This window comes from Lytechinus pictus, chromosome 15, assembly GCF_037042905.1.
Source record: "Lytechinus pictus isolate F3 Inbred chromosome 15, Lp3.0, whole genome shotgun sequence".
NCBI classification, from domain to species: domain Eukaryota; kingdom Metazoa; phylum Echinodermata; class Echinoidea; order Temnopleuroida; family Toxopneustidae; genus Lytechinus; species Lytechinus pictus.
This window is the reverse complement of record NC_087259.1, coordinates 19,806,267-19,950,445: the sequence shown is the minus strand read 5'-3', so window position 1 is coordinate 19,950,445 and position 144,179 is coordinate 19,806,267. Positions and strand designations below refer to the sequence as shown.

Sequence of the window (144,179 nt, the reverse complement as noted above, 5' to 3'; positions counted from 1 at the left end):
AATGACTCCTATATGGCTACTATATTTTTTTGGACTCATTAAATGGTTACTAGTAAATTCAAAGTAAAATTCGAGACACCTTTAAAATAAATTTTACAGCTTCCAATGATAGCACTCGCCTCATCATCTTCTTGTCAGTCTTCTTTATAGATAGCGGGGTTTAATTTCCATGGTATTGAAGCCGGAACGAATTCGTATCGTATGGCTAGAGTTTCAGTAGCTATAGGCCTAGTGCCGAGACAGGACCCCAAATGAGAGATGAGAGATTTGATTTTAGTTCATTTTAAAGAAGGTCGGATCATGTAGGTTAAAGTCATCCTATATATTTCAGTTGAATTAGATAGCTTGGGATCGCGAGCCTTTGGTAATTGGTAATTGAGGGCCATGGACAGAATTGCGCCATACAATACATGATAAGCAACAGTGGTGGAGGCAAAGGTAAAGCAACGGGAACAATTATCACCATCAGCAGGATCAACACAAGGTAGTTTTCGCATTTACTACGGAGACGCTCTCTACAACGCATCGATTCCTTTGAAAATGCAATTAAAATCACAATGGAGAGCTGACAGGCTTTTGTCGAAAGATGGTAGCCAGGGACAGCAGATGAGATCATCCGAAGATTTGCACCAAACGAACAATTAATTGCAGAGTCCAGAGTCAAGAGATTCCGATGCTATCCCGGTCCACCAATTTTCGACAAAAGCCTCTCAGCTTTCCATTGTGATTTCAATTGCATTTTCAAAGGAATTGGTGCGTTGTAGAGAGTGTCTCCGTAGTAAATGCGAAAAGTCGGGCTTAGCAACAATGAACGGCAACCAGGGATCAATTTTTAAAAGTCCAGGGTTCGATCCCCGGCCACGGCACCTACATGTATGCCCGTGAGCAAGGCATTTAATCGACAGTGCTCTGTTATCCTACATTAAAATAACTGGAAATACCGTATGCTTTCTTGGTAACTAGGTGTGTACTTGTTTTAAAAAAATACCCCGAGAGTCCTAGAGTTCGTGCAAAGTACCCCTTTTGCATTTTCTTCATCAGTTACAGGTTATCAATCAAAATATCTACCCACGTGATCACCTATCAGGTGACATCCATCACATTCACCATGTTCACAAATATTAAATCAATCATTTATCATCCGGATGTCATGGGCACTGCCTCGGAAGTATGACATTTATTTGCACGCTATTTTCCAACTTCTGGTCATAAAATTCATGCTTTTCAAATGCAGACCTAGATATTTTCAGATTTCTTACCAAATATCAATTTTTAGAGACGGGATTGAACAGGTAATAAAACAGTTTATAGATATGAGAATGACTTACTAATAACAGGAGTATGGAACGCTAAATGTGATGTCAAATATAATCATGTGTAGACATTTTGGCAATAATGGACTCATATTCAATATCATTGATAAAATAGCGATGAAATTGTATATGCATTAAAGAAGTGTTTAATTTACTAATCCAAATAACCGATTCAGCTGATGAAATTAAGAAATTCATTTAGAAATCTATTTGGCTTGCCATAGGCCATTTATCAAGTTTATCGGGAAGTTCTCTCATTGTTTTTAAGTTAAACGAACGAGGGTCTTTCTTTCGATCATCTCTCTGTGTCCCTGATAAAAACTTTTGAGAGGATGTATATCAGAAGGATGCTTCTTCCCGCATAGAGATTCGTAGCCCCCTCCATATCAATTTCCGACCAATAATTTCTAAATCTATCGGGGGTTTTCTTGCAATTGAGCGTGAAAGACAATTTTTTTCATACCTCGATTCCAAATATAGCCATTATTGCAAACGTGGGGTTTTGGAATGAGAAAGTGGAAGAGGTCTAGAAATTTGATGTTTATGTATTCTGTTCTATCGCTAGCATTCCTGAAAAAAATGTGATCCTTTGACATTTCTTCTTGGTAGCAAGACTTGGAAAATGCATGGATAGTTATATCTTATCATTTGATTATATTTTCATGTTTTGTTAACACCATTGTCATATATACATGCAGTTGGTGTTGTATTTGGAAGAAAAGAAAGGGGAAAAAAGTGGTGCCATTTTCTTTTAACCTATTTATTAAGGATGCGGTGTACGAAGGTTTCTTATTCTAAAGAATTAATTACATTGTTCTTATTTAGTCAGTGCTTAAATCTATAAAAAGGGTTTTTTTTATTGGGAAATTTCGTGGAACCGTATATGTGTGTGTGTGGAGAAAGAAAGGTTGAGGGTAAAGAGAGAGATAGAGAAAAAAAAAGAGAGAGGGGGAAGAACGAGGGGGGATGTAGGTGATGGCAAACAGTGAGATTGTAAAAGACTCCATTACTAGTATGCCATAAATGTCTACATGGTCTAAGATATGTTTACGTAATAATTCATCTGTGAAATTATTAACTTTTACAGAGAAATGGGTTTCTTTAATATTCTCGTCTCTCCTCACACCCACCATGGACCTACTACTACTACTACTACTACTACTACTACTACTACTACTACTACTACTACTACTACTACTACTACTATGGACCTACTACTGTATTATGTCCATGCACCCACAGACATTTCTTGCTGGCATCACAGGCCTAATTCATTTCCCATAGACTCGTGTGTTAAAGTGGCGCTTCAAAAGAATTCATAAAAAATAAGGAGGAAATTCGAGGATTGAATATTTACTACCAGTGGATAGGATATATGTCTGACGTTCCATATCTGACCAGAAAAGGGTACCTCGACCGGCTCATTTTAAAAATAAATCAGCATTTATGAAGACTACACTACCACTTGACTATACACTACACTATCACAACTGGGCGTTGTAGCGTGCGCCTGTAATCCAAGCTATGTGGGGAAGTTACAAATTGATGCAGAGGTTCGAGGTTCGAGCCCTGGTCACGTCTTTCGGATGGTGACGTTAAAGGTCGGTCCCAGACGTAAATAATCATATCTGTTTAATACACGTCTGACAAAACTCAAATACACACACACACACACAGAGTAAAATGGCCCTAATTCTTCCGCCACGGTAAAAATATAGTTCCATAGTGGTGATATATCTTTCTAATTTGGATAAAGGAAGTTCAGTAGGTACCCTCCCTAGAGTCAGTGTTAGATTGTCAGTCATATTCATTCATTTTTGTCAATCAGCAATATCAAATTTAAAAAATTGAGCTATGGGTTGGCCCGAATGAATATCTTTTGCCTGTCAGTTGTGATTAGGCCCGTGCAACCTGCAGCCTTCGTGTATTGAGTCCAGCGCCCTCATCGCTACATAGCCTACCTACCATTCAAACAAAATATCAGACAATAGTCATGACCAAGTTTTTCCATTCAAGATGGCTTTTCTCTATCCACGGCTTTCCACGCATTGATAGCAATCTCTTTTTTTTAATATAAAAGCGTTATCATAAGGATATTCTGTCACTTGGCATTTTCTCTTTCTTTGTTTTTTTTTTAATTATCACCATTCGTATCAGTGTGGAGGTAACAACTAACGAGAATGAATTTTATGGTGACACCTTAAAATGTGTGACTGGGAAAATAATGGCGATCATATTCAGACATAAATGGGATTAGGACCAGTTGCAAAATGATAATTTGTTTTGGTGACGATCCCGGAGGAACCTATCCCCCTCGAATTTAGAATTTTGTATAGAAACCTATAGCTGACTGTCGATTCGTCCCCCATGCCCCCCCCCCCCCAATCTTTTAAAGAAATCTAAAATCTCACGAATTCGCCAAGCTTGATGTTTGGAGCATTATCCGTGTGTGGCTAACTACTTTCAAGAAATACATAAGTTATCCCTCATTTTCTACCTTAAATCACGAGTTCGTTCATCGTATATATTATTTATAATATTCATTTATATTTTTTATTATTCATATATATTATTCATTTATATCATTCATATATATGATAATGCTTTAAACTAATTCTTTTTTATTCATTTATTTCCACATTTCCTAAAAAAGAACAATACAAACAGTGCATAGATATGGTCTCACACATTATTGTAAAATATATACATATAAACATTCCAATGCAAAAAAAAAATACATGACATGAAACAATAAACTGAAATCTAAACAATATTTATTTACAAACAGACAAGAAGAGAAACGGTATATGTAAATGCGGGGGATCATTAATTTTTTTTAAAGTTAAAAAAACTTAAAACAATTTTGTCAATAAAAAGTTCGAGTTTTGCAGAGAAAGACTGGGAATAAATGTAATTGAGGTAACTTAGTCTAGGGAATTAAAGTTTTTGTAGAAGAAACGTTTTAAGTTTATATCTAAATGTATTAAGGAATTGTAAATTTATACATCTTCAGGAAGACTGTTCCAGAATACAGGACCATTAAGAATGATTGACTTTCGGGATAATGATAATTTCCCACATGAAATACGGTAATCAGATTTTCCTCTAATAATAATAATAATAATTAGACTTATATCGCGCCAAATCCACTCTGTAGAGTGCTCAAGGCGCTTTTTAGGAAATTATAAAAGAAATTAAGAAGAATTGAACAGAAATGTTTTGAGGTAATGTTTAAAAGTTTCAGAAGTCAAGCATTGTTTGATGTTTTGAGGGAGGCTATTCCATAGCTTAGAGGATGAGTAAACAAATGATCTTTCACCCCAGGTTTTGGAAATTTTGGGGGTAACAAGAGAATTGGAAAAGGAGGAACGTAAGGATCTTGAAGGGGTATAACTTTTGATAAGTGAAATAAGGTACTGGGGAGATGAGCCATGAACACAATGAAAAGTTAACAACAAAATCTTGAACATAATACGCTGTTTTACAGGGAGCCAATGTAAGGATCTTAAAATAGGAGTAATGTGAGTGCGCCTGGTGGAAAGAGAAACGATGCGAGCGGCAGCATTTTGAAGTTTCTGAACTTTGACTAACAGATTCTGTGGTAGATTAAACAAAAGGGAATTTCCAAAATCGAGACGGGACGAAATTAAAGCGTGAACCAATTTTTCTGTGGCCGGTCGAGACAAGTATTTTCTAATAAAACCAATATTTCGCAATTGGTAGCGAACGGATCTACAAATAGAAGAAATGTGATTCGACATTGTCATGTGAGAATCAAAAACTATACCGAGATAGCGACAAGAACTTGACAAATTTACAGTGAGGCCAGAAAATGAGATTGAGTCGATGTGGATTTTACTTAGCTGTACCTTGGAGCCAAAAAGAAGAAATTCACATTTGGCTGGATTCATCTTAAGAGAGTGAGAAGTCAGCCAATTGTGAACATCAACCATGCAACATTCAAGACGATGGATGGAACTTTCTGCAGCTAGTTGATCCGAATTAAAGGAAATAATGAGTTGGATGTCGTCTGCATAAATATGGTATTTTATGTCGTGTTTCAACAGAACTTGTCGCAATCCAGATAAATAAATCGAAAAGAGAGTTGGCCCGCCCACAGAACCCTGAGGTACTCCACAAGAGAGAGGCAAATCATCAGATTTATAACCGTTAATACAAACGATCTGAGAGTGGAATGAGAGATAAGACTCAAACCACTTGTAAGCCTCACCCTTAACACCGAGTGAACTAAGTATGTTCAAAAGGATAGTGTGATTTACCGTGTCGAAGGCGGAGGACAAGTCTAACAGCAAAAGAGCTGTGGTGTTCCCTTTATCCATGCCTTGTAGGATATAATTAGATGCGTCAAGAAGTAGTGTTTCTACACTATGATTAGACCTATAACCAGACTGGAAAGGATCGAGCAAATCATTATCCGAAAGGTATTCAGACAATTGAGAGAACACAATCCTTTCAAGAATCTTGAATAAAAATGGTAAGTTTGAAACTGGGCGGTAGTTTTGGAGGGAGTTTTGGTCCAGAGAGGGTTTTTTTAACAGTGGGGTAATGAGAGCAACTTTCAGAGAGGGAGGAACGTATGCCTGTTCTATACTCATATTAATTAGATGTGAGAGAATTGGAGCAACAGAAGGGGAACAATCCTTAAGTAATTTAGTGGGAATGGGATCTGACTGACATGACTTGGGAGGGAGTTTACGTAAAAGTGACATGATCTCGTCAGGAGTGGTAGGTTGGATAGTTTCAAAGGAAGAGGAAGTGAGCTGGCTGTGTGGAGACTCATCTGGTGCTAAACTATCGCAGATCATCTTGACTTTGGTCTGGAAGAAGTGAAGGAAAGTAGACGCCATTTGCGAGCTGTCTGAGTGGGAAGGAAGAGGAGACGACTGTCGACGGTTCAGTAGCCGATTAGCTACAGAGAAGAGTTTTTTGGAGTCGTCGTGACAGTCTTCAATGATAGCCACATAATAGGAACGCTTTGCCCTCTTCACTAGGGAATTGACAAGGTCACGCTGGGCAGAGAAGTGTTCCCGGTGGATATGAAGTGAAGACTGCCGCCATTGCCTCTCCAGCCTTCTTCGTTTTTTCTTCTGAGAGCGGATGTTGTCATTATACCATGGAGAGTCAACATGAATCCGGACTTTCCTTTCTTTCGGGGGTGCATGAATATCGAGAATCCTTCCCAGTTCAGAGTTATAACGATGTACGGCGATGTCGACACAAAAGTCGGCACTCTCTGTCCTAGGAGCAATGATGTCACATTCAGTGATGCCGTTCGCGAAAGCCACCCTGTCGATGTTGTTGATGTTGCGACTGATTATAGTGGACTGGGACCGACTCGGCTTGGGAAAGTTGACCTTCCATAAGATGGCAGAGTGGTCTGAGATGCCAGATATGACTCGAGGCTTCGATAAGAGAGCTCGATCATCAGAGTCCCTAACCATGACAACATCAAGGATATGACCTCTGTCGTGTGTTGGAGTATCAACTAGCTGAGAGATGGCGTGACCGCTAATTAGATCATTAAACTTCTGTGTGTTAGGTGAAGAGTAATTGTCTAGGTGAATGTTCAGGTCGCCAGTGATGATAAAAGGTGGAGTTCGATATATGCTTCTATCCAGGAAATCAGAGAATTCATCTAGGAATCTGGAAAAGCTATGTCCACCAGGAGGCCTGTAGATTACAGAGATGTCCATGCAATTAATATCGTTGGAGATGGTTGCGGATAGACATTCAAAACTGTTGAATTTTTCATGCGGCTTGATGACAACGTGAAGACTGTCCTTATGAAGAAAAGCCACTCCACCGCCACGCCCAGAGACCCTTGGACAATGCTTGAAAGTGTAGGAGTCAGGACACAGGTCACCTACGACTGCATCGTCATCTGATGTCAGCCATGTCTCACTTACACAGATAAAATCTAATTTGTGATCTATAACAAAATCTTGAAAAATAGTTGCTTTATTACGTAGCGACCGGGAATTAATGCTGGCAAATTTAAGATGCCCCTTAAAGAGACCTCGCCCTCCTCTCTTACCCCGATGTGTCCTCCGCCTTCGACAAAGTCTACTGATCCCGAGAGACACCAGCCGGTCCCATACAATGGGATTATCTTCCCGCCATCTTCTCGTGGAACAACTATCCCTTATATTAAGGGCATGAAGTGTCTGACTGTCATATGTAAAATGTGATGTAATAGAGTCAGCTGAAAGATTGGATCCACTAGAAGAAGGCCCAGGGTTAGGGTTGATGTCTCCCGAGATCAGTAGCAAAATGCGAAATCTAGAAAGAGAATTAGCATACCGCTGAATGGGTGTACCAACATACTTGTACTTTCCATTTGGATCAGGTTTAACAGCATTACATGGACATGTAACAGCAGTATCAAGAACAAGTTCAGTAGTGAAAGACACAATACAAATGGATACAATAGATGCTAAGGCTGTCAGGCTAGCCAATTTCATTGTGAAAGTGCGCACAGCCGTACACTGTGAATGTGCCCTATGATGTACAACAAAAGTTAAACATGCATGTGAAGATGGCTACTTACTTACAACACAGTAATGCAGTGGTGAAATAAAAAATCATAGGATAGCAAATATACGAAAAATATAGCAAAAAATTAGACAAAAATTATCTAGTAGGTTCCTGGAGTCATGCACAAAGACATCATATAGCAATAAAGAGAAAACATATGCTTGAACTAAACAAATTAAGATAGAAACTAATAAACAATTAACATTTTAGTGTTTGCAAATACTGTTTTGTTGACGGTCTGTTTTTTTTTATTATTGACAATAATGTATTTTTTGTAGATTTTTACTGGATCGGGCGATTTCTTTTCTCTCCCTTACTTTATCAAAAAATTTGCTCATTTTTTCGTCTCATACCAAATGTCAAAGATTGAGAGTTTAACATAAAATTCGCATTCTGTCCAGCTATGTGAAGATTTACATGTAGGTTAATCGGTTTTGGCGGAAAGGTCATGAATTAACAGAATACTATCAATTTCTCATCCTAATTGCATCCTTGATGTTCGGGATATTTCAGTCTGGATATCATTTACTGATCAAACATAATTGAAGAACACCTTGAACATGACCCAACCCCGGGTCAGCATTTCACCACTCTTCAATCTCTCACCCCCCCCTCCTCCCCTCTCTCCGTCTGTCTCTCTCCCCCTCTCTCTCTCTCTGCATTCTCTCCTCTCTTTCTCTTTTCCCCCCTCTCTCTTCGTTGCACGAAACTTGCGATCGACTGCAAGTCCATTTTTGGTCCCTAAATCAATCATATATCTTTCAATTAATTCAACATTTGTGATTGGTTGTTCATCTGCTCTTTGAAAAAGGAGTGAAATCTGATTTGCTGCAGTTAAAAGTGAGCGATCAATTGTAAAATTGCAAACAGAATGTTTGCAATTGATTGCAAATGTTTCCTTGCAACACCACCTATCTCTCTGATTTCTGTCTGTGTGTACCTCTCTCACTAGTTCTCTGTTTGTTTTTTCATTATTTTATCAAGCTTATTTTCTTTTTTTTTTCTTTGCATCTACCTCTCGGCTTTTCTATTCACTCTCTCTCTTTATCTAACCCCAGGGATGACGGGACAATTCTCATTCGACATTTGCTCCGGTCTTAATAACTCAGTGGGAATATGGTTAGAGTTAGGATTGTAATAGATTTTTTGGTTCAGGATAATGCAAAGATAAGGAATATGGTTTATTTAGTTTTGGACGTTAGGTTTTATGTTTGGCTTAACGCGCAGTTTTTCCATCGGAGCTATTGTCACCGGAGCAAATGTCATGTAACCGTAAATGCCTGGAATGGTCATCTACATGTATTATCTAACGTAGATCGAAACACCCCTTTTCTCGATCCTCCCCCCCCCCTCTCTGTTTATGTATGTCTCTGTCTGTCTCTCTGTCTCTCTGTCTGTCTGTCTCTCTCTCTCTCTCCATTTGTCTGTCTCTGTCTCTCTATCTTAATCCCTCTCATTCTCACCATTTACCCATCCTTTAACAAGTCTCTGAATATCCTCTCAGTGTCGAGATTATGAAAAGGGCCGGAAATTGCTACCAAGTTCAGTGGGTGAATTCGAAGATAAACTATGTAACTGGAAACATGACGGTAACATTGAACGCAAACCGGGGTCTGTTGGCCCTTGATACGGTTATCCCACGAGGATCACGGGCATGACCGTGATGGGTGACATGAGAATCATATACCGTGCCGTGAATAGATCGACGCCCTCGGCCGTTATGTTGCAGGTGGATGAAGACAGACATGATGATGGCACAGTCACATCAGCGATAGTGAACACATTCTAACACAAGTTATTACGTTATTTCCAATGGTATACCATCGGTCGGTTTGGAGTCGGTTTCGTCGGTGTGACTGCAGCTTATTAGCGAGAGATGGTGTAGGGGAAGGACAATGAAAATAGGCATGATAGAGGGAGAGGGAGTAGGGTGGGAGGGGCGGAAGAGAGATGATGACGACAAGGAGGAAGAGGACGACGACGACGGGGATGATGTCGATGGTGGTGGTGGTTCGATGATGGGAATACAAGGCAAAGGGGCGAAGGGGATGTGAATGAGGTTTAGGAAAGGGATGTTGATGATGATGTTGATGATGTTGACGACGACGACGATGTGGTGGTGATGATAGTAATGATGATGATGATAATGATGGTGATAATGATGGTGGTGGTGATGATGATGATGATGAGAGGGATGTTGAAGTAATGGTGATAGAAATACTGGTGAGGTTCTTCATGAAGATATGGGTGATGACCACAATAATGATGACGACGACGATGAAGATGTTACTAATAATGGTGGTGATATGATTATGATGATGATTATGATGATGATGATGATACTTTGTCTTTCTAATGACATGGATTACATCGAAAATGGCGGTGGTGGTGGTTGTTAACATTGCGAGTACAAGGGAGAGTTTAGCAGAGGGAAGTTGAACAAGGTGGTGATTAAATAGTGTAGATATTCTTCATGATTGGGATAAGGAGGAGGGGAAATAGGAAGAGAAAATAGGAAATGATGATGATGACAATGATGATGATGAGAATAGCGACGATGACGATGAGTTTTTGAAGAAGATCAACGTGACAATTTTCGTGGTATGTTAATTGTGTTAAAGATGATGATGATGACGATGGTGATGATGATGACGACAATGATGATGATGAGAATAACGACGATGACGATGAGTTTTTGAAAAAGATCAACGTGGCAATTTTCGTGGAAATAGGAAGAGAAAGAGAAAATAGGAAATGATGATGATGATGATGATGACGATGGTGATGATGATGACGACAATGATGACGATGAGAATAACGACGATGACGATGAGTTTTTGAAGAAGATCAACGTGACAATTTTCGTGGTATGTTAATTGTGTTAAAGATGAACGCCACCGTACACTCTAAAAAATGTTGGGCAACATACGTTCCACACAACAATTGGTTAAAACTTTATCCAATTCTGGGTAGTTTTACACCAATACTGTGTAGTTTTCACCCAAAGCACATATTATTGGTGTAAAACTACCCAGAATTGGATAAAGTTTTAACCAATTGTTGTGTGGACCGTATGTTGCCCAACATTTTTTAGAGTGTAGAAAAGGTGGTATGTCGGTCATTCCTCAAACAAGCTCTTACATTATCACAAGCAGGTTTAGTTTAAAGTTATAAACAGTATGCATAAATATAAACGTGGTGGTAATCAGGCCAGTTGCCATGCCATCATTACCGCCATAACTCCATCAACGAGTAAGAACATGATGATTAAATTGATCATAGTCATAACGGTTATAGAAGATGGTTCGAATTCTCGAAAATTATTAGACTTCCTCTTTTAGATAAATAAACATCCGTGAGAACGGGAAAATGCAACAACATAAAAGGATTAGGATTGTACAAACGACTTACGTCAATCCAGCAGTTATGTTTTGTGTGCGGAATATATGAAATATTGCACCCATATAAACATAGTAAATAATGTATATTCCCTTTACGTAGGCTAATGTTTAGAGGGGATTTCCTTTTTTCTCTACAAAAAAGCCAAAGAAAGAGATGTACATATATATATACGGAAAAGAATATTAACCGGCCTTCACCCGATTTTATCCGGTCCGACAAATGTCTGCCTTTTCAGACAAAGTTCGACTTTCCAGAACTGTGGTATTTTAAGCCCTGCCACTGAACTTAGAATAGTGCATCTCGTTTTTAAAAAATAAGAATGATTCCTAAATATAAAAATATATATTAATGGGGTGATAATGAACGATAGCATTAAATTGGAATGTTTTAAACTATTTCAACTTACCGATTTTCGATTACGGTACGAATCCTAATAAGCGTGTGTGTGTATTTGAGTTTTGTCAGACGTGTATCAATCAGATATGATTATTTACGTCTGGGACCGACCTTTAACGTCACCATCCGAAAGACGTGACCAGGGTTCGAACCTCGAACCTCTGCATCAATTTGTAACTTCCCCACAGCTTGGATTACAGGCGCACGCCACAACGCCCACAAGCGCTGGTTTTCAATTAATTCAAATTTTCTATTCGATTATTAGTGCTTCGTTGACACAACATTTTATTTATACAGAATTAAAAGGGGTATCTAACATGCTGATTTCGCGAGCTCTTTATTATTGATATTGTTTATTAATTTCATTTTTATATATTTTTAGGCACTTATTTATTCATCTATTTATTTCATTCTATTTCATTTATTTATTTTTATTTTGTATTTGTTTATTTAATTTATTCCATTCTATCCTATTTTATTTCATTACATTTAATTGATTAAATATTTTTTTTCTTTCTATTTATTCATTATCTTTTTTTTTGTGGGGGATAAATTTAATTTCACGTCTGTTATTCCCCTGGTATAGCATGCATTTACACTTTAACTACCTCAAGTGATGTTCCTGCAGGCTCCACTCCACTTCACTACCGCCACACTACGCTCCACCTACCCGAACATCAAAGTCCAAAACTTGCTCTGATACTCCGAGTGGCAACGGTGGGAAAATGCATATTTATTGTAAAAATCCTACACCGAAACTAGCTTAAAAAGAATATGAAGCTTAATTTCTTACTTTTCATCCTAATTTCACTCCATATCCATCCTCCGGTTGGTGATTTAAAGCCATGCAACATCGAGTTCCTCACACGTATAAATAATTCGCTGCCGATTTCAAAACATCGCATGCCCATGTGCGAGGGTCTGAGCTTCATATTCTTTTTAAGCTAGTTTCGGTGTAGGATTTTTACAATGATTATGCATTTTTCCCCACCTTTGCCACTCGGAGTATCAGAGCATGGACCTATTACGAATAGGTAATAGGTCCATGATCAGAGCGAGTTTTGGACCTTGATGTTCGGGTAGGTGTAGCGGTATTGAAGTGGAGTGGAGCCTGCACGAACATTACTTGAGGTACGCTTTAACCAAAACTTGCATTACAAGCATTATTTTTCGAACATAACGCGACGGGTGGCATTCCCATGTATAATGAATAAAGGAAGCTTTTAGGAAGCATATGATTATGTTACTTCATGTAGACATTCGATGCCACAGTCACAACAACGAGACCGACTCGATCAAAGCTTTTACGTTATTACCAATGGCAAAATATCGATCGGTTTGGTATCGGAAACGTTCGTGTGACCGTCGCTCCACCCAAGCATCTATTCATCACGTGACTCTAATACTCCATATCTACATTATGACATGGACAAATTGTCACTTAGTCTTATCTCACTATGTGTTCGCTATATATATTTGGGACAATCACAACCGATTCGCCAATTTTGATTTGGTCTAGAGGCCTATTGATCTGAAAGTTTGAAGTGAAATCAATCGATCAATCAATGTCTCTAGAATATTGGATATTTCATCTTCTTTCTAGAGAAGGTGTGATGTACATGATAAACCCGGTAGAGTCCATGATCAACCATTTCAATTGGACGCAGAAGTGAACGCCCAGTCGGGGGCACTGGGTGATGGCATCATTAACCTACATGTGCTTATGTAACAAATCTATTTAGTTTATTCAAGTCACCCGCTTCACACCTTTAACTTACTCATCTCCCTGTTGACAATGATGGTCATAATTGAGAATGTTGATACTTATCATTATCCCCCCCCCAAAAAAAAAAAAAAAAAAAAACATCCACACGCACCCTCACACACCATCATCTCCAGCATAATTTATCATACGAATACAAGTACACGTGAGCTGCTCGTATAAAAATGATGATAATTGTGATGTTACAAACTTACCTAAGATTCTCGAACATTGTAATTCCAACAAAATGACAAAGTTTCATATGGCCTCAGCTCTCGATCCTGCCTTGAACAGGCTCACCTTCCCCTTTTACATTACAAAGTTTACCAGTCCTGTTTATGTTACATACAAAAATTAAACGTCATCCATGTCTCTTTTCGATGATAAGATGCTAAATGAACAACACTGCTTTTCTTGACTTCCCTTGACGTTGAGTATGGATGGAACTTCGGACGACATGGAGCTTTAAGAGTCAACCTTTACAGAGGTGGTGGAACTAGAACAAGCGAGGAAATTACCGATCCCGCCCGCCAATAATCCTAAATATAGGCCAAGCGCCTCCCCGGTAACCAGTTAGCCCAAATGAGAGCCCGAAGATTGTGTTAGCAGACCCAACCATTCCTCCGAGGACAAAACCGCTTTAAATCCGCGCACGGTCCAAAACAAAAGAAATACAAAACGAATTGGTTTTTATCCGTGATCAATCGTGCGGAGTTAATACCACCGTGAAACTTTTTTACGTGTACGGAATTGACCAAAAACTTTTGCACGAAAGTTTTGATGCTTCTGTTGTTCAAAAGATTATCACTGATTTATAATCCCCGAGCTCGGATGGCGTCTTTGGTTGAGATGACTTTAAATGATTGTCTTGTCCTAGAATATTGTCAATTGTAAAATACCGGTTTAATGGCAAGGTAATATGAATAAAAAAAAATTATTTTCAAACTAATATCAATGTTTTTTTTTTCATTTCCTCCTCTATGCACGAAAGTTATAAATGAAGGTTGATTTATATTCTCAAAACACAGGATGGCGACGAGAATCGTGTTGACTTCAAACTGATACTTGACATGTAATCCCTTGTAGAATTTTGACTAAAATGTATAAGAGTTTGTGATATAGGACTGACCGATGAATTTATTGAACATGATTTCCTTTTTGCACGGGAAATAAATCCAAATGTACTTCAAATTAATAATAATAATAACGGTTATTTATGTGCGCTATACACAAAAAGTATCACAGCGCTTACAACAGTCAGAAATAAAATATAAATATAAATCTTAAGTAACCAAAAAGTAGAGAATTGTATACATTAAATTGCATCAACTATTGGTGTTCTCAACTGCGCCAGATGAGGCCTGGTGGCCTCTTGCTTGCTGCTTCGTTCACCAACACTTTAAGGGACAAGCCCGGTCAGCACATCATTCACAGAAGCTCTAGTATAGCACTTGAGACCACCAGGCCCCAGATGGGTTAGCCAAGTCAAACCAAACAGTGAATACAAAAATCATCAAAACAAATACATATTAAATAAATGAAAATTGAAAACTAGATATTTGGAAAAAGATATGACTTCAGTTGTCGTTTGAAAGATGATATGGTCGGTGTTGTTCGGATGGTAGAGGGGAGTGTATTCCAAAGTCTAGATCCAGCTATACTAAAACGTTTTGTTTTTTTATTTATAATTATATTAAGGATCTATTTTCTCAATTCTTCAAGTTAATTTTTCATCTTTTTCAATGCAAAAATCTGATTTTTGTGATCAATTTTACACAAAAAAATATTCAGGAAAGATATCATATTTCACCTTTTTTAAATGTTATCTCTTTTTTTCGTGGTCTTTAAAATACTAAGGACAAGGCCCAAGCCCCCCCCCCCTCCCATCTATACGCCAGTGGACCCCACCAGGGGCAGATTCAAGATTGACCAGAGGGGGCCACAACAAAGAAAAATATGACAAAATTATCACGTTTCATGAAGAGCATGGATTCGCACCTGAACCCCCCCCCCCCCAACAAATAAAGGTAAACTTAGACAAGTACTTAATCAAAATTTGGTTACCTTTCTGACTGAATATTCAAATTTATGTTATTTGTGAGTAGACATTATACGGTGTCAAAACAAATATTATTTTTATTATTTTTCCTAGCTTTGCTCCCTCGCAGATTTTAAAGACATTGCATATATAAGTACCCCTCGGTAGACCAGCAGCACCATGATTGATGCTGCTGAGTAGAGCCATCCTCCCGTTTTTGTTTTCTTTTATCAATTCACATGTATCATTTTATATGTATTGTTATTTGTTTTTCACGGAAATAAATAAAGAAGATATCGACACCCCACCAAAGTGACCAAAATAAAGATTATCTTTACTACCGTTTTTCTTTTTCCATATTTTCAGCCATGATCATGGAGCTACTCCGTGCTCATCATTCACATTAGGGCATGGATTGTGGGTACAACATTTCTCTTTTGTTCTTTATGGCCTCGGTATACATATCGCCTTTGTCAAATTCAATATATCGCGAATAATGTCGATTAAGATCAAACAGCACCGCCAAATATTGTTTCCGAATGATGCATTAATACATGACTTGGGAGTGGGGGTGATCCGTTTTAAATATCTTAACCCAACCATCTTTGAAATATTCACAAACACACATTTTTTATATATTTTTTGTTTAAATATAATTTTCTTATCATTATTAGAGGACATTTAGTTTAGAAGATCAAAACAGGCACTGTTGAATGTCAAATATCTGTTTCCCCGATTTCATTCGTGATATGTGCTTGAGGGGAAATACATTAAAAAACCATATAACATGATTAAGCAAGTGGGCGTGACTGTTGTTTAGGCAAACACAACAATAAATTGCTTCTTGTTATGACTTGAAATACCCGACCCAAGCTATGTGACTACCTGGTTTTCTTGTTGTTGTTGTTTTAATTATTAGACCTATTTCTACAGCGATAAAATTATCTAATAGACTTGATTACGAGCCTATGATAACAAACCTATTGTAATTCATGAATATTCATAATCATGTAATTTCAAACTGCCATTGATAAATAAATTTTATATAGTAGTCTCCTAATTTAATGTATTAGTTGGATGTTACAGATTTTACCGATACTTACTTTCATTGTTTGCGTTTTTATTGTTTCTCATTCTTCTTCTTCTTTGTCTTCATCATCTTCTTCTTCTTCTTTTTTCTTTTTCTTCTTCTTCTTCTTCTTGTTCTTGTTCTTCTTCAATCTTTTTCTTCTTTTTTTCCTTTTCTTTTTCGTCTTCTTCTTCTTCTTCTTCCTCTTCTTCTTCTTCTTCTCCTCCTTCAATCTTCCACTCCAATAAAAACTACAATGTTACAGTATGATAAGAGCCTCAAAACACAGGACGAAAGAAAGAACCGCACAATTCAAACCGTCTTTGCATTTTTTTTACAGTAAGTTAAAGAAGAGCAATTATCCTCTCTTCATCTTTACAGACTCGGAACGCCAACAAGCTGATAATAACTTGCCGGTTGCTTGAGGGAATTTCTCGAAAATGAAATAGAGTGTCTGGTAATAGATGTCAACGTTCATTTCCGCATGGTGGTCGGACGAGCAAATCACTCTAGAAGTTTAACACGACATTTAGCTTCTGAAAGCTTAGAGTTCTACTGGAAGTCAAATGCAAGTTCATTCCTATGCATGAACGATCAGAAATGGAGTATAATTATGTGGGGTGCTCCCGGTGCCGCTTTGAGGGGTGCAAACGATGAAAGTTTAGTCTCATGAATGAGCGAAGAGACACAATCGTCACACATACTTTAGAAGAGGGACATGATTTAAGTTCTTTCCCGGGAGTCTCGGAAGGAGACCGATTTCAGCCATAGACATTGCATTGGAGGATCATCCAGGGAGGGGACCCCTAGCCCCCCCCCCCCCCCCCCTCCCGCCTCATTATGATAAACTCACTGTCTGGGCATTAATATTGAAAAAAATAAACACCAGGCAAGATACTTTGTGTGTGTAGGGGGGAGGTGACACAAAAGCAAGTGCTTTTCTTTTTATCTATTAAATCATATAAAGACTTGTTGCATAGTTACGTAATCCTGCACTCTCTCCTTCCAATGCTTCTCTTGCTTCTTTAATATTCTTCCTTGATTTTTTTTGGTTATTTCATTTCATTTCATTGAATAGTAATTGGCGTAGCATACCTAGCAAACAATGCAAGCTGCCGTGTCATTGCATGCAGCATTTGTTTTAAATCACTGTTCGTATAGAAAATAGTCAACTAGGAATAGGTTGATATTAACACTGCCGGCAAACACGCAGATTCACAAATTAGAGTGAGTTTAATAATTGAAAAAAATAACACAACGTCTGATTTCTTTAATCAGACGTTTTAATGAAGCGAAATTGATTCATCAAGTTAACACGAATTAAACATAAATGATCTAACATGGCTAAATCTCAAACACAGGTTAAGAAATAATTTGGCAACATTTCCAACAACAAAAATCGAAGTTATTGTAAATAACTAATTGATGCTTAATTCAAAGAGTCAATACTCTTTAGCTTTCAACAAAATTTGCATTTAGGTTTGCAACTTTACACTCTCTTTAATAATAGATCGTTAGCATGGTTATTCCTCAGCGTATTTCGAAATTTCAAGTTCAGAAATCCCCTGCCAATCCCTGCCACAATGTCCTTCCCTTTTGTAATTCATGTTTACCGACTCATCTGCTGGAAAGTAGGGAAGGGTTATCAAATCAATTTTTCTACCACAGAAAATTCAGCGCTATGATATCATTGTAAAGGAAACAACAGTCTCCCCAGATGGTGACAGAGTTACGATGCTCTTCGGAATAATCAGCTAGATTTTGAATACAAAAGCTCATATAGAAATGATTTATACCACGTTCCCGATCGCTGAAATAATCATAATGAAGAACAAGTCTCCTAACAGATTTACGACTGCTTAAAATTTATTTGTAGAAATTTGATACGTCAAATTGTGCTCAAATAAAGCATTTTTGGAAGAGGATTCACTTGACATTGTTATCGATTTGTTCTTTCCTCTTTTCTATTTTTTCGATAGAGAGTGAGCATGGTGAGAGAAGGGGGAAAACATATATGGTTTCTTATAAACAAAAAGGATCAATAAAACAGGAAATAATGCAAAGGGAAGTTATGTGCAGCCCAGTGGAGTAATCAACGAATTATGTACACTCTTACATGTTGGGCAACATACTTTCCACACAACAATTGGTTAAAACTTTAGGTACACTGCAAAAACTCCGGTGTTGATTTAACACCAGCCCGGAATATATATATGTCCACACCAGAGAAGTGTTAAACAATGACACCGGTTTTGGTATTAGTCTAACACCAGATAGGTGTTTATACAACACCAATTAGTATCAAAACAGCATCGGTTTGATTCCAAACTGGTGTTGTTTCAATACTTCTCTGGTGTGGACATATAGATTCCGAGCTGGTGTTAAATCAACACCGGATGCTTTGCAGTGTAGTTTTCAACCAATACTGCGTAGTCTTCACCCAAAGTACACATTATTGGTTTAAAACTACCCAGAATTTGATGTCGTGTGGACAGTATGTTGCCTAATATTTTTATGAGTGTATGATTTCGACATAGTCTACTTATTCTTTTCCTTTTTTGTGGGGGGTGGGCATGGAAAATATTCAGAGAAGTTGCTTGTTAAAAATAAATATATATGTCCCTGCATATAAAGTCACGCACAATACATGACGGTATGAAAGAAACGAAACTTATTTTTTAAAAACTCATGATGAGGATATGGTCATATTTTGTTAGTCTTCCGTCACCTATTGCTACCAAACACATCTACTTGAATTGTTTAAAATACATTTACTGTCCGAAACTACCTTTTCAAAGATTTAAAGAGCGAGAGAGCGGAGCGATTAAAACTATCATCATTAAAACTATCATCACAATGCCTAGACTATACTGGCTTATCTCTCTACCATGTCTACTTGCTAAATTGGTTTGCTTTCTAAACCATGCTGCATTCGTAACAAACAAATATCTACTTGTTTGCTGTTAAGTGCTTGCCTTTTAAAATCGTACATTATTTTGACTTAGCGTTGAGGCATGCGCCTGTAATCCAAGCTTTATGTGAAAGTTACAAATTGATGCAGAGGTTCGAGGTTTGAGCCCTGGTCACGTCTTTCGGATGGTGATGTTAAAGGTCGGTCCCAGACGTGAATAAATAATCATACCTGACTAATACACGTCTGACAAAACTCAATTACACACACGCATACCCACACACACACCCTCACGTTACAAGAGCGAGAGCAGCGAGTGAGAAAAAAATACACGTATATTTGTCTGTATGGAAATGAACCCTAATATCGTAACAGGAAAATGGCTCAATGAGTTATCTTTTCATTATTTGTTAACCCCTTTGCGTATCTGTTATCACTTAAAAATTTCCTAGGGGTGATCTCCTCTGCCCCATCCCCCCTGTAAAACTATTGTGGAACTCTTTAAAAATATTTATCCAGAATTAATGGATTCTTTTCGTAATAGAGTCCTAGATCATTCCATCAATGTATTATTGCACATAAGTAGCATGACTTATAAACATCCCTTTGATCCGTTTCTAGATTTCCAAATGAAATAAAAGTCGGATACAGGTTCTAAACGCTGCTTGGTCAAACTTATCAAACGTAAACGAAAGGAACAATTTCGCCTCCCGCATCTTTTAAATCAAGACCACTTGTTCTTTATCCTTGGCCATGGTATATTACCATGAAAATTGATCGGTATGACTTTGTAGAACGATACCAAGGATTAGGGAACCATGGTGGTTGGATGCATTTCATGAGACCCCTGAACGGTTAATCTTGATTTTGTTCATAGCGAAAGGTGACGTTGTCAAAATATTATCATGATTAGATTTGTCCTGGGTGAACGTTTGGTAGGACAACATGAACTGCTAAACTACTGAAATCGCTAGTTTGTGGATATGATTTTATACCATCGTATCCACGGATCCAGGGGCGGCAAGGGGGGCAGTCATGTATGCCCCCATTCCTGATTTAAAAAAAAGTGAGATATTGTCAATATATTTTCTGTTGTATGATTTATTTTTGCATGGAAATAAAGAATCAATCAATCAACTGCTAAACTTCTGAAATCGCTAGTTTGTGGATATGATTTTATACCATCGTATCCACGGATCCAGGGGCGGCAAGGGGGGCAGTCATGTATGCCCCCATTCCTGATTAAAAAAAAAGTGAGATATTGTCAATATATTTTCTGTTGTATGATTTATTTTTGCATGGAAATAAAGAATCAATCAATCAACTGCTAAACTTCTGAAATCGCTAGTTTGTGGATATGATTTTATACCATCGTATCCACGGACCCAGGGGCGGCAAGGGGGCAGTCATGTATGCCCCCATTCCTGATTTAAAAAAAAGTGAGATATTGTCAATATATTTTCTGTTGTATGATTTATTTTTGCATGGAAATAAAGAATCAATCAATCAACTGCTAAACTTCTGAAATCGCTAGTTTGTGGATATGATTTTATACCATCGTATCCACGGATCCAGGGGCGGCAAGGGGGGCAGTCATGTATGCCCCCATTCCTGATTTTAAAAAAAGTGAATCGTGTGCCTCTATTTGCTAGATGTGCCCCATTTTTAAGTGATAATATTTTGTGTGCTTGTCACATTTTCTGGATGACAATTATGATTCTTATTCGGTATTGTAAGATGCCCCCCCCCCACACATCAACTCTGAACAAAAATTATCACCCCCCCCCCCACCTTTATTAGGATCCTGGATCCACTTTTCATCGTGACAAAATGAAGGATGTAGAAGAAATGGGGACCATGAAAATTAGCAATGGGGTTGTCAAAACCTCCTATTTATTGAAAAAATAATGCCAAATGCAGTTGTGAAGCTCTATGAATAATTGAGTTAGCAAACAAATCTAGAAAATAATGCTCATTTTTTTACCCGATACAAAATAACTTTGAATTAACCCTTTTAGAGTTTTATTTATCTAACCCAGTATTGTGTAAATTATTTCAGAAAGAAAATTTCCATAGCATTTGGTTAACACGGGAACAAAATAAAACACCAAACATCAGCACTATAAAAAAAGCCTTTTCATTACACTATTGTCTGTATTGATTACTATCAGTGTTGTTATTTTTACCAAATGGTTATACATAAAAGTAAACATGTTAAAATTTATTCAAATAAGAAGGAAAAGGTAAACAAAATCTCATATAGAAACCAAGCTACAATTCCCCAAAGTGTTTTAGCTGATAAAGAACACATTTATTCTTGGAAGTATCGCGCCCTTGAATAGAAACCAGAACGCCTAAAATAACATTCATACTCCCTTGCCATTGCAACATCATTATCCCGCCAACATTGGACTCCAAATAAAAACATAAATAAGACTGTAATACGTGAAACTTTCCAGATTTGTCGATGTTAAAAGTTTTCAATTATTGTCCTTGTTAATGGGAAAGAGAGAGAGATAGAGATAGAGAGATGGAGATGGGGGCGAGATAGAAAGAAATAGAGAGGGGGGAGAGGGAGGGGGAGAGGGAGGGGGAGAGGGGGGGGGGAAAACCTATAGGCCTACGGTATACATCATCGCCATATTATAGTCATTAAAGGTCAGGTCCACCTCAGAAAAATGTTGATTTGGATCCATAGAGAAAAATCAGACAAGCATAATGCTGAAAGTTTCATCAAAATCAGATGTCAAATAAGAAAGTTATGACATTTTAAAGTTTCGCTTATTTTTAACGAAATAGTTATATGCAAAATTTAGGTCACATGCAAATGAGAGAATCGATGATGTCTCTCACTCACTATTTCTTTTGTTTTTTATTGTTTGAATTATACAATATTTCTATTTTTACAGATTTGACAATAGGGACCAACTTGACTTAATCATAAATTGTTACACAATGGTAATTCCACAAGTTCAGGGAGAAATAAAACTTTGTTTCACAGGACAACGAGGAGAAATTAGAATATTTTCTATTTCATATTCAATTCAATTCAATTCAATTCAATTTATTTTTATTCTTCAACATAATACAAATAATTACATGATAAATCAATTCAAATAAAAGCATGAACAAAATTCAACATTGAATAAATAATATACATATTCAATAAGTGATTCAAATATAAATTAACATGCATGTCAAATTTAAATCAATATAATCAATATAATTAAATATAATTAAATCAATATAATCATATATCATGAGAAGAATGGAGGGGTCCACTGAAAAGCAAAGCTTGTAAAATGTGAACCCCTCAAAAAGTTAGGATAGAAAAAATATTGAAATATACGTAAAGGAATACATGCACATAACGAAAGGGCAAAAAAATCTTATATACAGGATTGTGAAATTCAGAGACAAAAGACAATAACACGACACAACACAACACAGGTACATGAGGGTGGACAATAGTACGATTACAACTGCCTAGAATATAGAAAGAAAAATAGAGATAGGGAGAGGGATGCAAAGCTAATCTGCTGCATATATATTATGTCTACACATACATACACATCATGTACATATATATATATATATATATACATATACACACATTCACACGCACCCTTACACACATACATACATACGGACATACACACATACACATATACAATATAAAAAGTAAAATATAATGTATAGACAAGCTATAACTTTTGTATGTCTAATTGGAAAAAATATGTCATGTTCTGTATAAACATAGATAATAGACTAGCAACAATGCAAAATTTTAGTTTAGAATAATAAACATAATTCATTAAGACTTTAGGAGCATAAGTTTTAGTTTGTTTTTAAAGGACAGTAAAGAACGGGCGTCTTTAATCTCATCGTCAAGGGAATTCCAAAATCTTGGACCTGTATATAAGTATTTTGTGCTAGAAGCGTTCTAAGAAGGGGCAAGTGATATTCATTTGACTGCCTGGTGGGATAGTTATGTAGGGATTGGTTTCGGGGAAACATGGAATCAAATATGCGTGGCAACGAATTATTTTTATATTTAAACATAAATTGACCTAATTGAAACAAATATAATTTTTTTATTTTCATGATTTTATGTTTCAGAAACAACGGATCTGTATGAGAACGAAATGGTGCATTACATATAATTCGGAGTGTTTTCTTTTGTAAGATTAATATTTTGTCCAATAAAGAATTGTGGGTATTACCCCAAGCTAATATTCCATAATCAAGGTAAGGTCAAATCAAAGAGGAGTATAACATGAGTAATGTGACGGAAGGAAAAGTGTGTTTTAACTTATTAATTACACCAATATTACGAGATAATATTTTGCTCACATTAAGAACGTGTGGTTTCCAAGAAAGTTTATTATCAACTATAATTCCTAAAAAATTAATTTGGGAAACACATTGTAAAGGTTTATCATCAAAGATGATGTCAGAAGGTAAAGATTCAATAGAATGACTAAATATCATATATTTGGTTTTGTTTAAGTTAAGAGATAGTTTATTGGCACGTATCCATTGAGTCAAATTTAGCAATTCCAAATTCATAATCTGAACTAGGGTGTGAGGGTTTTTGTAAGCAAAAAATACATTGGAATCATTTACAAAAACAATAAACGAAAGAATGTCAGATGATCTGTGAAAATCGTTAATGTAAATAATGAATAGAAGAGGCCCTAATATACTACCTTGTGGGACACCACAATTAATGTAATGTTGATCAGAGATGTGATTATTTAAATAAACATATTGTTTTCTTTCTTTAAGGTAATTCCTGAACCACTCCAAGGCAATTCCACGTATTCCATAATGATAAAGTTTGTAAAGTAAAATGTCATGGTTAATAGTGTCGAATGCCTTGGAGAAGTCCAGGAATATACCAATTAGATGCGAATGATCATCCAAAGAATGGGCTACTTTATGCACAAAATTTAAAAGAGCGTGGATAGTGCTATGTTTTTGTCTAAAACCAAATTGAAAGTTAGTAAATATATCATTGACTTTAAGAAATTTAGTTGTTCTAATAAAAATTTATCTTTCTAAAATCTTAGAAAGAGAAGAGAGTAAAGATATAGGACGGTAATTACCAGCATCAAACTCGTCTCCCTTTTTAAATAAGGGAATAACTTTCGCAATTTTCATTTGCTTAGGAAAAATACCACTTAAAATAAATTAATTTAATATATGTGTCAAGGGCTCAACAATAGACGAAATGGTACCTTTTAATATAAAATTACTTAATATGTCATCTTGACCAGCACTGTGTTTATTATTTAAGGAGGAAACAATATCGGTCACTTCATAAATAGTAGTCGGTTAGAAGAAAATGGAATTGGCATTAGGTTGTCCCAAGAATTTAGAAAAATGCTTATTAGATTGTGGAATTTTTAGTGCCAGATTTTCCCCTATGGTAGAAAAGTATGAATTTAAAACATTTGCGATTTCTGTGGGATCTTCAATATTCCGATTATTAAATCTTATTTTAGTAATATTTGATTTCTTTTTTGAAATATTCAGGGCTTGCTTAATAACTTTCCATGTATTTTTCATGTCATGTTTATATTGTTCTAATTGAATTGAGTAATATTTCTTTTTTTCTGCACGCAAGATTTTTATTAATGTATTTTTATAAGAAGTATACTTAGTTTTTGAATTTTTTTTTATTTTGAATTTATAGTACAGTCGGTTTTTTTTTTATTAATTGAGCGCAAGAGGGAGTTAGAAATACATGGAAGTCTGGGTGATGTTTTATAATTAACTCGATTATCATTCTTTTTAGGAATATGATCATCTAGATGTTTTTTAAATATACTTAAAAAATTGCCTAAGGATAGATCGACATCGTCAGTGTTATAAACACTAGACCAATCAACTCTATCTAAACTGATACCAAGACTAGCTAAGTTTTCTGGGGTGGCCCTACGTCTTGCTGGTAAGGGATATACTTTATTTAAGGAACAATTAAGATTAAAAAATGACATAATTGGATAATGATCAGTAATATCAGAAAGGACTATTAAGGATTCTGGGGGTGGTAATGAGTTACACAGAATATTGTCAAGGAGAGTGGCTGAGTGATTGCTAACACGCGTAGGTTTAGAAATTAATGGCAAGAACGAGGTTGAGTAAAGTGTTTCAAGAAAGTCATGTGAGAAATTGTTACTAGCATGTTTTAATAGATCGATATTAAAATTGCCCATTACAAATACATCTTTGTTAATAAAATTAACATTACTCAGAATAGGTGTTATAAATTGAAAGAAATCATTATTATTTCAGTTTGGGGGTCTATAAATAATTCCAACTATTATATTTTTGCTATGAGGAATAGAAATTTCAACAAATAATGACTCAATAAATTCATTCATAAAATTAAGTTCGTTTAGGGCAGTGAATTCAAAATTACTGGAAAGATAAAGTGCTACGCCCCCACCCGACTTTTTTGATCTGTTATTAACAATAAAATCATATTTATTTAATGCATAAGGTAAATTTGTGTCAGTTGTAAGCCAAGTTTCGGTCAAGCCAATAACTGAAAAAGAATGTTTATTATGGTTGTCTAAAAGAATCTGAAGGTCTTGAAAATGTTTACTTTTGCTTCTGATATTCATATGCAGTAAGGAATTTAATGAAATACAAACGAAATAGTGAGTGAGTGATGTCATCAGTTCCCTCAATTGCATATACCGATCGGGGCGTGCATAGCAGGCGCGTAGCCAGGGGGGGGGGCGGTGGGGGCGGTCGCCCCCCCCCCCCAAACGTCCCCAAAAAGAAAAAAAAAGAAGGGAAAAAAGAGAGGAGAAAAGGAAAAGGGAAGGGAGGAAAGGGAAGAAAGGTAGCTTTCTGTTTTTTTTTCTTTTTATTCTTTATTTTTTTTCTCAAAAGAGAAACTCCTTCACTCTTGCTCTAAATTTATATATGAATTTTGCTTCCGCGCTGCGCGCGGTTAAATGATAATATTGAAGTTCTCCATTGTTTCCCCCACCCTTTCTCTAACCCTGTTTTTTCACCTCAGCTATATGTGTTTCTTGCCAGTTAAAGTTCGAATGTATACATTAGGGCATGGAATTAGAGTAAGGTGAGGCCGAAGTATATGAAGTTATCTTTTTTTTAATTGATTGCGCAACTTCTGGACGGGTCGGCCCTGGGCGGGTAAAATCTTTATATCAATTTCTGCCGTAACCGCCATAAAGTCAACTTCTCCTGCTTTTCAGCTCATTACTAAACAACCATAATTTTGGGGCAAACAGGTTCCTAATCTAAAAAGAAGAAGGTATAAAATTCGTGTAGTATTATATAAAAAGTACAATATTTATTATCAAATTCTATTAAACTTTATGTCATTTCCTTGCACATTCATCTCCTGTCCTGTTTTGCGCACTCAGTTTGAAATTTTGAATGACACTTAGGGTTCTTTATAATTCAAAATGAATCACCTCAGGATAAGTCAAAGAAATTAGGCATCCTTTTTTATATATTTCAATGAATCACAGAAGTTTCAACTTTTTGCGCACTATTTTCATTGTAATGAAGTTCAATAATCTTAGAAAATCAATTGAATTAGACCCGATGGGGTATTAGAGATATCTGCATTTGATGAAACGTCCGCCCTTTGAAACTCCAGAGTTTCATTGCTCTGCGCGGGGAGGAATATCATCCTCCCGGCATATACACTTCTTCTCCTCTGTTTTGCGAGTTATGCGCTGTCGCTAAATTGTTTGTAATAAAATCTGATCTTTCCAAGGGAATTTTTCAATATATCTTTGAGAATATCCTTTTATCGGGAGCCTTTTCATGGCAGAAAAAATTTAAAAAACGCTTTAGCTTCCGCGCTTCGCGCGGGGTTATCATTATTTTAATTTCCTCCATTGTATTCCTTTTTATGCGTTCGCTCACAATCACTTTTGAAAACAAGGTTCATGAAAAAAAGATTCAAAATCACAATATTGTCAACTGAATTGGAGCTGATATAGGTACTAGAGACAAGAGAGACGGTCCCTTTTCATTTTAATTTATGAAACACCAAAAGCTTCGAGCTTCGCGCGGGAGGGGGAAACTCCCCCTCCCTGCACCCACCCCCTAGGGAGCGCGCTTCGCGCGCTCTGTAAGTGTTGGCACGCTTCGCGTGCGATTACCGCCCCCTCCAAAATGAAATCCTGGCTACGCGGTTGGTGCATAGTACTGTTTTGTGAAATCAATCGAAACTTAAAAATGTCATAACTGTTATTTTACATCCCATTTTGATGAAATTTTCAGTGTCATGTTTGTTGGATTTTTCTCTTTTTATTCAAATCAACTCTTTGGTGGGGTGGACTTGTCCTTTAATAAAATGACAGGCAAACTTTTTATCGATGTAATCAGACAGTTATGAGGTAATGGTAAATTGAAACAAACAAAATAATAATAAAAAACACAGAATAAAATTAAAAACGAGGTAGAACAATGTTTACAGGATACTTGCGAAAACTAAGACGGGAGGCAAAGAGGACGGTAGCATGAAATCAATTTGCGCATGATCAGTCCCGGTTGCTTTAGGATTGAGCATGCGCAGTATGTCTACTGTCCTCCACATCCTGCACGCACACACTAATATCATATACTTATGATAATACTTCATTTGTTATGATTCATATTGTCTTATATATATGATATGAAAGAAGGGAGTGAAACATCTCTCTGAACAGCTAATCAACTTCGAAAGAATGGATTTTTTCCATTAAAAAATATTTTTATCCTATGGGGAATATGCCCTACACTGGGAGTTTTAACTTGAAAGGCCCTCCATCACACTCAAGGCTAGTCATTGGTTATTATTTTCAAAACTTCGTGGGTTTTTTTTTTTGTCTTGGCAGTAATGAATACCTTTTCTTAACAGTGACACGAATCATACGTGCCTATCGAATGATGTTTGTCGATGGAATGAACTAAAACATGTAAAATATGCAATGAAATAAAATATATCATGACCCATGTTCTGATTCCTTTTCAATTTGGAATATCAGTAGTAAAATCAGGGCCCCGTTTTACAAAGGATTGCAATTGATCAGGGGCCCGTTGCAGAAAGAGTTGCAATCAATCGCAACTCTAAAATTCACGCGTAACTTGATTTTCAACCAATCAACAGCGCGCATTTGGGACTTGCGATTGATTTTTTTGACTTGCCTTCAAACGCAACTCTTTCTGCAACGGACCCCTGATCAACCTCAACAATGGAAATCCAGAAACATCAACATCTAAAATGCATGTTAATTCAACATATTATCTCCTAGATATGATGTATATTACATAAAATAATTGTTTTCTTGACAAATGTGTGTGTTCGCCTTTGTTTACAAAGGACATTTTGCAAATTTCATGGAGAAAAAATTATGACACTGATGGATTTCCATGGAGTTACGATTGATTAGATCAAACGTAACTCTTTGTATGACGAGGCCCAGTACTTTGTTTTAAATATCGAGTTCATATGCTTACTGCTTTTTCTTTGTTGTTGTTTGCTGCAACTCTAAACCCATTCTTCATTCAGTAAACATATGGAAAAAATTCTGAAGTCCAATTTATTTTGTGATATCAGTGATATAGGCCTAAATATGGAATCAGTATTTTGTTTTTAAGATCGAGTTCACCATACTGCTCTTTTTGTTGTTACTGCTACTGTGTCAAACCCATTCTTTATTCAGTGATCGTATGGCAATTACAAGACCCCCCCCCCCCCGCTCCCCCACACACCCTGCACCTCCCTTTTCTCGGTGACTACTTGCGAATGGAATCGTTTTTAAACTCGTTTGGTTCTCTCTTGAGATTGCAAATGAAACCTTCGCAGAAAACTGGTTTCTTTACCAAATCCATTGACCTACACTTGTGACAGGTCCAGATATCTAGAAGTAAAGAAAAAAAAACAGCTGAGAAATATAAATGATTGGAAGTGCAATATATCATCCAGACGAAAATTCATAATAATTTACCCAGGCACGGATCCAGACACCCCTCCCCCTCCTCTACACATAAAATAGGATACCCCTCCTCTTGCGCTTACGAAGTGAGGAAGGAAATATGTATATTTTTCCACTTATATCTATTGATTTACTTTTTTTATTTTGCTTAATAATAATAATAATATTTATAACGCGCTTTTCACAAATGGCCCAAAAAGCTCGCAATTTCAGTTTACCGAATTCATACAAAAACAAATACAGAATGACATAAAATGAAGGCAGTCGCCTAGAACAAAAAAGTTTTTAGGGACTTCTTCTGTTACTTCTAAATCATCTTAATTTTGTTGTTGTCATTTATTCATTATTATTTCTTCGATCTATTTGCATAAACTACATAATACGCACCAGGGCCCCGTTGCATAAAAGTTACTATTATGGTAACTTTGCCATCCAGTAGTAACTACCATGGTAACGCTGATCACCAACTAATCAAATCAAGGATTCTAAACAAGTCATCATTGGATCTGGATGGCAAAGTGATAATGGTGACTTTTATGCAACGGCGCCCTGTTTCTCACTTGGAATGTTAGCTCTCCTCTGATAAATCTTATAACTTCACATTTGCCATGTTCATAAATTTGCACAGTATGAGAAATGATCTTCCACTGTTTGCCCGATATTTTTTTATATTCGAAACTGATTTCGATATCAAGAAATCCTAATGAAAGTGAATGTTGATATACCCTTATTTTATTATTGTTGGTTGTTGGTACAGCCTTATTTTGCCATTTATTCAATTTGGCCAAGAGGTTACCGCTATATATCGAAATATCTGCATTATATATAATTTCTCGTTTCTTTCTCCGTTTCTCTTCCCGTTTTCTTCGTTCTTTGTATCTGTCAATCTCGTTACCCCCCCCCCTCATCTTCTCCATGATTTCCCTCTTTCCTGTTCTACCAACCGACCTACCAACTAACCACTGGCGTACAGTTGGGAAAGCTTGGGGCGCCATGTTCCCAGCCCCCCCCCCCCAAAAAAAAAAAAATACAACTTTGAGAAAATAGAAAATGAGAAAAAGTGAAAGAAAATACCCCTATCTATCTATTTATCTACCTATCTAACCCCCCCCCCCCTAAAAAAATATACAACTTTGAGAAAATAGAAAATGATAGAAAGTGAAAGAAAATACATCTATCTATATATCTATCTATCTATTTATCTATCTATCCATCCATCCATCCATCTGTCTGTCTGTCTGTCTGTCGGTCTGCCCGGCTGTCTGCATGCCTGTCTGTCTGTATGTCTGTCTGACTGTATGTATGTCTGTCTGCCTGTGTGTATATTCATCTCTCTCTCTAAATTGCATAATTATCACAAAGTATATAGTTCTCTCGATATACTTTTATCTGCTTCACCTCCCAAACGTCATATTCATTCATTTTCACAATCTTCCTCCCCCCCCCCCCCCCCTCTCCATCATCTTTCACTCAATCTATCAATACGAACATTGTTCCGCCCCAGGCCATCCTGATAATTCTAAACACTTCGTTTCCTCTTTTAAATTTGCTCATGTCAGTGTCGATATCATCGCACTGATGACGGATAGGAGGAGAGGTGACGTTCACATTTAAAAATTAATCTGATGATAAATTCGTGATAGGTCGCTTTTTTTTTACTCTTTGGATAACGGAGTTACCCAACTATTTTCTTCGTAAAGAACGCTGATTTTCATATAAATTATTGGATTCCTAATTTTCATTTTAGACATTTGAAAGGGCGGGCGGCGGAGGGGGGTGCTTGAAAATCAGGTAGTTTTGATTGGAACATATTCACTGATTCCGAAAATGCGAGTGAGTGAAGCGAGTGTTCCAACTTCCAATTAACCCGATTTTGTTAATATACATTTTTTTATTTATCTCGCTTGATGAAAAAAATATAATTAATTATCTATTCAAGGAAAATCAAGAAAAATATGATAAAGAAATATATAGTACATTCAACACTTTGCGGTGTCTCATTTTCTTATGGGGGTCAAAACGATGAATAAAACTGATAAAGAGGAAGCAATAATAACAATGCATTGTTTCCTTTTTCTAATAAACCCCCTTTTGTATAAAGCCAGTCGCACTAAATGATCGACTGTTCTATATCCTTCATTTATCTGAAAATATAAAGAGCAAGAAGGAGGATTTTATTTTGGATGTGAATTGGTATCGGTAGTTGGACGTGGAAACATGTGCAAAAGTGGGATCAATCACATCAATTTTCTACCTTTCCGCCTCTCCGAAATCAACATGAAATCATATTTTATGTAAACATCCAGATTGGGGTCACTCGCGTTCGAATATGGTACGTGATGTGCTGCGTCAGAGTTACAAGGACCCATCCCCCCCCCCCCCGAGGAAAAAAGAAGAAAACAATCATCATCATCTGATCACATTCGTCCATTTCCTTCTTCCTCTTTTCCTTATTTTCCTGCTTCCTTTTTTTCTTCCTCCTCTTCTTCCTCCTCCTCCTCCTCTTTCTTCTTCTTCTTCTTCTTCTTCCTCTTCTTTTTGTTCTCCTTCTTCTTCTTCGTCTTCTTCTTCTCCTTCTTCTTCTTCCTCCTCCCTTCCCCTTCTTCTTCCTCCCTTCCCTTCTTCTTCTTCTTCTTCGTCTTCACTTCCCCTTCTTCTTCTTCCTCCTCCCTTCTCTTCTTCATCTTCATCATCATCATCATCATCTTCCTCTTCTTCTTTTTCTTTCTACATATCTTCTGCGGGTAATTCATCTGCTCCCAGACAAATTTTAAAAAGGGTGATCCAGGAAAAGAAAAGAGGCGTTAAGCAATTTCAAGTCATTATACAAGAATATTCGACCTTTGGCAAAATAGAAGTCAACAAAATCTTTTCCACATGGCATTTCACACCTTTATAATCACTTCCATTTTCACAGAATTATTTAACCAAATATCCATGAAAAGGAACTAATTAAACCTTTCAAAGAACAGGAAATCTTGATCAACTCTTTCATGTATTTCTACCTGTAATTGTAACAGTTAATGAAAATGTTTACGTTGTGTCACTGATAATAAAAAATCTGAAAGGAAAGAAAGAAAAGCAGTATATGCCTGACCTCGTCTATCATATTAAATAATGAAAATGTGTCATGGAAAGGGTTGCGTTAATAACATTTTGTAATTTCAGGTATTATCCAATACCAATTATCATACTAGTACTGTACGACGAGATGACCATTTTTTAAATCATTCATATTTTTTCCCACGGAATGTTTGAGGTATCCATCTTGTAAATTCAACTGTGCGTATACATGAACATTTGTACAAAATTGTCGCATTCAATAGTTTTGTTTTAATTGTAAAAATAAAAAAAAATCACAATTTTATTAGTGTTGGATAGTGTTAAGTAAAACAATTCGCTCATTTAAAAAAAGCGGGAGAGATTTTCTTCACACTTTTTGTCCCCATGGTAGTTCATAATTGCTATCAATAAGTTAGAGTCCCTTTCATAATTTGTGCCATTTAGACCCAATTCCTTATTAAGAATAACTTTGAAGAGTTAATAATAATTAAGAGTTACTTTCAAGAAAAAAAATAATGGATGGGCTCAATAATATTATTTCTTGTAGAGTTCTATTTCGACTTAAGAACCCAATGTGTACACGAGTATTATATGTTTGATGGAGGGGGGTGTGGTGAAAGTGGAGTGCCTCGGTGTTTATATGTCCCTACCTATAGATGGTGTTATTGTTATTTGCAACAGTGCTGATTGATTGTGTTTTCGCTAAACACTCGTGATAAATTTGATTAGTTTTATTTCCCTTAATTGTTCCAAATACCTTTCCGATCTACGACCTTACGTCCTTTCAAATGAACTCATTGAAATTACTATTCTATCATCAGTTTGGATTTCAGACCTATACCATGGATTCCCAGGCGGTATTAAGAACATCAATTAATAAAACTAAATCTTTCAAGGTGTCGCCTCAAATTCATTTAAGGCAGCAGATGATTCCCCACTTAATTGCGATTTTCCCCATCTTATTCATTTGGCAGAAAATACATTAAGCATATCCTCTAGTTTTAAGAATCATTCAATATGCTGACTAATTCTCCATCGTTACTGAAAAGGGAGCGACCTAGATATTCACAGCAGGTGTAATTTATCAACAGTATTTCTGATTAATTTACATTTAATTTATATTTAAATTATTTAAAATAGCCCCCACCAACATGACCAATGACACTCATTTCTCCTGTGATCGCATTAATCAGATCGTCCATTGTTGATAACAGGTCTCTTCACGGCCTCGTCAATGAAAAAAGCCTTTTTATAATGTATTGTATCGTTATGCTGTCGACTAAAGCAATCATTGGTATTTGTTGCTTACAAGAAGAAACACATTGGGATTATTTTAAAAGCTGAGCTTTCAAAGTGTATCCTCTTTTCAAATAACTACACGCATTAAAATACTCTCTCTCCATGCATAACTAAATAACGAAATTATACATTCGAATCCGAAAGTTTTGTCTTCGTAAGAATCTTCACTCTCTTTTAAAAAAAATACAAAATAATCCTAAGATAATCTTGTACCGCTTCTTCATGTTCTTATAACCTTGCACTCGTAAACTCCAGTTAATCTTGCGTCGTTTTAAAACTGACGTTTGCTAATCCCCCCCCCCCTCTCTCTCTCTCTCTCTTCAGTCTTACCTATACTAACATTCTGTGCTCTCACCTTTTAATCCTCATAATCCAACGACGAGCATCATTTTTTTTGTTGACTAGTCTTTTGAGAATAAAATGGCGAAGCAGATTTTAAAGTGTGTTAAGTGCTATTAATGTAAGAATAAAGGTACATTTATATTGAAAAAAAAAACAATAGGGATCTGAATAGAAATAAGAATACCTTGAAGGCTGTTAGATCCTTGATCTTTTGAAATGTTAAAACGATCTTGCTCCTCTTCTTAAATATTGATTTTACAGGTTGGCCAAGATTTTCTGACAGAAGGCGGTCTGACTGGTCTCGCACTCTTCGAAGATACAAAAGTGTCTTTGGATGTATTATTATGAAATAATGCAGCTTTTAGCTTCGAGGGTGAACATATTACTAATGGCCGATTCCATACGTGTCGTACGGGACATTTCGACAACAATATCTAGTTTCTTAGCTGATTGCTTGAGCAATAACAATTTATTTGTTGTCAATAATAAAGTTATAGTGGGTAGTCATGTGAAAAACTGATTACCAACAAAAATGTTTCATTATGGGTGAATTGTTTCGCACGGGACTCAGAAACATTTTCACCTTTAATTCACCCATGGACAACATATTTTTGTTGGTTGTAATTTTTTTTTACTTGCCTACCCAGTAGTACTTTATTATTACCACAAAATACATTGAAGTTCTTAGTTTGTTTGGACAGTACACTGTTAACAAAAACCCTGATTTTACAGAAAAAAACAACAACAAGATTTTGCAGAAAGCTATAACAGAACCATTCTGTAAATTCATAAAACAGGAGTTTTTCTGCAATTTAACAGAACAGGTCTGTTTAAAAAGGGGAAAAGGGTGTTTTATTCAAGGAAATTTGTAAGGTTCCATACAACAAAATAATACCAATTTCCTGTAATTTTACATGATGTAATGTAAGATTACGTAATCTGGTAAGATTACAGGTGTTCTCGAGACTCTCCTGCAGGAACTTCTTTTATTTTAAGGATAAATTTTCTAATAGTGTAGGTTGACAAATGTTGTGAAAATTTCTGATTTTGGTGGCATGGAATCGCCCTAAATAAGGAAAATGATGTTGATGTGCTTCTAGCTGATATTGAACGTTTTTAACTCCGCGGCGACTGTTACGCTTCGCCACAGTCACCATGTTCACCTATACATCATGTAATGTAGTTCTTTCTGGAGTTATAGACTTAAGGGCGTTTAAAAGAAAAATAGTCATAACTGAATAAAGTTTGTTTGGGGTGGGGGCTGCTTAAATCAAACGGGATGAAAATATTTCCACGAAAATATGTGGATCGAAAATTATTTAGTTTAGCATTTAAACAAATAGCCCAACACCCCGGCCCCCTCACATTAGCACCTTGTAATTAATTAATCAAGTATTCATGCTTGTAGTATATTGTATATATGGTATAGATCGACATAAAGGCAATGGCCCCGGACGGTTGATGAACCCACGATTCACTGCTTAGTCTGAACGACCCCTGCTGTGAACATACAAAAGTATATATCCTATAATGCTCAGGGAGAGTTAGATCCTTCACACACACAAAAAAAACGGTTTGGTGGTTAGGATTATATTAAAGCAGGATTTTACATAAATACGCGAGGTCAACGATGGTGACAATTCCTTGCTTACATTTTTCAAGTATTTAAACTCTTTTCGTACTGTTTGGAGGAAAATGTGAGGATAAACATGATAAGGACAAATGTTGTTTTTTTTCCAAAGCATAAGCTGGTATAAGTATAGCTCCATGGTATAAGCGTCAAACGCTCGACCAGCGTTTGGATGTTTCAATAAAAACTTTAGAACGATACGGGAATTATGTTGAGGTTTTTTCATCATTATTTTAATAGTAAGCCCACTGCGGGACATGGGAGAAAAGTTATTAAGCTAAAAAAGCTGATTTTTCTGGGCGAAACAAAAGTGAGCCATTTGTGAGGAATTGTTTATTTTCCAGCGTTACGGAGTATGGCTGGTAAATCTTAATTGTTTATACGGCAACGTAGCTTCGTAATGACGTTGGATAATTTGAATATGACGTCTCTAGGGTAATTTGTGAAAAGATTAGATTCTTGAGTTGGGCGTAGAGAACGCCGAGAACCATTCTAGCCTTCCACAGCACGATCACCAGCACGTCTTTTCAAAGACAAATTAGTTACCCGAGTTAATAAATAATTGCCAAGAATCAATTATTTAACTTAAGCCAGTTGTAATAGCCTAGGGATTTTCAGAGTTTTGCGCTTATTAGCTTTTATCTCTGTTTTTTTTCATCCCGGGCTAATAGGATAGGGAAATATTACAGTTAAATTTCCAAGTTAGGATTAAGTAAGGTAAAAAACCTCTGAAGATGATGTATCTTAAAATACTGAGGAAAGCAAAGTTTTTCTCGATTGTGAATCATTTCATTCGTATGACAACTGTGCTGTCGAACATATTGATTATTTGATATTATTGAATAAAGACCTCACCGGCTCAATCGCGCTAGTAGCTTGGCAGGCTTATCCCAAAATAATGTTTTTTTTTCTTTCGTTGTGTATTTGACTGTTGCTATATGGTTGTAATGAGAGATATATAATACGTATGCTGTGAGCGTTGGAGGATGAACGTATACGGGTCTCAGTTGAGTCCAATCATGGACCTATTACGAATCGAGGGTCAGTTATAAATACGAAGGATCGGTATTTTAATTGGCAAAAGAAGAAGGAGAAGGAAAAATATAAGAAAAGGGAGAAAGAAGAAGAAGAAGAAAAAAAAAGAAGACGAAGAAGAAGACGAAGAAGAAGAAGGAGAAGAAGAAGAAGAAGAAAGAGAAGGAGAAGAAGAAGCAGAATAAGAAGGAGAAGAAGAAAAGGAAGAGGAAGAAGAAGAAGAAGAGAATGATAGGGGTATGCCACTCTAAATTACAGGGATTTAAAATTAGTCCACATGGACTGTAGTTAGGGACCAATCGAATTCCGGATTTAATTGAATCCTTCAGATTCCTTTTTTAAATCTCGAAAGATTTAAATTTAATTTAAATTTAAATCATTTGAGATTTAAATTTAAGTCTTTAGGATTAAAACAAAATCCAGAAATCGATTGGTCCCTAACTACAATCCATCTAGACTTATTTTAAATCCGTGTAATTTAGAGTATATGGAGAAGATGCATGGTTTAGAATATTAAAGTGAAGGAAAAATAAGAATGAATTAAAAAAAAGAGAGGGGCCAGAGAGATTTTTAAATTAGACATAATTTTCATAGGAATGGATTGACAGAAATAGGTATATAATGACGAGAGTATATTGGCATGTAGGTGGAAAGATTAAATGGATATGGCATTGACCATGTTGACTTGGTAGAAATATACTTGTCATGTTCATGCATCAGCGGTACATTTTCAAATGTGGAGAGAGTAAAAATTTGTGACGAAAGCTGAGAATATAACTGTAAGGTATGATTAACATATATACATTTATAAAGCGTAAAAGAAAACTCAAACCTGTATTAATGGGAAGATACCGTTTAAATCACAAAACATCTTGAGTACAATAACATGGTATTTATTTCTGGAAAGTCTAACTGGTGTAATTAGCAGACCTGACACCGTGCGCTAACCGCCATTACATTCGTAATTACCCCTGCGATTTACTTCCATGGCTTCGTTTCTGATCATTTACCTCCAAAACATTCTATCTCAAAAGAAGCAAATGATTTTGGCAGCAAGATAAAGTGGGATAAATGGCTATTGGATGTTTCTGTTTGTCAGTTATATGGATTCGTAAATGGAGGTAAATTAAGCGCATTGAAAATGTTAATATGACGCTCGATAGAAATATAACTTTTAATTTGATTAGGTATTCGTAAATGCAAGGTATTTTGTCAATTGAGGTATCTATATGTGTCTATTAGAGCTTTGATGGGGTTCAGAATGATCTGGTTTGATTGTATGACATGCGAACTATCTATTATTAGGCCCTGGCATGCATGCCTGAGAGTGTTGGTATTCCCTTACAAAGGGATGTTGCCAAAAAATATCTGCAATCAATTCCATTTTTTTAAACTATGATAAAGCAAATCAATTCATACTTGTTGATGCAAAAAGCAGACCCTCTATCGTTGGACCTAAAATTGACTTACGACCAATTCCAAGTTTCTTGCATTACCCCCATACAGTCTATACTAACAGGGTATATCATCTCTCACATCATGGCTAAACCAATTTGGTCTACTATCAATTTGGCCCAATTGCAATTGTCCTAACCAACACAATGGTCTAATATTCACTAAGTCTACTGTCAACATGGTCAAGTTCATTTGGTATTACCACTCCATCTACACAGTCTATTTACTTCTTCGTACTTTGTCATTTTGTGGTTCATGAAAAGATCATATATAATCAAGTGGTGTTACACCAAAAGAATATCAAATTAGTATAGTGAAGAGTATACCACTGTACAGAATATAGGAGAGATAAAATTGTACATTTATTTAGTATAGTGGTAGAGTATAGTCAGTCAAACAGCCAGAAAGGCTAGATTTGTGAAGATGTAGTCTGCTAGCACATGCAGGCTCATATTTGACTCTTTAACCAATAACTAGGTCTAGAATGAAGACTAGACTCCAAGGACTATGCCTGTGAGAGCCAGCCACGGTACATAGTGAATCTAGTCTCACTAATTCAGACTCTGCATTAATGTACTATGCGAATTGCGGAGACCAATGGTCTGTACCGGCAGTCTATCGTGAAGATGTACGATATTATGTTCTATATGCATGTATTCATATATAGACACCCCATTCTACATGTAAAATAATTCGAATTGCTATTTTGTTATACTCTCATACTCCGCAAGGGGTAAATCGAGGGCCAAGGAAGAGTTGCGATCAAACGCTTCTCAAAAAATCTTGCGCAACTTGATTTCCAAGCCAATGAAGCACCCGTATTCGGGACTTACGCTTGATATTTTGACCCCTTATGTTATCAATATTAGACAAACGTGTTCAATCGGCTTATGGCAACGAACTACTGTCCAGGGAAGTCGACAAAATACATGTAGACCAAGAGGCGACGCAACCATGTATAAAGTGACTCGATTTCTAAGAAAGAAAATGATAGGCTTCTGGTGAAATATGGACAAGAATCGTAGTTGTTTTAACGACATCGGAGTATATTAAGTCAAGTGACTCTGTTGACAGTTGAAGTGTTTAGCAAGTGGTTGTTTATTGGTTTCTTTTGTTTGCAGTTTACCTGTCTAGCATTCTACCATAATTGTAGGGATGCTTTATTATCTATTGATCATCTACTGTATATAATGCTAAATGGGCAATCGGTTGCCCATGAATGCACATACCAATCAAATGAAATTATTTACATCCATGATATAATCCTGCAATTATCCCAGAACGATTATTTTATAACGGAAAATCCGGCCTGTATTAGACAGTTTGTCGCTTCTTAATTACGCACGCAACCCATCATTGACATAACGAGGCCAGAGACGCAAATGTAACAAATATAAGAAAATTCTTACCTCTCCCCCAGAAAGTTTGAAAACTTCAATTTCTTTAAATGAAAATTTACCCCCCCAAAATCACAGAAAGTGTGCAAGAAATCCTTCGATTTCACTTTGGATAATGCAAACACACCCCCCTCAATTACAAGCCAAGTCACATTGCCCCCTCACTTTCGAATTTTTTCTAAAAATCTTACGAGTCCTGTCCCTACCCCCGGAAAAAATTCTGCATACGGCCATGGTTTGTGGTGAAATATACCATAAAAAATTCAATGCAAATAATTGCAAATAATGTTCAGTCATTGGTGATTTTTATTTCATTACGACGTTCTATATTTCACAAATTTGAAATAAATCCAGATCAAATGTGAAATGTGACCAGCAGAATATTAAATTCATTTTTAATCTTAAGGATTTAACTTTTCAATTTCTAAAGATTTAAATTCAAATCTTTAATAGCTTTGCATTTAAATCCACAAGGTTTGATTCGAAATCTTGAATTCGACTGGTCACTATCCACAGCCGAACTGAGTTTATTTTAAATCCTTGGAATTGACCTATCATCTATAAATAATAGACCCCCATCCCTTTCTCTCCGTCTCCCCCACCCCCCTCTCTCTCTCTCCCTTTCCACCCATCCCTCTCCTACTCTCTGACTCCAACTCTCTACCATTTGCTAACTCGCATGATCTTGATATACATGTACAATTTTACAACGTCTCTGATCTCCAAAATCTAATTTCTCAGATTAAAGTGTGTAACTGAGGCTGAACAGACGTGTATCAATAAAATGTGATTATTTACGCTTGGGAACGACCTTTAACGTCACCATCCGAGAGACGTGACCAGGGCTCGTAACACAAAGCTTACCAATGATCGTAAACATGGTAAAACACTTTTCTACGATTGATTCCATTTACTTTGTGTTACGGGACCCAGGGCTCGAAACTTGAATCTTGTCAATGATTGGATTATAGGCGCACGCCAGAACGCCGTGGAAATTGTTTCGCCTGTTTGTCGTGAGAGGGCGCCAGTACAAATTAATTTTGATAATGATTGAAGGCTGGTACTTCCGGCTCATAAAATTGTTGCGATGAATCAAAATCAAGTCTAGATGCGGTCCATGATTTAAAATGATGTAACAATAGAGATGAAAAAACGGCGACGGATGAGGTAAACAAAAAAAAATGGCTTCAGATGATTATTTTGTTTGTTGTATATTAGTTGGTGGTTTGATTTGAAATGTAATAATTATTCCAAACGAAAGCAGGCATTGTCAAATCGATCAGTTATGAAATATGATACAAGTACAACTATATAAGGTTGCAACCTTCCCCTTAAATGAGAATTTCCCCTTGATGAAAAGTTGGATTTAACGAAAGAGGAAAAGCGGAAAGAAAGTTTCGAGGTGGCCAGAAAAAAATTCTAAAAAGTTGCGAGCGAGAGAAGCGACCAAGCAAAAATGTATATTATAGTAATACAAAAATATATTTTTGTCATAGATTTTTACATAATATCCAGCAAGTATAAAACCCTTTCCTTTCTTTGTTCTTTCTTTTCTTCCCCCCCCCCTTAGTCGTGAAAATTGGGTGGTTCCATGGCCACAAGCCCCCCCCCCCCCCCCCCCCATCTTTACCCAGTACCAGCCAGTCGCAGTGCGCCTTGAAATAGGATGAGTTTGGTTATACACAACTGTATATATAATTCATATTGGGATGATATATGGCATTGCTTATTTCCAACCTATAATCTTGACAAGTTTGAAGTCGTGGGTGCGAATAGCATTATGGACAGGATTGGTATTTAGACAGTGAATACATAATATATAGCAAGTAAAGCTTGGGAGGTTTAATCGAGCATTTCCCATTGCTCTCAAAAGATCACCGTAATAATGCTATATTGGGTGTTCATTTTTTATAAACAATTTAAACATTGAGACTGTATCCGACCGAATGATTAATGATTCTATATACGCAGGATACATATACCCCGATTGGTTTTGATAAAAACAAGAAAATAACAAGAAATAAAAAGCTGGATACAATAGAAGAGAAAACAAAGCTACGCCTCCGTAAGCCGATAGTTAGTTTTATGGGTAGTCATCATGACGTCATTATGAAAATAAATGGTTTTGCGAGTGATCTTTCTTTTTATTATTAAGAAAGGAACTGATTACTTGTTGCACGGAGGAAGAGGAGGAGGGGGTGTGCCTGATATTTCCTTTAACATGTTTAACATCGACCGTGCCACGGTCGAGTGGTCTAATCTGCCAGACTGGACGCATGAAAGTCCGGGGTTCGATTCCCGAACACGGACCATCGGCGAAGGATCTATACCCAAAACTTTTTAACCATAGAATGATTAAATGGAAATACTAAAGGCATCACCACTTCCAACGTTAAAATGAAAAAAATAGATATTAAATGTAAACTTGCTAAATGTGATGTGTTCTTCAGTGAAGGCATAATGTGATATGATACAAATTTATTCAACTGAATTTTCAATCCATTAATCACTTGTTGAAATATTACAAATTCAAAACTCGGTGACATAACAAAAGTATTAAGGATGCGACATACAAAGAATTGATAAATCGGGGAGGGAAATCATTTCGATTTGTCTTTTGTTCTGAAAGAGTTATTTTCTAAAGGAGAAAGTTATGTTTATAAAACAAAAATTTCTTCAATTTGTCTGAAAAATGGCACCCATGGTTTTCATACTGGAATCATCAGTGTGATATTTAATTGTGATTTTATTCTGTCACTACAAACTTATCTATCATAAATAACTGAACAAGGAAAGTGAATTCAGGTTAGTGTCGCAGCGAGATTCAGTGGGTCAAAAAAGGGGGCGGGGGTTACGAGTATTGAATGAATTGATGGAGAGGTCTTGATCTGAACACCTTGAATGAATATGTACAAACGCTGTTTATAATTTTAAGCACGTCGTTTACCGGAAACTCTTGTCATTGTAACATTTATTGTTTATGTTTTTAAACAATTTGTTTATATATTTAATAAAGTTGTTAAACGTTTTAAACAAATAGTTAAAAAGGCTTAGTAATTTCTTTTAAAAATAAACAACTTGTTCTTAGAGTGACGGACTCAAACAACTAGCTTGACATTTTAAACAGCGTTTTTACAATGTATATTAGGTGTACAGTTACAACATAGTAGATTAAGGGTTTCCATGACACCGAGGTGGGATGTGGGGTGGCTAAATGCGCTTTATTTTGAATTAGTAATTTTTTTGCTCAGTGTGGGATCGGAACAAAATTAATTTGTGAAATATGGCAACAATATCCCATCTTTGCGGAAATTATCATGATTGGCACTCGTCCATATGACATTTACACTGCTAAAACGCCGGTGTTGATTTAAAACCAGCCTGGTATCGGTCCACATCGGAGAGGTGTTGAAACAACACCGGTTTGGCGTTAGGCTAACACCAATTAGTGTTAAACCAATGTCGGTTTGATTCTTAACTGGTGTTGTATCAACCCCTCTCTGCTGTGGAGTCTGTGGACCGAAATAGCTACCAGGCTGGTGTTAAATCAACACCGGCGTTTTCTGCAGTGTATGAATTATGAATGGTTAGCAAAAAAATTGACAGCAATGTCATAAGCATTTGCTATAATGCTATAGCCTATCCATGACAATTGCTCCGCCGACAATTGCTACACAAAATGCGACAACTGCTCCACCGATAATTGCTCCGACGACATTTGCTCCGCCGCAAAATAAGAGTTGTCCTACGAAACCCACCTTTTTTATCATCATAGTCAACTTCAAAATCGCCATACAACAGAGATTTTGCAAACTGTTATATATATCTTAGCCGATTGAACTTTATATACAAAACTTGATTCCAAATCCCCCGTATTAAATTTGATATTTTCGCAGGTTTCCATTTAATTCCAAGCATTATCCTCAATTCATCTAGAGAAAAATCTCGACATGCAATCATTTAAGGCCTGGTGCAACAATAATAAATGTGATTTTGTTTTCAGTTTATTCTAACTTTTAGAATAATATATGAGGAGCTTCATTCCAAAAGGGGCTAAATCCACTTTTGACCAAATTTTTTTTTAAGATAAGCTAAATATATGTATCTTAGACCTGGGAATCAAATGCACCATATCGCATTTTTTAATCCGGGAAGGTTGGTAAAAATTGATTGCAAAATTGACTTCTATTCCTAAAGAAGCTAAATCCGCTACCGGGTCATTCAAAATTGGTTAATTTTACTACTTTTAGGTACGTGTTGTGGATACAAGTTCACAACATCTGTGCAAATTTTGATGAAAATAAAAGAATCTTAATATTTTTATGAATATTTCTTTTATTTAGCTAATTTGGGAATAAAACATACACTGTTAGAAAATTTCTACTTAAAAAAAAAATCCTGCAGCATAGTCTCGAAAACACTTGTAATCTTACTGCACTTTCATGACCATGACTGTGTAATCTTACATGCATTTGCGTAAAATTACAGAAAATTAGAATTTGGTGTATGTAACCTTACAAATTTATTGTAATAAAACTGTTTTCCTTTTTTTTTAAATACAGACCTGGGGCCCGTAACACAAAACTTAGCAATGATCGTAGAACATTTTTCTACGATTGATTCCATTGACTACAATGTACAATCAATCTTAAAATTCAAGCGTACGATCAATCGCTAACATTTGTGTTATACGGGACCCAGGGCTCCGTAGCACAAAGATTAGCGATCAATTGCTAAATGAGCTGACCAATCAAAATCAAGTTTACACGCAAAGTTGGCGCAAAATACTGACCACTAGGAACCAATCAGAAGTGTTTTTTTTTCATATTTGCAATTCATCGCAAACCTTTGTGTTATGGAGCCCTGGTCTGTAAAATTGTAGACAAATTGTAGAAAAATTTTCCTCTTATAACAATTTACAGGATGATTTGGTTATTCTTTCTGCAAAATCTGTTGTTGTTCATTTGGTTTTTTTTTTGTCTCGCCCACCAGAGGTGAAGGCGAGACTAAGGGATCGAAATATCGTGCGTCCGTCACAAACATTATGACACATAACTTTGCAACAATAAGTTTTTTTTCAACCAAACTTGGATGGTAGATGTACTTAGGATACCTGCCTGTTATGCTGCAGTCGGAGGTCACATGGTAAGGTCAAAGGTCATTTTCAGGATAACGTTAAAGTTTACGTGCAAGACTCTCTAAATGACACATAACTCCACAACCATAAGTCACTTTAAAGCCAAACTTGTATTGTAGATGACCTTAGGAGACCTGCATGTTATGCTGCAGTCGGATGTCACATGGTCAGGTCAAAGGTCATTTTCAGGTCAACGTTAAAGTTTACATGCAAGACTCTCTTATGACACAAAGCTCTGCAACCATAAGTCACTTTTCAACCAAACTTAGATGGTAGACGTACTTCGGGGACCTGCATGTTAATTATGTTGCAGTCGGAGGTCATATATGGTAAGGTCAAAGGTCATATTGAGGTCACGTGCAAGTCTCTCTTATGACAAATGTTATTTCATCCCAGTTATTTCACAATGAAATTTTGATACAATTATGTTACGTGCCGTTGCAAATCGCAAAATTTCGTTATTTAAGACACAACATCGCTTATGCCTTGTTCTTCTGTAAAATCTTCTGTTTTTTCTAACAGTGTAGAAATTCACTGTCCTTAGAAAAGATGATTTTTTTCATTTTTTGATTTTTCAATGGATAAACATCAGAGATGATGTAAAATGTACTCTGCTAGCAATATGTATGTATTTCGTGTACAATTTCCAACATTATAAATGTTTAAATTTGAAAAAAATGGTCATTCACCTAAGTAAGGTTTTATTATTAAAGATTTAGCTAAATTCATGCACAATAAAATGTTTAAAAATCTTTAAAATTTTTTATTGAATGCTCGATTTAAAAAAACGCGATTTAATTGATGATAGCACTATTGTATATACACTGTAAACAAAATTCTGAATCAGTAGTTAACACTCAATGTATATATAAGTAGAATTTATAATTTGTAATTATTTTTCGTTTTTTTTTTAGTAGTTTTAACTTGTCTTTTAATTTACTTGATTTATTTGGTTTCAATATACATTTAAGAAAATTCACGTATTGCTAGCTTGCTTCGATTGAGTAAATCAAACTCTATTAGGCAAAAATGATCATTACTTATAAAATCATGTTGAATGTACTTATATTTTTCAATTAAATCCTTATTCAAATAATGCATGGATATTCATTAGAGCAAGTAAATGTTTTTTTATTTTTATTTTTTAACTGTCATATCAATTTGTGTTTGAAATTGTTTTGGATAAGGGTGTGCTAACTATTTTTCTTTTGTTGAATCAAAGAAAGAGCAATATTAAATAGCCATTCAGCAGAAAGTTTCAGATTTCTTTTTAGGTTTTCGGAAAATGCTTATATTATTCTCACTGTTTTATTTATAAGAATGAAACGATCGCGTATAAATATCAATGTCAGTACAGGTAAGTGACGATGTGCAAAGTCTAATATTTGGAGAAAAGATGTCTAATATGAAAATGATGCCACTAAAAGTGGGAAAATGGAAAAGCGGACTTTCGAATCACGAAAGTCCACTCCCCATTTGATTTTTTTCAAATAGTTTAGTGATTGTTTTACTTAATTGAATTAAGTTATTGTAACTTAATTTTCTTGAGTAAAATGTATGCAAAGAAAATGAGTAAATTATATTTAAAACTGCCAAACTCATCAATGCTTGAAAAATTAAGGCAATTTTTTGCCACAATTTTATTGAGTAATTTCAACTATTTTTTTGTTTACAGTGTACCAGTGGCGGAACCAGGGGGCACATCCGGCTCGTGCCCCCCTTTTGAGAGCCATAATCAAAATTCGTAATGTATATATGCCGTTTTTACCCAAGTGTGCCCCCGCCTTTTTTTAAGTGAGAAGTGAAGACCCTTTTTTTTGCTTGCCAAATTTTCATCGGGAAAATGTGCCCCTTTTTGGAAAATCCTGGATCCGCCCCTGATATATATCAAAATTAAACAGAAGTGGAAAAGGGAAAGTGGTGAATTAAAAATCCTTAAACAGGAAAACTCCAAAGTGGAATAAGCTCCTTTTGGAATAAAACTCTTCATATCTTTATACAGTAAAACGTTGTTTGATTTCTTTTTATATACATAGAACATTGTGTAATATATTGATACAAAACTGTTTAATATATTTAGTACATTTTAAAGAAGCGTTTAAAATCTTAAATAACGAAGTTGTAACTTATTCAATCTTAATAAATCAATAAATAAATGCACTCTAAAACACTGAGGAAACTTTTACTCAATATTGGGTAGAAAGGGAACATGCTGTTTGCTGTTTTTTTAAACCCCATATTGGGCTATTTCAACGCAACATTGCGTAAAATTTACAAAATATTTGGTATTTCTTTACCCAACCAACATGCATGTTCCCATTTTACCCAATATTGGGTAAACCCTTTTTGAGGTGTAAATCAAGCATGGTTGTTTAACATGTAAAATACATATAAACAGGGGTGTATTATTTTTTAAACAACATCTGCGTTTGTTTTTAAAATTGCATTGAATCTATACAAAATTCTATACTTTTCATTGTTTAGATTGAAAAAGAAAAGAATTTGTCTAGTTGGGTTAAAAATAATCAATGGGTTATTGCATTCGAAATCGTTTAGTGCTATTAGTATTTTGTAAATCTACTGATTTGATTTTAACAAATTGTATGAAAAAATCCAGGCCTTGTCTGTGAAGCATTTGTCACATTTCAAGGAGCAAATATCCTCAGAGCAAATAGTCGCATTTTAAGGAGCAAATGTCGGCGGAGCAATCGTCGCATTTTGCGGAACAAATGTCCGTGAAGCAACTGTCGGCGGAGCAATTGTCGCATTTTGCGGAGCAAATGTCGGTGGAGCAATAGTCGCATTTTGCGGAGCAAATTTCGGCGGAGCAATATTGTCACATTTTGCGGAACAAAATGTTCTTGGAGTAAATGTCGGCGGAGCAATTGTCAGCGGAGCAAATACCGGCGGAGCAATTGTAGTACAATCGGAGCAGTTGTCGGCGGAGTATATATCGACGGAGCAATGGTCGTAAAATTGTCGGCGGAGCAAATATCGGCGGAGCGATTGTCGGCTGAGCAGTTATCTGCGAAGCAAATATCGGCGGAGCAATTGTTGGCGGAGCAAATATTGGGGAGCATTTTCCATTTGTCCGGAGCAATAATCGGCGGAGCAGTTGTCGCATTTTGCGTAGCAATTGTCGGTGGAGCTATTGTCGGCAGAGCAACTGTCGGGTCACCATATAGGAGGTTGAGGTCCGGGTCTCGCATTCCAGATGTAAACTGCCACCCTGAATCGGAAATCGCACGGCCGGCAGCCGAGCGCAAATTTTCTCGCCAGGCAAAAGGGCGCACACACTAAATCCCATCTATAACCTTAATAAAAATCTGAGCCTGCCCCCCCCCCTCACTCCCCCGCCATTCATGACACCTTGGATCCACGTTAATGACATGAAAAATGTGCTGTACATAAGTAGGCCTACATAAAGTGATGCATATTATTATTATACAACTTACTCAGTACTGGGAGGACTCAAATGATGAATGTAAATACTATAACACATAAACTTACACGAATATAATACCACGACAACAAGATGAATAATTTTCCGTAGGGGTAGGAGTCAGTTCAACTGTAGAAGCAATTTAGATTTTAAGGGTTATGTGTTATAAGGTTATTATTAAATCTAAAAACAATGTTTTTTTGTTAGTTTTTCATTGCGTAAAAAGAGTATTATTACAAGGCCATATCACAGGATTTTTTTACTCATATATTTACATGCTCCATATTTTACATGCTCCATATTTCAAATATGGAGCATGTAAATTTACGAGTTAAATTATTACTTGCACAAAAACGAATAGTCAACTTCACTTGAGATTTTTCTTCTTGCATCTCGAACACATATTAAAAAGAAAATTATATGACATTTTAGTAAGACAGTATCTCATGTCATTGCGTCTGACTCCCATGACTGCCGAGTTACGAACAAATGATCTCAAAAATTGCAAGAAAAATATACATCTTAAGATTGATCTGCCGTATTTATGAATAATGGTATGAAACGCCGGGGGGGGGGGGGGGGGGTGAAAGTTAATATGGTTTAGTGGAGACCAATGTGCACTGTACATGACTAACTTTCAGGTGCGGATCCGAAGGGGGGGGGGGGTCAAATGCCCGATCATCAAAAGTAAAATTTCCACTTTTTCGAGCATTAACTTTTCAAGTGAAAACATTTCCCCACTTTTATATTGTTCTCAGTGGCTTGTCACTCTTTTTTTTTTTTTTTTTTTTGGGGGGGGGGGTTAAAAAATCCAATTTCTGGGGAGTGAGACCCATCCTCTTGATGTTTGTCATAGCTTCTGCTTAAAAAAAATCTGAGCCTGCCCCCCCCCCCCTCACTCCCCCGCCATTCATGACACCTTGGATCCACGTTAATGACATGAAAAATGTGCTGTACATAAGTAGGCCTACATAAAGTGATGCATATTATTTTTCTACAACTTACTCAGTACTGACAGGACTCCAATGATGAATGTAAATACTATCACACATAAACTTACACGAATATAATACCACGACAACAAGATGAATAATTTGTCGTGGGGGGGGGGGGTTCAGTTTAACTGTAGAAGCAATTTAGATTTTAAGGGTTATTTGTTATAAGGTAATGATTAAATCTAAAAACAATGGGGGTGTTTAGTTTTTCAATGCGTAAGAAGAGTAAAATTACAAAGCCATATCACAGGATTTTTCTCATCGTACTTTTTAAGTTTGTATGTACATAATAAGAGCAACATATCGCCGAATAACGCATAAGCTGAATATCTCAACCCCCCCCCCCCCTCACACACCATGTGTTCTCACACTACCTCGAAAAAGACCTTAAAGGGAAAGTCCAACCAAACAACAAGTTGATTTCAATAAAAAGATGCAAATTCAACTAACATAAAGATTATAAACAAAACTTACGATGTGTTATTAATTTTACAATTTTACAGTCATAATGCACACCGTTATTTGTATGTAATCCGAGGGTTGATGGCATCACAACTATTATTTCCTTCTATGAATTATCACATAATTCATTATTTTTTGTCGATTTTTAGTTAAAACAAAAGCTCTAGGGTCACAAAAAGAAGTGCACTGACAATGAACTAACTTCGCACATTCACGGAGTACTTCAACTTTGTTTTTATTATAGCAGGAAAAAATTACTATATTTTATATATTTTTTTAATACAAAAATGAAAGTGACATCATTGATTCCTTCAGTCGCATGTGGATAATACTGTAAAACGTATTTGCAGATAATCAAAAAATAATATCTTAACATTTTAATTTTATATCCGATCTTGATGGAATTTTTTATGTTTTAATTTTGCTTGTTTGAATTTGCTACGTTTTATTGAAATCGATTTATTGTCGGGATGGACTTGTACTCCGACCCGTATCAATGTTATCATGCTTCAGGACCTGATAGGCTGGAGACCCGACATAGCAACAGCCTCTTGAAGACGCCTTGAAAGATGGGATGCTTGAGGGCGTATATGATAGGATTCAGTGCATTGTTAGCAAGACCTATCATCATGGCGTACAGAGTGGGGGCACCAGCACCAGGGATAACGAGGCTGATTCCCGTTGGTAGGTAACAAATGGCAAAGACACATACAACTGCGAATAAGTTCTTGGTGATTGCCACTTCCCGTTTGTGGATGACCTCCCTGGCGTTTGGCCGTTGGCCCGCTGACGGTCCTGCTGGAGGTCTCCCTTCTGATGAAGCGACGGTGTTGCTGACGCTGCTGACCGCGATGTTTCTGGAGTTGTAGGGCGCGTTATTGCCACTTGATGAGGACAGTCTGGCCCTGAGATCCCGGTTATGACGGAGCACAAACGCCAGTATTAAGGCGTAGAAGACTCCGATGGCCAGAAGTGCCACGATGAGGATCACACCTTGAAGCAGGATGTAGTACACACGAAGGGGGTTGTCATCCCTTATCGAGCAAAGGGAATAGAATCTAGAATGACCGAACTCGACGATCCCGAAAAGGGACGGTACGAGCGTGATCAGGAGGGACTCAACCCAGATAGCAACCGCCACCACGATGTTCTTCCTTGGTGTCAGAATCCCTTGATGAACACGAACGGATTTCGTGATGACGTACCAGCGAATGAATGCGATGGCGACCAGCGTCGAGATGCTACAAAGGATACAGGTATAGATAGTCCCTCCGACGAAGGCGCAGACGAAGTTGGGAATCGGAGAAGTCCCTTGTTTGCATAGGAGCATGATACACTCAACTGACAGACAGAGACACGTCAAGAAGTCGGCGATTGCGAGATTGACCACAAGGATATTCGTGGTCGTTTGCAACTTCTTGTCAACGACCACGGAAACGACGACTAATGCATTCCCGAAGAGACCGATCGCGGCCACGATGCACCAAATGACGGCGACTATTGTTCGATGTTGTGAAATAATGTCGACATCAACGTCAACAGTATGTTCTCGCGACGACATCATCGATGAGGGTAGCATAGGCAGTGAGCTACTTTCAGCTAACTCCGTTTCGGTTTCTGTAATCATGGTAATAGTCCCATTTATCAGTAGCGTGTCAAAAATTGCCATTTTGTTTAATTGACGAATAGCGAATACGAAAATCCTTAGGTTGAAATTATGACTTTGAATACATCAACGACACTTTCGACTTCTTATGCAAGAAAAAATAGCTACTGTAATTATTGATGGCAGAGAATGGAGAATCTGGCGTGTGGTGGATTTCTATAACATAATCTTTCCGAGCACTTTGTTAAAAATTACTTCTGACTTCGCTTATCAGACGCTTATCGAGAACGAGGTTGTGCTGAATACGGGATGCTATTCTTCTATATAGTAGCTTTTAGTGATGATTTACAGATGTGTTCATCCTTTTATACATAGATTCCATGTCTCGCATTATTCTCGTCGATATTGGGTGATCCACACACAAATGAAATTCAATTGCAAGAATCTGTGGACAAATCAAAACCCTTTGAAATCAGTCTTATTTCATTTGCAATTAATTTTAACTGGCAATGAATCACTCCCCACAAGAAGAGTGAGTGAGAGTGAGTATATATCACATTTAGACTGAGGGTATGGAGTGCGTCAACAAACGAGCGCACCAATGCTTGGTTACTCTTCGTAATTCCAAAGTTTGTTATTCCGAAGGTTCGTAATTCCGAAACACCTAAATTGCCTATACCCCGATGTTCGTTAATCCGAAAACGAAAAAGGGTTCGTCAATCCTAACATTTGTGGCGTTATTCCGAAGGTTTGTTAATCCGAAAACGAAATAAGGTTAGTTATTTCGAAGGTTCGTTAATCCGAAAAAGAAATAAGGTTCGTTATTCCGAAAGTTCGTTAATCCGAAAAATGAAATAATAATACCGGGGAAACCTGAAGGGCAAGCGTGGTGGAGGGGGGGGGGGGGGTAGAAACACCATTGCTGTTCAATTGCTATGAGGAGATGTAAAGGCAAGAGTGGCGGAACGTATTTTCGTTTGGGGCAAAGCCAAAAAAGGGCACTTTTATGTAAAAATTGGCATTTTGGTGATATTTTCATCATGAGATCATCATCTGCATAAAATCGTTGTGTGTTTATTTAAGTAGAGCAAAGCCTTTTAAAAGTGATTTTATTGTTATCATTATAAGATATATAATTACGGATTTTTGGAACGGTTTTTTAATATTTTCAATTCTGAAGTTCTAAAACTCGCTTTTGGTCAAATTATGGGGCCAATTAGGCCCTACTGCACTGTTAAAAATAAAACTGTAAAAAAACAATAATTATTACTGCCAGCTGGGACACACAAACAGTATGAACTCTTAAATTACGATGGGCTGTAAAAAGGTTTTAAAAAATACTAGATTTTAACATTTTAACATTCATTTAACATGAAAATCGCCGTTAATTTACAAAACGAACACTATTTACATGATAGATGCACTGCAATCAACGTAAAAACACGATAGTACGTTGGTATTTTTACAAAGATCATTATATTTTACTTTGTTTTACATTTTACTTGTAATTTTACGCTACGTATCACTGCATAAATGAAGAACTCGGTTGCAAAAGGGTTTAGGTCCATTTTTCATCAAATTTGATTTTTTTTCTCAAATTATATTTTAGTAGCTCTATAAGATGATACCAAAGAAAATTTGAAATTCCCATTAAAGTGAACAAAATTGTCAAAGAAAATTCAATTTTATTCAAAAGGGGTTAGGTCCATTTCAGTTTGGTTGCAAAAGGGGTTAGGTCCACAAAAAATTTTATTTGGAAAATAATATTTAAAAAAAAAAATGAAGACAGGTAGATTTCTTTTATACCCAATTTTATGTTCACAGTCATGGTAGGGTAACATGAAAATTCAGTTTCGCATAAGAATATTGCAATATGGGAGAATAAAAAAATTGTTTTCTTGGAGTGGACCTAACCCCTTTTGCAACAAACTTCTTCTGAAGGGGGAGCTCATTTTTTCAAAAGGTTTTAGGTCCATTTTTCATAAATTTTATTGTTTCCTGTCTCAAAACCTACAGATTTTTAGTCGCTCTGATGATACAAAAAAAATGAAATTCACATTGAAACGTGAATAAAAGTGGTAAAGAAAATCACTTTTTTTATTCAAAAGAGATTGCAAGGATTTATTTCAGTTTGTGTGTAAAAGGGGTAAGGTCCACAATGATAATTTTTTAGAAAAAAAAATTATATGGAGGTAATTCACATGTGACCAACACACAGTCCCCAACATTCTTAATCCATTCGCTCTGGCAGCAATTGCTCAGAGAAAATCAAAATTAAGATGCTTGATCCACGCGACAAATTTCATTTTTGGACTAACGAACCTTCGGATTAACGAACCTTATTTCGTTTTCGGACTAACGAATCTTCGGAATCACGAACCTTCGGAATTACGAACCTTCGGAATTACGAATGTAACCCCAATGCTTTACCGAGAAACTATTCCTGGGATCGGAGGAGGCATGGGGTTACATAAGATTTTCGAAAACAGAAGCGATGAAACGAAATGACCGAGCTTTGTGTTACAATGTGTTTATTGTATGCATTTTAGGGTTGAATAGGGAGAGTTTGGTGCACACATTATGTGGATTTTTTACTAAAAATTTCAATAAAAAGGTAGGTCCTGAAAATATGGGGGCAGCTGCCGCGTTGCCAACGCCTGCACCCCGTGTTTGCGGAAGAGCACTGAACTCGCTATATAGCCCTTTTACGTGGGATGACAAAAATAGTTTTCTTTGTCGCCACAATGGCTGCCATAATAATTCATCCTTGCTTTTACAGTATGTCCAGTTGTTTTTCAGGTTAGATGAATACAATAGTGTCAAATTGGACAATGTGATAAAAAATAACGGAGTATAAAAACATTGCAGACTACAAGAGGGCGCAATTAACCCCGCTGATTACTTCTATTATGTTTGAATAGTGAAAACACATCATGAAAAAAAAACATTTTTTTTAATAGAAAGAAAAAGGAGAGAAGCGTATAAAAAAGAGAGATCTTGGTCACGTAGCTGTAATTATTGCAACTGACTTTGGATATGATTATTAAGAAAAAAATATTTCACCTAATTTGTGTAGGAATTAAACAAACTAATGAAGTACGTTGTCCACATAAAGATAAACAGTGGCACATTCGCAAAAGGGGTTAGACAGTGCGTCCCAGAAAAAACGAAACCGAGATTTAGCGATGATTTATCATAACTTAATCATAAATAAAATAGACAAATGACCTACCAATGTAAAGCTTAGAATCTCCTCTTTCATCTGGTATTACTTAGATTATTCCTCATTCAGGCGTGATTGAGCAAAAACGATTCGAGGAAAGGATGCCAAAATCTCATTTGGCGGGGGGTATCTGAATTTCAAAAAGAAAATCACATGACTAAAAAGTTCAATATCTTCTCTTTTCTTTGATACCTAAATCACAGAAAATGGTCAAGTAGTAAAAAAGTTATGATCCCTCGAAACAATGCTTGTATTTCCATAATTTCATTAAACAAACGTGTTTTCACCGGTTTCCCACTGAAGCTATCGCACGGTAACAAAAGACTTAATGCATGGCTGATCGTCAACAAAACGGAGTGTCGAGTGAGTTTGAACGCTAGCCTGTAAAACCTCTTCATTTTATGAAATTATTGAAATTCAAGCCTTATTTCAAATAACCAGAACTTTGTTATTTCTTGACCATTTTCTGTGATTGACGTATCAAATTAAAGAGCAGATATTGAACTTTTTAAAAATGTGGTTTTCTTTTTAAAACCCAGATACGGCCCGCCAAGTGACTTTTTGGTATCCCCTTTTCAAATTGTTTTTGCTCACTCATGCGTGAATGAGAAATAATCTAAGTAATTTTAGATGAAAGAGGAGATTCTAAGCTTTAAAATGGTAGGTCATTTGTTTATTTTATTTATGATTAAGTTATGATAAATCATCGATAAATCTCGGTTTCGTTTTTTTGTGGGACGCACTGTATATTTTAAGTCGCTCTGATGATACCAACGAAAATTTGAAATTCACATTTTTGCATCAAGATTATTTCTTAATCTTTGTGTCTTTAACATTATGGGTGATTTCATTTTAATTAAAGGGTAAGTTGATTAAGTCTACAACCTAAGTCATATTATTTTCCCCTTAAAATCCTTTAGAAATATGCTACAATCGATGTACGACTATTTTGAAATTAATATTCAATAACTTCTGTATGTTATATGAACCGGTGTGACTTCTCTTGAAATACAAGTAATATTACGATGTATATACATCATGTCAATTTGTTTACGTTCCTACTTAAAAATTCTTTAGGAAATACTACAGATGTTGGTAATCTTACTATTCGTTCGTTCTTGTAATGCTGGTGCGATTCAATTAACCCTTTGCGCGCTGATGTTGCAAATTTGCACACTCATACAATTCAATTCAACAATCGTAATAATAAGTTTCCTTCCCTGCCTTCATATAGGAGAAACTAACAAAATGGCATGAGTTCTTGGATAACATCTGTTTGACAATTATAAAAATATAATGGTGCTGCAATACGGAAATCTTGTTTCAAAGAATGTCACATAAAAAGAGTTGTCATTATTATCCTCCAAAAAAATTAATTCAGCATGCAAAGAGTTAAAGGTGTGGAATAATATTTTGTTGAAGATAGAAAACGAATTATTACACAAGGGATATGGAAATGATTACCTTTCCACCTCAAACTCTTCAGAGATGCATACGAATCATTTAATGACATCAACAATTTATACTCTTAAGTCTTAATTCATTTCATGTCAGTTGATCTGCCTCAAACCCTCTGTTTTGGGTAAAAAATAGCAGCTTCTGAAATGCACATGCGCTTCATTTCAAATATTGAAAGAATGAATACGAATTGCGGACAAAATTTATATTACAAAAGAATAGAATGTTTGCTTTAAATTGGTATAAATAATTGATCTGGTTTCTTTCAAAGCTAGAAAAAAACACTAAACTTTCGATTATCTCGAAATCATGTATAGGAGACAAGCCGAGGTTTGAGCCAGTTCGTGAATAACTTTTGAGAAAATAAAAAGTTGTGAAACTGTGTCTAATTTGCATAATGGTCGCCACAATGGCCGCCATGATAATTCATCCTTGCTTTTACAGTATGTCCAGTTGTTTTTGAGGTTAGATGAATACAATAGTATCAAATTGGACAATGTGATAACAAATAACGGAGTCTAAAAACATTGCAGATTACAAGAGGGCGCGATTAACCCCGCTGATTACGTCTATTGTGTTTGAATAGTGAAAACATATCATGAAAAAAGAAAAACTTTTTTTAAATAGAAAGAAAAAGGAGAGAAGCGCATTAAAAAAGAGAGATCTTGGTCACGTAGCTATAATTATTGCAACTGACTTTGGATATAATTATTAAGAGAAAAATATTTCACCTAATTTGTGTAGGAATTAAACAAACTAATGAAGTATATTGTCCACACAAAGATAAACAGTGGCACATTCGCAAAAGGGGTTAGATCCATTTTTCATAAAATTTGATTTTATTGTCTCAATGTATGGATTTTAGTAGCTCTATAAGATGATACTAAAGAAAAGTTTTAATTCCCATTAAAAAGTGAACAAATATGACAAGAAAAACTCCTTTTTTTTAAAAAGGGGTTAGATAATATATTTCAGTTTGTTTGCAAAACTGTGACGGTCTCCTAATGTATTTTACTTATGTATTTTGAAATATCTATGCTATATTCATTTTTGTATGATTTTCGGGGGAGCAACCCCTGTACGGGTTATTTAACCTTTGTTGTCTCCCCGAGACATGCTTTTTTATACTTGTCTAAATAAAATCAATTCAATTCAATTTAAAAAGGGGCTAGATCCACAACGGTAATTTCTTGACAGAAACATTATTATAAATGTGAAGACAGGCAGATTTTATTTATACCAAATTTAATGTTTACATGGTAGGGTATCATGAAAATCTAATTTCACATGAGAATATTTAAATATGGTAGAATAAAAAAAAAGAATGGTCTCAAATGGATCTAACCCCCTTTGCAAACACTAAAGAGCACATTTGCAAAAAAGGTAAGATTAATTTTCAATGTATATATTTTGAGTCGCTCTGATGATACCAAAGAAAAGTTGAAATTCACATTGAAAAAATAAATAAATAGAAATGGCAAAGAAAAAAAAAATTTCTTAAGAAAGGGTTGGATAATTTTCAGATTATTTGCAAAAGGGCTAGATCCTCAATAGTAGTTTTTTAAAACAAATATTCTAAAAATATGAAGACGTTAGATTTCTTTTATACCCAATCTTATATTAACATGGTAGGTAGTATATAATGACAATTTATCTTTGCATTTTGTATATTACAAAAAGAATAGAATGTATGCTTTAAATTTGTATAAATAACTGATCTGGTTTCTTTCAAAGCGCGAAAAACATCCAAACTTTGAACGCGATTATCTCAAAATCATGTTTTGGAGACCAGCCAAAGTTTGAGCCAGTTCGTGAAATCACTGACGAATTAACAGTATTTGGAATATTTGAATAACTTTTGAGAAAATAAAAAGTTGTGAAACGGTGTCTAATTTGCATAATGGTCGCCACAATAATTCATCCTTGCTTTTACAGTATGTCCACTTGTTTTTTAGGTTAGATGAATACAACAGTGTCATATTTGGACAATGTGAAAACAAATAACGGAGTCTAAAAACATTGCTGACTACGAGAGGGCGCAATTAACCCCGCTGATTACGTCTATTATGTTTGAATAGTGAAAACATATCAAAAAAAGAAAAACATTTTCTAAAAAATAGAAAGAAAGAGAAAAGAGGCGTATATAAAAAAGAAAGATCTCGGTCATGTAGCTGTAATTATTGCCACTGACTTCGGATATAAAAGATAAAATTATTCACCTAATATGTGTAGGAATTAAACAAACTAATGAAGTACGTTGTCCACTTATAAAGATAAACAGTATTTGAAGAACTCATTTGCAAGAAGGGGTTAGATCCATTTTTCATCAAATTCGATTTTGTTGTCGCAATGTATTTATCCACAGTGGTATTTTTTAAACAAATATTTAAAAATATAAAGAAAGGTAGATCTATTTTATATATACCCAATTATTTCATAGACGGGTCAATTTATGGTTTGATCGCGACCCGGAACAATTTGCAACAAAAGGTTTATCAACTGTTTTAGGCAGTATTTGACCTCAGGAATAACTAAAAATCTACCAAAATCCGTATTCGGGAAAGTGGTTATTTTCAAGATGGCGTCCAAGATGGCCGCCAATTACTGAGCATGGATATAATTCACTCATTATCCACCCTAGAATCATATTCCGGGTTCATTTTCTATGGTCCAGGGGGTAAAAGAATTGGTTGACACAAGTTAGAGTAAATAGAAACACTCCAAGGTACCGAGAAAATCAAAGATGGCAGAATTTTAGTAGATTCTAAAGATGTCATTCCGGAGGTCGAATAGTAGGCTACTAAAAACCGTTGAAAAACCATTTGTAGCAATTTGTTTCGGGTGAGAGTATTTTTGGTCGTATATTGACCCGTCTATATATTTCGAAAGAGGGGGTGAACAAGAAATCGAGGAACAGAAAATGAACAAAGCCGTCAAAATTTGGGCGAGTTCTTGTCCTCTTCGTCGTGTTCCCTCGCGCCACTCCCTTCTGTCATTTCTCATCTCTTCCCCTTTATCGGTCTTTATTTTATTTTTGCCCCCCTCTCTCTCTCTCCCTCCCTCTTTCATGTCTCCTTCTGTGTCTGGCTCCCATCCCTCCTCCACCTAGTCTCACACTCTGTGATGTTCTCTCTGCCACACGAACAAAAATGCAATCATTCCAAATATTTTCAAAACTTTGCACATAATAGTATTAAAAAATTGCAGTCCAATAGCGATTTTAATGGGATTATTTTGGATGTTCGGGGCGATCTGTCGTATGCCCCTCATGTGCATTTCATTCTCCCCCTCTCCAAACTACGAGAGCAAATTTGTAATATTGCGTACACGCCAGTGGCAAGTCAGGGGGAGAGATGGTGTTGGGGGGGGGGGGGTGGTAAGTCCCCGCTCTTGGATAAACCTCTGCGGATTCCTCTACTTCAATAAAGAGGACATTTCTTTTTGGGTTGTCAGATTCATTGTAAGCTAGAGCTGTTGATATTTTTGTCATAACAATTGACAGCCCTGTTTGCAATTCTTGCTTCTCAATTCCTTTCGGCAACAATGACACCATTTATTACCAGCAAAAAAACCCAAATTTTCTTCATTTTCCCCGAAACAAAATGGAACAGTTTTATGGGGCCCCTCATTGTCCTCTGCCACTGGTGTTCACACCCTCTATCCTAACCACAATCACTCCCCATCCCCCTTTCTTTCTGTGTATTTCGTTGAAGTTTTCGCTTACACGACACATGAATGTTTCAAGAACACAGAGAATGCATTTTGAAATGCCCTGCATGACAAAGAGCCACCAAGAAGTCTTTGTCATTTGAGGGGCATTTTCAATAAATTTACTGTGATCTTGATTCTGTCCACGTTGCAATTGCAAAACTCCCTATTGTAGGACACTAACGTTACTCTCTTCCCATCCTTCACAAATCTTTAGAACTACCAATAAACAGCAATGTGCAATATCAAAAATTTCATATATTCCATATTCTTCTTTTTTTATATTAGCCCCATTTCATGAGCTTACAGGGCAATCACTATAATGTGCCTGACATTTGATTATGAAATACAATAACAATAATAATAATGATGATTGAATCATTTTATCATATTTCATTCCATCTATACATGAATGGTTCAATCATTGCCTCAATACAGAGGTCACCATTTGGCATGCTCTTAAAAATATGGTCATTATAATAAGAAAATAAACAACAACAAAGAATAGGTGCAGATTCTTTCACAACTAGAGATCTGGGCCCCATCGTACAAAGAGTTGCGATTGATCCGATCAATCACAACTATGGACGGCCAGCAACATCAACATCCATTATGCATGTTTGTCCAAATTTTTTTTCTATGATGCATATTCATGGATTCATTGTTTTCTTGAAAATTCACTGTGCTTCTCTTTGTTTACAAAGGACATTGTGCAAATATCCTGTAGAAAAAATTATGACACTGATGGATTTCCATATAGTTAAGATTGATCAGATCAATCGTAACTTTATGGAAATCCATCAGTGCCATTATTTTTTTCTACGAAAAACTTGCACAATGTCCTTTGTATGCAAAGAGAAGCGCAGTGAATTTTCAAGAAAACAATGAATGTATGAATATACATCATAGCTAGAAAATATTTTGAATAAACATGCATAATAGATGTTGATGTTGCTGGCCGTCCATAGTTACGTTTGATCGGATCAATCGTAACTCTTTGTAAGAAGGAGCCCTGTTATTAAAGGCATACTTACACTGCTGAAGGAAATTTGTGGATAAATACATGAATGAGAATATAGCTCTGCCAATATACAGCAAGCATGTTCTGCTTTGTACAAATTACACTCAACTTAAACTGTTGACTATTTCAAGGTCTAGATGTTAAAATAAGTTTAAAGCCACCTGGATATGTCATGCATCCTAAAAATATCCTACCTTTCACTTCCAGTCAAAGAGCTTATTTTCTATTTTTAAATACTATTTTATATCAATTTGGGGGACAAGACCAAAGTTATGAAAATTAAAAGGAAAAAAGCAAAGAATACAATATTTATATATTTCACTTTTAAAGCAAACACACCTAAGCAATTCCTATCTTACTTTATTAGATTATCCATTCCACACACTTCTACAAAATCTGAATTATATTAAAATATATGTTTTGAGCACCACTACATTTGAAATATGATTTAGCAGGAAAATTATATGATCGAAACAAAGGCATTGAAAGAAATTACATTTACAAAACCATGCCCATGACTTAAAACTTGGAAAATGATAAAACAATTCGAAGTTATATTAACTTTAATCCTCCTCATTACTACAAAAACAGGATGAATAGTCTCAATCTTTAATCTGGCTTTGTCAAATTTGAACAGTAAAATAATGATATGTAGAAAAGTACTTATGCATATGTAAAGAAAGTACAAGAACTATTCCACATGAACCAATTTGAAAGCAGCAGACATTACATTCACCAATCAAAATCAAGCTTTATTCTATCAATAGATAAAAGGTTGGCTCTGATTGGCTAATAAGTCAGATGTATCTACATGTAGACTGCCAGATCATGAATTTAATCCAATATAAGCCTATGTTTATGAGGGAAAATATCAGTTCACATCTAAGGTACCAGAGTAAAAGATGGATACACAAGCAGAATTGAGCGTATAAACAAAGGGAAGGTGATATGAAGGTAGGTTTAAAAATAACTTTTCTGCTAAAGAGGATGAAAGGCATTAAGTCATGCTTTATCATTAAATACCTTCTATTTCTGCAAACAAGTTTTCTTGGAATGTAAACAATCTACATATGAAATCATGGAGAAACAAAAATCCTGGTCAAGTAGGTCTCATAAATATCTTCAATAATCAATATATATGATATCGTTGACACAATGGGAGAACAGTTAAAACAAATCATAGAGAACACAGAATCATGAAAATTATACAAACAAAATCCTGCTCATTCCTAACTAATGATAAATCATAAAATGAACAGAATAACATAAATCTCTTCTTATATAGTTAATTCATTATAACAGCATGGCAGATATATTTAAAAGCCAGCTTTAATAAGTATCTACATCAACAATAAATTGCACATAATTTGTTTTTCTATGTTATCATTCATCATTCAGTAAATAAGATAGATTTTAATATTGTATATGACGTATTAAGCCAGTCTGCAATCATTTGAAGTGACAATGGAGAATTTTTAATGTAAAAATGTGAAAATGTTGGGAAATTATTTCTCATACACTGTAAAATCGTTTCAATTATTGTAATGGCAGCCCATTTCATTGGTTCAATATTTGAAAACATTTACAAGTTTATTACATTTGGGTACACGCCCATGACAAAAATAAGCAGTTGTTGAATAGGCTAGTCTAGGAACAATAAATTGAACAAAATGGAAACCCTTCGTCTTTTGAGGAAAATCATTTTTAAAATGAGGAGAAATCAAAGTGTAAAGAATATTTTGATGTGTGATACACTCATCAATCAGTAAGAGTAGTTAAATATGAAATCTTTCAGAAACCATGTTTATACACCTATGTGTGTCTTATCGAGCAGCACAAAATAAAATATGCAAGAAATATCGTGAATTACAGTGTATATTTAAAAGCCTGATTGAACTTTGTCATCTATATCTCTAATGCTTGCTCTCTCTTCCCCAATTCTCTCCTCTTTGACCTGCCCCCCTTTCCTTCATGTATTTAAAAGGCAACTTTATCAAATAGAATTAGGTCTCAAATCACTGAAGTGGACATATAAATTCTCTGTACAATGTATGTGCCAATGAAAAGTTGAACTGCACTTCATTTTCCACTTCAAATCCTTGAAGAATGAGTACTACATGTAATTAACAATTAGTCTTTATACTTACAGAGTGATTCTCACTGGTGCAGAATATCTTGCCTTAATATCTGTTTCACCTGTGCACAGTTTAGAAACTGTCATGAGGGGGAGTGAAATATCATTTTATTCTACAGTTTGAAATATTATGAGTCATATAAGTGAGTGACTGTAGCACAATGCATTTAACTAGATTTCACTTTCCTCTTTATCTGCCATACACAATAATGGCGTCATTGTGCCGCCATCTTAGAGGCAGAAGCCATTGCCTTGCATGTGTGACAACTCTGTTTTACATGTATTCCCAAATCCTCTGAGGGAGGGCGCTATAAGATTATAACGTCATATGCATAAGGTCTATAAGTGTGTATAGACTCTTGAGAGGCACCGTAGTGTTGTCGTTTTTTTTATGATGGGCTAAGCTGCTTCAGCTAATATATACAGTGTGACGAATGCTTCAAATTTACACAACTCGCAATGCCAACATCAGAAGGAAGTGGGTCGAATCTAACAAACATGAATACATTTACACAATGATGGAGATTGTTGCTATTTTCTGAACTTTTCAAATGACTACTGTGTAAAAAAATAATTAATGTGTGCCCTTTTTTTAAATATTTTCCTTCTGCTTGTAATCTTGTAAAAAGATATACAGACTATCCTATAGAGGTTACATATTTTATACAAACTGACAATGAAGATATTTTAGTGATCATGAAAAGTACATGTATATTACTATTCAAAGCATGAGTGTGTTTATCAACAAGTTTAAAGAAGTGATTGTTATAAGCTACTGATAGAGAGCAATTTGATTGGTTGACAGCAAATTTCTACTTGATTTGATGCCTTTTGTATTATGAAACCGAGTTCTGGTACTAACCCTATGTATGCAATAATGCTCCCATTAAAGGTGTGAACACTGGCCATTTTGTCAAAACATCTATGTGTATGACCCTGCACTGATTTGAGTATATTTCAGAAAGCAGAACTATTTATTGAATTTTACACACTGTTTACATTCCTGATTTTTAACACACAGGTGCAACAGCCATTATACTATTCAACAATTGTATTTTTAGGTATTTGTATGATTATCAAACTGACTTATTTTCAAGATGATTACAGGCGAAATGAAGTTCAAAGACTTCCGTCATGCAATGTACAGCCACAAAATTATCTGTCAAAGATTTGCACAGTTTAATGAGTATAACGCATTCACAAACAAATAAGAGTGTGCGATTGTGGGGGTGGTATGAGTGATTGATGGTGGCTGCCCAATGTCACAAATGGAGACGATTCCTCCACAAACAGTTCGGAGATCAACATTACTATAAAAATCACCCATTATCATCCTCGTTATTCATCACCTCTGCTTGGGGTATTGCCTGGGCTGTCCATACCCTCTCTTACTCGCTCCCCCTGAGCTGCCCCCAACCCCGAACCCTGTAGCGGCTCCTCCTTGATTGGCAAACGATTGAGGGTTGTAGAACATTGGCACCCCTGGCTGCTGGGCAGGTTGTTGCGCAGGCTGTTGCTGTTGCTGCTGATGTTGCGAGGCATTGGCGCCCTCTTGTGGCCAGGAGGGTGGTGGCTGGGTTGTTGGCTGGAGAGGAGATAAAGAGAATGTGTTGTGTTTAGTGAAGTCTTTCTTTTTCTGGCAGTGGATAAGGTAGAAATGTTCAGTTGTTTGTTTTCATTATTTCAACAGCACACATTATAAATAATCTTTGAGTAGACTTTGTTGCACTGATAAAAATTGTCAGGAATACAGGAAATAGTTGTTAAAGAAAGAAAAAAAAAATCATAAAATGCATGTACTGTACACCAAAGATGATACATGTAGATAGCACCTTTCAGATGTGAGGAAAATACTATAAAGAATTGCAGACGATAGCATCAAACAGACTTCAGCAGAAACCAACTACTACTGAAATTCATTACAAGTGACAAATATTTTTGAAAATTAATGTTTTTCATAGGCTTGGGTCAAAACGTTTAACCGCCATTCAAACGATGTTTAACACAAAAAGCGTTTACAAATTTTGGTAAACGTTTAAACTATTTGGGTAAAGGTGACCAAAATACCTTAAAACTGACCAAATGTTCCTTTAATTCATATTATTATGCATTGAAATGAATTAATGTATATTTCACTAAAAAATATTTATAATTTGAATGGAAATGAAGTGAAACCACATGTACATAAATTTTCTGTCCGAAAAGATGGAAGATTGGATTTGCATTTTCAAGTCTAGATCCAACACCAATGTGAGTACGTGGGGACACATTAAAGCAATGTTGATTAAATATAGTCACATGATATTAAGAGACAACATTGTTGCCATTTTATAAAATATAGTCAATATGACATTAAGAGACAGCACTGCAGTTTTATGAAGTAATCTCAACATGATATTAGAGACAGCGATGATGCTGTTTCATAAAATATAATCAATATGATATGAAACTAAAGAGATAGCACTGTATCCGGTATATTAAATACCGTACTCTCAGCATGAGATTAAGAGACAACAATGTTGCCATTTCATGGAATATAGTCAATATGACATTGAGACAGCGATGTTGCCCTTATCATAATCAATATGACATTAAAGACTGCGATGATGCCATTTCATAAAATATAGTCAATATGATATTAAAGGACAAGTCCACCCCAACAAAAAGTTGATTCGAATAAAGAGAAAAATCCAACAAGCATAACACTGAAGATATCATCAAAATCGGATGTAAAATAAGAAAGTTATGACATTTTAAAAAATGTATTCTTCTTATTATGCAATTACTTTAATTAAGTACAAAGTTCTGTATCTTCTCTCCATGTTGTAATGTATGTTTTTTCTTCATTCCCTGTAACTCCCTTCTCCCTCTTTTTCCCTTTTCTCACTTCCCTTTCTTTACTTGCCACTTTCGGTCTCAAATTTTCTATCTAGTTGACTTCTTTCTTTTCGCTTTTACATGGTCTATTCCATCCTTTCTCTTCAGTTATCTCTCTCCACCCATTTTGTATTCTTTGCCTACAGTATGCATAATTATTTTGCCAATTCCTTTTCATTGTATTGCAATATATGTTCATTTATATTCATATTCCTTCAATATTTAAATATTTTTAAATTTATACATCATTAGTGTTTATTTATATACTTCATATCATATGTACTGCTAGTGGAGGACAAATTTCTATGTTTTTAATATGGATCAATAAAATGAGTCTGAATCTGAATTTAAAGTTTTGGTAATTTTAACAAAACAGTTATATGCACATCCTGGTTGGTAGGCAAATGACCAGACTGATGACGTCATCCACTCACTATTTCTTTTGTACTTTATTCAGATATGAAATATGATATATATTCTAATTTTCTCCTCATTGTCAAGTAAAACAACAATTAATTCCTCCCTGAACAGTGGAATTAGCATTGTTTAATACTCTACGTTTCAGTCAAGATGGTCCTAATTGTCAAATCTGTAAAAAATGAAACATGACACACACCGATCGGACGTCCTTAATTGACCAATCAGCGAATGGCAACAGTGCTGTCTTTCGCGGGACGCGCATCTTTATCATGCGAGCACCCATCTTGGAATGCAGGACCTCCCGTTTTAAACGTAGTGCAAAACCGTATTTTATTGATCTTCTCAATAACTTGTAAAGTGTATATTTTCATTGTAATTTTATTGTATACTGGATTTTTCTTAATGTATCATTAGTTTTATCATTATTACATAATTTTGTAATGCTACATGTGCAATTGTTATATCTTTGTAAATACATACATTTCAGCTTTCTAGCTGCAGTATGTGTATGACTGTTTTACTGGAAATAAATAAGCCATGAAATGAAAATGAAAATGATTCATTCAATGTCAAACTTTACTTTTAAAATGAAACGATCATTCTACTTTTGTTCGCTATATCATATCTGAAAAATATTATGCCTCTATTTAAATTTTGAGGGATAATTTTGGATGGGATAAAATAGAATAAAAAGAAATCTTACATCTGTAATAAAATTTACTTAGTGAAAGAACCATACAGCCATGGAAATAATCAAATTAATTATAATATATATATATATATATATATATATATATATATATATATATATATATATATATTGTAAAGAAATGGATGAAGAGAACAATGGTAGGCGTAGCTTAAATCAAGGTTCCCCAGAGCTATCTACCCTTTGGAAAAATTGGTGATGCCGAAAAAATGCCTCTGCCGGGAATCGAACCCGGGCCCCCAGCTTTGAACGCCGGTGCCTTAACCACTAGACCACAGAGACGGGTAAGTGGCTAGGGCGACCCCGATCCGATTGACCGTCAGATAGACAGATTTTCGATACTACACCAATTATAATTTCCTTTGTCGGGTGAAGGTGGGTTTTGAACAATGACAAGCCGCCATGCCTCAGCTGGATCAAAGCTATTGCTTTGATACAGTACACGTATGGGAGAAAGTATACAAATGTGTAAAGTTATACATGTACAACAGCATTGGCAACTCTTTTTATTTAAATATTGTAAAGAAATGGATGAAGAGAACAATGGTAGGCGTAGCTTAAATCAAGGTTCCCCAGAGCTATCTACCCTTTGGAAAAATTGGTGATGCCGAAAAAATGCCTCTCCCAAGGGTAGATAGCTCTGGGGAACCTTGATTTAAGCTACGCCTACCATTGTTCTCTTCATCCATTTCTTTACAATATTTAAAGAGAAATTCCAGTATTTGCAGTAAACACTGATTTCATGAGAAAGTCTGTAAAACAAGGCTTAATTGTCAGTATATCATCGAGGATCTATATCTGGTACAGTTACATAAACTGAACTTTGTGAAATCTTGAAATCTACGCTGAAAAATGTTCACACTGAAGATCACCAACACAGATAGGCACACGTGGGACAGTGTATTATTATTGCTAAAATAAAGACCCGACGGAAGTGACCGAATCCGCGCTTATTTTGCTTATTTCTCAGCAATTACACAATTTCTTCCAGAATCCTTTGGCACATATTTTTTATTCATACAAACAGACACTTAGGTGGTCATTATATTAGATTCTGTAAAAAGTCATTTTTAGATCGTTACCAAAACTGGAATTTATCTTTAAATAAAAAGAGTTGCCAATGCTGTTGTACATGTATAACTTTACACATATATATATATATATATATAAATAATTATTTCCGTGCATACAGCCCTAGGTCTCTTTCACACTAAACTTATTTTTCAGACCCCCCCCAAAAAAAAAAAAAAAATTCATGTTCATTGTTTCATCCGTCAAAAAGTACAAAAAAGGGTTGTTTAAAAGAAAATATTTTTTAAAGATTTATAATCCGAATGAAGAGAAGAACCGTTTCATTTTTTAAAAGTAAAGTTTGATGATGAATGAATAGATGTCAGATTCCAAGGTGGTTGCTTGTATGAAAAAAGTTGATTTAAGTGATGATTTTGGATTATATTTTTTTACTTTTGTAGCACAATATCTTCATCAAAAGTCACAAAATAGGGAAATATTGACAGGTAATCAAATTTATCCGCATTTTGTAAGTAGAACGATCCAAAGACCAAACCATATGACTTTTATGTGTCCCCACCACATACTCACATTGGTGTTTAATAGATCTAGACTTGAAAATGCGAATCTTCCGTCCAAAAACGTTGCATAGCTTCACTTCATTTTCTATTTCAAATTAGAATTATTTATTACTGAAATATACATTCTAAATTCATTTCAAAACGATATGATATGAATTTGGGAATATTTTGGCAATTTTAAGGGTGTTTTTCAGTGGATATCCTTTTTGAACTTTTTTCTCCCTTTACACAGTTAAACGTAACCGCCCGTTAATTTATGACGTTTAAACGTTTTTTTAAATCAACGCAATGACTCAGCCCTAATTTTTTCACAACAGTCTGATATCTCTTGCTTGAAAAATTACTTGAAAACACTTGAGTATGTCAGAGAATGAAATACTGTCAAATAACTGATCAAATACATTCAACAACAAAAAATAATGATAATAAACTAACTGATCAAATACACTCAATAACAAAACAGCACAACTTTCTATTAAACAGGAAAATACATGAAGAAAAGGGTTCCATTACACTTGAAAGTACATGTAAAAATGCATGATAATCAATTAAAAAAAAGTAAATTGACATTAATAAAAAACATGTTTATACTTCAGCAATAATCAACATGATATATGTTTCAAAGCAATTCCATCAATCGCTCCATATTTAAGCATTCATATAATGCATATGCTTTTTTTTTCTTCATTTTTTCTAAGAATACTGGCAATACTTAAAAAATGGTGTTATAGTACTTGCACCGTGTTAGACATGAAATTGTTTAAATAAATTCAGAAATATGGATGTAAAAAAGAAAGATATTAACATTTCATGAGTCAATTATTATGATAGAGTAGCATAGAGAAAGGATATTAAATCAAATGCTTCAATAAATCATAGGTCATATTTGACTGTAGATGCCATGTGGTAAATATTATCTACTTTTTTTAGAAGTCTGGTATGGTACACTTTCTTGATTAAATTGAATGGTGGTAAATTAATTTGTGATATCAAGTCTGCTGGCCAAAAGCATTGAGTAAAAGAGTACTTTAGCATAATGAGCTCAAAATTTTAAAAGCGCAGTTTTGGGATTATTTCATTCATGTTTGATATTGTCACAGAATTTCAGATAATTTGATTTCAATTCACAGTATTAGAAAAAAAAGTATCAAATTGAGGTTTACAACATGTAGTACAGTATGTGTACCCCCAAAACGTTCAAAGACTTAATACTGAGCAATGATGTTAAATGATACAATGAAATGATTTCACAAAAATACCACTTTCATGATTACTTCAAGGGGTGGGAAGGGGCTTACATTTTCCAGAAAATGGATGTAATTCACACCTAGGTACCTAAACACAATGTTACATTTCCCATTGGACTATACTATAACAATTGGCCCTTTAAAATGCAATGCCACCATCAAGAATCCAATACCAAAATATAAATATATTTGAGGTTTTTATATACAGCTGGCCATAAAAAAGTCGCAAATGGGAAACTTTATTTTCATGAATTGCATTTACACACTTTACACTTTTATCAGTTAATTGGCAGTACTGTATTCACATGAATGGCCACTGCAGGATGATAAACAAAGGTTATACATTGTACAAGATGATATGACAAATGCACATGAAATAGAGAGAGTAACCTTCAACTTTGAAATAATGATTTCTTTCTCCAATATCAATACAAAACTTAAATTCGGTATATGTAATCCAATATAATATATGTACTTCTTATTTAGGTGTGTGTATGTGAAGTACGTTGATGGGTTCATAGCATGAGGTTTAAACCACACTTTCATGGAATGCCTCTCCCTACCAGTACCTCATTAAAAAGCAATACTTTTCATTTAATCCTGCAATAACATGTTTTGAAAAGTCATTTTGCGATGAAATGTGAAATAGATAGTAATATAAGATGAATTACAATGTGTTAGTTAGGATAAAATTATATTCCACAGAAGTGTAGACTTAGTTGGTCAGTTTGGACTTAGACCTTGGTTAATAATAACATCTACAGTATTTAAAGATCAAGTCCATCCCAACTATCATTTGGTTTGAACAAATAGAGAAAATCCAAACAAGCATATTGATGAAACTTGCAGAATGATGTATGACATTCTTAACTTTTGCTTATTTTTACAAAACAGGGATATGCGCAACAAGGACAATATGCAAATGAGAGAGTAGGAGTCCCATATTCAATTTTTTTTGTGTATTTCATTATATGAAATATACATTATTTACATCTTTGCAGCTCGTCATAGAATCACAATAAGTTATTTCAAGTTCCATTTTGGTTGTATTCTTGTAATAACATCAACACCAGATTCAATACTGCACTTGGAGCCACCCAATGGGTTGCAGCAATGGCAATTCTGTATGTTCAGGGAGTTTCCCATCACAATGATGGGATATTTAATTGCATTTAAGATTGCATATTCAATTGCATAAGATTTCATATTTAATTGCATAAGATTGTATATTCAATTGCATAAGATTGCATTTTATTTACATACATCTAATTGCACAAGAATACTAGCAGTAAGTGGGTGATGTCATCGGTTCCCTTATCTGCATACCGACCGGGATACGAACACATCTCATTCTGATAAAAGTTTAAGTGTTGTGCTTGTTTATTTTTTCCCCTATTTATTAACAACGACTGATGTTGGGTGTACTTGGCCTTTGTCCATAGTGAAGATAAATATACAGTCTTGATTTATGTCTTTGTGAGGTGACAGTGATGTTATGGTTAGAGCACATTAATAGGTGAAAATAGAGTGTTAGTTGAAAAGAACTTAAAAAAACACAGATATTTATAAAAATTGATGAATTTCTCTTAAAATACAGAAAAAAAAAAAAGTAAACTAACTAAATAAAAGCATGGGAACATCAAAACTATTATCAATCCATAGTATGGATGTAAGAATGCCACTGAAATTGAGAAAGTGTGCACTATAAAAAAACACATCCATGATCATCTATTTTGTAACCCCCCCCCCCCCATTCATCACAAGATAACCCAACTACGTACGGCCAAATACTGACATCCATGTAAAACAGCATTAACATTAAGGCCTATATAATCAAAAGAGGTTTCAATTGTACCAAGGTACAAAACCATGACTATGCAGGTTTCTCATATAGGCACCCTTTGCAAAAGAAGCACATTAATAATTGGACTTTTCTAAGTGTACAAGCCTACACAGTGAAATTTCTTAGTCCATGGTTTTGTAACATAATAATTGAAACCTCTTCTGAGAATACTGGCCATACAATTTGGTATCAAAAAAAAAAAAAGAACATTTATTCAATGAATATAAATGTAATACACAGTGGAATAACAACGAAAATGTATCAAACGAGGGAGCACATAAATGAATGGGCATGCATGAAATGATAACGGTTGAAATGTCCACACCTAAAGCAGCTACAAACACCTTGCGTAAACATAATGATCAAATTACACATGAAATATGATAACATAGGTGCTGTTAGTAATCGAGCTTCAGCCGGCAATAAGAGACCATTTATACGCAGTGGGAGGGGAGTAAATGAATGAAAACTTAAAATCATGGTTGTTAATAGTGCAGACATCTAACTAGGCTGAAAGCAAGCACTGTTCCCACTGCCAAGCATCTTACCCTGCAGAAAAGCTTCACTGTGAAATGGGGCTACGGATCCCTCAAAGCACATGTCATTTCAATAGGGACATGCTCAGGGCAATACATGTGATAAGAACTTGTGCGATGAAAATTCATGAACTTCAACTTCAACAGAAAACAATTTTATTCCGGATGGTACTTTTTCAGAGGGTCATGTGCTTATAAATCCTTTTACTCTTATCCAAACACACTTTTATATAATTCACACAGAACAGAATATTCTTGCGGATGGAGCAGTTTACATTACAGAATCAGAACAGGCCTTCGAGTCATGCAAGCCTGGGGAAAAGGGGCTGCGCACCACTTGCTACTCAACTGCGCAGTACAATGCTACAACAGAGGGAACAGAGCGAACATTAAAAGATGCTGCTTGTCTTTAATGATGGGTATACCTGATGGGACATATGCTGACTGACCTCATTGGAGAGATCGCTCATCGAACTAGAGCGTGAAAGCTGTACAAGGAGTAAAAAGCAACCAGGGTATTTTATTCAGACAGCCATGCCTAAAAGGGTTTTGAGGCCATCCATGCTCTTTTGAATAGGAAGGGGGAACTTAATCATTCTATAGAAGTTGGTAACCATTCAAAGTAATTCTGAAAGATGGCCTAGTTGTCAATAAAATTATCACCTTCCCCTACGTTAGATTTCGCTGTCCTTTGTGTCTTGTCTTATCATTAATCTTTTGTGCAATATTATGGTCATAAATATTTGACTCATTGCGTCCTAAAATCACTTTGTCCATACGTAAAGTATATGGGAATAACAGAATTCAGTATTATCAAATTAAATCATATAAAAAATTGGTTGAAGTTTGCCAATCTTGTAGAGAGGTTGTGCTACCTTCTCCGGGCATGGCTCAGTCAAAGAATTGCTCGTTTGAAATGCATGAAATGTTTGAGTGCATCTGCAATAACCTATTTTTCGTGCTTGGCCAGTACCAACTGTGGTTATCTCTGCAGAATTCATAACACTTCATGAAGACTGGGAAAGCTGAATAAAACTTAAAAGCTGCACTCAACTTTCTAAAAGCAATCTAATTTGAATTCATAAACTTGGTCCGTCTCTATCACAAAAAGTTGAAATAAAATTAAATAAAAAGAACCAATCCATGACGCTCTATGACAATCTTTTAAAAAAGCACAACACTTTGGCAAATGGGCAGATCTAAATGTGAAAGATCATCATGAAGAGCAAGTTGATATACTACTAAATAAATGAAATTCTGGTATTTATGGTAGTGTAATAATGATGTGTTGCTAGACTACCTAAAGATCTTAGGGACGAAAATTTTTCTTTCATCATTTCAATGATTTTATTCAAAGAAATCAACCCTCTGAACATGGTATATTTGTATCCAACTTTTCCCAACAATATATCCATTCAGTGTCTTACTGAGAATGCTATCTTCATCTAATTTCCTCCATTTGATATTGATGGGGGGGGGGGAGAAATTCATATTCCCTTTTTATTAATTTAGTGAACTAAAATTACTTCCAAATATCATATAACCAACACAAACTTGTCACTTGATGGAAACACACACAGATAAAAGAATGTCATTCATAATGTGTTATGAATAGATTCAAATGCTGCATATAGATTTACATACACAGAAATACAAAATATTCAGAACAATCTTGGGTCAGAATAAAAACTGAATAATGTACATGGTTTGATTTATTGTTTGAACTTTACTCTAAAATGATACAAACAAAATTCTTGCACTGTGTGGCTTTTTACGGGAATAAATCTCTTTTCATTTTCCCACAACCACCCCCCCCCCCCCTGCATGCCCCAACATTATTGAGAAAAGGCATGATATTGATAAACACAAATGCATCGGAGTTGTGATTCTAATTATTTGAAAACTCTTGAAACACTAAAAATTAAAATAATGATGTTTGCTAGGCAGACCACCACCAAAAGCTTATTCAAATTGAGGTCAATGAAAACATGCTAAATAATCATGAAATCAAAATGCACATCAGGCATATAATGGTGAGTATCATTAACAAGATTCCACGACAAAATACATTTTTGGAAGGCATAAATAAAGTGAAAAAATAATGATACTGTTACATTAGATTTGGGCTAAATATGCAAAACAACCATACAAACCCTTAATATTTTGATACAAATCATAAAATAGTATTCAATAATTTTTACAGTAGGATTATTAGGACAATCGGGTGCAAATTAAAAGGGTAACAAAAAGAAATTCATATTGATCAAAGTGCACAGAAATTAAAATAAAATGAAATTTTAAATCTCACCAGCTATAACAAGGGGAATCAAAATGTGAACTTTCATCAACATCACTGAAATGCACAACTAAAATTTTATATTCCTATCTTTCATACTGAAAATGAACCAACAATTGAAAAGGCTCACATAAAGAAATAAAAAAATGAATAAATATTGAACAAATGAAAACATAAAACAAGAGTTTCTGCAACTGAAAAAACAAATATTTTGTATTGCTTTTTCTTATGAAGTAGTGATAGGGAACAAAATCCATGAAGCTGGACCCTTAAGACGTGTGGAGATTTACAAGAAACACAGAATGTGAGACATACAAATAAGAACAAAGATACTTAAAAAAAGATTTGATGTAAAAAACTTCCAAAACTGAATGGAATAGACTTCACTTGTATCTAAATACTTTAGGCAGCTGTATTCAGTGACTGAATTGAAGTATGGCATACTAGACAGAATTAATATCAGGCATGGAATACTGACGTGAACTGTAATCATAACTTACGTTTTCACTTTGCTGTCCTCCCCCTTGCTCTCTGTGTGGACTGTGAGGTCGTGACCCTGGGTTGCCCACTTGAGGATCGCCTTCCTGATTAGAGCTCTGTGTGTCTTCCGATGCAGCTGGTGGTTCAGGAAAATAAGGAATGAAACCAAGTAAAGTTTTGACCAGAATAATACCTAGTATTTTGGGTAGTGTTATGACAAAAATGCTACTTAAGATGAAGAGGATGGTTAACAACTTATGTGCACGTAGCTGTAAGGCACTACATGTGTATCTCTATATGGCCATCCGTTTTATGTTGGGCCCGCAAATAGGTGGTATCGTTACATTTGCACGACAAGCACAGAAATGATTAATGGTATAAAACTTGAAATAGATGTGCTACATGGGTATATTTGGTATCACATGAAGGGGAATCTTTAGACCAATTACTTGAAAGAAAAAGAAATACCTGAGATTACTTCATTTACCAGTAATTAGCAATTATGTAACATCAATTGGCCATTCTTGCATGATGGTAGACGAGGGGAGCATAAATTTGTGTTTCATTAAGAAACTAAATATGTAACATCACAGTACCTAAATATGTAATAGTTTTGGGGCTCACTGGCTTATTCTTTAATCATAAGTGGATCAAATTTGAACTTTTAAGTTTAAAGGATACATAATTAAGCTAATTAGTATAATTGATGTAAATCATGAAATTAACACGATTGAAATTGTGGCTGTCTGATGTATAGAAAATGAGGAGAGATAAAATATAGTTGTAGGTTACACCTTCAATAAAATTTAGAAGCTGCAAAAATTCCACAAGGAAAAGCACAAACTAATTAAAGACTTCAGAGATAAATCAATATATTGTTAATTATGACCTCATGGTTTGGAATTTGACAGTGTAGACTGACAGTGATGACTTTGATGTGTCCGAATCTTCAGATTATTCTGGTAACATAACAGATAGCCAGTACACCTTTTATGCAATTTGATTGCTGAAAACTTGTTTGTAGCAAAAAAAGCCCTCATCTGATGCTACATGTATTTACTCAATTTTCTTAATGTTACATCACACTGCGTAGATGAATCAGTAGATGACACATATTTGGCTGGCACAAAAGTGTTCAGAGGATATTTATCAAAATTATCAAAAAACTACTTTAGAATGAAACTGGTACAAAGATTACACTAAAACAGAGGCAATTGAACCCATAGAATGTGTTTTGTGCATTGACATTCAACCCAGTATCGTACCAAGAGACCATTTCCTGCAGAATGTCGAGCAAGAGGATATATTTAAAATATAACACTATAATTTTATAAAATAACATAATCAAAGTATTTTTGCCAGGTGAATGGATTTATGTATAACATGTTAGTTGTTTTTGTTCACACTAAGTAAAAGCAATTATGAGAATTTTTCATTGTGCATTCATATTTTTCCTATATTTATGTTAAACCTGACTCTCAGTTGTCAACCTTTGGTCCACCGGTCTTTGAGCCAAGAGATGACAAATCCCACAATTTGAGTCAAATGAAATATTTTTTCATTCATAACAACATCAAATATATTATAATATACTGGTTAGTGTTTGTAAGTGTATTTATGCAACTAAAGGCAAGACTACATAATATTTTGGGGGTAAATCAAACATTGTTATATGTTTACCCGAAAATGCGATTTGAAATTTTGTCTTAAAAGATGATCACGCCAAATTATTTTGGTAAGAGTTATCCCTAACAAGTTTTTTGGAAAGGTCTCACTCTAAAGAGTTGAAATATACATGTTATTTTCCTATAGGGTGTAAAGTTTATCTGATTCTAAGATTTATTGGGAAGTATATTTTTTTCACAGTTTTCCACTTATTTTGACCTTTAACTTTTTATGACATCACCCTATGCCTTTTCTGATTGCATTTTTGAATTCCTCAGACAACTTCCTTTCAGAATATACTTTTATGGGTATAGGATGTCACACATAAGAAAAAAATGCAATTGTATGAAATGATGCGATTTTGGAGGAAAATTTGAGTTGTAACAGAAATGGGCCCAACTCAAAACGCATGGCCATATATAACATTTAGAAGCATGGACTGCTCCATTGGAGTACGCATTGCTCGGTTAGAAAACATGAAAATTTGTAATCGTGAATAATTCAATTGTTAAAAAAAGATAATGGTGTATGGGAAGAGAGAACATGTCTTATGAAACGAAAACTAAACTTTTAAATTAACACAACTTGTAACTTTTTCAAAATTTCAAATGAGAAAACATCACAACATCATGAAAATCCCAAGGAAAAAATATCTTACACGAATCTGGAATGAAGAAATTCACAGGTGCAGTATTGCTTGGAGCAGGTAAGGTCTGGAATAAGCTACTTGTGTCTCCTGTCTTGGCCAGTGCTGATGTACCCTTGCCTTTGTTCAGAACATCAACATAGTTACCTGGACCTAGAAAAAAAAATAGGATACACAGTGGCATCAAATACTCAATCTGAAATAAAATGAGAACTACTTGTTCTCTTGTCTTTTAATCAACCCCCCCCTCAACATTTTCTGCGATCATTCCGCCGCGCGAAATTTTTTGACTGCGTCACTCGGAGAGTTTATACTTTTAAGTCTCGTGCATCTTTTGAGACCAAATTTACAACGCCCGGGTACGCGGTTCCGAAATTACGCAACATTTTGTAAGTGCATGTCAGACCAAAAATTGTTCCAAAACGTGATTTTGTGTACAAAGTCAATGCAAATTGAGTTTTCTCATCTTATTCATAAAGATATGATTATTTTTACTTTAAACAGCTGAAAGCATTTGATTTTAGCATAATTATGCTTCAAAAAGATTGTGCAATAAATCTGGTGAAAAAAACAAAGAAAAACAAAAGGTTGAAAAACAAAGAAATACATAAGAAATTCATAAAACAATAAAATACATAAGAAATTGATTTACAAACCGAAGTTTTTTTCAATTGCCATTGTTAAGAATGCTACGAAGAATATTTTTACCAAAGAATATTTTTACCGAAAAATTAGCATTCTAGGAGCTTTATTTAGTGAATTAGAGCAAAAAGTATGATTTATGCATAAATTAGCATAATTAATTCATATAAAATATAATCTCATTATTTTGGAAAATTTTACCATACAGCCTTGTAGATTACATCGCACACTACCAGCGTGCAAATTTTTGCGGCACCCGCGCGATCGGCGGCCGAGATCTCAGGGGGGGGGTGGAATCAACCCCCCCCCCAGCCACAGAACAGCCAAAAAAGCCCGGCCTAGTTAGGGTTAAACCAATTCTCTAGAGGTATCGAGTACGAGAGACCAGGGAGTGTACCATAAAAGCGGTTTCTAAAGTTAGGAATGACTTTACAAGCAACTAGTGTATGAAAAGCCCAAAAAAGAGCCAGGATTTGCTGATATTTTGTGTACAGAATGACTGAAGTAATTTATTCAAATTGTGGTAAAATAGAAGAATAATAATGTCAATAATATAAGTTAACATGTTTTTATTTCAAATTGCATAAGATAATGAACCTAAGAATGATTGATAATCAAATTTAGCTTCCCATACTCCATTTCTTTGTAAAGTTGTGTATAACGCCATGAAAATGATCAACATTCGATACTGTCATTTTTTAAAATTGATTGCAATGCTTTGTATTATGAAACCCTCCATCCACTGCTAATTAGAAATCAATTGTAAGAAACTTGAAATTAAATTACAATGGATTGCAATTTTCGTGCAAAGCCAACCAATGTCTGATGACTCACCAAACTTGCGAGAAAATTTGTTAACCCCAGGAGGAGGGGCTGATTTTGGCCCCAGCCCTCCACCAAGACCTCCCCCTAGCCCAGGGACTGAGGGAGGGGGTTGTGAGGTAGCTGGCGGGCCGGCAGCAGGGCCAGATATTTCTTTATCCGAGGGAGGTGGAGGAGGGGGCCCGCTATCGGCTTCGTCCGCATCTTCTGCCTTGTTGACCCACTGCTTTTTGACATCGTCCCATTCGATCTGTGGAGGGAGAAGGGTTTGCCAAATTCATTATCATGAATACCATCACCATCAACACCATCATCATGCGTTTACATTCACCATCATCATCATCATTAATGTCATCATCATCATCATCATCTTCATCAACCTCATCATCATCATCATCATCATCATCATCATCACCATCATCATCATCATCCTCATCCCCATCCTCATCACCATCATCATCACCACCATCAACCTCATCATCCTCGTCACCATCATCATTATCATCATCACCACCATCAACCTCATCATCCTCATCACCATCATCATCACCATCATCATCACCACCATCAACCTCATCATCCTCATCACCATCATCATTATCACCACCACAATCATTACTACCTCCGTAATTGCTATCATCTTACCTGATATGATTATGTGACGAGTCAAAGTAAGATAATGCAATATCGCCAATTCGCCATCATCTCAAAGATATGTCATCATCACAACCATCATCGTCATCACTCATCAGCATCATCAATTCATCATCATTTTAATAATCACAAGCAAGTTTCAAAGCCTGAACAAGAATCATGAAAGTGAGCTAACAATTGCTCCTGTCTGAATCTCTCGGAAGACATAGATTAAGGGTTAGGAATGTGTAAATGTTCAGAATGATGTGAATGACATCTAGGATTAGAGTAAGGTTTGGTGTTTGGTTTAATGTTGCCTTAATGTGCAGATTCCCACAGGAGCAATTGCTGCCAGGCAAATGTAACAAAGTTGTTATGTTAGCTTACCGTTTTCTTTGTATCATCAGGGAGGTGGATGTTAGAACCGCCAAGCTTTTTGTTGAACCACCTTAGCCAGCCGCCCTGTGAGGACTGTTAGAGCAAACTTACATTACACTAATAAGCCCTTAACACAACCATTTTGGATATAAATATTCCATTACATGTATTCCATCCACACTTAATACCTTAAGTGATTGATTATAAGGATATTTTCATCACTGAAATGGAAGAAATAAATGATACAATTCATCAATCAAAGCTCTACCAGCCCAACTCGCAACTATCAATGAAAAAAGGAGCTATGCAGGATTTATGAATTTTATTGTACTAACTGGTAATTCTGGCCAATTTAAAGTTAAATGTATTTCATGATATAGATAGCATGCATCACTCGGTATTATCTAACATTTTATAAATTTTCATTTTAACTCTAAACCTTCAGATGTTGCCCAAGTAGAGCTATAAATCAACAGCTTAATTAAGACTACTAACTGATTATAGTAAGAACTACTCTACAGCATAATTTATTTAGGAAAGATGGGGCAGGGAACAATGGTGCCATGAAATCATAATATACACATCTAATTAAAACAACTATACGTTTATATCACAACATTCACAAATGGAACACCATCATGCCCCAGAAATGTTTGCCTACAAGTGCAAATAATTTTCTAAAGCATCCTTACATGCAAAGTATACCATTCAATGATTTACATCCATGTTAAAAAAAATATACACTTTGAGGACAGGTATTTTGCAAGCATTCCTATTACCATTTATGCCTATTCTACTACTCAAGTACACCATTCACAAAATTACAAATGTACTATCCCATACACCAATGTGTGAGTGAACAAAGAAAATATGACCTGTTACACAAAGAGATACAATCAATCATATGATCAATTGTAAATCTCTATTCATGATTACAATCAGTGCTATGATCGATTGTTATTCTCTCATTAAGATTGAATACATCCCTTGTGTGACAGGGTGCAGTCTTCTCAAAGGTTCATGTAACTAAAGGTATGCCACTGACAAAGAAAAAAAAGAGACACACAACAGCAGAGTTGAAATAAACAACACCGGAGTAAAGACAAACAATACAGAACAAAAACAAAACAAAAAAGAGACGAAGACAACAATGAATGAATGTTTCATGAAACCAATGAAATATAAAACAACAAAAACAAAAATAGTTTATCACGGTATCACTCTTTCTTGGGGAAATCTTACCTTTGGTTTTGGTTTATTCTGTGGTTTTGTCTCCTTGGGTTCGGGCTGCTGTTGCTGGTGCTTCTGTTGCCCCTTCTGACTGGCCACCGATACAGTTGACCCCCCTGAGGTGGTCCTGGTCCTGGGTCTGGGGGCGGTGAAGGTGTTGGGGGAGTCGGGCGGGGTCAGGGTTTTCTGGGGGGATGGCGGACCGCCCATGGAACCCAGGGTGTTGGTCCGGCTCCTGTTCTGCTGCACCTGCTGTTGAGAAAAGCCAAATAATGAAGACAAAACAAATTATTGATACAATTCCATTATCACTGTTCATTGTCCTCTTCTTTTATGACAATTATTGGAAGGCAATGACAGATTATGCTGTTGAGAAAAAGCATTAAAAGAAAGTGGTCATTGTTTTTCAACTTTCTAGTCGATCATCTGCAAGGAATGACAGATATTTGGCCATCCTTATACCATAGCCTTCTAATTCGCAACCATAATAAACCTTAGCAACTGAAAATACAATTGATTCATATAATTTATTGCACAAAATGACCAATGCAATCAATTGTAACAAGTGGAATGCCTCTGGCCGTCTCACCTGCATCACGCGATTCAATATAGCAGCAGTGCTGATTTTGAAAACTACTATAACTCGCACAAGATGTTCAGTGATACTTGGTTACTCGTATTTCCACGTTTTAAAAATTAGACCAATACACTTATAGAGATATGATGGCAATTCAACAAATACCCCCAACGTGGTCAAAGTTCTTTGACCTTACATGACCTTTGACCTTGATCATGTGACCTGAAACTCGCACAGGATGTTCAGTGATACTTGATTACTCTTATGTCCAAGTTTTATGAACTAGACCAACACACTTTCAAATTTATGGCTGTAATTCAAAAAATACCCCAATTTGGCCAAAGTTCATTGACCCTAAATGACCTTTGACCTTGATCATGTGACCTGAAACCTGCACAGGATGTTCAGTAATACTTGATTACTATTATGTCCAAGTTTCATGAATCAGATCCATAAACTTTCAAAGTTATGATGGTAATTCAACAGATACCCCCAATTCGGCCAAAGTTCATTGACCCTAAATGACCTTTGACCTTGGTCATGTGTCGTGAAACTCATGCAGGATGTTCAGTGATACTTGATTAACCTTATGTATAAGTTTCATGAACTAGGTCCATATATTTTCTAATTTATGATGACATTTCAAAAACTTAACCTTAGGTTAAGATTTTGATGTTGATTCCCCCAACATGGTCTAAGTTCATTGACCCTAAATGACCTTTGACCTTGGTCATGTGACATGAAACTCAGGCAGGATGTTCAGTAATACTTGATTAACCTTATGGCCAAGTTTCATCAACTAGGTCCATATACTTTCTAAGTTATGCTGTCATTTCAAAAACTTAACCTCAGGTTAAGATTTGGTGTTGACGCCGCCGCCGTCGCCGTCGGAAAAGCGGCGCCTATAGTCTCACTCTGCTATGCAGGTGAGACAAAAATCGTCACTATGATTAATTGCCAAGCTGTGTGTTAAGGGGCTTAATGATTAGACAATGCTGCTCCTTGATGTAAATTGAATGAAAGATGTGCAACATGGTTTGTGGAGTACCACTTTTCTCCATCTCTGTGATTTTACAAACCTCATTCCTGTCCACTTATGTATATTATCTTTCCATCTCTTGCGCTGTTTGCTTCTTTTGTGGTTCCCTCTTACTGTTCCTTGTAATAATGTTTTAACAAGGCAAGATGATCAGGAGATATGACCATACCACTTAAGTTTAAGTTTTTCACAATTGTGAGGAGGACATCATTGAGACCTATTACCTGTATTATGTAATTGTAAATATCTTCATTAGTCATATTGTCTGTGTAGTATATATTGAAAATGTATCCCAACTATCTAATAATTGTATGACTTTTAGAATGCTTAGAAAATTTAAGATGCAAACCACCAGTGATTTGGAAATAACCCAAGGCAGAGGTATGTTAGAGAACACAAAAGACATTGTAATCAGTACTTTTACAATTTGATGTCGATTTTTTTGTGTGCATATTTTACCAAATATGAAAAGTTTTCAACGGAGCAAGTAGTCAGTGATTGTCACTGATAAAGGTTTTTACGCTTCTTGAAATTTTGGCATCTGATTGGTTATGAAAAAAATTAGCCAGTGAAAAACACAGCTAAAACTCTTCATAAAACGCTCGACAGATCTTACCATTTTGTTATAGCTATTGAATTCAAACTGGGAAGCGCCACTCTGTTCAAACTCAGTTGAGTCCCCCTCTGTCTCCGATGGATTGGTCGTTGTACTGTATTCTGAGAAATTACTTCCTATCGAGGCCCCAGGGTCCTGGTTGGGGGCAAAGTTGCTGCTGCAGAGCACAAGATAATAGAAATAAAGATAAAATATTTGCATTATTGTTGTTTTACTTAACCTGATATAACAAAACCCTTGGTATAACCACTACTACTTTATAGAGATATTATCTCAATTGACCTATGTAATATAAAGCACTGGAAAAAACACCACAATAAATCTTCATTTGCCTAAACCTTTAACATGACTCTGCATCATGGGGGGGGGGGGGGCTTTATGACTTCAGTTATTACAATGATTATCATTACTATGATCAGTGTCATTGAGCAAACCTATGCCAACTCTAGACCAAGATTAATTAATAGATCTACATTTGCAACTCAAATTCTGAGATGTGAATACAGTCTTGGTAAATATCACATTGTACAATTTGATGCCAAATAAGAGCATCATATAAAGTGCATTAGATATAAAAAGCTGCTTAATGTGAAATTCAAGTTTGGTTTGAAAAAATAAACTTTGTAAAGAGGAAAATCACACGAAAAACTAACAGTCTTCTTAAAACGGTTCTTAAATACTTTTGAAGCCCTTTGTACCTCATTGGCTGGGTGTTATAGGGCTGGTAATTATCATATTGGTAGTAGGGATTTTGTTGCTGCTGCTGTTGTTGTTGTTGACCAGTTGGTTGTGTACCATCTTGCTGTTGTTGTAGCTGCTGTTGTTGCTGGTTGTAGTCATAGAAGGGCACTTGTTGTTGATCTGTTTGCTGATCTTGATACTGGTTGACTGCAACAAATATGAATATGAAGTTAATTAATTGTTTATATTTTACAATAATATTCCGTAATCATATAGCGCTTAATACATCAGAACTAAAAAGATATATCAAAATTTTATTAAAATTATATAAACCATTTGTGATTATTTTATTCCATATGCCGAGGCAGACTATTTCTATTATACAGTGCGTATTAAAAAAAACGGGACAGATTTGAAAAGTCTATAAAATTATTGTTTCAAATTATGATGTCTATATTTTAGTGTTAATAGGTGCTTTAAAGTCTTATCTTTCAAATGCCATTAAAAAAAATTAATTTCGTTCATGCTTGAGTGAACATGGAATGTTTTTGTCTGGGGTTAAAAAGGAGGCTTGCGCCAAAGTGGCATAAAATGATAAATTTGATGATCGGACTTTCTGCTAATCAGCAGACTTCCTCTTAACCTTTTATCTTTGCCATAATTTTCTAATTATGCGGTCAAAATTCATTTTCAAATCTGTAAATTTGCTTGAATTGTTCTGTTCCTGTTACTTTTTATTATGTTCTCTTTTAGCTTTGAGTATTCCCTCTTTAAGCAAAAAAAAAAAATTTTCAACCAAAGTATGGGAGAACGTGTATTTTTTTTCAAAACCTTTCATTGTGTGCTACAAAGGATATGGTGCCTTTGAACAGTGGCAAGCAGATGGGCGGGGGCTCGGGGGTGCTCCCCCCCCCTTCAAGAAAAAAAGTGGAAAATAAATAAAAGGAAAGATAAAAAGTGAACTATGATTTATTTTCTGAATATTATGTCAAAATCTATCACAAAATTGGATATTTTAATAAAAAGAGAGGAAATTTGTGCTTGCTCGCTTCGCCCGCTCACAACAACTTTTTGATACATTTCATCCCATCTGCCATATCTAGCTCCTTCAATATTGACTCAATACACCATTGCTATTGAAAGACATGAATCCTTTCCTGTTTGTCCTGTCAAGCACATAATTAAACTTGGTCAAGGAATAAATAACCCCATGAAAATAGGATTCATGTTTTTTAAAGATACCATAACATAATTCATTTCACATAATAAAATGATTTGAATAATTACAAGTTTTCCCAATTAATTATGCAAATCTTCTTGCTTGTGTTGACAAAAAGTCTTCTTTTCTTACTTATGAAGGAAAATTCAAAGGTAAAAGAAGTTTAAATGAAAAAACAAAATAATTCAAGTAAATAAATAAATTTGTAAATGAAATTTGACAGCGTATTTCGAAAATTGTGGCAAAGATAATGAAAAGGTTAAGAGGAAGTCTGCTGATTAGCAAGAAGTCTGATCATCAAATTTCGAATTTCTGCCATTTTGGCGCAAGGCTCTTTTTGAACCCCCGACAAAAACGTCTCATGTTCGCTCAAGCATGAACAAAATTAATTTTTTTAAATGGCACTTCAAAGATAAGATTTCAGAGCATCTGTTAACATCAAAATATAGATGTCATAATTTGAAACAAATTTTTTTATAGACTTTTCAAAACTGTCCCGTTTTTTTTAATACGCACTGTACATGTAAATATTTATAAAAACAAACAAATATATTATTACTCTTGTTATCCCATCATGGCTTGCCCACATACAATGAATGTACTTTCTCCACTCCCTGGGGAGCATTCCAAAAACAGTTCCAAGACTCAATTGCTAGTATACTACATACATGTAGGCTTACGCAATCTACAGGATACCCATTTAGCAAATGAGTGGAGAGTGGCAAAGTGTGGATTAACACCTTGGCAAAGGATGCTAGGCTGCAGTGGGATTTGAACACACAACCCTCTGATTACAAGGTGAGAGTCAGAACCACTACACCACAACGATTTCACAAAAAGTAATAATTTACCATACCATAAATGCATAAGGGACATCATATTTTGTGCTCAAAAGATGTTTTGTTGTAAACTGGTCCGCACTCAGCAATGCAGACATGATAAAAAGCCACCACCAGAGATCACTGGGGTCATTGCAACAGACAATGGATTAATGTCACAAACAAAAAATCAAGATGTGAATTAGCCTCACAGACAAATATCTTTTTGGGTGCAGAATATGCTTTCTCATATCTCTGTTTGCTTTTATAAACTATTACCAGACAATCTTTTTTTAAATTAACAAAAGACATGTCACAAACCTTGCTGTTGGTCAGCTTGACCTTCGTAGCCCTGACCTCCGACCTGGTCCTGTTGATATCCCTCCTGCTGGTATCCCTCATACTGGTATGCTGACACCCCTTCACCCACACCTTGGACTGTTCCATCTGTGCTCTCCACACCCAGTGTGCTTAGGTTGGAGGACGATTCCACCCACGGCATAGGGGTGCCTGATGATGAGGGTGGTTTTAATTGTCCTTCCTGTTGGAAAAAAAAGAGAGAAATAAATGGTCAGAAGACTTGTGACAACACAACGTTGATAACACAACAACAGGTCATTCATATCCACCGTTCATATTTCCATGATTCAATAAAATGTATTCTCTGAAGACTTGTATGCATGCATCCTACTTTATTGAAAAATAATATGAAGAGATGAAACTGAAAAAAATAGTTGATCCGTAGCGCGTGATTTTATCGTTGATTTGTACACTAGATTGAACATAATCCGCAAACATAATGCTGCACTGGTAGAGGCAGTATCCTGTATTAAACACAGATATGAATAGCCCAATCATTATTTTAAGGTTCATATTGGAAACCGGGTCGAACCTGGTTCCTAATAAGAAAAATTACAATTTTTGGAATAGTCCCAGCATGGGATTCGCATTTAAAAAACAATATTGATGTGGATGCCACTTACATTAATCTGCATGACGATGGCCTCGAGTGGGACAATCCATTGTGGTTCAGTGATTTCTCTAAGGTCATGAAACTCAGGATCATGGTGTTTTAATCTGTGTGACAGCTGATAATGGGATAAAAAAGAAAAAGGTGATTAGATTCCAGGTTTGTAAAACATCCCCATAACAAAAGATTGAAACTATTAATATTGATCTTTCATGCAGGTCAAATAACGTCCACTACTACATTACTGTCATTGTCTTTATCATTATCCTCCTCCTCATGTCCATCATCATCATCATCATCACCTTTATCATTATCAATATCATCATCATCACCACCACCACCACCACTATCACCAATGCAATCACCATCCTAACAACATGCATGCCAGGATCCGATGACCGGCGTAATAATATATCTATTAAGCGCTTTAATAGAGATGTCCTTCCGATGTATTAAGCGCTATATAAAAGCGGATTATTATTATCATTATATATCACAATTATTACACTACTGCACATGAATATTTAGCAAGCTTAATTTAAGACCAGCCATTTCTTACCTGACACACTTGGCTAACAAGTGTACTGTTATAGTAGTTAGGAGAGCATTGGATTGTGTTTGCTATTGTTTCGCAATACCTCAGTGCCTGTTAGGAAAGGAAAGACAAGCAACTTGACTTACAAATTTGAAATTACAACACATTTGCTTTGAAAGCAATTCTTACTTCAATTTACGCTTTTCTCTTTCATGGTGATTTCTCAAAGATTGTGGAGCATTTTTTTTCCTTCATTTTTTTTTTTATTGTTAAGAATTCTCTTTGCATGCCTATAACATTTATTCAAGTATATCTTCAGAATTCTATCAACTCTAATAACAATAACAAAACAACAACAAAAACCAAAGTTAGTAGTTTTTTTTCTGGAATGATTCAAGGCAATATTTTGGAGCAAAATCACAATTTCACAAGTATATTTCAAATACTGTTTTAATGTGTCAAGTGTATGATAATCATAAAAAATAGCAATGAGTATTGGACCCTGACAATCAATAATTTTCCAGCTACATGTTTGTATCTGATAACAAAAGTAAATCTTTTTACCTGTGACGTAAAGCCAAAGTCAGCGAGCCTGCAGGCGTAGATGAATTTATATGCCTGGAAGTTGGGTATGAGGAAATGCTTGTTTGCCAGCATCTGAGCATATTCATAGATCTCAGTCAGTTGGATAGCTGAGTTAGTGGAGAACTTGCTAAAGGGGAGGCTGAATATGGACAGAGAGATAGAATTTTAAATTATATACTGTAGTATACAGACTGGCATGTACAGTACTAGTCTGAAGGCACAGACCCTGATTGAAATTTTGATCAACAAGTGTGTCACCACACAAAGACTAGCACATATAAAACTTGCTGTTTCAGGGCCTTCAGTACACAAGGCATGAGTAGGCTGCAATTCAGACCCTTTACTCGAATAAAGGGTTTGCGCAGCAGACTAGGCATGTACACTATGCAGAAATGACAAAGGTATTGTAATTTATTGGTAATCTAATGGAGAGTTCGCGAAAGTTGCCATCGATTGTATATAGGTACTAAAGTAATCAATAAATCTTTGAATTGATCAATAGTATGCAATTGATCACTTATCCACTTCTTGCAACAGAAAGTACACCACTATCTGCAGTGTAAATGTATAATCTATTCATAATCAGTATCTGATAATTACAATCGATTGCAAAATTGTTATGCAACATCACCGTCGTCATTAACAGTTCAAAGCTGAGTTTGATGAGAGATGGTCCAGACTGTCAAGACTCCAAGCACATTCGCTTAACAACAGTCCTTCTTGTGCATTATACAATGTTGAATGAATCATGATGAACCTGTACATCTACCTTTTTTGTTGCATCTTTGAAAGTTACTCAGGATATTTATTTCACAAAATTATATACTATTGAAATGTATACCTTTTGTATTATATAATGTATTTGTTATATGCATTATAAATGAATGCAGGAGAAAATAGAAGAAAGAAATGTACAAACTTACTTGTGACTTGATCCAAGGAGTACTATCTTTGTGGTCTTCTTGCTATAGATACCAAAGCCTACCTGTGCCATCAGGTAACAGAACTGAGATGCATGTAGGAGACCTCTTGATGCTGTAGGATGTAGGATTACAATAAAAAACAGAGAGAAAGTTGTGTAAATTCACAATGTACCGTCAAACCTATGTAACTGATAAACTGTGAATGAAAGCCCACAATAATTTTTTTTCCTTCTTCATTGGAGATTTTTTTTTTTCATTTGCATTACCCTTCAGTTCAATTTACCTCAAAACAAGTTTCGTACCTTCAGAAGCTTCAAACAATGCAGCTCGTAATGTCATCCTGTCAAACTAAAGTATCATATCCTACTTAATTTCCTGCACTGGTTCCCTACAATCAAAGATCTGATAACTTTTTTAAAGATTTGTATCGCCCAGATCGCTTTTCATTGCGTTTATGGATCAGCGTAACAACTTTCTTTCATGAATTATTATATACCAAACAGGTATCTATGTTACTAAACACCTGGATCCTGTTTCACAAAGACTTGTTATACAGCGCGTATCAAAAAAAAGTTTACACTTAAAAAAAATTCCTGTAAGATTATATATTTGTAATATCCTGAAGATTTTTCCACATTTTAACATTGGTACAGATCCACTTAAGCAAATGACGATATAACTGTCAAAAAATATTTCCGCTTGAATGAGCACCACTTACTTTTGAAAAGTTAGTGAAAAATGATTTGCGCAGACCTCTGAAATAGTTATGCGAATAAAAGTAGACCTTAATCATGAAGAACACAAGGAATTTATCTAGTAAAATTGATTTGAAGATATCTTTTACCTTTAACTTGTTTCCTTGGCCAAAACACTTCGAAGAGTGCATTGCGCCTCACCCCACTCCCCACACACTGAGGCCATCGTGACAATGTTTGATTTACACTGAGATGTGATTTACATAAAATGGCTTAGGCTTCATTTTCATTTTGTTAATCATTGTCAAGCTTGGGAAAAGTGTGGAGAAACAAGTATTAAATGAAAAATGAAATGTAAACCCACTTTAAATGATACAAACTTAGTGAAAATATGCTGGAGATGTCTGATATAAACTTTTGTTCAGATTCAGTTATGTCCTCAGATCCAGCTGGCACAAAAAGGGTAAAGGTTGTGCTTACTAAGTGTTGAAATTTCAATTTGGGTGGCAAAATTGTTACAAAATGCTTGAATGTATCCATTTAATTTCAATTGACTAAAAGTGCAAGGGAAATGGATGAGAAATGTTTCGCAGGGTGAGTTTGATTTTGCCCTTTCCCCTTTACACAGCGTGAAAACAAGCATTTCTGCGCAAACAGATTTCTGCGAGCTTTACAAAAATGGACAGTGCTCAGTCAAGTGTAACATTCTGTCAAAACTTTAACTTGCATTAGATACATGAGACCCAAACCCAAGATTATATACGAAAAAATTACCCACATGTTGCATATTTTTTAACCCTAATTCTCCCGGGGGGGGGCCATAATGGCCCCCCCCTTGACAATTTTCGCGATATATCTGCTGCGCAAATTTTTTTGACCTCGCCGCTCACTGACTTTTTACTTTCAAGTCTCGCGCAAATTTTGAGACCAAATTTGTGACGCCCGGGTACACGGTTACGACATTACGCAACATTATGTAAGTGCATGTCAGACCCAAAATTGCTCATAAACGTGATTTCATGTACAAATCCAATGCAAATTGTGTATTTAGCCAAAATTCATAAATGTATCATTATTTCTACTTTTACTGATTAAACTGAATTAATTTTGCCTTGTTTATGATCAGAACTAAGTCTGGAATGATTTCCATTGAAAAAACAATAAAAAACAAAAAGTAAAAAAACAAAGAAATACATAAGAAATTCATAAAACAATAAAATACATAAGAAATTGATTTCCGAACCGAAGTTTTTTTAATTGCGATTGTTAAGATTGCTACAAAGAATTTTTTAACCAAAAATTAGCATTCTAGGAGCTTTATTTAGTGAATTATAGCAAAAAGTATGATTTATGCATAAATTAGCATAATTAATTCATATAAAATAAAATCTCATTATTTTGGAAAATTTTACCATACAGCCTTATAGATTACATCGCACACTACCAGTGTGCAAATTTTTGCGTCGCTCGCGCAATCGGCGGCCGAGATCTTAAGGGGGGGCCATAATGGCCCCCCCCCCCCGGGATTGACAAGAATCAAAATACCCCGGGAGATTGAGGGTTAATTCCGAGGGCTTTTTAAAAGTGTAAACTTTCTTTAGATACGCACTGTAATGACAAATGCTCAATATCTATAACAAGTTCTCAATCAGCCAATCAAATCAAATGATTTCAGTAGCTGAAATTGCAAACTTGTTGTTATAAGAAGTTTAAAGAAAGAGAACCCTGGTCCTCTTTAAACTACTTCACTTTGAGTTACAAAAGACAAATGACTTACACAATGAATCTCCCAACGTCACAACACTCTTGAAGCCAACATCGGCACTGCTGCTCAGGTTAGACATCACCATGGCCAAGTGAGGGCGCCAGTCACCCCACTTTTCATCATTGCAGCTCTATAAGAGAAGATGAGTAGCGAGTTAATGAGTATGAGTAAATGTGTATCAATTTGATTCCAATCAATAATTCTTTGGTAGTCGGTACAGTATTTATAACATTAATATTGAATAAGAGAGATGAAACCTATCATCCCAAAGAAATTAAGCCCAAAATTATTGTTTAGACTGGTTAAACCAGCTTGAGAATTGATTTGCTGTCACACTGTCGTTATTGGCATCAAATGGTCTCTTTCCGATTTACTTTTCTTTTTAGTTTCCCATTTTATGCAGTGGGGGTAAAATTCCTGTGTGATGCCATAATTATTTACATATTGTTAGATTGTGTTAGTATTACAAAACATGGTACAGCCTTTCCCGATATTATACAAAATAATAAATGCACCAACGAGGCAAAATTATTGTTTGTAGATAATCATAATTTTCTTCCTTCATAGGTAAATATATTCAAATGTGGAATATGATACAGATAATCATCTTTTTGCTTGGCAAAGAGACAAAACTATCACTTCCTCAGCAAGCTGGATGTACATGCTATCTTTCCTCAGTTTCGCTTCGGAAAGATAGCTACATCCACTTTGCTTCAGAGATGATAGTTTGCCCATCCCCTTCACCAATGGTGATTATTTGCTTTATATAAAAATGTGTCACTCTAAAATGTAATCCCAACATTGTGCAAAATAAGTCAGGACTCATGGCAAGCACATACAAATAAAGGAATGCATGGAGACAACGCTTCAAGAAGGCAGCTGCCTCTTTTGATGAAAGATGCACTGCTGCCCTAGAGGGAAAGGCGCAGGAAAGAAAAGCCAATGCCCACAATCAAGAGGCTTCTCCCCAAGGTCAAGCCCATACAGGTCAAAGATGCGGGAGAGTATGTTTTTCAAGAATACGACCTTAAAGTCATCAGAGAACTTGTATCTCGTGAACAAGTATCTTCCCCCAATCTTCGCTTGCAAAGTTTAGCAAAGTACATGTAATACAAATGTGTACTTACAGTGACAGCAGCGGGCTGTCTATCTGACATCAGCTGGTACAGAGTCTGCAGAGGATCATTCATTGGAAGACTGTTGGCAAACCTGTATCACATGAGATCAATGGGAGGGAGTGTTTCATGAGAGATCTTGCCGGTGAATTTTTACTTGGAAATTTGCTTTGAGCCAATCAGGTGCAATGATTTCAGGAACTTATAATAAATAGTCAGAGAAAAATCACTGACTAATTGTTTCTTGAAATGCTCCCCTTATCACAACAGGATAACTCCTAGGGAGGACACCTCTACAGATATGGTTCCAACCTGAACACTCTGTTTTTCAAAAACAAGGTTATGATGTACTTATTGACCATCTTTTAGAGTAAATAAGAACAAATCATAAACATTCAATAAAAGGAAATATTAGATTTGCTAAGCAATCAAATATCTATTTTGAAAAGACAAACAAGTCATAAACCTTCAATTTGGGAATTCAATAAAAAGGAACTAATGTAATTGCTAAGCGACCTAAATGCATCTATCATGAAAACCTTGCATATATAACATGCCTGAGCTAATTACCTTGTCATTACACTCGCATGTGTTCTGTTATCCATTTTACTAGCTAAGAGGAGAGCGTGACCCCACAGTCCTTTCTTCATGGCCCACTCCAAGGCTTCCTGTAATTACACAAGATATAAAATAAAAATATGTTACTTTGATTCAATAGATAAGAAGGAGAAATCATTAATAATGTGCCCTTTAAATAAACAAGGCAATAGCCGGATTATGCCTCGCCCACCCATGATTACATGAATGAATATTTCCCCAAGTAAATCCTAACCAAGTTCGATTTCACGAAAAAAAAAAAATCAATGTCCGACTTCAAATGACCTTTGACCTCACCATGTGACCTTCAATAGTATTGCAACATGATGTTACCCCAAGTGCATTTACCATTAGGTGCTCTAGCATTCGAGGAATTCCTTTCTACCAGGTACCCATTCATCTCACCTGGGTTGAGTGCAGCTCAATGTTTCTTGCTGAAAGAAAACATGCCATGGCTGGAAATCCAACCCACGTCCCTCTGATTGAAAGATAAGAGTCTTAACCACAACACCCCCACACAATGGTAAGTGAGTAGAATGGTAGATACGCCAACATGCTTATAAATTGACTATATATTCTACAAAAAACATGCCATTTAATATGCATTGTTTATCTCACAATTTTTAGCTCTGTTCAATGTCTTTATTTTCTTTTATCATGTAACTTACCTTCTTTCTACCAAATAAGAGCAGCTCTCTGAACCTATGCGTCTGCTTCACTGCATCTTGGGCATCATTAGTCTTGGGTAACTCGGAGAGAAGGTCAGATAAATCGGCTCCATCCTGCGATGCCTCTCCTTCCGCTGCATCTTCTTGGGAGGACGATTCCCTACTTGTCATCGGATGGTCCTTGAGGAGTAGATCTGAGATGTCTGTCTCTACGACGGTCTGATAAGGGCAATGGAGGGGGCGGGGAGACAATGGTTAGGGTTAGATTACTTAAATCTCTAAACTCATTTTTTTCTTCCAAGAGCTTTTTATTAGTGGTGGAGCCAGTGAATTTTGAGAAGTGGAAATGTTAATTAAAGATAAGTTCATTACTTTTTATTTCAGAAAATATAGGCTGATCATATAGTTACATGACCTAGAACATCTATTTAATAGTATTGTTTCTTTTTCTTCTCCTTACTCTGTTACCCCGCCCCCCACCCTTTCCTGGCATTCCTGATCATCTCATATGTTACAATATCTCGTTCAAATACATAATAAAGCAAAAAAATGTCATACTTCATGTGACTTCTCATTTCAAGCCCCCAAATGCCTGCAAAAATGTATTATACAGTGCGTATCAAAAAAAGTTTACACTTAGAAAAAATCCTGCAAAATTATACAATGGAATATCCTGAAGATTTTTCCACATTTTAACATTGGTACAGATCCATTTAAGCAAATGACGATATAACTGTCGAAAAATATTTCCGCTTGAGTGAGCACCACTTACTTTTGAAAAGTTAGTGAAAAATGATTTGCGCAGAACTTTGAAATAGTTATGCGAATAAAAGTAGACCTTAATCATGAAGAACATGTGGAATTTAGCTAGTAAAATTGATTTGAAGATATCTTTTACCTGTTTAAACTTGTTTCCTTGTCCAATACACTTCGAAGAGTGAATTGCGCCCCACCCCACGACCCCACAAACCGAGGCCATCGTGACGATATTTGCTTTACACTGAGCTGTGATTTACATAAAATGGCTTGGGCTTGATTTTGAATGTGTTAATCATTGTCAAGCTTAGAAAAAGTGTGGAGAAACAAGTATTAAATGAAAAATGAAATGTAAACCCACTTTCAATGATAAAACTTGTGAAAAAATGCTGGAGATGTCTGATACAAACTTTTGTTCAGATTCAGTTATGTCCTCAGATCCAGCTTGCACAAAAAGGGTGAAGGTCGTGCTTACAAAGTGTTGAAATTTCAATTTGGATGGCAAAATTGTTACAAAATGCTTGAATGTATCCGTTTTATTTCAATTGACTAAAGTGCAAGGGAAATGTATGAGAAATGTTTGCAGGGTAAGTTTGATTTTGCCCTTTTCCCTTGACACAGCATGAAAACGAGCATTTCTGCGCAAACAGATTTCTGCGAGCTTTACAAAAATGGACAGTGCTCACTCAAGTGTAACATTCTGTCAAAACTTTTACTTTCATCAGATAGATGAGACCCAAACCCAAGATTATATGTGAAAAAATTACCCACATTTTGTATATTTTTTAATTCCCAAGGCTTTTTCGAAGTGTAAACTTTTTTTGATACACGCTGTATAGTCTTATTTCACATGACAAAGATATATCATTTACAAATCATAACAAGGCAAAATAATTGACATTACAAGTCTGTTGAATTACTTTTCCTTCACTTTACCCTTCCTTCAGTACCTAGTATATTTATTCACATTTCTCTGGGAAATGAAAATTCACAACACCAATGCTCATTTTGAGTTTAAACTTTTTAGAACATAGCTTACCCCATTTTGTCGACAAAGTAGGACAAGCAAGTCCCAGAGCAAAGCTGCTGATTCTTTGTCTGAAAGGTCAGTGCTCCTCCTACAATCCGTTGCTTGGGTTGCAGCAAAATGTAAGACATCATTCTTGTGCGTCTCTCCCCTAGAGAAAAAGATATCAACATGCAGTGCAAAAGGGTCCGTCATGAAGTATTCTGATACATGATGATGTGACGTCGTATGGTCACTTTGTCTAATACCAGTTCTTCTCATTATCACCCAAATAAAACTCCCCAGAATCCATGAAATTGGTCATACATATAAAATATGTATATGTTCAATGTAAATATCTTATTTATACTATGTTTATATTTTCTATTGTTGCCGTTCTCTGTAAGGGAGCACCTTTCTCAACAAGCGTAAGCTTCTTGGGGTGCTACCCAATTTTTAACCTTTGTATATTTATCATTGTAACATCTGAAAATAAATGAATGAATTGAATTGAATTTCAACCCTAATATATATTTTCCTCATCCCAAGACTAAGCTGGAGGAAAACAAAAAGGTAAGTGAACATTATTTGGCAATACTCATAGAGAATTAGACATATATTGTGGTATCCTGATATTACAGGTGTTGATAAAAATGCTATACTATTCACTACCATGCGCCCGTAGAGGATGGGGTGCAAATCAAAATGGAACTTACTTGATCAATGGGCCAGGATAGCCTTTGTATATTGCAATTTCATCACAATGTTCCATCATTGTCTATGGAGAGAGAAAAAAAAAAATAACAGTAGGTTAATCAAACACATATAATAAGCTGTGTGCGCTATGAACGCCTAGCTTAGCCGGGTAATATAGGAGCGCCTTGAGCACCTAACAAGGTGGATATGTGCGCAATATAAATACCCTATATTATTATTATTATTATTAATATATCAATGTATTGAACTATTGATCTATTTTATTTATGATGAACTCTTTCCCTTTTCCTCATTTCTTTATGGTTTTCTTACTTTTCAGTTAACGTTATCTTATTTTCTTTTCTTTCAGTTTATACCTTTCTTTTCAATTCATATATTCTTCATTTTACTTTATTTGATAGTTAATCTGGTTATTCGGTTCTAGTTCTAGATCATTTGTTCACTTATGCATATAATGTCATAATCTCATAGCGCCCTCCCTCAGAGGATATAGGAATACATGTAAATAGAGTTGTCAGAGATGGGCCAGCTGCAGATCACCAGCACATGCAAGGCAATGGATTCAGCCTCTAAAATGGAGGCAATATGACATCAATGCATAGATGCACTATTTCTTATGAAATTTCTTATAATATCTCGAAATGTCTCGACACTGACCTCTACATTGTGAATTTCCACCATAGCTGGCATTCCATCAGCTGGTACGTTAGGCAAGACTTTGATGAGCTGACCACCGGGGCTAAACCTGGCTATTACGTGGGGTAAGGAATGTTTCACTGGGGTACGCCTCTCTGGTGGAGGGGGTGTGTCTGAAATTGAAACAGGTTTTAAAAATGATATTTCAATAATAATACACAATTTTGTATACATATGGCACATATCACACAATATCTTTAGTCTCCATGCTCTTCTGAGCAACAAAAAAAATGTTTTGCTGAGTTTGCTTTCTTAATTTGCGGTTCATTTCGAAGTGAGTTTTTATGCCGTTTCAAATTCCTATACTGTAATTACTCTTATTTATCTACTTGTATGAACAATTTGATCACATTCTCAGCTTTTCCAATGGTATGCTTTAGTCAGTCCTGTGTGTATTTGGCTTGCATATTGCTGAAATGTAGATGTACACAAGGATACCCAATAAAACTATAAGTCTACTAAAGTGAATAGGCCAGTGCTACTCATTCACTAGTTTAAAACACTGCTCTAAAATTTGAGTGCTAAAAACATGGCTGTCTACACAAAGGGGAGACCCAAGTACTTCTGTTTATCACAATGTTCAAGTGTAAACTAAAACAAATCAACAGCCACAGATTGGCATAGATATGCATCGTTGAACATCATCATCTATTTCACTCAAATTGGTTCAAAGTTAAAACAGGAGGAAATACAATTAGAGTGGGCCTTTGTACACATAAAACGGTATACTCTACAGCTGAAAATATGATGAATATGTAGAAATTCCTACTTCTGAGTAAAAAGTGGCAGCCCTGTCAAATGATCTCACCAATTTTTGTGGCATATGGCCATCATAATAGATCTAACATATCATAATATATTGCTATGGTAATAACACAAAAGCAAGTGCCTAAGCAAGAATTCCTTGATGGGAATTGATAGCTTACAAGAAGTTGGTTGTGGCTCTTCCTGTTGCCAAGAATAATCTTGATTGTAGTACTGACTGCTGTCGTAAGTAGCCCTTTCGGAGGAGTTCACACTGTCGTAGTAGCCCTGATCTCTCCTCCAGCGTGAGTCGTAGCCGTCATACCCTGAAGGGTAGATTGCACTCTGATTTGACCCGCACTGTTCAGGTGTGCCTCCGCCTTGGTGATGGAATTCTTCTGAGAAACTGGGGAAGTTTTAAGAAAGGGGAGCAGAAAGCAGTTATTTCATCATCTTTCCCACAGCGTAGCTTCCACTTAAACCAGGGGCCAGTAACACAAAGCTGAGCAATCATTGTAGAAAATTTTTCTAATACTGATTGCATTGACAGCAATGTAGAATTAATCGTGAAAATCAAGGGTACAATTCATTGATAACCTTTGTGTTTCGGGACCCAATTTTGTATTGAACCACAGAGGTTACTGTAGAATGCCTGGCTGGGAATTACCGAAGTACTCAAAGATTAAAAATCAAATGTAGTTCCAGTCGTGAATGTAACCAATGGAAAGCACTGCTTTAATGTGATTGCACTTAAAATCTGCAATTTTCTGTAATAAATCATGACCAACACAATTATAACAAATCGGCTCAAATCTTCAGAAGGCTACAGGCACAGCACACGAATAAGCATGTATGGGACTACACAAAAATTATACGCTATTCATTTCAATTTGAATGTGAGGGCAGTTTAACATGAATTTTCTGCAGACTGCAGTGCATCATTACATCATGGTATTCTTCATAAACACTACAGAATAATTTTGATGACTTTTTCCACCTTTCCCGAAACTTTCATTTTAATCAGAAGTTTGATGGGAAGAAGAGTATAGGCGTACACTTACCTTTCATTCTGACTGGCATCCTTCTTCTCTGTTTGTGAGGCATCTGAGGCATTCAAAGATGAATCTTGTGAGTATTGTTGGGAACCAGACCTATTCCTCTGTTGCTCATAATACTTCTGAAAAAAAAAACAATAAAAATAATAATTATAATAATTATACTTGTTATATAGTGCAACTCTTTTACTTTATGACTCTCTAAACACTCTACAGTAATGCAGCCTAATTACCCTGGCTTTAGCAAAGCAGCTGTAACGCACACTGCGTTACAAGGATAATACAAATACAATTTAACACCTTCATGATAAAATATTTCTGCCAAAAAAAACCCAACTCTGTACATTTATTATTCCTATGGCTGCACATAATAGCAAAACCACAATCATAAAACTATAAAATCATATGCTGAATGAGTAAACAAACATTGCAAAAACATCTGTAAGTCAAAATCTGGGTTATAACAAAATCAAATTATCAACATCATGAACTTTCAAAACAAAATATTCTCTTTCTTGTACTACATGTGCATATAGTTTATTGAAAGTTATACTCCCTGGAAATCTTAACCCTCTCTCCCCGTAGGTGAAATCCTCAAAAAAGCCCAGGACAATTTCTTGAAATTACCTGATATTCTCTGTCTTTATATTGTCCACTTTGTTTCCTTCTGTAGTATTCATAATAACGTCTATCATACGGACGACCATATTCGTCGACACCTAAAATTACAAAGCAAAGTTGGTCAATTATGCCCAAAACATCAACATACATTTAATTTATTCAAAAGAAAAATCTTCAAACTTTAAAAAGACATCTACTTTCCTGAAATCTAGTGTTTCTATTACTTATCTCCTCTTCATCACATACTGTATGAATGTAGAGTAATACTTTGGGTGCAGATGCAGAACTATTTTTCATTACTTTATTATCAACATCATCATTATGATCAGCAGCATCATCATCATCACAGTTACTATATCAAGAGGTATGAGCAATCAAGTATCTGGGAATTCTAAATATCACCTATAGGTCAAAATAGCCTGACAATTGTCAGAGTATCATTGCATAACAACGTTCATTAAAGCCATAATCATTGCTTGTGTTTTTCCGAAAATTAATCACAAAGAAATGAATAAAATAAGCATTGGCAATGGTAAAGACAAGATGGGCAGTAAGATATCTGAATGAATTGTGTCTGATTTCACAGACTTTCCAATATATTCAGAACAATGTTTTGCTCAATGAAGCCCCACTAAATGGTTCAAGAGAACGATGCTCCTAACATACCTCCATAATAACGAGGATCCCTCCTACTCCTCTGATACCTTGGATCATAATCCTGCTCATCCGGCCATCCCTGCCGCGACCTTGGTCTCTCATTCCCCTGCCTAGACTGCGGCCTGTCCCATCCCTGGGCATCGGCAGTTCTCTGCTGACTCCGCTGCACGTGCTGGCTGTACCCCTGGTAGTAGGGATCTTGCCTGGAGTAGGCACCTTGGCGAGCGTAAGGGCTGCCGTACCCGTAGCCCGGCCCGTACCCACCACCCTGATAATAGCCACCCTGAGGATAGGGCTGCCTGTTGGCAGGGTTGGGATAATACTGACCTCCCTGCTGTATGAGGTAAAAGTAAGGGACAGAAATATGTCTCTTATGGTCAAATGAAAGAAGGGCATATAGGCATCACCAAATGAAGCAGAAATATAAGATAATGTGAGCTCATACCTGATTCACTGTCAATGCTTTCATTTTTTTTTTTACTAGAATTAAGTAGACATCTGTTATGAAACAATACATTTATCTTTAGTAAACACCTACATGTACCCTTTCGAATAGTTTCGTCCTAAATCAGAGAATTAATAATGGCGATAAAGTAATTTTGCTTACCAAAGTCAAATAAAAAGGAATCACAAAATCGTAATGAGAAATTTGACATGGGGTACAGTTAAATAATAGATGCTTGAAAAATCTCGTTTACACACACACAATGCTTCACATCAATTATAGGGTTGACAGTAGCTTTATTAATAAAGAAAAGATAATACTGTACGTCTGAAAAGATGAATTAACAGGAAAGATTTGATGCAATATAAAACTTACCCCGGGAGGATACTGGTTGTAACCAGGCTGCTGACTCTGGGGTCCTTGTGGTTGTTGCTGCTGTGGAAACGGCTGCTGTTGCTGTTGTGGTGGTACTTGTTGTTGCTGCTGCTGCTGTGGTGGTACTTGCTGCTGCTGCTGGTAATCCTGTTGCAATGGCTGCTGAGGTTGCATTGGAGTAACACCCTGTTGCCCAGGAACAGAAGTTTGCTGTTGCACGGGTGGATTGTTCATATTACTTTGCTGGGGCTGGTTTGGCAGGGTACTACTAAATGGTTGCTGGGAAGTTGTAACAACACCAGATCCCTGAGGTACAACAGCGGGATTAGTTGGTTGTACTCCTTGGATTGACACTCCTGGCTGTACTTGACTAGCTAGTGGCTGGACGATGTTTTGTTGCTGAGTGGTTGGCTGAATGGGATTAGGTTGTGACAGGGAAACAGGTTGGACATAGGCAACTGGGTTTGTACTGGGATTTGGGTTTGGGGTAGGGTTTGGAAGTTGGGGCTGTTGACTCACTGGGGCACTTTGAGGATTGCTTAATGAGGGAACAGCAGATGCTGATGTGTTGGGCACAGTTTTGCTGATATCCAATTGTGAAACGCTCTGGGTTACCTGTTGAACAGGAGTTGGTGCTGATGTTGCACTTGCTTGAGTATTACTGCTAACTGGAGGTTTCGGGGCAGGATTATTAGTCCCTGCAAGAAGTGAAGCCACAACTGATGGTACCGGTGGCACACTAACAGACGCGACTGTGTCAGCAAGCTGCCTTGGAGTTGAAAGTGATGGTGCTGATAAAGTACTACTAGGGACTATTGGATTTATATTGGTTGATATATTCAAAGCAGGAGCCAAAAGAATATTTCCTGGAAGAGCTGGGACTTCTGCCTGCCACAGGGGTGGGGAAGGATTAACAGAGATATCTCTATGACCGGGAATACTACGAACTTGTCGAAAAGCACTTGGGTGAGAGCCTGATGAGAGTGAGTCTGAGCGTTGCTTTCTACTATCCGCTGGCTCTGAAGACTTATTTGTTTCTAGGGATGACTGGGTAGAGAGCAAAGGTAGATTTGGGGGTGAGGTCAGGTCTGACTGGCTAGAATTCGCAGAGGACTGCTGTTGTGGTTGTTGGTAGGGTTGCTCTTGTGTTTGCTGGTGATGGTGTGGTAAGGTCTGTGTGGAAAAAACAGATGCATCAGTTTGACCAACATTATTTTGGGTTGAAGGTGGTCCAAAATTTGTTGCGGGTATAGGTGTATTCTCAAGTCCATCACCCCCGCTTGGAAGATCACCACCATCACTATTCAAAGAGGAGAGTGATTGTTCTTGAGATACAGCAGGTGGTGTTGGATTCAGCAATGAATCCGAGTCTTGTTGATTGGCCTCTACTGACAGTGAAGATACAGGTACTGACAGCAACTCATGGACCACACCAACATTCTCAGCGGGGTTTAATACTAATGAGTCAGGTACAGATAATTCAGATTGGGCAGGCTCAATGTTCGTGTGTGGTTCTGAATGTTGTACATTCCTATCATCGGGAGTTTGATTGACTCCCAATGACTCTGCATTGAGTTCCTCAAAATTACTGTGTTCAGTCATTGCACTACGAAGATCATGGGAAGAACCAAATGTGCTGCTTGGGACAGCAACACTTTGACTGTCTTGATTCAATACAGATGACTCAGATGATTCTGTAGTCTGGTCCTGCATATCTCCCAGAGTAGCCACGTTTTTTTCTGGAACCAGATCATGAACTGGTGTAGCTATGTGACTGTTACTTTGCGGAGAGAGTTGGAAATGCTCTATATTTGAGTTTGATTGCTCCTTTTCAGATTGTGCACTTTCTTGTAAATGTCCTTGTTCATCCATTTGTGATTGGCTACTGGAATCAGGTGGAACCGTATTAGGGCTAGTCCTTTCGCTCACATTTGCACTAACCTGTTCACTCCCTTTATCGCTTGTAATCACAAAGTCTGATCCATCATCATGGAAAAATGCACCAAATCCTGAATTTCCTGAGGAATCTTCCTGCTCAAATTTCTGAGTGGGATTTTCAGAGTGACCACTTTCTTGATGATTGCTAGTGGAGGCATGCATATCTGTTCCATACCCATACCCAGAATAAGAGTATGGATCAGATGGATAACTAGCATTGGCCTGTTGTCCTGTATGGTTGTCTTGGTTTTGCCAGTGGCTATCCTGTTGTTCAGCGGAATCAGCTGGTGCACCATACCCTTGCCAACCCTGTTGATAGGAAACTTGTCCGTCAGCAACCTCAGGGTTCTGTGGCTGTTGCTGCGGTTGGGGTAGACTTCCTCCATGATCATTCTGGTTTAACTGCTGCTGGCTGAAGTCATTCTGCTGCTGAAAACCATCTTGAGAGAAGGGTTGCTGTGGCTGATAAGCATTACCTCCGCCATAAGGGTTGAAGATCTCTGGCTGCTGGCCAGGTGCAGCCTTCTGAAACTCGGCAGGGTTGTAGAACTGGGGAGTCTGCTGGGGCTGATACTGTTGCTGGTGCTGTGAGGTTTGGGGAATTCCCCCTGGAGCAGAGGTCTGGTCCGGAGGGGGAAAGCCCCACTGGTTCATGTTTGGTTGATTGTGGTCAAAGAAGCCTGCAGAATTTCCGTCAGCAGATCCTGTCATAAATAAACCAAGAATACAATTCAATGTAATGTTTCTAGATATATTCTGTCAATTAGAACAAATCTCTTTACATGTATGATTCATTGTTAAAAATTCAATACTCAGAACTGCATTTATTGATAAAATACATGTAGTAATAATCAAAATCATGCAACTTTAAGTTATGGAGCATTTGTATTCACTCTGCAGAGTGAAGATGTAATTAATCTGGCTGCCCTTCCAGTACACAAGTATTGCAAGGAATGAGTGTTCCCATTCACTACAGTGGGATCCAGGGCAGCATAATTTCTTGGAATTCCAGTTATCGACCCTCCAATTAAAAGGAAGGAGTCAGAGTCAGATTATTAAACCATGATGATCCCACAAATAAACTAGAAAGAAATAGCATAGTCCATGAATGTTTTTATTCTTGCATCTGGGGCCAAACCAATGAAAACAACTGCTTGAAGATTCAACTGCATTCATCTTTTAAAATATAAATACACAGCTTTACCATTCTGTATACAATACGGCTTTTCTAAATGTTAAGTTACCCACTTTCACAATGGACCACTGTCTTCACAAAAGGATAAAGAACAAAAGAACTAGCACAAATTAAAGACTTTCCTGATAGACATCCTTTGCCAAACCATTATAATGTAATTTTCCTATATATTTTTTTTAAATAGAGGGGGGGCATAAATGGTAAAAATTGCATCTACAATCTTACCATTGTTGAAATAACCTGATGTTCCATTTGGATTCCCAGACCCTTCATTTGCTGACATGATCTTTTAAAGACACCTCCTTCAAAAGAATTTCTGCAGAGAAAAAAAAAAAAACATCGAGATCATTGAGTGAAAATAAGAAATGGTTGATACACATGACATTTTATCCTGGAGAAATGATAAAAGGCACTTGGTCTACTCTGCCAGTTAACAGTTAGTACCAGATCCAGTAATTCCAATTCACAGAATGTCACATAAAACAAGATCCAAAGTTTAGTTGATATCATTAAACATAGAGACCAAATGACTGGGCATCATATCCATTTTTATAAATTCCACATGATTGGTCTTGCATTAGTCCATGTAGATCGCTACAGTGTAACAGCATAGTCACATTTGATTTTGAAATTCATTTTCAAGCCTGCTATGTTCAGTCTCATAACTCATTGTCATAAATTCTCTACCTCCCCCCCCCCCCTCCCCCTTCAAGATTCTGGATTAAAAAAATCAAATTGTACAGATTCACAAATTTTCATGAAGAACTGGGAGATAATTTGATGCATGTACAGTATGTATACACACATGTGTGTTGATAGATAGGAATTAACTTATTTTTGTCTTCTATTGCTGTATAAACATGTAGTTCCTTTAAAATCAAAGCCCTACAATACACATTAATACCTGATCCACAACAACAACATTGGCGACACTCTCCACACATTATACAGATGTTCAACAAGTACATGTACATTGTAGTCACAGGACCACTTAATGACACGTCAGTCTTCACAGTGAAAAGCAAATAGCAGAAGTGGAGTACCAACCAGGCAATCACAAACCTACATATTAATCACGATGATAGAAAAGGATGGCTAAAGTGAAATTCTACATAAGTTCGGGATCTCTATTGGGAACTTTCTATCCAAAGAAGCTTTTTATGTATCTACATGTACCAAGACTTTCACGATCATTTTATTTTCACAATTTTCATAATCTATTTTCCGGCTTTAAAACTCTCTCTATTATACAAATTTGACAGTTTCTTTCATACCTTTAAATTAATTCAGTCTTATCATCACAACTTTAATATCTCTCAGTGAAATATTGCTTACTGCAAGTGTAAGTAGGAGATGTGTGTAACTCAATCTTCCATGTTTACATTACAGTGTAGCAGCTGGACTATCTCTCAGCAACTAAATCAGTGCTGGGGTGTTGCATACAGATTTACATGTACATGTAAGTGTGACTTTAAACTAAAGTCAAAATGTAGTGATGCATACATGTACATAATTTGCCACACAACTGGGAATTCAAGTGTGATATACATGTACATGTATACAGGTGACATTTAACACTTAGCGAAACACTCTTAAACTACATGTACATCCATGTGTAAATACAGACTGCATTTTCAATTAATTTACTTTTACAATGGTAATTATGAATGGTGGTGAAAAGAGTTATCTTTAGAGAACAAATCTTGTTTTGAATCTAGATCTATCATTCACATTATAGACTACAAGAGTTTGGGAACTTAATTAGCAAATATTTCATCATCATATGAGCAAAACAAAATATCAAAAATAAATCACATGTCACTAAAAAGAGAAACCTGGTCCTGCATCAAAAATGTATAAATTTGATCAAGTAAGAATGAAGTGTAAATGTAATGCTCAAAAGTATAAATAGATATCATTCATTTGGAAGATACATCTGGCTCCGCTGACCAATATTCAGAGGCTTAGAAAGTTCACTTTGGAAGATTCATTAGAACTGGCCATTTTCATATTACGTCTGTACAGTGTTACATTTCAGGATTTCAGCCATGGAATGCAGAAAGAAACGGGTCCTGAGACCGAGAGGGAGAGTGTGCATTTGATTGAGGAAACAAAATAGAGAATGATTAAGATACCCGTCATTAAACAGAGTGAAATAAAGTCTGAGTTAAGAAAGAAAGTGGAAGACAAATCTATGAAAACAGTTGATCTACTGAGTCTGACAGATCAACAGAGACTCATAGGCCCCTATTCTCAAAAGAGGTTTCAATTGTACCACAGTACAAAACCATGGACTATGCAGATTTATTTCATTTAACGCTCAAATGCGTGCATTTAATTGGATTAACTTTGTGTATGCAATGAAATAAGCGCAATAATGTTTAAAAATCTGCTTAGTCCATAGTTTTCAACGTGGTACAATTGAAACTTCTTTTGAGAATACGGGCCTAGATATTGTGAATACATTGTCAGAGAAATATAAAAAAATGAAAAGGATTCTGAAACCAAACCCTTTTTTTTTTTGTAAATTCCCCAAAATGTTGGTTCCTACATCTACATATTAAAATGTATTCTATTTCCATATATTTTTATTCAATAGAATTGTACACTTTAAAGATCAAGTTTGCACACCATTACAATTAATACTATTGGAAATCTCAAATTTTTCTCATCATTGCTCCTTTAATATCACTCACACGGCCATGCATTCTTGCGATAGATAAAGCCATAAAGACAATTTAGATCTATTTTGTCAGAATTAAAATCAATGACAAAATAAGACTGACACTCAGTATATAATGCGCGTTGGGTATGTGCCGCGGAGGGGACCCCCATTTTTACACTCAAATTTCTATTCCAAGGCATAGCATTTTTATCTTGAGAAAAAGAACAAAGAAAGCCGCTCCAAAGCATAGCATTTTCTTCTTATCAAGAAAAAAGAAGAAAGAATTCCGTTCCAAAGCTTCGCATATTTTTCGTTACGCCGTTCCGGCCGCACTGATCCGATACAATGAGCTGCAATTTGGGTGAAAAGCGGCCGCAGAGCGCTGTCCGACAATCGCCTCTCCATGAGTGCACCCGGCTACATGTAGCTCAAGCTCAAGGACTCCTGTTTTCACCATGTTCACAAACATTTGTAATTCCAAAGCCCATTCCGAATTCCGAGGACCCTCCTTTCATGCCTTTTCAATAAGCCTGCTCCAAAGCCCTAGCCCATTTTTTGTCTCACCCGCGGCACATACCTACCAGTACCACTTTTTTGGTCGAGTAGGCCTACCCCCCCCCCCCAGGACCTATAAATAATAAAATACTGTTCACTTCAACTCAAGTTCAGGAACAATCATTATCTCATTCTCACTCTCACTCTCAGCTCAACTGAAATTTTTTGTCATGTTTGTGGAATTTAAATAGCCTATGATCTTCAGTTGAATTTTACTAACATTACTCGTTACTAGATCCGCAGATTTTTTTTTTTTTTTTTTGGGGGGGGGGGCTTCATATTCGTTGATAATACAAGTAGATCTAGACTAATATTAAACATTGATTTAATCCAACAACCGGCAGACACACACACATGACATACATCATAGTTGATACGGTACATGTATCTAAATACCGTACCCGGTACCGGTCCATGTACCGTGATGTACTATTGCCCAAAAACATAATCTGCCATGCCAAATCATTCTTACAAAAAATGCACGTAAATTCGGTTATTTCAAACAGATCTCATATAAATAAATTTACTTCAACAATCAATAAGTTACAGGCAACGTTAATCAGTAAATATGATTGATTAATAATGAAAGAAATATGAATTATAGAGTTACAAAAAATAACTTACCACAATCTGTTCGCAAATTTCGATTGCTACGTGTCTTTATCTCGTGAGCGCGTGCGGCCTCACGCACGAAAGATTTCTGAAATTTAGCCTTAATCTGAGAAAAATCTTTTAATATTATTTAGCATTTTTATTTACACTGCATGATTTTAGAGTTGTAGATAATAATGGTATAAAGAGTGATTCGAAAATGTATAACATTACTGTTTAAATCCCATCTACATACATTTTTAAGGAGTGATCTCTAAAGATGGCAAAATATGTTCAGAATGTAGGACAAAAAACATTAGGGTTGACTTAAAGAAATCAAACCTTTTGCACGTGCGTTACGCGTCCGTTGCCATTTCAAGCGTTGACGAGCTGTGTAAAGCTGGGCGTGTATAATTTAAATGGGCCCCTGTATTCAGTCATGCCAACGGATACTGGTGAACTTTTCGCCCGCGTGCAGCCCGATACATATCAGTAAAACTCAGGGTCGGCCGCTGGATCTGTTGTGAAGTTTATAATATATGTTCTCATTTTTACAAGGTGACAATGGCAATTAGGCTGAGCTCATCGCGGGTGTTATTAAGCACGTTGTTTGATTTTTTGAAGTATGGAAAACCAACTAGATCTATGACTAGTTTGAGTACGAACCAAGCCACTGGGAAAGGAATGAACAAGATTAATAAGATTCAGAAGAGGAATTGGAAAGGGGTGTGTTGTTGGAGTTGGGAAACAGACAACTGGTCTTTATCAGCAAAGAAAAGGTTGACAAAAGATAGCTGGCCTGATCATGATGTTAAAGCATTTTCTGTGGTAAGTATGAAATACGCCAGGGTGGATTTATGCAAGATTTACCAAAGCTTCAGGTCATTTTATTATTTCCTTTTGGTATGGTATAATGGTAGGACTAGGAGGTCCTAAAGCCAAAGGCAAAGCTACGCAGGTCCTAAAGCTCCATTGCGCATGCAATTTCAATGGCAAAATAAATGCGCACTCTAGCTGTGTGTGAAGCTGTGACTGCAGAGTGACGAACGATCCCTATTCACTTTTTCTACAGACGCTGCAATAAATCCTTGAATGTAGAGAAAACTAGCAAATGTTTGGAATTTTAGAGTTATATTCACTTTAATTTCATATTTTCCTATAATAACACGGACATATTTTAGAAATTGGGGCACAGGAAATACTATTTCTTTGCATGATAAATCGAGTGCGTAGCTTTAGTTTAAGACCCTTTCTACGTCGGGCGGAGAAATCAAGCTAGGTGTTTGGAAAACACGGCGGGATTTACGTATTAGTGAGTTTTGTGATATTTTCTTCTTGGTTAGGGATATTTAGAATATTTATTACAAATTAGTGAAAGATATTTTGTTCAAATATTAAAATTGGCATAGTTATTTTATCGTTTGAAAAAAAGTGTGTAGCTTTAGGTCCCCCCATCATACTAGATCTCTGTTTTTAATCAAACTCTCTTTTCTTTATTATCAGAGTAGTGCTCAAGGTCAAGGGTCATCTAAAATCACTGAAGAAGAGCGAAGAAAGCATCTGATGGCACGTAATCTTCCAAAAAGAGAACCCATTGTTGGAGTAAAAAACACAATCTTGGTAGCCTCTGGAAAAGGGGGAGTCGGAAAATCTACTACAGCAGGTATTTTGTATTTATTGGAATACATTCAGATTAACATTTAATTACGGTATTTGATTACAATATAAATTGCTTGTTAAAAGTGGTCTGTATCAATATATCATTGGAGTGGTTAAACTATATACTATTCCTTTCCTTTTGCAGTTTGGTATTACTTACTTTGCATTCTTGCACATTTTAATATACAGGTCTATTTAATTTTAAAACAACAAATTTACTTTTTGTTCATACAAAATTGTATAGGTTACTATAGTTAACACGATAAAATATAAGGAACGCATTTTTATACCTTTATACCAAATTTACTGGAAAAATACACTTGTGTCTGCAGTCAATTTTCCAGGTCTATCTTGTACTGTACATTGTCTTCCTAGCTTGGATAAATTGCTATCTGTGCTATTTGTGCTTTGCTGTGCTAATGCAGTGACTTGCAACAATTGCAACATTTTTGCAACAGGAATTTCCAGAAAATTTAAAAGAGCCCATTACATGTAGGTTAAGGAGTTGATGTAGACTACACAAAGATGAATTTTTGATTGTCTGATACTTTAGTGCAATTTTTCCAACATGAACATTATATTGGAATTCAATGTTTACTAATTTTTATATTTTTGTTTTGTATCTTTTCATCCAGTCAATATCGCACTTGGTATAGCTGCTATTGAAAAGGTGATTATATGGTAAATCTTATCAAATGTAATTAATTAATATTAGCTTAAATTGAGGGAGTATATATATATATTTTTTTTTTTTTGGGGGGGGGGGGGTCTTCTAACTAATTATTTTAAAAATCGGATCTGTTTATGTATACATACATTCAGTTTGTAGGATCTTGTCTTCTGTTGTACCTTCTTCATTGTATTTCATTTTCTTTAATTTTTTTCATTTTATCTCTCTCCCCTCCCCCCTGTACTTCTATGGTTATTGATTTACTTTCCCACTGTTTTCATTTCTTTCTTACTTTCTTTGTTTATTTTCTTTAATTCTTTCCTTCCATCTTTCTCTTTTATTCATTCATTTCTTCCTTCCTTCCTTCCGTCATTCCTTCCTTACTTCCTTCTTTCTTTCTCTCTCTCTTTATTTCCTTGTCTCTTGATTCCTGTCTTTATTTCTTTTTCCCCCTTCCTTCTCTCCCTTTTTTCTAAAGTTATTAATCCTATCTCTTTTTAATTTCTTTAGCTTTTCATTACCAGAAATGCTCTCATCATTCATTCATTCGCTTTATTATTCACACTTCTTTTGTCCCTAGAATGCTAATGTTGGCATCTTGGATGCTGATGTCTTTGGCCCTTCCATACCTCGCATGATGAATCTCCAAGGGAAAGAGCCTGATATTGATAAAAGTAAGTTTCTTTATCACCCATCCCACTCCTCAATGTGTAGATTATATATTTGTATTCATAAATCACATATTTTCATTGTAATCACTTTTCAAGTAATACTTTTGCCATTTTCAATGTAGGCCTATATTTCATATTATATACTTTTACCCAAATATGTTCACTTACTTTTTTATTTTTTAAATTATATTCACATGCTCAATATTTTTTTTCTAGACTCTCAGTTGCATACAATTTTTTGATAAAATTGCATAATTTATTAATTTTCCCCCAAAAGTCTGATTTTCTGAGATGCATTATCCATGAGACTGAATGTTTAATTTCTGTAAAGTTCTTTATCAACTAGTACATTTGGTATCCAATATAAAATGCACTATTATTCGATTGATTCTGATTTTCTTCCCTTTTTTCAGATAATCAGCTTATACCACTTAGGAATTTTGGTGTATCATGGTAAGCAATAATTTGAATTTGGCCATTTTCGTCCAAGATGCCCTTATACATTGATTATCAAACTGCTGTTGAACCCCACGTTTTTATTAGATTGCTTTTATAACCAGATTCAAATATGTATTTGTAAAAATATAGGCCTAATTGTAAAGTTCTGAAAGACGGTGTTGTGAATTTTTGTGATGTATTAAGCATTATATTGCAGTATAATATTTGTACTATTATTATTGTTATTGTTATGTATATGCAAAGAAATATTAAGCATAATGATAAATAAAAAAAAGAAAAATTAATGCATCAATCTGTAATGATTCATTTATCTCTTTTACAGCATGTCTATGGGTTTCCTGGTCGATGAGAACTCCCCTGTTGTATGGAGAGGGTTAATGGTAATGTCAGCTATTCAGAGGTTAGTCAAACAGGTGAGGTATGCTCCAGTTGGTGTTATCTGTCCGTCTGTGTGTCTGTTTAGGTATCTGTCTGTGTGTTGCTGCATCATTGCTCGGAGAGGTGGATGGTGATGTCAGCTGTCCTGTGGAATTTAAGAATTTTATTCATGCTCCAGTCATATATAGGTCTTGAATTTATTATGATATGACATCTGCAACATACCCATTTTATTGTCCTTGGAGGTTTGATGTTCTTTTTTCCCATTTATACGGTAATATAGAAATGTTCCCTATAGAATAATGAAATTTAAGTCCTGGTGTACTTCTAATGAATTTGATTACATAATATTTGTATAACACCGAGAATGAATTGTCTGGTTTATGAAATTCGGTAGATTTGCATTTCCATATGATATTGCTGTATGCTTGACTTTACACTGCTAAACAAAGTTTGAAAGGGATCTATCCACATTCCTACACAGTACCAGTAGGAATCGGTATAAGGTTGGGCAGTTAGGCGGTTGGTTAGTTGCAAATATTGTGGATCAAACTACTTCCTCAGTTTTAACCAATTCTCACGAAGTGTAGCACACACATTAGCCTTGAGATAAAGATAATTGGTAATTTTGTCGCCATGGTAGCGTATTATGTCAAAGATTATGTAAAAATCTTGCTGATCACACTACTTCCTTAGTTTCACCTCAGTATTTATTACTAATATCGGGTTTAACTTCGACCACAGTCTAACTCTGAGCTAAAACTATGGGAAGCCAAAAATTTAAAAATTCTGTTTATATTGTATATTTCTTATGTTTACTATTTTGTTACCTTTTGCTTTCACAATGAAGAAAAATACTTCAGTTATCATTCTTAGACAAGTATGAACAATTTAGTCGTCATATGAGTTAGTAAATTGAATGTGTACTGTTAGAGATTTGTGCTTCAATTGGCTCTCCATAGTTAGACCACAACTTTAAACCAGGGTTGTCTCTCTCTCTGTAGGTAGCATGGGCACCTCTTGATTACTTGGTAATTGATATGCCACCAGGAACAGGAGACACACAACTCTCCATATCTCAACTTATCACAATAGCAGGTAAATTCAAATTCATTACCCCACCCTCCTTTGTATCGAAAATGCAAAACTACATTTAAAGCTAGTGCATCACAGTGAAACCTGACCATTATGTGGATATCAGTAATAGCTCAAATACAGCAGGAAATAATTTTCCTTATACTGTATAACATTACAATTCCCTCTGCTTTTTGTCTCGCCCACCAGAGGTGAAGGCGAGACTTAGGGATCCAAATGTCGTCCGTCGTCTGTCATCCGTCCATCCGTCACAAACCTAATGACACATAACTCCACAACCGTAAGTCGCTTTTCAACCAAACTTGGATGGTAGATGGACTTGGGGGACCTGCATGTTATGCTGCAGTCGGAGGTCACATGGTAAGGTCAAAGGTCATTTTCAGGTCAACGTTAAAGTTTACATGCAGGTCAACGTTAAAGTTTACATGCAAGACTCTCTTATGACACCTAACTCCGCAACCGTAAGTCACTTTTCAACCAAACTTGAATGATAGATGGACTTGGGGGACCTGCATGTTATGCTGCAGTCAGAGGTCACATGGTAAGGTCAAAGGTCATTTTCAGGTCAACGTTAAAGTTTACATTTTATGCAAGACTCTCTTATGACACCTAACTCCGCAACCGTAGGTCACTTTTCAACCAAACTTGGATGGTAGATGGACTTGGGGGACCTGCATGTTATGCTGCAGTCGGAGGTCACATGGTAAGGTCAAAGGTCATTTTCAGGTCAACGTAAAGTTTACATGCAAGACTCTCTTATGACACCTAACTCCGCAACCCTAAGTCGCTTTTCAACCAAACTTGGATGGTAGATGGACTTGGGGGACCTGCATGTGATGCTGCAGTTGGAGGTCACATGGTTAGGTCAAATGTCATTTTCAGGTCAATGTTAAAGTTTATGTGCAAGACTCTCATATGACACCTAACTCTGCAACTGTAAGTCACTTTTCAACAAAACTTGGATGGTAGATTTACTTAGGCGACCTGCATGTAATGCTGCAGTCGGAGGTCACATGGTAAGGTCAAAGGTCATTTTCAGGTCAACATTAAAGTTTACGTGCAAGGCTCTTATGACAAGTATTATTCCATCCCAGTCATTTCACAATGAAGTTTCGATACAATTCTGTTGCGTGCCCTCGCAAATCACGATATTTCTGCATATTTTCATAAGTGGGCGAGACACAAAATCGCTTTTGCCTTGTTTTTATAACTGCTATACTATATTTCTTTTCTGTAGTCATTTTTTTTTACATAGGACTTTATATAAGTTGTAACATAGTTGAAAGCTTTTCTCTTGCAACCAAAAATGCTAATCAAATATGAGGAGTAAAATTACTCCCGGTATAGTATTCATGCCGAGCCAATGAACATGTAAGGTTTTGTCTCAAGGTTTCACAATAGTGCACTACCTTTACATTGTACAGTAAGGATATCGGGCATGTCTACTCCAGTTTTAGCGCATGTATATTTCAATGGAAACATAAAGTCTATCTATCTCTCTTTCTCTGCTAGGTGCAGTTATTGTGTCAACTCCTCAAGATATAGCCTTACTGGATGCAAGGAAAGGTGCCGAGATGTTCAAGAAAGTAGACGTTCCTGTAAGTGTACATGCAAGGTCACGTTTTTCCTTACATCTGCATGGGTGCTGACGGCTCTTTGTGCTCCAAAAGATTAAAAATTACAAGTAGCTGCAGTATTAAAGTACAAGATAATCCTTTGAAATTGCCATTGGGTTCAATACAAATGTAGTTTCAAATAAACAGGAGAAGAAAATATACACGGGTCGTGTGGTCCATTGGTTAGAGCATTGGACTCATTATCGCAAAGTTGTGAGTTCGAATCCCAACTCTGCCATTGTCTCCACTTTGATAAAAAGAGAGTGATATCTGTCGTCTATAACGTCAGCCACTACGACTGATTAACCTAGACGTAAAATGTTTCCTAGGTAATTGGTTATATACCAGCTTGGCGTTTACCAGCAAAATGTTGTCCTTGCGAGCTCCTACTGGAGTTACCATAAACAGAAACAGAAAACGTACCCCCGTGAAGATTTCTTGTCCCTCAACCTGCTGGTGATAATGTATATGCACTCTCTGAGTAAATGATGTGCAATTACATATGTTAGTCATTTCTCATTTATTGACCTTTCTTGTGGCATAATTGTACTATGTAGTAAAAAATTCAGGATAATTAAATGGAGGAGCAGTAAGAATTTCTAAAACATTTTTTTTTAAAGGAATTTTGAAAGATATACAATTCAAAGCATTGACCAAGATGTTTGAAGACCAGTTGAGTCCTGCACTTTTATGAATGAAACAAATCTTATGGTATTTGGGTCATATAAACACTTCTCTTTTTTTGAACAATTGTTTTTTTTTATAGTAACTGGAAGCTTGAAGCATTCCTTATAGAAGTATATAATGTATCCAAATCCATGCATATTAAATTGAACCCTCCTTTTGTAGGAAATAGAAATTGCAGTCTTCTGGACCCTAATGAATTAATAGAAAACGTTTCAAGTAATCTGGCAACTGGATACTGGCACTTTGTTAATTCCTGAATTAAAATTATATTTGTATTTTTACATTCAGGTTCTTGGAATTGTTCAAAATATGAGTGTTTACCAATGTCCTAAATGTGGTCATCAAGCCCATATATTTGGACAAGATGGTGTCCATGGTGTTGCCAAGGAGATGGGACTTGACGTGCTTGGTAAGTTCTCTTGAATAAGTCCTGATTTTTCTGTTTTCCCCAATATGCAAATTCTGTGTTCTTCAGAATTCTAAACCCCAAATTCCATGTTCTTTGGTATCATGTACAAACCATATGATAGATTTTATTGGTGGAAATCTAAAAATACAAGTTTCCATTATATACACATATTGCAGTATGCAGATAAAGTTTGGTGAGCACATACTAGATACTGCTAACAGGTTTGATCAGCACAGTTTGCAATGATGCATGGTTTTGTTTTAAATTTACTTTGATTTTCCCCCGAGCTTCACAGTATTTTAATTTTTGCCTGAATACATGAAAGTTTTATGTTAAACATTAATGTTCTACATATTAATCCATAGAGCCACATGTCAAATGTGCTATGCTGAAATCAAATCATGTTCTGAGGGATAATTACACCAATTCCATAAACTCAGGTTATTTTTTTATTTTTTGAGCAATGATTGGTGCTGTATTCTCTCTAAAATACCTATCCTAGGTGATGTGCCTCTTCACATAGACATAAGGGAGACCTCTGACAGTGGGAAACCTATCGTTGTATCAGCACCTCAAAGCTCACAGGCCATTGCTTACAAATCAATCGCAAAGGAAGTACTGCAAAGAATCAAACAGGATGAATCACATAGATGACAATGAAAAAGACTTTTACAAACTGTCTGGCCGCAAGTGTTTATCATGGAAAGTTGATTCCTCTAGGACTTTTATCCTCTTAAAAGATGCTGTAAATCACCCGCTGGGTGTTTCATAAAGCCGTTTGTAAGTTACGAGCGACTTCACTAACGACTGGTGGCCCTTTGTTCAGAACTAAATACACACAATTTTACCTCGAGAAAGGATCACCAGTCGCTTGTAACTCACGAACAGCTTTATGAAATACCCACCCGTGGTTAGCCTGGAGGCGTCTTGGGAGTAAAAATTATTTACTACGTACGCTTACTCCCAATGACGCCTGGCACGGGGAGGCATTGGGCCACACGAAGGAGAGTTTTTAGAGAAAACAATGTTGCTCCAAAATACTTGATTTGTTTAACTTGCTAGCCACACACTTATGTACATGGACAACAAGTTCAAATCCCCCCATTATGTAGGCCTACATTTATTTATACTTAAAAACTATAAATATTAGAAATATTAAGACAAATTATGTAAGAAGATGAGCAGATACTCACCGATGATCTTGTCGCCATTTTCCTTCTTTGTACGTAGCCTAGTTACAAGACGCGTATAAGATCGGGCGACGATAAAGAGCAGTGCCAATTTAAAAAATAAATAAAAATCAATCGGCTGATGAATATCGTGAATTGTAAAATATTTCCATTAGCCAATGAATATTTATTAGCTAATGCAAGTATTTTACAATTCCTTCGTGTGGCCCAATGCCTGCCCGTGCCAGGCGTCATTGGGAGCAAGCGTACGTAGTAAATAATTTTTACTCCCAAGATGCTACCAGGCTACCCGTGGTGGTGTTTAATAAAGTTGTTGGCAAGTTACGAGCGACTTTAAGAAAGACTGGTGACCCTTGTGCTAATTGAGAAACACCTAATAATAATTTTCAGTGATGTTGATCTAGCATCTAAGAAAGAATCACCAGTCGTTCGTAAAGTCACTTGTAACTTACAAACAGCTTTATAAACACCAACCAGCTTGCCGTCCAAATCAATTGCAGAGGATCAAACCTGGCGACTCGCATAGATGACAATTACAAGAATTCGGGAAAGCAACAGAAGACATCTAAAGACTTGTCAAGTATCAGTTTTTATGGAACTTGATACCTCCAGGTATATGTGAAATGTGACATGCAAAGTCTTCAAGTAAATCATGAATACGAAGTTAATACTCCAATAAAAGTGTGCTTATTATCTTTCACATGAGTTTGTGAAGTATATTCCTTGGCCAGATGTGAATGAATGTTCCTCTACAATTTTCCTTCTTTGAAAATACCAAAATGAAAATACATGCATTTGTACTTACATGGTATTGACTCAACACAAAGAACACTTGAAATACATTCAGACATTTTGTTGTTGTTGATATTTACTATTATCATAAGCATACATAATCACAATACTACAATAATATAAACTGCACAGAAAATTTCTTGTACATGCACTGCATGTACATCTTCTCAGAAATACAGTATATTTCTGCCTATGTCATCAAATCAGTACAAAATACAGAAATGGTTTGAATTTATAATGGCTAGTATAGACGTGGGGCAACCAAGCTCCGTAACATTTTGTATACAAAGTAAACAGCATTTGAGGCAACCAATAAAACACAAATAGAGAGATAGGGACATTATTTGTACTGCCTGGCTACAACTTAAAAGAGGACTACTTAATTCTTGAACAACATAATAAAGATATTTTATGTCAAAATATGTACGTACTTGAAAAAAATAACATCTTGTGTCATCTTTTGATTATCAAATCATTATAGTTAACTGTGACATGGTTTCTTTCAGCACAGCTATAGACAATTTGTTTAGATTTAAGCCATATGATGCACATTTGGCACAATATATCTCACTATGTTAGAACACTGTAAAAATATTACTGAGTTTGCCACAATATTTCTGGAAAAGGCATAAAGGAATGTGAATCACACAAAAAATTCAAATTAGAGAATTTATTAGTGAAAGGCTTTATAGTAGATCAATATATAAGACGGACCATTGACTTAAATGGTTATTTAACTTGCATGAAAACAGCATAGGCGAAGTAGACTAGATGAACTTGGCAAACACATTACTTCACAAATGTACATGTATGGAGAGAAAACATATCAGTAACTATGGAATGTTTTGGACTCTCCATACTTGGTGCTAACAAATATATAAAATTAACATTATAATCTATAGAAAGAAATGCTATTGTAATTCATGGGGATAGCTACTGTAATACATAAGCATCAATGTCATAACAATGGTACTCCACAAAATTATCACCATTTATATAGTTTAGTGGTATAGAATCTGAGTGAACCATAGCCCCTACGCCCACCCCCACCCGTGGTGAAAATTACAGATTGCTAGTTCTATAATATATAAACTGGGTGCCCCCCCCCCCCATTTAAATAAAAAGAGTACAATCTGAAAGGGATATAATTTTTTGTAATACGTGTCATACAATCAAGTGTCAGTGATGACCAAATAAACTGTACAAAACTTTAAACCAGAATTAAAAACAAAGATTTTCTCGATTCAAATCACATAGAAGTGGTTTAAAATGAAATTTAAAAAAAATTGTGCATCAAAATATTCATCAAATAAAAGGTAATTGAGTAGAAGTCTGGAATAAAGAACATCTAAAATCAGGAGCAATGTTCTTGACTTCTGGCAGCAAAATGAAAACCCATATTTCTCTGAATTTAGATCTGTGTTGTACCTACATGTAGACTAGTTTTTATTCATTGACTATGCCAAACTATTGGATTTCTGAACACCAAAGAGTATGCAGCTCCATCATATCTTTGAATTAACAAGAGACAGGATGTAACTCTATGGAGAATTTTATCGTCCTTTGTCACCTTTGTAAAAGTGTTCAATCTTCCAAAATATACTTCTATTATTCTGTTCAGTAGGACTTACATTTGTGATGGAGAATACAAATGAAAATTTATGTTTTCTAATGACAGGTGGATTTGGGTGCTAAGTCCCACATTAAAGCCTGCCTATACTTCTAAAGCAATGGTATAAGTTCATAAATAGTGTGAATCAAATTCGAATATCATCATTTCATTTGCTGTTTTTCTTTTTTAAACCAATTTATATTTTTATTAATATTATGGAGGACAAAGCAAGAATGAATTTTTTCCTAGTGTCGGCTTAAACAAGTAGACAATTGATTGTCATGAACAGTGTGATTCATTGAAAATAATCTGATAATCTAACCATTGTGCTTATTCATATTTCTTGCATTTTTGTTGCTATATAAATGAATGACGGCTCCAGCTCATACTCGTGTAGTTTCAATTTTCATAAGCATCTTCTCACACAAATATGTGCATTTACAATAAAAATCTACATTACAAATCAATTCTATAGATCTATATATAAACTCATACAAAGGCAATACAGAGAAACTTCTGTCACTTTTACTAATATTTAGTGGTAATGTCAAACATAAGAGTAGCACAATTCACTTCCATCAAATAAATCTAGTACATAATTTTGCAGACAATACAGAGTTTCACAAATAAGTACTTTCTCTATAACCTTTAAATAACTATACAAAGTAAGACATTTGATATATACTGTAATATACATTTATAGTTAACAATTTGTTATCATGTCCTGACTTGGAATTTACCAGCTCTCGTTAGGTACTTTACTCCTTTGAATGGCTTGTATTTCTGAAAGTAAAAGGAGATGACAAATATAATGTATGAATAAATATTCAATGCATTGTGCATAGACATGACTTAGTTGGGGACTAACTGTCATTAAATCTTATACCCAGATGGAGTAATTTTGATTTAGTCTACACACTCTTTCTCATTGGTTTATTCGATAGTTCATCTAATCACTAGTTAGACCAAATGGATATTAGACAAAATAGGTATAGCCTTGCTGGCAATTAGACAAAATGTGCTTCTTGACAACAGACAAAACTGACAGGAGATGAACGGGGGAGCATGTCAGGAAAGGGCTTGTTGGACATTTTACCCATCAGTCCCTATTTCATCAAATAGTTTTAGGAAATGCGCTTCTCAGCCAATAAAATAAAAGAAAATTGTCAGGGTCCCGTTGCAGAAAGAGTTGCGTTTAAACGCAAGTAAAAAAATCAATGGCAAATCCAAAATGCGCGCTGTTGATTGGTTGAAAATCAAGTTGCGATTGATTTTTAGAGTTGTGATTGATTGCAACTCTTTCTGCATCGGGCCCCAGATCTGACAACTTGCTGGAAGAAAATGTTAATGAGACGATCCCCTGGTCACAGAAAAACTAAGATTGGACTATTTGGGAGGAGACAAAATGGAAAGTAGAAAAAATGGGAGGGGGGGGTCGAGAGGGGGGATTTGCAGATCCAACCCACTATCCTAGTCCCAGACCCACTGCATTGAATACTTACCTCTCCATACATGTCTAGTCTATTGACCTTAAGTCCTGATATTGCCAGCTGATTGATGGAAAATTGCACCTGAAGATAAAAAAAAAATTATCAAAATGACAAAATACATGTATTCTATGGCTACAACGAACAACAATATTGTACATTACACAGCTGGAAACACTACATGCATTATACAGCTAGTATGTGTCAAACCTACAAACATGCAAACAACACAACTCCCAAGAAGAATAGATTTCAACACGTGTACGTATTTAAGTTTTGTCAGACGTATATCAATCAGATATGATTATTTACATCTGGGACCGACCTTTAATGTCACCATGGTGCCCGTAACACAAAGGTTAGCAATGATCCTAGAACATTTTTCTATGATTGATTGCATAGACTACAATGTACAATCACTCGTGTAAATCATGCATACGAATAAATGTTAACCTTTGTGTTACGGGACCCAGGGCTCAAACCTCTGCATCAATTTGATTTCCCTACATGGCTTAGATTTTAGGCACACGCAACAATGCCCAAATAAATAGGGCTGGGATCCACTGAATATGATAGTTATACTGAAATCCTGTTGAACAATGATTTTCTTAAAGCAACCATGACCAAAGTCTAACCTCTGTCATTTATATCTAATATCAAACAATTACATAATTTCTCAAGAAGGCACAAATTTATTTCTCAAAATATATATAATACCAAAGTGTGACGTCACAATTTCATGACAATGAACCGGCTGGTTCTAAACTGAGTTGCAGCGGCACGATCGTCTACACAAATTTGTATTTGCAAAAATGGTGATGTGTTTTGTCCCTGGTTGTTACCATCATTCTGAGAGTAATAACAGGGCACAGTTTCATAAAGCTGTTTGTAAGTTAAGAGTGACTTTAAGAACAACTGGTGATCCTTTCTCGTGATAAATGGTATAATAAATTGGCAATGGCTTAGTGCATAAGAAAGGATCACCAGTCGCTCTTAACTTACAAACAGCTTTATGAAACAGCCTCCGGTTTCATTTGCTTAGAACCAGGCCGCCATGACACCATGGCAAGAAATTGATTTCATGTGCCTGAACAGTAAAGTTTGCTACTAAGAACACTACTAAATAAAAGGATCAACTGCTGGGCTAAGGGTCAGCATAATCTACGTATTTTCATCCTTTCATTGTATTCAATATGGATGCTTGTTCAAGCCCTTTCATGCTCTGGAATTCAAATACAGGTCTGCATGATTTGTTTTGGAAAATAACTTGTCAGGCTTTTTCACATTCTCAATGTCCTTCGAAAAGGTTTTCTTCATCAATGTTACTGGGTTATTAAAACCTTTTATCTCAAAATCAAAGAAAACATTGATAGGGCAGCACAGAAAAGGTGAAGTATGGCAACATTGGCTACTTCATATTGTCTGAAAACGGTTCCCTATTCCCTTTAAAGTTCTCCCCTAGGCATAAGAAGGTTGTCATTCAAGTTATAACTCTTCTGAGATGTCCTCAAATTTGTCAAATTTTGAGGTTTTTAATAACATTCCAGACATGATAAAATAATAATAATAATAGTAACATGGAATATTCAAATAGCATTTATTACAATGTTTCTAAGACCTGCGTACTATTACCCCAGCTTGTTACTCTGATCAAGTGCTCATTGAATCCTTCCTACCGGGTACCTATGTACTACACCTGGGTGGAGAGTGGCAAATGTAGATAAACACATTGCCAAAGGACGCGAGTGCTGCAGTGGGATTCGAAAAAAACAGACCTTACGGTTCAAAGTCCGCAGACTTATCCACTGAGCCACAACACCTCTGATATCATTTTAAAGCGAATAATCTGTTCCTTCCAAGATATTTTAAACCGAGGGAAGTCCAAATGATGACTTAATAGCCATTTTGTGGAGGAAGGTAGCATATATCAACAATGAAATCAAGAGCTCTATAAGGGATACTCACTGATAAGGTTGGGTTAGCTTCTGGAGGTGGGACACCAGACTGCAGAGACATCTGAAGAAACAAAAGAGAATATCAAATATAGTAATCCTAAGCAAAGGATTCAAAAGATATCATCTTCATTCTCTCATCGAGGAACAGAAGACTCCACACATAACATTTCGGCAGGGCAAAGAGTTTCTTTTTTTAATTGGCCTTCCAGTTGATCACTTTATTAATCTTTAATTCCGTATCTGATACATTTATTTGTGATTTCTGTTCCCAATGTATATATTTTGTCCCATGCACAACTCTGTATACTTGCGTTATGTATAAAGAGTCTGAGGACATTTTTTATGGTTTGAACTACTACGAGATAATAATATTAAATTGAATTAAATTAGATTGATATAGCTTCCTGTACAAGCTGTCAGAGGGAAATATCACATCAAGTATCAAGTACCAATATCAACTTGATGATTGCAAGTGGGCAAAAAGCTCAAGTAAAGTGAACAAATCTATAATGACAGTCAAACAAAAATGTAGCCACTAAAGACAAATTCTTAATGATAAATGCAAGAAATGGTTTGATGGCAATAAGTTTTAGTGGTCAGTAAAGGAAAGGCAAGTGGCTGCTTTAGAGGAATAGCTGCTAACACAGACTATTAACTGTACATAAAGCTGGGACTTTATGGTGTTGATGCCATGTACATGTAACCATGAAACCATGCATTTTGAAAAAAATATATATCATGGTGATGAAAATATCAATTAGTTGACTCAAACTTTTAATGGGAATTCCTCATATTTCACTTCACCTAATTAATTTAGTTGTAAGACCACATTAGATGATGCATTGAAGATTCAAAATGAAAAAAAAAATACATACATACATGTATGCAACCTAGTATAAATCTCTTGTTAATACAAACATTTTCTTGTCAATTCCTTTGCCACTGATTTTTCTTCCATCTCTTCTTCTTATTCCTCATTTTCATCCATCTTTTGTAAAATGACAAATTATTTGTAGGATCAGAACTGAAGAGAGGCTTTCTCTGGCAACAATAACACTCAATATGACTAGCATAATAATAATAATAATACACAGAGATAAAGTGTTTCAAATAAAAGCAATAATGACTTACACTTCCTTTGATGCTGGGAAGCTTCTGTGGGTTGATCTTGCCGACCTCCCACGACATGACCTTTCCGACGGGGTCAAAGCTATAGCTACCCTGGCTTGGGGTCAGGGTCATGTTCAGCACTTGCTTGGGAAGGTCACAGGTCACGACAACATTCTCAACCTGATAATGAAAAGACAGAATGGTGACACAATGAAATGGTGCAAGTCTTACTTGGTCTTCCTCACAGGTTGGTGTTCCACACACACAGAGGTTCCTTTGGGTAATTTTGTATTTAAACAAATACTATACAATGCTTTTTATTTTTCTCATTACTACCTGTTTATCTTTAAATATTATTTATTTTTTGTTATCCTACTTTTTAGGGGGTTAAAATCCTTTCCTTTTTTTAACCTCTCAGAGCCCCCTTTTTTTAGTTTTTTTTCTCCAACTTTTTTAGTTTATAAAGGTGGGCATCTCCATGCTAGTCTCAACATAAATACATCTATCATACTCTCCATTGTGCATAGAAATGCTGCAGAAAGATTTATCTAACAGAACAAAACAAGAAAAGAGTACCCATCCACGTTTCATAATACCCAAACATATGGAAGGTCCCTATTAAAAAATCTTAATCTCTTGCCCCCTGTCTTTTGGAACAAACTCCATCCAATTTTCTCAAACATCTCTTCTGGCCTCTTCAAAAATCACCTTACAACACATCTGTATACCTACATGTATAAAGCAAAAGTTGTTTTATTTATTAATATTAGTTTGGCATCACCTGTGCCTGGGAGGCGAAAAGCGAACTAAATCACTGTGATCCACAGGTCTCTCCTCCCGATATAACTGATTGGGGTGGGGGGAGTGCAGGTGGACCACTACACCGGGGTTTCCCCCTACTCTTATAACGAATAGTGCAGTGGGTTCTTAACGTGCAATGGTGGTGGTTCTCCTCTACACGGGGCCTCCATTTAACGTCCTTTCCGAGGGATGGAGTGTATTCCATTGTAACATAGCCTGCATCTATGAAACATGGGAGAGACGTTTACACACAACGCACTGGCTTCAGTCATCCACCCGGGGTGGACTCGAATCCACGATCTTTGGTTCGACGGGCAGACGCGTTACCGACTGAGCCAACAACGCTCTCGCCGTTAACAGAGTTTTTATTCCTTTGGAAAGTTCTATACAAATCTAATTATTACGAATAATGACAAGGAACACAACTTACAGTTTTGCCCATAGTCTGTTTGGGTCCCACCATCACTTCAAATCGGCCAGACGTCTCCCTCATCATGATGTTAGGTTTCACATACACTGGAATGGCTGTAAGGCTAAACAGACAAAATCAACATGGGCATTATACAAATGAGGGAAAACGGTGACATCATACACTCACTACTTATTTCTATTTCTTCAAATTATGAAATGTATCAAAAATGAATATTTTCTCAAATAAAGATAACCTTTGTTTGACTCCCATCTTGAGTGTGTGGAAGAGCTTTTTGATAATTGGATCTAAAGATATTGAAACATCTTATATTCAATATCATCAAATACAAAAGAAACAGTGTGTGACATAATTGGTTGTCTTATAATACAATCATCCATGTTTGATGCATAAGCAAATTTTAAAATTTCACAAGTAACAAGTATTTGCAGTATGCATTCATCATTTCATCATAGTTTTAAAGTGTTTGTTATTCTTCCTCTCTATCCACTCTTTGTCCATATGTATATCATCTTACACCTTCCTGGGACATCATCCAACCTTATCATCACAATTGAAAGTAAGTGCCATTAGTCCGTATTCTGAATTTAATTTATATTCTGGGGCCCGTTTCATAAAGAGTTACAACTGTTGTAACTTTGCCATTATGGCAACTACCATGGAAACCTTGAATGTGATTGGCTGCTGAGCCCTGTTGCCATGGTAGTTGCCACAATGGCAAAGTTACAACACTTGTAACTCTTTATGAAATGGGCCCCTGGTCTGAAGTTGTGTTTAACTATGGATAGCCAACTGTGACACAAATCTCCAAATGTACTGGCTCACTTCATTAGCTTATCTGCCACTCTGATAATTCATAACTGACTGGGAATTATAATTGATTTGGTTTTCTTCATCGTTATAGCACAATGAAAATGATGGTTAACATATAAAATATGCAATATTGATCAAATTCGAGCATTTTGGCTATCCATAATTTTAGCACATAATGAGACCATGGCGTAAGTAACATCGGACTTCAGAATACGGCCATTGAGTTTAAACTGGTTAGGAAAATAAACAATCTAATGTAAAGACTTACTTGGAAGCACCTATGTGATATGAGAGAAGTCTGAAGTTACCATCAGGTGGTACGAAGGAGAGAACTCTCTCAGACTTGATAAAAAGAGCAGAAAGAACACAAATGAAATGGTATCAACCGATATTGGGCTAGTTTGAGGAGCTTGTCTTTGAAAATAGCTCTATTAGACTAGAATGGATGAGATATACAGATAATAAAAATAACCATTCAATAACACACAGATAGATTACAATAAATGACCACAAATTAATTGCAACTAAACCTACATCAGTCCATGATCAAAATTGTGACAACAAAAGCAGATCTAGCATGTTTTACGAAACACACGCATTTATTTACCAGGAATCATTGGATCATTCCAAAAACATAATATGGAGCATACTTAGGCCCCAACATTTGAATAGTCCATGGTTTGTTGATTCCACCCACTTAGACCGACTTAGACAAACCTAAGGTTGTTCGTAAGTTTGCACATATCAAACTGCACGAAAAGTTTTGTGAATCAGCCACGTGTCACTCACCTCCCATCTTTTGTATCTGACACAAGGATGAAAGCTGACATCATCAAGAAGACGATGATTGACAAAGGACATGGTAAGATCAGGCATTCCAGTCAGTTTCACAGAACAATCTATGTATCCCTGGATCTCGGCGATTACAGTCGAACCCTAGAGAGGAAAACAGAAAGTGGTATTATCTGTTAAATCTGTCACAGCAATTACAGTATAACCCTAGACAGGACAAAGAATATTGTATTATCAAGCTATCCTGTCATTCATACATGCAGTGATTAAAGCCAATAATAGGTAGTTTCACAGAACAATCAATATATCTATGGATCCCATCATCATCATTGCCAAGACTGTCATCGGCTTAATCATCATCAGCATAATCATCATCGTCATCACCGTCATCATCATCACCATCATCATCATCACCATCATCATCATCATTAGCATCATCATCACCATTAGCATCCTCATCACCATTAGCATTTTAAGAGCATAATGTAATTTACCGACTTGTCAATGATGCAATCTACTTCTTCAATAACATCAAAGTATGCTTCATTGTTGGTGTATTTCACCCCACTTCGCCTCCATGGGACATTGGAAAGCTGACCGCTGGGAAGGGTATCACTCAAACTAAAAATAAGAGAGCAATTAAAGTTAATGACATGTTCAGAGTGGTTAACAAAAACACCATATTTTACTCTTGAAAATGATACAAATGTGTGAATTATTGATTAAAGACCTCCATATTAACTTTAATTATACCGATACCAATAAGTGAAAAAAAATCAGTCAGTATAGAAGAGGATGTAAATCTTTTAAAAGGTCAGTTTGAGGAATAGCCATTTTAATATCCTATAATTTTAAAGAACTCCGGTCACAAGAAAATAGTAAAATCATGTGAGTATTGTTATAAAATCACAATTTCACTGTGTCAAATTTTAATACAAGGAAATTTCCCACATGGTGAAAATCTAAACCAGTATCTGAAAATGCTAGTGATATCTATCCATCCATTCTAGTGTTTGGCTGTTTTGAATTGATCTCCAGGGCAAAAGAAAAATAATGCAAACGCTTTATTGGTAGAGAAAACCATTGATAGTATCATTCCTATACAGTTTCAAAAGTTTTAGTACCAAAATGTTTGAAATTAAAAGAATATATATTGTCAGAGATATAGATTTCCGGTTAAGGACCACATGGAAAAATGGTTCAATGGAAGTACAGTGGCATTATGTAAATGCTGCTGAAATGGGCTATCTGCCATGTATTTTTGTATGTAAATAAATACAAACAATACAACTTCCTTCAACTGCTAAACTTGAGGACTCACTTTGTACTTCCGGTGACTGTATTGACCACCGTCCTGAGAATGTTTGGAGGTTTAATGAGCTCCTTGAGAACATTGGATTCCGTCGCCAGAGGAAACCCATTGTCAAGCATTTCTTCTAGAAGCTGTATGGGGTAGAATGAAATGTCATAAGATATTTTACAATTACTAAACCCAATATTTAATGCATCACTATTTCCCAATCTATGATTTTGAGTGGAAATAATTGCTAAAATCTCCAACTTGGAAATGCGCCGAAATCTCAAATTTCTATTTTAACATATTACCGCTTCTGAAATTTTGAACTTGTAAAGGCACTCTCTATCACCCCACATCTACTTGTAAATTGAATATAGAAGGAAAAAAATGATGCATTAAAAAAAATATGATGCCAATTTAAAAGAAAAAAAAATGATCAAATATTTTGGCTACAGACAATATATTGTCCTGAATTGGACCAAAGGATTGAATATAGCTACTTCTTTCCTGGATGAGTACTATTTGATATCACATTACAAATATTTTGTAGAACATGTGTCTGGTATATAAAAGGGCAGTTCCATTTAACATCAGGGAAAAAATTACATGGGGGCTAGGGGCGATTTTGCCACCAAAATGCTCAAAAGAGCAATGGAAACCCATATTCATTACAATAAAAGCTTATTCAAGCAGCCCTCGAAAATATAATCTCAATTTTTGCCTGTTTAACATACATGTGTATGTACATGTCTGACCCCTATATGTGGGAAATTCCTGAAAACGATTTGTCTCTCTCTTTTTTTTCTTCTACTTCATATGAAAAAGTTATATTGCTCTGAAAACTATTATGGCTTGAGCAGTTAGTGAAGCAACATAAACATGGAGATAACTGGGGGTCGGGCATATCAAAGAGAAATCATTTTATGGAAATCCCATCTTACCTCGTATACAACCACATAGTTCTCCTTAATGGACGTCTCGGTACACTCCGAGAAATAGTCCGCAAATGTGTCTACAACTCGATGGAGGAATTCAATCACAAACAGAGGGGGAGCTAATTGGAAAAGAAATGGAATAATAGTGTGTATTCTAAAATATTCCAAGATAAATGATACACTACTAGGATATATTATCATTTCAAAGCAGCATGATCATTTTGATCGATTTGATATATTTTCAAAGAAATGGATATTCATTTTTTGCTGGGTAATGAACAAAGAAGGTGTTCCAATTACAGAGTACAATAGCAAGTCTACACAACCAGTCATATTGTACAAATCCTTCTCTTAGTCTTCAAAGCATTGAATGGTAACTCTCCTTCCTACATCTCACACCTCATCAATTTCTATGTACCAAACAGAAATCTCGGGTCGGCCAATCTAAACCTTCTCCAAGCTCCCAGAGTCAATACCAAGTACTACGGAGAAAGTGCCTTCACCAATCTCGCATCATATTTCTGGAACTCTCTACCTCCCCAACTACATGTAGCAACCTCAATAGCCAATTTCAAAAAATCTATCAAAACCTATCTATTCTCACTTTTGTACATGTAGTTTTCATTGTTGTACTAGTATTTGATGTAGTTTAGTAATGTAGTCAATAGTATTATACCTTGTAATGATATGTCATGTATAAATGTATATTTAATGTTAATATAATAATGTAGGATGTGAAATAATTGTAATTCAATAAGTCTTCTAATTAATGTAAAGCGCTTAGAGATCTCGATATTAAGCACTCTATAAATGCAATATTAATATTATTATTGTATTTCAATTAACAATTATTCAATATGCCTGTTCATTTATTACATTTTATGTTCCAGGTACTTCCAGGCATCTTGCGGAACATAAAAACTAAAGTACCAGCCAACATGTGGATCCCTCCATTTTCTCACATCTCTATAGTGTTTATGATAATTTGCTTATATTGTGTACTTTGTTTTGTTTTACTTCTGGAAAAAAAATGATATATTGAATATACCTCAATTTATATTATAAATTTCATTTGCAAATGTCATGTAATTATTTTTGACCACTTTACTTAATTCTGTTGAAAATTAAATAAAACAAATTGAAATTGAATTAAAAATGTGAATGCAACCATTCAAATGCAAAGATTTATACTCATTGCACATCAATACAAGGGGCAAATATGAAAGCACAAAGACTTATCAGAATCAGTATTAATACTCTGTTTCAACTGTGAAATTGTTTTTTCTAAAATTCATCTCCAGATGTTTTTGCAGTGACATGTAAATACTATTTAAATTTTCAATATTCAAATTATTCAATTCCTGTCAACCGAAAAAATAGTACGGCCATTCTACTGCTTTTCAAGTAGTCATCATACAGTATACACAGCAGTTACAATGTTTAGTGATTTTGATAACCATTCTGTTCTGAAAATTGAATTCAAAATATCTACATTATAAGAAAATATACCAGACAAAATTGCTTTGCATGATTTGGGTAATGTTTTACACATGGAAAGCAGTTGCCTAGAAGGGCATAATGCCCTATTTATATGAACCACTACTACTTTCAATTTAATATTAAATTCAGGATGACATGTTACAATTACCGGTATTGAATGCCGATCATATTGATATTTGAATATTATTATGTTTGCTTTCCTTACTTTCTGTCTGTACCACAGCAACAAAGTAGATCTGACTCCTGTAGATGCTGATGAGATAATGATGTGGAGTCGCAATGATGGGAGGAACATCAGCCTTACTGCATGCCTGTCATTTTAAAAGAAAACCGTTGGGTCCTTTATAAATGCTAAACGAACTTTTTGAATAATTCATTCACTTATTTATGACAAGCTAAGTAAGAGTATACAAATCTTATCATTTGATGCAGTCAAAGCTAATATAATGTAATTGCAAATAAATATTAAGAATAAGACATTTTGGTCGAGATATTACAAAATGCATGGAAATTACTTGAAAATTCATTCTGTACAAGAATTGTTATTCAAAAATATTAAAAATTCAAAGAATAACGCCACAAAGGCATAATAATTTTAATGTACATTACAAGAACCTGGAAGAGATGTGATGATACCAAAGAACCATTTCTAACATACCTTTTCCTGTGCTTCAAAAAAGTAGTCACATACTGATCTGCTTATAACACTCTTCCAATGTTTTTCCATAAAGATATCTCTGTGAAATTGAGAACAAAACAGCAGAGAAGTGTTTCAAAAACAATGTAGATCTAGTAGGAAGTTGAAATTGAACATCATAATTAAAAAGGGCAACTTTAAAAAAGGTCTAGTCCACCCCAGAAAAAAAAAGCTGTAGAGAAAATCAAACAACAATGCTGAAAATTTCATAAAAATTGGACCTAAAAAAACAATGCTGAGCATTTCATAAAAATTTGGCAATTTTGCTTACATGTATTACTTACAAAACAGTTACATACACAACCCAGAGTTATGCATAGGAGAGATCTGATGTCACTCACATGTATTCATTTTGTTTTTCATGACTTATAGAATATTTCAATTTTACATATTCGACAATAAGGACCTCTTGAACCACGAAAGGTTACAATGACGATTTACATATATTCAGGAAGGAACAGAAATTTGTTTTACAATAGATACAAACAAGAGAAAATTGTGAGTGGGTGATCTCATCAGTTTCCCCCATTTGCATACTGGCCAGGTGGCTGGTGGGTGTTTCATAAAGGTTACCAGCTACTTACAAACTGGGATCCCTTGGGAGGAGAGACCTGCGGGTCATAGTGATTCAGTTCGCTTTTCGCCTCCCAGGCACAGGTGACGCCAAACAAATAATAATAATAATAATAAATACATGTAAACCAAAAACCCTAAGAAGGTATTACCAGTAGTTGTAAAGTCGCTCTTAACTTACAAACAGGTATATGAAACACCCACCTGGTGTTTCTTAAAGCTGTTTGTAAGATGACTTTATGCAAAAATGGTGATCATTTTTGTGCTTTTAAATGAAAAATCTCTTTGACTACGTAGTTGACCTATTACCTAAAAACATGTTCCAGTCGCATAACTTTACATGTAGCCTATGTGAATAACTTAGTTAAAGGACAAGTCCACCCCAGTAAACTGTTGATTTGAATAAATAGAGAAAAATCGAATTAGCAAAACGCTGAAAATTTCATCAAAATCGGATGTAAAATAAGAAAGTTATGACATTTTAAAATTTCGCTTATTTTTCACATAACAGTGATATGTACAACTCAGTGATTTGCAACTGAGACAGTCGATGATGTCCCTCACTCACTATTTCTTTTGTTTTTTATTGTTTGAATTATACAATATTTCATTCTTTACAGATTTGACAATAAGGACCAACTTTACTGAACCATATAGTATTAAACATTGTTTGTTCCACATGTTCAGGGAGGAATTAATGATTGTTTCACTTGACAATGAGGAGAAAATTAGAATATTTCATATTTCATATAATAAAATAAAAAAAGAAATAGTGAGTGGATGATGTCATCAGTCTCCTCATTTGCATACCGAACAGGATGTGCATATAACTATTTTGTGAAATTAAGCAAAACTTTAAAATGTCATAACTTTCTTATTTTACATCCGATTTTGATGAAATTTTCAGTGTTATGCTTGTTGGATTTTTCTCTTTTTATTCAAATCAACTTTTTTTTGGAGTGGACTTGTCCTTTAAGAACAGCTTTAATTTTATGAAAAACCTACTATATCAAGACATGCAGAATCCTGTTATTGATCATCGGATCAGCAGCAGTTAACGATCAAGTCACGGCTGATCGGCTGTTTCACGCCGATCATACAAAGTGTATCCGCATGATATGATCGGTGGCCATTCGAAATACTTCTTGGCGCAATATTTAAACAGTTTTGAAATCGAAGCAATTTTAAAACACTTCCTGATAGATTCTGCAATTAATTTGAGATCTCTGTTACATACATCAATTTTTATTTTCCTTTCCAACAATGTCAGAAAATTCGTCCTTTATGTTTCTTCTCAGAGAACGGGAGATCATAACAAAATGTATCAGTATATAAAACTAATTCTACGCTGTTTGTAAAACCTTCCCAATCCATCGTTCATTAATCTTAGATATAATCGATTTCTATTCGGTTTTATTGGAGAACGGAAGTTCATAATGGAAGGTATATTAAATATGTTTTTACTTGTTAGCTCCTCAAAACCAATTTTAAAATGTTCCTGATCGTCATTTAGTAATCTGAGATATTTACAACTTCTATTCTGTTTTTTCCTTTCCGAGGTTGTCTGAACAATGCATCATTTATCTTTCTTTTTAGAGAACTACATGTAGAGTTCATAACGGCAGATTTATAAAAATTGTTCCTAGCTATTAGCACCTCAAAACAATTTAAAAATATTCCTGATCATCCGTTTAGAAATCTGAGATATTTACGATTTCTATTCTGTTTTATTTTCCTTTCCGAGGTTGTCTGAACAATGCATCATTTACATTTCTTTTTGGAGAACTAGAGTTCATAACGGCAGATTTATAAAAATTGTTCCTAGCCGTTAGCACCTCAAGACAATTTTAAAATGTTCCTGATCGTCCGTTTAGTAATCTGAGATATTTACGACTTCTATTCGTTTTTATTTTCCTTTCCGAGGTTGTCTGAACAATGCACTATTTATTCTTTTTGGAGAATGCGAGTTCATAACGGAAGGTATATAAAATATAGTTTACATGTTTCTTATACATATATGGGAGGCGGTTCAAGGCTCCATGATGAAGAAGTATATGTCAACATATTTAAAAATATCATCATGGAGTCCTCAAGGCTAAGTGTCATGTGACTTATGTCTCTGAGTGGTGGGGAAATTTGCTCGAACTTCAAAGTGGGCCGATTCGAAATTGCATTAGCACCTAGATCATCTTCCATGTCCTAATACACAAAAATAAAGAAAATCAAAGGAAAAGCTGGAAAGACTTCCTTATGTCCCCTCCACTTATTTTAAAAAATACTTCTCCAAAATCCCCTTCTTTCATTCTCTTTTTCTTCTTACTTCCGGTTGGAACTTGGATTCGAACCTCTCGTTGCAGAACGATGAATCTCCAGTCTGTCGCATTACTCACTGAGCTAGCAGGAATTGTTGAAAACCAGTGGTTTCATAACGATTATCTTCTTCTTTCCTTGGTTGGCAACCAGTCAGGATTGACTATTTTTGCCACAGCTTTTGTTCATTTTCAATAGCTTATTATTATTATCATTTTTTTTCCTTTTCTTTTCTTATTTTTCTTTTCTTTTCTTCTGTTTTCTTTTATTTTTTTTTCTTTTTCCTCTTTTTTCGTTTTTTCTATTCTTTTTTTTTTTTCGTTTCTTTTCTTTTGTTCTCTTTTTTCTTTTCTTGTTTCCTTTTTTTTCCTGCATTTTTTTTTTCTTTTCTTTTCTTCTTATATAGACATATTGTATTTTTGTCCTTTTTTTTGTCAACCAATATTACGACTAGTCTACTCTCCAATTAAGAGTATTGGGCATTTATTTTTCTGACTAAATAAACCAATGCCATTGATTGGGAATTACACACACTCGAAATTTTGACGAAATAAAGCCATATGAATTATGATATTTTGGTATGTATCCAACTTTTCCTTCTTAAAATCTCTTAGATATAGGCCCTATGTTAGATAATTCTTGATAAACCTTCCCCACATTTTTTTATTCAATTTAAGGGGAGGGGACATATGGAAGTCTTGCCGAAAAGCTAATAATAACAAACAATATAACTACTAACACTAGTACACGTAACAAACTAACACTAGTAGTAATAGTAAGCATACACAAAACAAAGCATGTGGGACTACATTGTGTCTTTTTGTGACCCGTACTTGAATATATTATGGGTGTGTGCGTTGCGAGAAAATCGCCAGTGTCGTCGTGTCACACAGAGGACATCTGCTCCATTTTAACCGTTTTTTAAAGAAGATAACTGTACCTATACATACCCTGAGGAGTTTATCATGAACAAGCTGTGAATCATTTTGACGGGTGGATGAAAATCATATGCAGAATAGTTCTAACAATGCCGGTTGGGGTGTTTTAATCTCCGGTTCTTGACGATTTTGTTTTCTTCGCTTCCAATCCTAAAAGTAAAAGTCAATGTATCTGCAAAACGTCCAATATCATAAGAAAAGATTTTGTTTTTGTATGTTTTTTTTTAAATCCCAGCCGGGTTTTATCCCCAGTTTTATCCGGAAATTATCGGCTTTCAGCAAATCAAAGCCCAAGGAAATCTCAGTGAGAAAGCCCCCTAATAATCTGACATTGACAACTTGTCGGATGACAATTAATTTTGGTAAAATGCTCGATCCCCATCCACTGGCGTAAATCCGTGTTGATGGGTGGGGGGGATGACTGAAATATTTTGGGTTTTTTTTGCAATCATGTTTTTAGATATGCAAGGAATTGTCATTGATATGTCCACTGTGGCGTACCGTGGGTCACGGCATTGGGGAGGGGGGCACCAGCAAAATGTTTGAATCACTGAGTGAGCGCACTCAGTTGCCAGTTATACTGACCTAATAGAGACATTTTCTGGACAATGTCATTAAACGGATATGCATCTCACTGATCAAATAATGCGAGCGCGAAGCGCGAGCTGAATTTTTTTAATATTCACACCTAAAAAGAGACATTATAATCAAATTTGTGTAATCACTATAGGTACCGTCTAGCTAAACAATACGAGCGCGAAGCGCGAGCCGAAGTTTTCGTATATTTTGACCCCAAACAGCGAGATTTTGAGGAATATATTTTAGCAATCCATTAAGAGTATGCATATCTCACCATAGTCATCTAATGCGAGTGCCAAGCGCTTGCTGGTTTATAAGAATTACATCGAACACATGAAACACTTTTTGTAGTCATTGCAATCATGATTATCATACGCATCTCCAGGGGCGGATCCAGCTTTTTATAAAGGGGGGGTTGGGGTGGTATGCGAGGGAGCGTAGCGACCGAGTCCAAGCGAGCGGAGCGAGCGAGGGGGGAGGGTGTTGGAGGGGGGTGTCCCCCCTCCCACAGTAGGGAAAATTTTTGAAAATCTGTGTGTGAAAATGGCGTTTTCTTGCATCTAAAACACCACTCTTTTTGGTATAGAGGTCGTTGCCAAATTAACCCCCATGAAAATTTGTTCGCCCAACCCCCCCCCTCCCCCAAAAAGAAATAATAATAATAATAATAAAATAATAACAAATGAAATAAATACATAGAAATAGAATAAAATAAAATTACAAGTTTTAAAAAAAAGATAAGATTTAAAAAAATGGTCCCCGGATTTTTTTTTTGGGGGGGTTGCAACCCCCCCCCCCCCCAACCCCCCCTCTAGATCCGCTTCTGATCTCACTAATAAAATATTGCGAGCGCGAAGCGCGAGCTGAAAATTTAGATAATTCAGACCTGAAGTGGGGCATTCTAAGGTTTCTTTGTGGGAATTAACTAGGACCATACGTATTTCAATATCCAAATGATGCGAGCGCGAAGCGCGAGCTGAAAATTTTTTATATTCAGATCAGAAGAAAGGACATTTTAAGGACTGATTTTAGGAATTCATGAAGAGCAGACATATCTCACCAATCCACTATAGCGAACGTAATCACGGGCAGTAAAATGTTTCATATATACGAAGACCTTAACATGGGGCAAACACTTTTTGAGTCATGAAAAAGAAGCATATGTCACTTCATAAAACAATGATAACTCAAGTGCTAGGAAATATATTTGGTTTATATTGACTTGAAAACGGGATGTTTCAGTACAACAGAATATTTATCTCGTTAACAGACAATGCAAGCACCAGGCCCTGGGCAAATTATGTTTCATGAAGTTATGATAAAAATGTTTCTTATGTAATGTAACATAACATAATTATAATATAACATTATAATGAATAATATTTTCTTCTTTCCCACTATACGCTTCTCTTCCTTTCTCCCTCTTTTCTCCTTTTCCCCTTTTCCCCGTTTTTTTTTGGTCAGCCGATGGGGGGGGGGGCACGTGCCCCCCATGTCCCCCCCCCCCGTAGTTACGCCACTGTATGTCCATATGGCAAATACCCCTCCAATATTATTATCTTTTTTACCTCATGATGGTTTAATGGTTTTATTAGAGATTACATTGACATTCCATCTTGATCCCTTCACATAGACCCCGACATTGATGAATTGGAAGAAACGGGAGTTTCTCTTCAATATGTTATAATAAGGACATAAGTATTTCGTTTGGAAATGGTGAACTGGCTCTTTATTTGCATTTTATGATTCAATAATATTGTTTTATTTGTTAAGCGGTATTTCAGGAAGAATTTTCACCAATAAAACAATTATCTCTTGTGATTTTTTTTTCATTTCTTTCGTAAAAAGTGGGGGGGGGGGGATGTTTGTACAGGCCATCCCCCCCTCCTCGAAAAGTGGGGGGATATATCCCCCCATCCCCCCCGGGATTTACGCCAGTGTCCCCATCATTGGCTTGCTTTTGGAATTATTTATCTTAATAGACTGCATTTAATATATCGATCACTTTTCAGCCAATAATGACAATGAAATAAAAATGATTAGTAAAAACGGAAACGTAAAGAAAATCCAATGAAAATTAAAAAGAAATCCTGACCAATTGTTTTTTTTTTATTATTATTATTCATTTTGTTTCTTTACCATGCAGATTTTTTTTGTGTAGGTCCCCAGGACCAAAATCCAATTGAAACCAGTTGGCCTTTCCAACTGGTTTCAATTGGTTTCAATTGGTTTCAACTGGTTTCAATTGGTTTTAACTGGAATATAACAATTTCCAATTGAAACCAATTGAAACCAGTTGGGCAACTGGAAATCCTAACTGGAACCAGTTGGGTAACTGGAAATGACTTCCAACTGGAAATGATTTCTAACTGGAACCAGTTGGGTAACTGGAAATCCTAACTGGAACCAGTTGGGTAACTGGAAATGACTTCTAACTGGAAATGATTTCTGACTGGAACCAGTTGGGTAACTGAAAATCCTAACTGGAACCAGTTGGGTAACTGGAAATGACTTCCAACTGGAAATGATTTCTAACTGGAACCAGTTAAGTAACTGGAAATCCTAACTGGAACCAGTTGGGTAACTGGAAATGACTTCTAACTGGAAATGATTTCTAACTGGAAGTCTGGAACCAGTTGGGTAACTGGAAATCCTAACTGGAACCAGTTGGGTAACTGGAAATGACTTCTAACTGGAAATGATTTCTAACTGGAACCAGTTGGGTAACTGGAAATCCTAACTGGAACCAGTTAGGTAACTGGAAATGACTTCCAACTGGAAATTATTTCTAACTGGAACCAGTTGGGTAACTGGAAATCCTAACTGGAACCAATTGGGTAAATGGAGATGACTTCTAACTGGAAAGGTGATTAACTGGAAATTAATTCTAATTGGATCCTGTTGGGTAACTGGAAATCCTAACTGGATCCAGTTGGGTAACTGGAAATGACTTCCAATTGGTATCCAATTGAAAATTTTCCAGTTACCCAACTGGTTCCAATTGAAACCAGTTAATTTGCATATTATCTGCCAGTGTGCACAGATTAATGTTTTATGTGATTCATCATCATTTAAAATGTATCTATTTAATTTTTTTCTAATTCAAGTACCATACTTGTTTCAGATAAGTGTTTAGAATGCTTAGCAGTGAAAACCATGTTCACAAATGTTATAGATTATAATTAAAACAGATTATAAGATAATCAGTACACCACTAACTGTTACCAAATTACATCAAATACAAATACATATATTTGAAGATCTTTCATATAAATTTTTATACATTAAGAATGTCTATTTTATCAATGCCCTTTACATTGGTATTAATAAACATATAGCACTGCTTCTTTGATGGCATGAGCAATATAGTTAGTGCAAATTCTAATTAATTTGTAACTAATTAAGTCATTCCAACTGGAATTTCCAATTGGATCCAGTTGGAAACCAATTAGTTTCAACTGGTTCCAGTTGAAACCAGTTGCCTCCAATTGGTTTCAACTGGAACCAATTGAAACCAGTTGCCTCCAATTGGATTCAACTGGTTTTAATAGGGAAATTGGAACAACTGGAACCAATTGAAACCAGTTGCCAACTGGTTGCTTAATTGGTTTCAACTGGAACCAATTGAAACCAATTGCCAACTGGTTCCAGTTGCCCAATTGGTTTTAACTGGAACCAGTTGGCAACTGGTTTCAATTGGTTCCAGTTGTTCCAATTTCCCTATTGAAACCAGTTGGCCAACTGGTTTCAATTGGTTTTGCTCTAATTGGTTTCAACTGGATTTTGGTCCTGGGTCCCCCAGGGGGGGGGCACTTCCATATCAACGAGTGGATAGTCGCGGGACCGGGTATCGAAAAGTACCCAAAACAGGTATTTTCCATGTTCTGAAAATGTACCCCTTAACAAGTATCGGGTGTGTGAAACTCTACCCTTTACAAGTATTGGAAACAACCGGTACGCTTGACAAGTATTTCCTTACTTTGTGACCCCCTAAACAAGTAAGCCTACAGCGAAAGTTATTTAACAGCCCCAGCAATCCTTTTTCTATATTATGAGTATTATGTACATTTGAGTTACAATTACATAGGAGAAGCAAACAAACAATTAACATACAATTATCATGATTATGAGTATAGGTTTCCCGGGACCACCTATATCTCCCACAGGACGTACCTAGTATAAGGACACAAACAGGTAGTAATAGTGTACGTATTTTCTTAATTACATGCAACACATGTTAAAGATTGTCACATATAAAATAATTATGAGTTTCTCCGTTAATTTCATAGAAAATAATTGATGATTTGCATATTTTCGTTTCCACAAGTAACTTTTCGTATGTACTATATATTCACATTGAGTAGCAATCACATTGATTTACCTGAATTTAAATAGTTGAAATGTAGGGGGACTGGCCGGGGGAGCCATGTTTTTTTAATTTTTTTAATTTCTTATAACTATTTGAATTTCCTCTATTGTAATGCTGATTGAAATCTAGATGAATTAACGTTATTTCCCTACATTGTACTCATATACCATCATCCTTTTTTCATGTATTCACTTATGATTATTTTGGATGTTCTGTTTGTTATTTCCTTATGTAATTTGTTTGTTTGTTATATTGTAAATAAGTACAAGATGCTGATGGGGCTATACCCTGTATAAATAAAACGAAATGAATAAATAAATGAATAAATAAATAAATAAGTAGTGCTGATGCAAAAAGTACATATCCCCCATATCCTTGGATTATTCAGTCGTTTTATACCCTCGCAAATTGGATCTTCAAAACGTAGCTTTCCTATAAAGAATACCCTTTTTTCATTATTTTACCGGTTTTGACACCCACGTTACGTATACAACGTGCATGCTCTATCTTGAAAAAGATCCCTTTTACGCGATTCTTTGGTCACGGCACGCGTGGTATCCACTCGTCAAAGGAAGTGGGGGCAGGTAGGTCCCATATCCTACCCGCCCCTGTTTCCCTAAACAATAATATTTTCCCGGCGAGTCTATTGTATGCGGCCCAGTGGATTATAGTTTCCGCGGACTAGCTTTGAAACAGAGGGTGGTGACTGATGGTTGGTTCAATCCTATATACGCCACGGTCATTACTTAATTCCTTCAGCAAGAAATTGATAAAATGCTGCGCACTCAACCCAGTTAATCTTTATGTTACTTTATATGACTTTTCAGTACAATCTTATTTGCCAAATTACGATTGAAATTGAAGCAGGAAACTCAAAAAGCTTTCGAGCATCAAAATCGGTAGCCAAACTTAGCCGGAGTATATTATAGGAGCGCCTGGAACTCATATAATAACAAATCAATTAAGGTAGGTATTTGCGGCTATACAAATACCATGTTTTATTATTATCATTATAGCTTCACCTGTTCTAGCCTGGGCGAATTGTATTTCGATACGACCCCCCCCCCCCCCCAATTAAAACATTAAAACACTTTAGGCAAATATGTTGGATTCACAATTGATGCGAGCGCGCAGCGCGCGAGCTGGATTTTTTTTGTATGCAGACAGTTTTTGCAATTATCTCGCTATAAGACAAATAATGAAGACGTATCGCTAGAATAATTTGAACATATTGCCATTTAAACACCTTGAGTAGGCCTGCGATGCGAACTCGAAGAGAGAATAAAACTTTTATAACATACAACTTTTTGTATTTTCCAACTATTCCATCCCCTTCGTTTATTCACCTTTCTTTCTTTTTTTCTCCTCTACTTCGATCATTTCTATTGTATTTGCCCTTTTCCTCTTTCTTTGCGCAAACATGATGAGGAGGGTCGCACGCCGTGTCGCCCCTTTGATCCGCCTATGATATGAAAGTGACTTGGGTACCTTGGATTGCTTGGATATAACTAGCTATTGTCATGATTGTGGTATTCCTACTCACACAAAATAGGTCCTGGAAATTTCTAAATTCACAACAGTATTTCCCTTTAAAAATGCGTTATGGTTTCCTTTGATTCATTATAACCATGAAAACGCTCTTATTTGTTTGATATCAAAGGTATAATGTTTAAAAACATTTTATGCATATGAAAGAGCGGGGAAGTAGAGGGTGCTGTAGCCTTATTCATGATTAATTGGATTTTCGATTTTCAAAAATGAAATACTTGGTCACTCTGAGAACATAAATGTCATAATGACTCTTTATTTATTAAACTCAACTTGAACATAATATATATAGAACAAAATAGTTTGGTCGGTGTCAAATCCAGTGCTACGAAGTCATCTTGTGTTAAGTAAGGTTGTTTAGAAGGAACTAATAGTGAAAAGAACCATATTGTATTTTTAAAGGAAAGATCGTTATTATATGAATTCAGAAATTTCCAGAAACTGTTTTGCGTGAGTATATAGGAAAATGCCGAAGTTCCAAGCAATCCAAGGTACTCGAATCACTTTCAAATCAAGGTATCAAGGTAGTATCAGATATTCAAAATGAAATCAACCAGCTATTTACAAACCACATGCTAAATGCTTTATTTTTATTAAATTTCATACAAAGTCAACATGGAAGTCCCATATGCAATTACATCATCGTTGCTTAGGGATCCGGCACAACGCAACATAACATGAGAACCATATTGCATGATGGATATTAATCAATAAACATTGGTACAAGTTGAATGGTATCGTCTGTGATTCGGAGTATCAATAAAGAACTAAAATGTTCAATTATCAGTTATCAGTAATCACTAATTGTGTCTTGATAAAAACATGCAAATACTTTTCTTTCATTAATTGATAAACCTTAAATACAGATACTTCATGTACTCTCATCCCCTAGGCTATTCTGTATTTATTTCACATGCACCACTTCCGTTTAGGGAGAAAATGATTATAGTCTCGACATCAAAGATTCCAAAGATTCTTTCTGTGTGTAAATATTTATTAATGGAAAATTTGAAGAGAACCTTTTTTTATTTTCACAAAGCACAGGCCTACAATATGTTTTAATTTATAATTTAATCTCCTCTCTTTAAAATGTATAGGTCAAGGTTGAACAATGGGACTGAAAATAATGAATGAAATTAGGAGAAACACAGACAATATACATGTACATTTTAAAAAGTGGTATATGCAAAATATAAAACGACTTATGAATTATTACATACTGATAAAAGCGTGAATTTTAATACAAAAATCTATATTGCATACTAAGCACGTGCGACGACAGACTTAACTAACATTTTTCACATGGCAAGAAAAAAATACTTTCTTAAAGTTTTGTTGTATCAAGTCAATCTGGAATCAAATATATATTAATTAACATGAATAATGTTTTGAATTATATTTTCATCTGTGAATACTAATGACTCTTCTATCACAGATCAAGGAAAAACATTAGATGAAATAAAAGGAACACATGAGAAATGGTAAAAGAAAAACGGGAAAAAATGGAAAAGAAATACATGACGAAAATGCAAATGGGGAACCATATAGCCGGGGGGGGGGCAGTCAAATGTATTGCTGTACACACGCGTGGCCAAATTATTTCCAAACACCCCATAAACGAGTTTTTCTCTGTGTGCAAAATAACACCCTAAACGCGGGATTTATTTACACATTTTGGCCCCTAAACAAGTTGTCGCCAGAATATGACCCCGTGGAAAAAGCTTGGGGGAAAAATACCCTAACAAGTTTTCTTTGAAATTATATGACACATTTTATACATGGAATAACACATTTAATAATGAATACCTTTTCTTTATATTATATAGCAACCTTGAACAAGCAAAGTATCCGAGTGAATTAAACATAAAGTAGCATTGGAATTCAATAAACTAATGGATTTATGGATCATCCCAAATAGCATGACTTCGCGTTTTCTTTTTTCCAATTTAGATTTTTCATACGCGAACACGGCTTGGGGGGGGGGGGGGCATTTAGGCCTATCTGTTCAGACATTTGATTTTCTTTTACTTCATTCAAACCTTTTTTTTACTTAAAAATAAGGTCTGAAGTACCGTGTGCAAAATATTATTTCAAGTCAGCATACAGTCACATACAATTGAATATTCATAATAACGATAACATTTTGAAATTTCACTTATTTTTCACAAAATAGTTATATGCACAATTTACCCACATGCATATGAGAGAATCGATGATGTCCCTCACACACTATTTCTTTTGTTTTTTATTGTTTGAATTATACAATATTTTCTTTTTACAGATTTGACAATAAGGACCAACTTAATTGACTGAACCATATAATGTTAAGCAATGGTAACTCCACATGTTCAGTGAGAACTAAAACTTTATTTCACAGGACAATGAGGAGAAAATTAGAATATTTCATATTTCAAATAATAAAATACAGAAGAAAAAGTGAGTGAGAGATGTCATCAGTTCCCTCATTTGCATACCGACCAGGATGTTCATATTATGTGAAATATTAAGTGAAACTTAAAAATGTCATAACTTTCTTATTTTAAATCCAATTTTGATGAAATTTTCAGTGTTATCCTCGTAGGATTTTTCTCTTTTTAATCAAATCAACTTTTTGTTGGGGTGGACTTGTCCTTTAAGAAGAAAAATATTCTTCAGACATTTTCTCCAATTTATGATTATGGATGGCTAGTCAAAGATTTATTTCTAAATCTTATTTACATTTATGACCCGGGATTTATGATGACTCTCGTTTTGGGGACCAGTTACGTTTCATCAACATTTTCGTTCAACAAGTTTTCAGATCTGAAAAATTTCCTTGATTTTGATTGGCTGAGAATCACTTTTACTATGGTAACTGTCGGATAAAATGGGAAGTTATCGGATAAATCGTCCGACAATTCAAGTCCTTTCATGAAACGCTCCCCTTAACGAGTAGTATGTTGAAAAAAAGACATCGAGCTAATTTAAGAAGAAAAAAACAAGGAGCTCTATTGTACGGGGAGCATATAGACCTACATGTAGTACAACATGTAACAAAATAGACCAACAGATTGGGAAGTGTTTTATGTGAAAAGGTTACACATATGAAATAAACACAAACAATAATGTGATTTGTAGGCCTAATCACTTTTTAATCATTTTGTAA

General features: G+C 35.7%; 4 protein-coding genes across 6 annotated transcripts; 1 reads left to right on the top strand and 3 right to left on the bottom strand.

Annotated features, from left to right (window-relative positions):
- Positions 1 to 50,179: 50,179 nt before the first annotated feature.
- LOC129277409 (rhodopsin, GQ-coupled-like) lies at positions 50,180 to 51,304 on the bottom strand. The gene has a single exon (XM_054913594.2). The coding sequence runs from the start codon at positions 51,302 to 51,304 to the stop codon at positions 50,180 to 50,182; it is 1,125 nt and encodes a 374-aa protein (XP_054769569.2).
- Positions 51,305 to 59,924: 8,620 nt separating this feature from the next.
- On the bottom strand, positions 59,925 to 107,784 carry LOC129277861 (protein transport protein Sec16A-like). Its single transcript, XM_064110744.1, has 29 exons — positions 107,696 to 107,784; positions 104,077 to 104,167; positions 100,719 to 103,360; positions 99,908 to 100,232; positions 99,248 to 99,339; positions 98,627 to 98,742; positions 97,748 to 97,971; positions 96,783 to 96,934; positions 96,125 to 96,186; positions 95,442 to 95,580; positions 93,647 to 93,865; positions 92,952 to 93,049; positions 92,394 to 92,475; positions 91,279 to 91,396; positions 88,807 to 88,918; positions 87,863 to 88,022; positions 87,323 to 87,409; positions 86,777 to 86,881; positions 86,115 to 86,334; positions 83,774 to 83,963; positions 83,076 to 83,232; positions 80,856 to 81,095; positions 79,623 to 79,706; positions 78,615 to 78,852; positions 77,151 to 77,291; positions 74,848 to 74,963; positions 72,477 to 72,539; positions 60,645 to 64,412; positions 59,925 to 60,253 (listed from the first exon to the last, which is right to left on the bottom strand). The coding sequence occupies exons 2-28, from the start codon at positions 104,132 to 104,134 to the stop codon at positions 64,173 to 64,175; spliced, it is 6,480 nt and encodes a 2,159-aa protein (XP_063966814.1). The 5' UTR covers positions 104,135 to 104,167; positions 107,696 to 107,784; the 3' UTR covers positions 59,925 to 60,253; positions 60,645 to 64,172.
- Positions 107,785 to 108,031: 247 nt separating this feature from the next.
- LOC129277859 (iron-sulfur cluster transfer protein NUBPL-like) lies at positions 108,032 to 117,196 on the top strand. Of its 3 annotated transcripts, none has more exons than XM_064110748.1 (11): positions 108,032 to 108,490; positions 109,171 to 109,325; positions 109,957 to 109,991; positions 110,572 to 110,665; positions 111,076 to 111,115; positions 111,444 to 111,534; positions 112,504 to 112,597; positions 114,107 to 114,192; positions 115,186 to 115,306; positions 115,809 to 116,213; positions 116,781 to 117,196. In XM_064110748.1, the coding sequence occupies exons 1-10, from the start codon at positions 108,468 to 108,470 to the stop codon at positions 115,958 to 115,960; spliced, it is 891 nt and encodes a 296-aa protein (XP_063966818.1). In that variant the 5' UTR covers positions 108,032 to 108,467; the 3' UTR covers positions 115,961 to 116,213; positions 116,781 to 117,196. The 3 variants fall into 3 exon arrangements, with proteins under 3 accessions (XP_063966818.1, XP_063966816.1, XP_063966817.1); XM_064110746.1 differs by having other exon boundaries at positions 109,166 to 109,325; XM_064110747.1 differs by having other exon boundaries at positions 109,166 to 109,325; positions 115,809 to 116,228; positions 116,724 to 117,196.
- Positions 117,197 to 117,346: 150 nt separating this feature from the next.
- Positions 117,347 to 134,893, bottom strand: LOC129277858 (AP-3 complex subunit mu-2-like). Its single transcript, XM_064110745.1, has 13 exons — positions 134,551 to 134,893; positions 130,679 to 130,757; positions 130,226 to 130,331; positions 128,527 to 128,639; positions 127,610 to 127,731; positions 126,783 to 126,909; positions 126,286 to 126,432; positions 125,765 to 125,838; positions 124,684 to 124,786; positions 123,474 to 123,632; positions 122,353 to 122,403; positions 120,403 to 120,471; positions 117,347 to 119,683 (listed from the first exon to the last, which is right to left on the bottom strand). Exons 1-13 carry the CDS (start codon positions 134,583 to 134,585, stop codon positions 119,618 to 119,620), a joined length of 1,251 nt encoding a protein of 416 aa, XP_063966815.1. The 5' UTR covers positions 134,586 to 134,893; the 3' UTR covers positions 117,347 to 119,617.
- Positions 134,894 to 144,179: the final 9,286 nt, after the last annotated feature.

Coding starts and splice junctions, on each gene's coding strand:
- LOC129277409 (XM_054913594.2), bottom strand. CDS start 51,304: ATGATTACAGAAACCGAAACGGAGTTAGCTGAAAGTAGCTCACTGCCT.
- LOC129277861 (XM_064110744.1), bottom strand. CDS start 104,134: ATGTCAGCAAATGAAGGGTCTGGGAATCCAAATGGAACATCAGGTTAT. Junction 96,935..97,747: donor AGAGCCACAACCAACTTCTT/GTAAGCTATCAA, acceptor TTTCAATTTCAG/ACACACCCCCTCCACCAGAG. Junction 87,410..87,862: donor ACTTTGGCTTTACGTCACAG/GTAAAAAGATTT, acceptor CTTTCCTAACAG/GCACTGAGGTATTGCGAAAC.
- LOC129277859 (XM_064110746.1), top strand. CDS start 108,227: ATGGCAATTAGGCTGAGCTCATCGCGGGTGTTATTAAGCACGTTGTTT. Junction 109,326..109,956: donor CGGAAAATCTACTACAGCAG/GTATTTTGTATT, acceptor CTTTTCATCCAG/TCAATATCGCACTTGGTATA. Junction 111,116..111,443: donor AGGAATTTTGGTGTATCATG/GTAAGCAATAAT, acceptor TCTCTTTTACAG/CATGTCTATGGGTTTCCTGG.
- LOC129277858 (XM_064110745.1), bottom strand. CDS start 134,585: ATGATTCACAGCTTGTTCATGATAAACTCCTCAGG. Junction 128,640..130,225: donor TGCTGTGGTACAGACAGAAA/GTAAGGAAAGCA, acceptor TTTTCCAATTAG/CTCCCCCTCTGTTTGTGATT. Junction 126,910..127,609: donor ACAGTCACCGGAAGTACAAA/GTGAGTCCTCAA, acceptor TCTTATTTTTAG/TTTGAGTGATACCCTTCCCA.